At 42.3% G+C, this 144,179-nt stretch overlaps 2 protein-coding genes across 2 annotated transcripts; both read left to right on the top strand.

The window, feature by feature from the left end:
- Positions 1-26,061: 26,061 nt before the first annotated feature.
- LOC126092280 (cuticle protein 7-like) lies at positions 26,062-33,305 on the top strand. The gene is made up of 4 exons (XM_049907797.1): positions 26,062-26,111; positions 27,484-27,598; positions 30,953-31,240; positions 32,978-33,305. Exons 1-4 carry the CDS (start codon positions 26,100-26,102, stop codon positions 33,199-33,201), a joined length of 639 nt encoding a protein of 212 aa, XP_049763754.1. The 5' UTR covers positions 26,062-26,099; the 3' UTR covers positions 33,202-33,305.
- A 20,127-nt stretch (positions 33,306-53,432) lies between these two features.
- Positions 53,433-131,487, top strand: LOC126092281 (cuticle protein 7-like). Its single transcript, XM_049907798.1, has 4 exons — positions 53,433-53,472; positions 59,093-59,207; positions 61,415-61,702; positions 131,155-131,487. The coding sequence occupies exons 1-4, from the start codon at positions 53,461-53,463 to the stop codon at positions 131,376-131,378; spliced, it is 639 nt and encodes a 212-aa protein (XP_049763755.1). The 5' UTR covers positions 53,433-53,460; the 3' UTR covers positions 131,379-131,487.
- The last annotated feature ends 12,692 nt before the right edge of the window (positions 131,488-144,179 follow it).

The raw sequence follows: 144,179 nt of genomic DNA, 5'->3' as shown, positions 1-144,179 counted from the left end.
TGTAAATCGTGACCGAAACAGACACCACCCATATGACAACCGTTGGCAGAGTAGTAATAATTACAGGGAAAGATCACCTCTCCACGGTAATGACTATCACAGAGACAATCGTAGAAACAGACAATATGGCAACCAGAACTATTATTATCACGGGAGACAGAATAAGTTCAGATGCAACGGTCCACTGTGCAGTGATAATTCAGGGAGAAATTCTCCACCACTTAACCGACAAGAAAGAAGCTACAGGAACTACCGACATGACGACAGACGATATAATCATAACGACAGACTTGAAATGCATCAGAACTGGCGAGATTCAAACAGAGCAGGGTATTCTCGTCACGGTGAATTTGTAGAAATTAGGTCTCCAAATCCCAATAACGACCTGCGCCAACAAAGGAACAGACAATGACTCGCACCGCAGGCTGCCGCGTGCGCCGGCTGGTTCAGAGAAAAATAACATAGACACTAACCTTGAGAAATATTCCAGAATTCTTTACCGACGTATACCACATGATAATTGCGCTAAAGTTGAAACTCTGCATACTAGGAAGAGCAAAGGGCTACACCACATTTCACATGTAAAACCATTTATTGAAAGATAATCTGCCTTTTAACTTTGTCTTTGCCATATAACTTTTCATTTTACGTTGCTAGTATGCTTTGTCAGACTTAAGAAACTGTCAACATGCAACAATGTTTTAATGCAACATTTTGGTTTACTTAAAAATACATTCTGAATTAAAGTACTTTCTGAGAGATACCAGATGACACAGTGGTTAGTTTATGTGACAGCTACACGATTATATCACGACGTTACTAATAAGTGACAATTTACAATGTTGCTTTTGCGGTGTATTGGTTTTATATCTGCACAGTTTTTCTGAATTATTCTGGAAAGTAAAACATGTTTTAGTAGTAACTTTTGTGGTATAGCTACAAGGAGACAGGCTTTTCCGTAGCACAACAATACGTTACAGCACAGTACTTTCTTCATCACAGAAATAAGTGTAATAACTACGATATCTATACGCAAGGCATTTCACTTTTGTTTATCATGAGGTAAGTACATTGGTTTCTGCAGAACTTAGCTTTCGGAGGACGATAACTACGACACTTCCACAGAGATTATCTTACAACAAGACGCACAGTTTAGCGCTACAGTATATGTATTTGAGTGATTAATTTTATACTTAGAACATTTATTTTTAAAGATATTTGAAGTACCATGATACAAAAGTTTTCCGTTATACATTTCATTCCATTACTGTATTCTGTAACACCTGAGGGTATAATTACATTAATCCTCAGGGGGGTACACGCTTACTTTGTGTACCATGTGTTTGGCAAGCACAAGGAGCCCTAGCTAATATAGTATTTGCTTATACAACTTTACACATCGGTACCATATTTCTCTAGCACACAAATTATACAGCTATCTGATCATTTAACTGAGAGATAAACATTTTTTTTTCTACATCAGTGACACATGTTTACGCAATTACGCAGTTGGGTAACTTCACACGTATGAAATTGTATTTTGTCTGTACTTTGTGAACTGTTCATATTTTTTCGGACCAATTGTGATATTATGAGTGCTTTGAATGATATATTTGGTATGGTATCATGATTTTTAAAGTACGTTTGAGGTAGATGACACTACTGAAATGAGCAGAGAATTTTCTGTAGGTTTTGAAATTATTACAGAAAGCTACGACGTTTTTGAGATTTGACTGAGGTGTTATGATGTTATTATTACGACGACGATGTATATTATGCTGCTGAGGAATGTTTATTATGATATATATTTATTATGATGAATTGTTGAAGACGTGTTGATGAATATGTATATGTGTAATAAGGTAAGGAATAAGGAGTAGTGGTTAGGGACTCTAACTTGTGAAAAAGGATGTTGGAAACCAAGAATCGTACTTTAAGAGTTATGAAATATGTGTAAATGCGTGAATGTATCACAATGCAGGCGAAAATTTTTTGGACACTGTTATATCAATAGCATTTTGTTTCTACAGATTTGTAACGCAAATTCTTGACCTGTGAAATATTTTTATGTGAGACTGCCACTGTAGCAGAAACTGCAGTCGTAAATATTTCAGTCAGAAAGGTAAGTGACCTTGACGTAATGCGTTTTGGACGCCCAGCTGAGAGGTAGTTGTCTGAGAAAAGAAAGCTATTAGGTGGAGAAAAAAAGAGACCATTAACCTCGCCATTGACATTCCTTTGTAGAAAGCATTGCTAATACGACACGCTCATTACTTGGAAAGATATTTACATCTGCACTCCTGATTATGACAAGCGTCTTTCCATGAGAATTGAGAGAATTTCTACTAACTTATGAAATGCCAAATGACTATTGAATGATATTTTTATGCTTTGTACATAGTTGCTTATTTCATTTGATATCTGTTTTCCAGCTATGTTGCAGCATTGGTTTTATAAAATAAAATTAAATGCATTTGCTAATGTGAACACTTTCTGTCAACAGATCTATTAAATAATTATTTTATGACCCACATCCTTCGAAAAAGGAGCTCTTGGAATGGAAAGAACAATAAGAAGGGACTAATAACAGTAACTGCATATATAATTTTCTTTTCAAGTACTTGGTAATTTCTTTTGTAGAAATAGTTGTGGTGCACCACTTTAATTACATAGACATTAAGATGTGAATATACATTTCCCTTATCTGCATTGTTGTTTTTACTGTAATATTTTTTCTGCTTGAGCTTTGTCATGTTTAGGTATAAGTTACTGCTGTTTGCCAGGCATTGTGCTACTAAATTTCACTTTGTATTACTCTGTTAAGCTAGTTTTACTACTGATTTATTTTTCTTGGTGCTGCACATTGGCTCATATTAGTTGTAATGTTGCATTTTCTCTGTTAATTTAGATTTACTGATGCTGCCAATTTGAATTTTTTTGTCCTTGATGTTCGTGTTAATTGTTTTGTGCTGCTGCATTGCCTCGTCCCTTAGTTTAGCACCTGAGCTCAGTAGTTTTAAGTTACCTTAAGAGGGGGTAGACTATATAAGAAACTAACTATGATGAATTGGAAGAAATGCATTGAGAAGATATAAGAAAATGGTTTGGCCAAAAAAAAAGTAGTGTACAGTGGAGAAAAACTATTTTGAAAGAGGATGTGAACAGAATACAGAAAGCAGTCTTAGAGAGTACTTTTGGGAATAATGATGAACAAAGGGAGATCTCCATGCAAAATACTGCAGTAAAACAAACCCTGTGCTTTCCTTTTGTGTCATCCATCTATATGTCTGTGTACCCTTGTGTATTTGTGTTTTTCCTGTCTTTATGTGTTTAGCTGATGAGAGCTATGTTGTAGAATTTTTCTAATACTATGTTATTTACTTTGTGAAGATGTTGAGACATTATTTATTCTGTTTTGTTGCTCGTATGTGAAGGTGATGTTTCAAAAGTTATTCTGATCTTTATGTATTTACTTATGTCATAATTCCTGTAACACTGATGTATATGTTATTTCGATTCTTCTGTAAAGCCTGCATTACCACAAATGTTATCTGTATTGTTATGTTCTTTAATGATGAATTTTGTACCTTTGTTATTGTATTTTTATGTTATAAAATTGTAATTGACACCAATTCATCATATTATTAACTTGTAAGTTACATTTCACTGCACACGTTTCTGTTGGTCATAGTATATGGACAATATGTGAGAAGTATGGACTGTTAGTGTTTGCACATGTGTTAATAATTCAGCAAGGGACTGGATAACAGCATTGCTGGTTCTAAGGACAATTCCAAAAACTTTGTGAGTGCACAAGTGGTGATTATGGACTTGCTATATTAACTGCAAGACTCTTCAATGGTGATTGTGCACCCGCACAATCACAACAGATGGCTGCTGGCCATCTCTACAAGGACTACAATGGGTCTGCATCTTTGATGGCCCACCAATACCATACTCTCTACCAGGACTACAGTAGGTCTGCTCTGTGATGACCTACCTACCAATATTCATCAACTTCGACTGAATCTGCAGTGGGTTTGCTCTGTTGTGGTCCATTGCCTGTCTGCATGTCAAGAGTCAGCACTGTCTTTCCGTTGGAAGGACAACACTACTTCTTCAAGACTGCATGGAAATCCACTACTTCCGTGAGGAATTTCTTTTACTAATGAGACTTTGTGAAAGAAAACTGTAATTACTATTATGATGAATGATCAGGACTGTCTTTATCGACTGTGAGAAAATTTTAGCTTTTGACCAACATTGTATAAATAAGTGTGTGCATTTGATATCTTTGTTATTATAATTATGAAAAATTTTATCAAATCATTATTGGCCACTGCCCAAAACAATTTGTAAAATTTTTTGTGGGGAGCATGGGGGCTATGTAAGTAGGCTGTTTATGTTTTCTTATCGCAACCTTACGTAGCGCTCGGTATGAAAATCACTGGCTGTGCTGTGTGTAGTCTGTGGCCAGTTTGCATTGTTGTCTGCCATTGTAGTGTTGGGCAGCGGCAGCTGGATGTGAACAGCGCGTAGTGTTGCGCAGTTGGAGGTGAGCCGCCAGCAGTGGTGGATGTTGGGAGAGAGATGGCGGAGTTTTGAAATTTGTTATACTGGATATTATGAACTGCTATATATATTATGACTATTAAGGTAAATACATTGTTTGTTCTCTATTAAAATCTTTCATTTGCTAACTATCCCTATCAGCAGTTAGTGACTTCCGTAGTTTGAATCTTTTATTTAGCTGGCAGTAGTGGCGCTCGCTGTATTGCAGTAGTTCGAGTAACGAAGATTTTTGGTGAGGTAAGTGATTTGTGAAAGGTACAGGTTAATGTTAGTCAGGGCCATTCCTTTGTAGGGATTTCTGAAAGTCAGATTGCGTTGCGCTAAAAAATATTGTGTGTCAGTTTAAGCACAGTCCTGTATAATTTTTCTAAGGGGACGTTTCAGATGTACCGGTGTGTACAGCAATCTGGACCACCACCTCTGAATGTCTCGCTGTATGGTGGTGCAACATGTAGTGTGTGGTTTTCATGAGGGCGGAAATGATATTTATGTTGATCTCTATTCCAATTTCTGAAAAGGTTCCGGAAAGTCTCGGAAGCGAGGTGATGCAAAACTTTGTTGATGTGTGTGCTTGCTGCAATTGTTGTTGCGAAAGCGAACGACTGGAATGTTTCCCCAGTGACCATAACTCTTAAGGTAAATGCCAGTGTGTGTCAGAAAGTAAACACACGTTACAAAGCTCTGAGCACTATGATACTCAACATCTCAGGTCATCAATCTGCTAGAACTTAGAATTACTTAAACCTAACTAACCTAAGGACATCACACACATTCATGCCCGAGACAGGATTCGAACCAGCGACCGTAGCGGTCGCACGGTTCCAGACTGAAGCGCCTAGAACCGCTCGGCCACACCGGCCGGCCACACGTTACACTCTCAAAGTTTTTCTATTATGGAACTTCATATAAGGTTTATCATATACCTATCTCTTGGCTTTATGGAGTGCCTGACGTTTGTATCTCGCCAGTAAACATCTTTCTCAATGATGACGAGCAGCTTAGAAATTATCTCCTCTGCATGCAAACTAAATTACGAAACGAATTTCGATCTTGAAATCTATATCATGAAATACATTACACCAGAGTGATGGTAGTCAATGCAATATCGAATATTTGGGTATTATGGACGCGAAAACTGACATTAGACACTATATTTTAACCGTATTCAATTTGAAACAGAAAATGGGATGAAGATTCAGTTGAGTTAACGAATAAGTTCTACTAGTAGGTATGTCAGATTGTTGTACAGCATTACTCGAATCCAGAATCTTCTTCGCAATTTCCTCCGAGTTCCTCGAGAATCGCTACGCAGCTATTTTACGCGCGAAACTGTGTGATGTAATTGCGCTGACTGCCGCTGAAGAGTGCCGAGGTGGCAGATACCGACGAGGAGCACGTTTCGAAAGATGCAGAACGTAGTTTCAGAACTTGCAGTAATCACGACGGAAACCGCGTCTGGCTTGCTTCTCTGTAAGGAGCACGTCCCGTGTGAGAACGGCTTTGGTTATGGAAGCCAAGAATGGGTGAGACAACAAAGGATGTAGAATATAGGCTTAAGAAATGACGTTTCTAAGGTGAACGGGCAAATGAGCTAGAGAAGATCGTAAAAGAAATGATAAATAAGGAAATGTGTAGGAACGTGTAACATAAACAAAAAGGAGAAAACATATACGAGAAATCGAATGGACGTGTAAACCCTATGAAAGAAGAAGGACTCCTGGAGAAGGCTTTCAGTTATAGATGGGTTGGAAGCAGGAATGCAGGAAGGCCATACAAGAGACGGAGTACCGTAACAAGCAGTGTACCGTGTGCATGAAATGAAGAAGTTTGCGCTGGCGGTGTGGGGTTGACCTGTAACAGGTGGGAACAGCAACTTCCGCGACAGACGGCAGGCTGCTGGCCCAGGTCACTGTGACACGGCACCCCTGAGACGGCGGTCCGCCCGGCGGCGTCACCTGGGACCTCCGACACTCCTGCCCCAGCCCACGCGCCTGATCTCCCTGGCACGACCGGATCTCACGTGGATTCGCAGAAGGCGTACGGCACGTCCTTCTCGAGGCTGAACTGAGAGTGGGTACCACATGCACGGCCTTAAAAACAAACACAAAAATTAAGATCAAAACTTAAATAAAATCGAAGTAGATGAAGTTAAGGAAATCTGTTTCCTTGGAAGCAAAATAGCCCGTGGCGGACGGAGTAAGGAGGACATAACAACCGCACTAGCACAAACAAAGAGGGCATTCCTGGCCAAGAGAAGTCTGCTGGTATCAAACATAGACCATGATTTGAGCAAAAAAATCTGAGAATGTACTTATGGAGAACTGTATTGTACGGTAGCGAATCAAGGATGGTGGGAAAAACTACCACAGAAAATCTTAACAATCACGTTGAGTTACAAGGAATCACGATGTCCTCCACAGAATCGGCGAGGAAAGGAAGAAATGGAAACACTGACAAAAAGAAGGTACATGTTTCCAGAAGAATTGTGGTATTATAACCCTAATTTGGACGATTTAATTCGTCAATTTAGGGACGCATACAGAGAATATGTATTTATGCCGAATGGTATAAGGCGTGCTAATAGGTATTTTCATTTTAGGCAAGGCCGTTATAGGCCATTGTGGTACAATTATTAGAACCTCAATAAATTAACCTCACCATACTGCATTACAATTAGATACTGGTTCAGACTCATACTTCGTTATATAAATTAAAGCCGACTTACGACTCCTGCAATTTTGAACATCAAAAACGCCATTATTACTGCCAAACATATACTCAATACCCGATCGAACTTCCTGTAAATACTTTTTAACTTTAAGCTTAATATAACAATGTAGGTGCGTCAAATTACCTTGCGCAAAAGGTTCTTCAGACACACAATACTCTCATTCTGGAAACCTCACCCAGGCTGTCGCTACGCCATGTCTCCGCAATATCCTTTCTTTCAGGAGTGCTAGTTCTGCAAGGTTCGCAGGAGAGCTTCTGTAAAGTTTGGAAGGTAGGAGACGAGGTACTGGCAGAAGTAAAGCTGTGAGGACGGGGCGTGAGTCGTGCTTGGGTGGCTCATTCGGTAGAGCACTTGCCCGCGAAAGGCAAAGGTCCCGAGTTCGAGTCTCGGTCCGGCACACAGTTTTAATCTGCCAGGAAGTTTCAAGGTACATGTTGATAGGACATGTGTTAAGGCATGGGGGATTAAAGTCTTTGTTACTCGAGGGAAGTGTGGAGGTTATAAAGCAGTAGGGGATTAAATTGGAATACATCCAGCAAATAACAGAGGAGGTAAGTTGCAAGTGCCACTCCGAAATGAGAAACTCTGTAGAAGAGAGGATTACAAAAAGAAGTAAAGGGAAAAAGGCCAAGGCGTCTCCCTGCCCTGCACATAACTCGCGCTGTTGTTTAGAAACTCCAGTCGCGAAAACACTCGATGCGCCGTCTCACCCCGCGTCCCAGACTGTAGATGACCTTACAGCTGTGCAGTTACGTCAGCGCACTCATCCAGATCTTCACTGGAATCTCTGAAAACATCGGCAGTAAATTACTGCATTAGTTCAATCAGGTGCTCTGTTAGTGGCAACTGGCCCAAATATGATAAACATTGACTACATTGAACTGATATGTACACACTACTTACTGATAAATCGAACTTTTCCATCTTGATCGTCTACTCCGCCAACTTCCTGAGGCTCAGTCAAGTAATATTGTTCCGTTGGCTGGAACTGCTCCTGTATGGCGATGAGAAACTAGATTTTAGCATATCCAGTGCCTTTACTTTCGGAAGAAATCTCACAAGGAAATTAAGTAATCCAAATATAAATAGGCGTACATTTATGTTTGCAGGTCCAAAATACAAAACGAGCAAGGTGATGCAATGTTCTGTTAGCAGTCCATTTTGAAGTAACCATGGCTTCAAAGAGTTTAGCACTGTTGTCGATGTAATATACCACCGTACGTATATACTATTGCTCTCCCCCTAGCATCCTCTAGTGTATAACTACATGACTGTCATGAGTAAAAATTTCTCGGTGTACATGCCGCGTCAAATCAGGATAAATCTCCGAGCTTTCGACCACTGCCTCCATGGTCTTCGTCAGGGCTAAAACTGACTGTCGTGAACTAGCGAGGTTCCCACTTTTATATGCCAATGACGGCTTCTTATTGGCTGGAATACGTCAGCGATATGGCGCGTAGCGAGGTGGTGCCCCCTACTTCCATAGATGTAGTTGCTATCCCGCGTTGCTTGCAGCGCCATCCCTTAAATCAGGAGGTAAAGTGCGAGAAGTTTTTCTCTGCGATTTTTCTTTATCCAGTGCACTCTTCCAAGTGTTGCTGAGTGCATAGCCGTTGTCTCTGTTAAAGTTATTATCGCTAAGTCTAATTTCGACTGCTTCTCGGATCACAGAGTCCCAGTAATTCGATGTGTGGGCTATTACTCTGGTTTCTTCAAATAAAATCTTATGCTTGTTAAGCAGGCTATGTTCAGCCACCGCTGATTTTTCCAAATACCTGTATTTCAGGTGGCGTTGGTGCTCGATGCAGCGGTCGGCAACGGTTCTTACAGACTGGCCCACGTAATTCTTGCCGCATTCGCAAGGAATAGTATAAATTCCCGGCACTCTTAAGCCGAGACTGTCTTTGACTGGTCTCAACATTTCCTTAATTTTCATAGGTGGTCGGAAAACTGGTTTTATTCCTTGCCTCTTCAGGACTCTGGCTATCTTGCTCGTTGTAGCACCGCAAAAAGGAAGCCGCGCTATGTGTTGGTCCTCTTCTTGTATGTGGCCGGCATCGTGTCTTACTTTCTTGGACAATACTGATTTAATTTCACCGGCAGAATAACCATTCCTCTTGAAAACAGTCGTCAAATGGTTGATCTCGGGACCGAGGTGGTCCTTGTCGGAAATAGTCCTGGCTCTGTGTACTAAAGTATTCAGCATAGCTCTCTTCTGAGACGGATGATGGAAGCTATGGCTATGCAGATATAAGTCTGTATGGGTAGGCTTCCTGTACACAGAATGGCCCAGTCGTCCATCCGGCTTTCGCTCTACCAACACATCTAAAAAAGGTAACTTCCCTTCCTTCTCTAACTCCAATGTGAATTTTATGTTTGGATGTACACCATTCAAATGTTCGACGAACTGCTGCAGCGTGTCACTGCCGTGTGGCCAGATTAAAAAAGTATCGTCGACGTATCTGTAGAAGCATGATGGGCGGAGGTGAGCACTGCTCAGGGCTCGTTCTTCAAAGTCCTCCATGAAAAAATTCGCTATTGCTGGTGACAGTGGCGAACCCATGGCTGTTCCATCCGTCATTTCATAATAATTTCCACTGTATAAAAAATAAGTGGTCGTCAAGGTATGCCGGAACAACTTCAAAATTTCTGAGGAGAAATGAGCAGACAACAGTTGTAATGTGTCATCCACAGGTACTTTGGTGAACAGAGAAACCACGTCGAGGCTGACCATGATATCACTTGGGCCTATCTTCATCTGTTTTATGATATCAACAAACATTTTTGAATTTTTAATATGATGTGGGCAGTGACCAACTATAGGCGCCAACAATTTAGTTAAGTGCTTTGCAAGCTTGTACGTAGGAGAGCCAATAGCGCTAACAATCGGTCTCAACGGGACGTTCTCCTTATGAACCTTTGGCAAACCGTACAGTCTTGGTGGCCTAGGTGCTCTCGGCCGTAAGTTCTTCACCAGTTCGTCGGAGAGGCCAGAGTTTTTTAGTAGCTCCCTTGTCTTCCTGCTGAGCGCCGATGAGGGATCCCGTCTGAGAACCCGGTATGTGCTGTCCTCCAGTAATAATCCAACTTTCTTATGGTAATCTGTAGCATTGAGGATTACCGTGGCGTTCCCCTTGTCAGCAGGTAAAACAACTAGATCTTCATCCTTCTGCAACAATTTCAGTCCTTGTCTCTCCTCGCTGCTGATGTTTGACTTAGGCGGCTTGGATGTCGCTAAAATCCGGCTAGTAGCAAGCCTTACGTCATCCGCTGCTTCTTGAGGAAGATGACGAACTGCTTGTTCCACTCCACTAATGATCTCAACCACCGGTAACTTACGTGGAGCTGGGGCAAAGTTCAATCCTTTACTGAGAGCCGAGATGGTAGCTTCATCAAGTTCCTTGTCAGAGAAGTTGATAACAGTGCGGTGAATGCCGTTGGACCCAGTAGTTCCTTGATCGCGGTTAAGCCGCTCAAATTTATCGGCCTGTTTCGCCGTAGTCCTGCTTAAATTGGCTCGTTGGTGTGCCGCCAAAGTCATATCCACCCATTCCCAGTCCAATGGTGAGAGGACTTCGGCCAGAAATAAATGGCAACTAAATAACAGGCGAGCGTTCATGTCTAGTTCATACCTAGTATGACGTATCCTCTCCTTCACAATAGCATGGCTGGTCTTTCGTAAAATTCTGTATACTGCAGCGCTTCTGATGTGGTGTTTGACGACTGCAAACTTCGGTACTACCTCCTTGTCACGACAGCGTTGTAAAAAAGCCAGTTGCTGAGCAATCTGGCTTTTTTACAACGCTGTCGTGACAAGGAGGTAGTACCGAAGTTTGCAGTCGTCAAACACCACATCAGAAGCGCTGCAGTATACAGAATTTTACGAAAGACCAGCCATGCTATTGTGAAGGAGAGGATACGTCATACTAGGTATGAACTAGACATGAACGCTCGCCTGTTATTTAGTTGCCATTTATTTCTGGCCGAAGTCCTCTCACCATTGGACTGGGAATGGGTGGATATGACTTTGGCGGCACACCAACGAGCCAATTTAAGCAGGACTACGGCGAAACAGGCCGATAAATTTGAGCGGCTTAACCGCGATCAAGGAACTACTGGGTCCAACGGCATTCACCGCACTGTTATCAACTTCTCTGACAAGGAACTTGATGAAGCTACCATCTCGGCTCTCAGTAAAGGATTGAACTTTGCCCCAGCTCCACGTAAGTTACCGGTGGTTGAGATCATTAGTGGAGTGGAACAAGCAGTTCGTCATCTTCCTCAAGAAGCAGCGGATGACGTAAGGCTTGCTACTAGCCGGATTTTAGCGACATCCAAGCCGCCTAAGTCAAACATCAGCAGCGAGGAGAGACAAGGACTGAAATTGTTGCAGAAGGATGAAGATCTAGTTGTTTTACCTGCTGACAAGGGGAACGCCACGGTAATCCTCAATGCTACAGATTACCATAAGAAAGTTGGATTATTACTGGAGGACAGCACATACCGGGTTCTCAGACGGGATCCCTCATCGGCGCTCAGCAGGAAGACAAGGGAGCTACTAAAAAACTCTGGCCTCTCCGACGAACTGGTGAAGAACTTACGGCCGAGAGCACCTAGGCCACCAAGACTGTACGGTTTGCCAAAGGTTCATAAGGAGAACGTCCCGTTGAGACCGATTGTTAGCGCTATTGGCTCTCCTACGTACAAGCTTGCAAAGCACTTAACTAAATTGTTGGCGCCTATAGTTGGTCACTGCCCACATCATATTAAAAATTCAAAAATGTTTGTTGATATCATAAAACAGATGAAGATAGGCCCAAGTGATATCATGGTCAGCCTCGACGTGGTTTCTCTGTTCACCAAAGTACCTGTGGATGACACATTACAACTGTTGTCTGCTCATTTCTCCTCAGAAATTTTGAAGTTGTTCCGGCATACCTTGACGACCACTTATTTTTTATACAGTGGAAATTATTATGAAATGACGGATGGAACAGCCATGGGTTCGCCACTGTCACCAGCAATAGCGAATTTTTTCATGGAGGACTTTGAAGAACGAGCCCTGAGCAGTGCTCACCTCCGCCCATCATGCTTCTACAGATACGTCGACGATACTTTTTTAATCTGGCCACACGGCAGTGACACGCTGCAGCAGTTCGTCGAACATTTGAATGGTGTACATCCAAACATAAAATTCACATTGGAGTTAGAGAAGGAAGGGAAGTTACCTTTTTTAGATGTGTTGGTAGAGCGAAAGCCGGATGGACGACTGGGCCATTCTGTGTACAGGAAGCCAACCCATACAGACTTATATCTGCATAGCCATAGCTTCCATCATCCGTCTCAGAAGAGAGCTATGCTGAATACTTTAGTACACAGAGCCAGGACTATTTCCGACAAGGACCACCTCGGTCCCGAGATCAACCATTTGACGACTGTTTTCAAGAGGAATGGTTATTCTGCCGGTGAAATTAAATCAGTATTGTCCAAGAAAGTAAGACACGATGCCGGCCACATACAAGAAGAGGACCAACACATAGCGCGGCTTCCTTTTTGCGGTGCTACAACGAGCAAGATAGCCAGAGTCCTGAAGAGGCAAGGAATAAAACCAGTTTTCCGACCACCTATGAAAATTAAGGAAATGTTGAGACCAGTCAAAGACAGTCTCGGCTTAAGAGTGCCGGGAATTTATACTATTCCTTGCGAATGCGGCAAGAATTACGTGGGCCAGTCTGTAAGAACCGTTGCCGACCGCTGCATCGAGCACCAACGCCACCTGAAATACAGGTATTTGGAAAAATCAGCGGTGGCTGAACATAGCCTGCTTAACAAGCATAAGATTTTATTTGAAGAAACCAGAGTAATAGCCCACACATCGAATTACTGGGACTCTGTGATCCGAGAAGCAGTCGAAATTAGACTTAGCGATAATAACTTTAACAGAGACAACGGCTATGCACTCAGCAACACTTGGAAGAGTGCACTGGATAAAGAAAAATCGCAGAGAAAAAAACTTCTCGCACTTTACCTCCTGATTTAAGGGATGACGCTGCAAGCAACGCGGGATAGCAACTACATCTATGGAAGTAGGGGGCACCACCTCGCTACGCGCCATATCGCTGACGTATTCCAGCCAATAAGAAGCCGTCATTGGCATATAAAAGTGGGAACCTCGCTAGTTCACGACAGTCAGTTTTAGCCCTGACGAAGACCATGGAGGCAGTGGTCGAAAGCTCGGAGATTTATCCTGATTTGACGCGGCATGTACACCGAGAAATTTTTACTCAGGAAATACGTCGCGAAAGACTTCGTAGCCACATGACTGTCATTTTTGTAGATGATCATGATGAACTTTTGTGCTTGGACACAGCAAATGAAACTTAAAATACATTAAAATGAAACGAAACAAGGTCATTCTCCACGGAGAGCGAAAGCGAATATTTACTTTGCTTCTGACACATCGTCTAAATCGCTGATGAAGAAAGTTATCTAGTTCGATTTCACTCGTTCTTCTACTGACAGTAATCGTCTAATACAATGTGCAGCTTTCTGTGTTTCTAGGCCGGTTTTCCGTAACAGTGGTCTGACAATGGTTTTGATATGAATCGAATTTTTCGTCGGTGCTTGGCAAAATATGGTATTAAAAATTATATGAAAATAATTCTTGTTGTTGTGACACAATTTTTGTTCGTCAATGCGGTTTCAGCACTGGCTACAACAACCATTAATAAAATCCTGCAGACCGATGACCTTTGCAATCTGGTCCCTTCAACCCCACAAACCACATCAATAAAATCCTGCGAATAATTAAAATCAAAGGAATGATAAATTTATACTCCTTTCGTTAGTGACCAACGGACAAAATATTGTCAGAAGCCCATGTGTGGGCAAAGTTTCGGAAACTGGGGCCAAAAAGGGGTTTGAAAGATCATTTACTTTAAAGCGCTAACTGAAATACGAGGGTAAGTCAAATGAAAACCTTAAATTTGTAATAACAAATCGAAATTTCGCGCCGTTATCCTGTAAGTTGGTAAGCGTGCTACAAACAGCGTGCAGAATGGCCTGTAGGTGGCAGCACAGTGCAGATGCACACATACCGTCGCAGTATCAGTATTGTACTGGTAGATAGGACAGCTTGGCTGTGGAAGTGGAAGGGTAGCCCACAACATAGAGAGACAACAGTATTCACAATTACAAGCACCCAAGTTTTAATGATCTTCCAGCAATAAAGGCTCTTAACAAATCTCAATTAAGCAAGGACATAAACTGGGTTACAAACATATGTTACCTTCAACCAGTGAATAACCCCAATAAAGAATTACCAATGAATAAAACGTAGATAAAGGACTGCTTTACAAGAATTCTTAAATGAAGTAAAGTCATGAGCGCTAAGTTACAAATTTTATGTTAAACTTCAACAGTGAATAAGCCCGATAAAGAATTCTCATTTAAATAAAACATAGATAGCCTTACCAAAATGCTTGAATTGTGCAAAATCATGAAAAGCTGAGCTACAACTTTTCTCACAAACTACTTAGGAATTTACAGCAAATAAACAAGTTTGATCTGTTTAACCAGAAGGTAACTGCCAAGTCCAAGCGACCGAAGCCACTCAGGCGGCCGACCGCCCCAACGCTGGTCATCAACCGACATCGTCACGGCCCAGTGACCACCGTGCTAAAACAGACTAACGTTTCGGTAAGCGACCGACAGCAACACAGGAGTAACAGTGACTGAATGTCGGCGTACGCCTTACGAAACACGACACACCCTGAAGCGGGAGCAGGCACAGCAGACTAGCGGCCGTACAACCGCGAGCAAACAAATCTCACGCCGCCCGTACTAACGCGGGAAATGATAGCGAGCGACAAGACGCCACGCGCAAAGCAGCAGCCGTGCCTACCCCTCGCCCACAGAATGTGCCCTGTCTCCTTGTCTATGGTAATACAATTTATAGCACACAATAAACGATTTAATAATGGAATTAGTTCAACGCAAGATCAGTTAACAGCTAGGTCCAGTAAAGATTTACCAACGGATTTACCTTCAAACCAACTTCCGGACCACAGGCGGAAATTAGTAAACTTGGCATAGGTTTTCACCAGACCGATAAACAAGAAATCAAATTAAACAGTTGCCAAAAATACAGTCACGATACGCAAGCCCTTCAAGACATTGCTATCCTACTCACAGTTATCATTAATGGCGAAACATACACAAATGAATGACAAGAAATTCACCATTGAAAGCAAAAAACAGCACACCACAAAGGTTAAATTAATTAATTTGCAGACGAGCCAGTCACTGAAAGCTCAGTTCCACAAAATTAGGACTAACCTCCCTCGGCAGCAATACATTTGTGTGCGTGATACCTAGGTTGCCCAAACAGGACTCCAAAACCCAAAACAACAGGTCACAAGTTAGCTGTCTTGTTCTCGGATACTAGGCACCACCGGGCTAAGACAATCGCGACAAAAAATCTCTGAAATTACAGCTGCCTGCAGCAAAACAAATGAGTCAGGGTGCATGAACGTAAAGCACAAGCCACTGTTCCAGCCGGAGCGTAACCTTTTCAACGCACATACGGACAGAACAACACACGTGGGCATAAAGGGAGCAGCAGATGCGTACCAAGCAAACTATACTGCGCAAAAATACGACCTACGTCACGTCGACAAACCGGAGCACTGCTCCCGGAGCTGGACTGCCGCAACTCTCTGTCCCCCGGAAAGCGATGCTGACTGCCGCCTTGCTCAACACTCCCTTCGCGGCCGTGCACAACAACTCTTCTCTTGTCGCCTCAGAGTGCGGCCGCAGTGTCCGCTCTCCCCTGCTGTCCGCCCCAGACTCCCCTTTACTCGCCCCCCCCCCCCCCCCCCCCCGTTAGGACCCGCTCCGACAGGAGGCGCTCGCGATCGCACATAGTGCCAACCTCAACCAGAGGATTAATAAGTAGCGTCTTGCGCCCGAGAGCCGCTCCACGGCTCAAGTATAAAGATGGCCACCCCACTTGTGACTTGATCTCCTTCTTTTCCTTGAAATGTACACCTCCCGCAAACTCGATCCTCCTCACCCGCTTGTCTCACCCATCCTCTCCCACTCCCGCCCGCTGCCGCGCCTGTATTCCCACGTCCCACCCGGTCTCCATCTCTCCACGCTCCTTACCCTCTCCCAAGGTGGCTTCCGCCAGCTCCCTCTCCCTGATAATGCCCTCCTCCCCTCCATCTACCCCTCCTACCAACTTTGATCCTCCCTCCCTCTTCCTGTTTTTGCTCCTTTGAGCACCCTCCCACCCTTTTCTCCCTCTTCCCTCCCTCCTCCGTTTCTCCCCACTCCTCCCCGGATTTCCCCTCCCCTGTCCCTCTCCTCCTCCCCCCATCTCCTCAGTCATTAGCATCTTTGTTCTCCCCTCTCCCCCACCTCCCCCTTTTTCCCCTCTTGGCAGGTCCCCGGACTCGCACACGCTAAGTGGACATTCGCGAGCCCGAGATCATTGCCATGTGTCTCGTGTGTGCCGTCGTGTTTAGTGATTAGTGTTCACCGTCACACTCCATCGTTCACGTGTGCCATCGCCATCTTCAGTGTTAGTGCGTCGTGACAACAGTTTGTAGTCTGGATTATCGTCGAGTGTGAACGGCTCCGTGTTTGTCTTTATGTGTCTACTGTTTTTTTACCCACCGTTCTGTAACTTATGTTTAGTCTTTCTGTTGTTTTCTCATTGTCTATTCTATGGATGAAGAGCAGCGTAGAATGCTGCTGACAGCCTGCCTTTTGTACAGGTTTTAAAATAACAATAAAGAAAAAAAATTGTGACTTGTACCAGGGAATAACAGCGTTATGTTATTCGGTTTTTGCGTAGTGAAGGTGTGAAAACTATTGAAAATCATCGACGAATGAAGGTTCAGTACGGTGATGCATGTTGTTATAGCAGCAAGTCTACGAATGGAGTTGGAAGTTCGCAAATGGTGTGACTTCAGTGGAAGATGCTCCTTGTCCAGGTCAGGCACGAGTTGTGATTCCACAGAACATTGCTGCAATTGAAGCCATAGTGAAGGAAAACCGCTGAGTGACACTGAATGACATTGCAGCATGTTTACAGATTATTCATGGGTCAGCACACCACATTGTGCATGATGTGCTCCAGTTTCACAAAGTGTCTGCAAGATGGGTGCCACGGCAGCTGACGCCTGAAATGCGAGAACGACGTGTTGATGCTTGTGAAGAACTTCTTTGGCGCTTTAAATGAGAGGGTGATGGCTTCCTTGCAAGAATCGTTACTGGGGACGAGACCAGGGTTCACTTCTACCAACCGGAAACGAAGAGAGGAGCAAGGAGTGGCGCCATTCCTCATTACCAAAACCAAAGAAGTTTCGAACAGAACCATCAGCAGGGAAGGTTATGCTGACTCTCTTTTGGGACGAAAAAGGCGTCATTTTGGAGCATTACATGCCTAGAGGGGCCGCTGTCACCAGTGAATCATACATAGATCTCCTAAAAAGTCATTAGCGTCCTGCAATGAAATCAAAGCGACGTGGATTGCTGTCAGCACGTGTAGTTTTGCAACATGACAGTGCAATGCCCCACACTGGCCGTACAACTATTGCAACAATCACAGACCTGCATTTTGAGTGTCTTCCTCAACCACCACACTCACCAGACTTTGACCCATTTGCCCCATCTGATTTCCATATGTCTGGACCACTCACAGACGCAATGGGAGGAAAGAAGTTCCGTTCTGATGAAGAGGTACGCCACACGCTGCATGAGTGGTTGCGCGGACTACCGAACGAATTTTTTTCAAAGAAATTTATGTACTTTGTAAGAACTGGAGGACTTGCATCGATCGTAGGGGAGATTATGTTGAAAAGTGGTACAGCTTTGTTCCACATCTGCACAATAAATAAAATTTTAAAAAAATCGAAGGTTTTCATTTGACTCACCCTCGTATTAAGCCTGAATACGAGCTTAATTGAGCCATGTAAACACACTTCTCTTCTCGACTTAAAACTTTAGTCAATCAATTCTCTAAACCTTACAAGTGTCGTATTGTGCATCTTGCTGCACTAGCGCCTTCGGAAGAAAGGATGTGACGCAGAATGACTTTGAATTAGCGAACGCTGTAGAGGAGTCAAGGCTGCGGTGAAGCTTCCGGTATGTCAGCCTGAAATTTTTTGCTGTTGAATTCCTAAGTGAACTTATCAAATTGCCAAACAAAATCTAATTGGCACTTAAAAATTTTATGGATTCATAGATTATAGGCGATAAGTATAAATTGTGTACTTATTCGTAGCAACATACAACATATATTTTATCTTAAGTGGAGTAGAAGAATGGTAGCTGTCAACTGTTACATTTATTACACACTTCTGACATCGTTAGTGTGTGGGCCATTGGTAATAAGAGGGCTATTCAGAAAGTAAGGTTCAATACACTATGCGAACAAAAGTATTCGGAGACCTGGCTGAAAATGACTTACAAGTTCGTGGAGGCATCCCTAAGGCCGAGCGGCTCTAGGTGCGTCATTCCCGAACAGTGCTGCTGCTACGGTCGCAGGTTCGAATCCTGCCTCGGGCATCGATGCGTGTGATGTCCTTAGGTTAGTTAGATTTAGGTAGTTCTAAGTCTAGGAGACTGATGACCTCAGATGTTAAGTCCCATAGTGCTTGGAGCCATTGGAACATTTTTGAGGCATCGGTAATGCTGGAATTCAGTATGGTGTTGGGTCACTCTTAGCCTTGATGGCAGCTTCCACTCGCACAGGCACGTATGTCCAATCAGGTGATGGAAGGTTTCTAGGGGAATCGCAGTCAGTTCTTCACGGAGTGCTGCACTGAGGTGAGGTATCGATGTCGGTCGGTGAGGCCTGGCACGAAGTCGGCGTTCCAAAACATCCCAAAGGTGTTCTGTAGGATTCAGGTCAGGACTGTCTGAAACCCAGTCAATTACAGGGATGTTATTGTCGTGTAACCACTCCGCCACAGGCCTTGCATTATGGACAGGTGCTTGATCGTGTTGAATTATGCACTCGCTATCCCAGAATTGATCTTCAACAGTGGGAAGCAAGAAGGTTCTTAAAACATCAATGTAGGCCTGTGCTGTGATAGCGCCCCCTCCATGAAAAAACACCACCACACCATAACACCGCCGCCTCCGAATTTTATAGTTGGCACTACGTTCAACGGGCATTCGCCATACCCACACCCTACCATCGCCTCATTGTGTACCGTGATTCGTCACTCCACTGTTCAATCGTCCAATGTTTACGCTCCTTACACCAAGCGAGGCGTCGTTTCCCATTTACCGGCGTGATGTGTGGCTTATAAGCAGCCGCTCGACCATGAAATCCAAGTTTTCTCGCCTCCCGCCTAACTGTCATAGTACTTGGAGTGGATCCTGATGCCATTTGGAATTCCTGTATGAAGGACTGGATAAATGTCTGCCTACTACACATTACGAGCCTCTTTAACTAGGTCTGGATAAATGTCTGCCTACTACACATTACGAGCCTCTTTAACTATCGACGATCTCTGTCAGTCAACAGACGAGGTTGGCTTGTACACTTTTGTGCTGTACGTGTCCCTTCATGTTTCCACTTCACTATCACATAGGAAACAGACGACCTAAAGATGTTTAGGGGTGTGGAAATCTCGTGTACTGACGTACGATGCAAGTCACACCCAATCACTGGAGGCTGGCCGTGTGACATCGCCCGCTCTGCCTGTGAGTGGACATGTGGCCGCTCCTTCAGCAAGGTCCGAGCAGGCACACGGGGGGAGTGGTTTATTAGTTATTGGGAGCTCCAACGTAAGGCGGGTGATGGAGCCCCTTAGGGAAATAGCGGAAAGGCCGGGAAAGAAGGCCAGTGTTCACTCTGTCTGATTGCCGGGGGGTCTCATCCGAGATGTGGAGGAGGCCCAGCCCGTGGCGATAGAGAGCACTGGGTGCACCCGACTGCAAATTATTGCTCATGTCGGCACCAATGACTCCTGCCGTCTGGGTTCAGAGGTCATCCTCAGTTCGTACAGGCGGTTGGCGGAATTGGTGAAGGCGGAAAGCCTCGCTCCCGGGGTGGAATCAGAGCTAACTATTTGTAGTATCGTTCCCAGAATCGATCGCGGTCCTCTGCTTTGGAGCCGAGTGGAAGGCTTAAACCAGAGGCTCAGACGATTCTGCGGAGATCTGGGGTGCTAATTTCTCGACCTCCGCTATCGGGTGGAGAAATGTAGGGTCCCCCTGAATAGGTCAGGCGTGCACTACACGCCGGAAGCGGCTACAAGGGTAGCGGAGTAGTGTGGAGTGCACATGTGGGGTTTTAGGTTAGAGAATTCCCTCCCTAGGCCTGACAAGACGCCTCCTGAGACGCGGCAAGGTAAGAGAAGGGAAAATGCAACAGGGAATAACAATATTAATGTGCTAATAGTAAACTGCAGGAGCGTCTACAGAAAGGTCCCAGAACTGCTCTCATTAATAAACGTTCACAATGCCCATATAGTACTAGGGACAGAAAGTTGGCTGAAACCAGACGTAAACAGTAATGAAATCCTAAACTCAGATTGGAACGTATACCGCAGAGACAGGCTGGACAGTGAAGGGGGAGGCATGTTTATAGCGATAAGAAGTGCAATAGTACAGAGGGAAATTGACGGAAATCCGAAATGTGAAATAATTTGGGTGAAGGTCACGGTTAAAGCAGGCTCAGATATGGTAATTGCATGTCTCTATAGGCCCCCTGGCTCAGCAGCTGTTGTGGCTGAGCACCTGAAGCATAATTTGGAGCCGGCCGAGGTGGTCTAGCGGTTCTGGCGCTGCAGTCCGGAACCGCGGGACTGCTACGGTCGCAGGTTCGAATCCTGCCTCGGGCATGGGTGTGTGTCATGTCCTTAGGTTAGTTAGGTTTAAGTAGTTCTTCTAGGGCACTTATGACCTCAGATGTTGAGTCCCATAGTGCTCAGAGACATTTGAACCATAATTTGGAAAATATTTCGAGTAGATTTCCCCACCATGTTATAGTTCTGGGTGGAGATTTTAATTTGCCGGATATAGACTGGGAGACTCAAACGTTCATAACGGGTGGCAGGGACAAAGAATCCAGTGAAATATTTTTGAGTGCTTTATCAGAAAACTACCTTGAGCAGTTAAACAGAGAACCGACTCGTGGCGATAACATATTAGACCTTCTGGTGACAAACAGACCCGATCTATTTGAAACAGTTAACGCAGAACAGGGAATCAGCGATCATAAAGCGGTTACTCCATTGATGATTTCAGCAGTAAATACAAATATTAAAAAAGGTAGGAAGGTTTTTCTGTTTAGCAAAAGTGAAAAAACGCAGATTACAGAGTACCTGACGGCTCAACACAAAAGTGTCTCAAGTGCAGATTGTGTTGAGGATCAGTGGACAAACTTCAAAACCATCGTACAATATGCGTTAGATGAGTATGTGATGATGATGATGATGTTTGGTTTGTGGGGCGCTCAACTGCGTGGTTATCAGCGCCCGTACAATTACCCAATCTTTGCTCAGTCCAATTTCGCCACTTTCCTGGATGATGATGAAATGATGAGGACAACACAAACACCCAGTCATCTCGAGGCAGGTGAAAATCCCTGACCCCGCCGGGAATCGAACCCGGGACCCCGTGCTCGGGAAGCGAGAACGCTACCGCGAGACCACGAGTGGCGGACTAGATGAGTATGTGCCAAGCAAGATCGTAAGAGATGGAAAAGAGCCACTGTGGTACAACAACCGAGTTAGAAAACTGCTGCGGAAGCAAAGGGAACTTCACAGCAAACATAGACATAGTCAAAGTCTTGCAGACAAAAATTATGCGAAGCGAAATGTAGTTTGAGGAGAGCTATGCGAGAGGCGTTCAATGAATTCGAAAGTAAAGTTCTGTGTACTGACTTGGCAGAAAATCCTAAGAAATTTTGGTCTTATGTCAAAGCGGTAGGTGGATCAAAACAAAATGTCCAGACACTCTGTGACCAAAATGGTACTGAAACAGCGGATGACAGACTAAAGGCCGAAATACTAAATGTCTTTTTCCAAAGCTGTTTCACAGAGGAAGACTGCACTGTAGTTTCTTCTCTAGATTGTCGCACAGATGACAAAATGGTAGATATCGGAACAGACGACAGAGGGATAGAGAAACAATTAAAATCGCTCAAAAGAGGAAAGGCCGCTGGACGTGATGGGTTACCAGTACGTGAAGGAACTTGCCCCCCTTCTTGCAGCTGTGTACCGTAGGTCTCTAGAAGAGCGTGGCGTTCCAAAGGATTGGAAAAGGACACAGGTCATCCCCGTTTTCAAGAAGGGACGTCGCACAGATGTGCAGAACTATAGACCTATATCTCTAACGTCTATCAGTTGTAGAATTTTGGAACACCTATTATGTTCGAGTATAATGACTTTTCTGGAGACTAGAAATCTACTCTGTAGGAGTCAGCATGGGTTTCGAAAAAGACGGTCGTGTGAAACCCAGCTCGCGCTATTCGTCCACGAGACTCAGAGGGCCATAGACACGGGTTCACAGGTAGATGCCGTGTTTCTTGACTTCCGCAAGGCGTTTGATACAGTTCCCCACAGTCGTTTAATGAAAAAAATAAGAGCATATGGACTATCAGACCAATTGTGTGATTGGATTGAAGAGTTTCTAGATTACAGAACGCAAAATGTCATTCTAAATGGAGAGAAGTCTTCCGAAGTAAGAGTGATTTCAGGTGTGCCGCAGGGGAGTGTCATAGGACCATTGCTATTCACAATATACATAAATGACCTTGTGGATGACATCGGAAGTTCACTGAGGCTTTTTGCAGATGATGCTGTGGTGTATCGAGAGGTTGTAACAGTGGAAAATTGTACTGAAATGCAGGAGGATCTGCAGCTAATTGACGCATGGTGCAGGGAATGGCAATTGAATCTCAATGTAGACAAGTGCAATGTGCTGCGAATACATAGAAAGATAGATCCCTTATCATTTAGCTACAAAATAGCAGGTCAGCAACTGGAAGCAGCTAATTCCATAAATTATCTTGGAGTACGCATTAGGAGTGATTTAAAATGGAATGATCATATAAAGTTGATCGTCGGTAAAGCAGATGCCAGACTGAGATTCATTGGAAGAATCCTAAGGAAATGCAATCCGAAAACAAAGGAAGTAGGTTACAGTACGCTTGTTCGTCCACTGCTTGAATACTGCTAAGCAGTGTGGGATCCGTACCAGATAGGGTTGATAGACGAGAGATAGAGAAGATCCAACGGAGAGCAGCGCGCTTCGTTACAGGATCATTTAGTAATCGCCAAAGCGTTACGGAGATGATAGATAAACTCCAGTGGAAGACTCTGCAGGAGAGACGCTCAGTAGCTCGGTACGGGATTTTGTTTTAAGTTTCGAGAACATACCTTCACCCAGGAGTCAAGCAGTATATTGCTCCCTCCTACGTATATCTCGCGAAGAGACCATGAGGATAAAATGAGAGAGATTGGAGCCCACACAGAAGAATACCGACAATCCTTCTTTCCTCGAACAATACGAGACTGGAATAGAAGGGAGAACTGATAAAGGTACCTAAAGTACCCTCCGCCACACACCGTCAGGTGGCTTGCGGAGTATGGATGTAGATGTAGATGTAGAATCACCTGGTCACGTTCGAAGTCCGTGAGTTTCGCGGATCGCTCCATTCTGCTCTCTCACGGTGTCTGTTGACTACTGAGGTCCCTGGTTCAAATGGCTCTGAGCACTGTGGGACTTAACATCTGAGGTCATCAGTCCCCTAGAACTTAGAACTACTTAAACCTAACTAACCTAAGGACATCACACACATCAATGCCCTAGGCAGGATTCGAACCTGCGACCGTAGCAGTCGCGCGGGAGGTCCCTGATATGGAGTACCTGGCAGTAGGTGGCAGTACAACACTAATATGAAAAACGTATATTTTTGGGGGTGTCCGGATACTTTTGATCACATACTGAATATCGTGAAATGCAAACGACAGTGAAAATCCAATGAAGCTTTGCACAGATGTGCTGGGCAGTGTCTCTAATATGCCTGTTGATCGTGTCACGTCGCTGTTTCAATTCTGTGCACAAAATGAGGAAGATAGCCCGTAAAGATACCTAGTTCAATAATGTCTCCCGTCAAATACGGGTATCCGCTGAGAGATTTTGACTGATTTCATGCAACACCACATAACGGGTCTGTCGTACATATTCTTCTTCATGGTAATTCTCGATCACAAACTGCAGGGGCAAACAGGACACACCTGCAGCGTTTTCGATGGGAAAATTTGGTCACCCATCATACAGCCCGGGTTTGTCTCCCTCTGATGTTCATCACTGCTCACATCGACCCCTGGCTATGAAGACCATGTTTTGGCACAGACAACGAGCCGGCCGGGGTGGCCAAGCGGTTCTAGGCGCTACAGTCTGGAACCGCGCGACCGCTACGGTCGCAGGTTCTAATCCTGCCTCGGGCATGGATGTGTGTGTATGTCCTTAGGTAGTTAGGTTTAAGTAGTTCTAAGTTCTAGGGGACTGATGACCTAAGAAGTTAGGTCCCATTGTGCTCAGAGCCATTTTTGAACAGACAACGAACTGCAGACCAGCGTATAAAAATGGTGGAAAGCACAAGTGTCAGCCCTCTATGACGAGGGTATTGGAAAGTTCGTGCAACGCTCCGACAAATGTCTAAGTCGTAGAGTCAACTATGTGGAGAAGTAGCTGAAGATGTAGCTAACTGCAATTAATAAAACTGTTTTGATTTTCGCTCTAATTTCCATTTTGCTACCGATCGGATCTTACTTTTCGAACAGCCCTCGTATTATCAACAGCGAATACATTTTTCAGCTGTCAAGATCGCTAAAATTATTTATTCATATAGATTACCGATTTCGGCAATTCTGTGTTGCCATCTTCTGGTCTGTTTTTACATCATTACACAATCATCTTCTTCAGTTCAGTAAGTGGTGCTATACAACATGGACGTACATTGAATAGTACTACTTACTGTAAGATGTAATGATATAATCTTAGCTCCGAAGACAGTAATAGAGAACTGCCAAAATATATGATCTGCAAGAATAATAAATTTTAGCGATCGTGGCAGTTGGAAATGTATTTAGTGTTCATGTTGCACTTATTTATTTTGAAACTGTAATGTTGGAATTTCGGCTTTTATCTTTTACGTGCTTCAGAATATGTGTCACATTTTAAAATTGTGATGCGCACTAAGGCACAAAATTATCTCTGTCTTCTACTTGAAAATAACTAAAAGATAAAAATGTAATATTGTGTTTTCAAAATGAAAAATTTTAATATTCGAAGGTGACCATGATGTACTTTTTTTTAAAAAAAAAAAATCTTAATCCAATTTTAGTCAGCAAGTTTTAAACTATTAACCATTTATTTCACATTTCAGCATGTTGCTAGTGGCAGATTTTTGTCACTGACTGGCTGCCTGGTTGCCAAAGACTTCACACTGAATGAGGCAGACATCGTATTCTCTTTGATCATTAAGCTGGCGTCTTGGCGAAGTAAAGTCGTAATGCAGCGCAGAGGCCGACTTGGGAAAGAAGATTTGGAGGTGCGTCTGATGCCATTGCCAGAAACTGGACGGGTCGGTTTCGTCATTCTGCGTGTTTCTCAAGGTGAGACTGTGCTCCAGAGCGGGCGCTCTCGGATCACATGTGGCAGTGGTCAGTCGCGTGGGAGGGGCTCTGGTGGACTATATAAGGGGCAGCACTTCGTCTGGAGTCGTCAGTCCCTCCCATCTCGGTCAACTGAAGAAACACTCATCATGGCTTCTCAGGTGAGCGAGGTGCTGCGTTACGAATCTCAACGATAAGATTTCGATACCAGAATCTTTGGGTTAGAAAATAGCTCATCTCATAACAAAGATAGAGAGAGAAATAAGCAGGTTAGGTTACTTTTCACTATCTTACTAACTTGATCACTATCCCTCCGACTAAACAGATTCTTATGAGCAAATGTCGCTTAATACTGAATTAGAGGACGTGCGTATCGTTTGCCGTTTTTAACGGAAGTCTTTTTAGTCATTAGTCTTCGGGCTGGTCCGATGTGGCTCACTACGAATTCGTTTCTTGTGCCAACCTCTTCTTCTCAGACAGTACTTGCACGCTACGTACTCGATTATATGCTGGATGTATTCAGATCTCTCTCTTTCCCTACAGGTCTCTATAGTAACATGGAAGTTATTGCCTGGTGTCTTAACGCATATTCTATGATCATGATGCTTCTTCTTTCCTGTATTTCCGTAGGATCCTTTCTGCGCCGATTCTGTGGAGAGCTTCCTCATTCCTTATAAGTTCACCTAGTTTGAAATATCATACAGCATCACATCTCAGCCGCTTGGATTCGCCTCTTTTCGAGTTTTCCCGCAGTCTTTGCTTGACTCCCATACAATTCTGTGGAACAAAACCGGGGTACAAGGGGATATAATAGTTTCTGAAGTCTCTCTCTTCACTAAATGTGTGCTGAAGTCTCACGTATATCACTAGGTCTGCGCAGGGTCCTCATTCCTCGTCATATCGGTTATACCTGGCTTATAGTCTCAAGAACAAGCATCTGTGCAGTTTTAGAGAAATCTGGAAACCCCTGTAACAAGCTGAGTCTCTCTAACGGTCTGTGGAGCATGTTAGGGTAGTGAAATTTGTTCCGCACTGTTCGCGAAAGCTCGCACATGGATTCCCGTCTGGCGAACTATTTTGAACTGTCACAAGTGAATAAATTTCTCCAAGTTACCAACGAAACTCTGAAGTTTGTAGCGAAGAGATTATTTCCGCGGGTGAATAACAGTATGTGGACACTCTGCAGTAATGAAGATTTGTAGCGGGATAAAGATGTTGCTGAATAGGGGCATGCCTAACATCTTACTGCCGACTGCCTAACATATTGCTGACTGCCGACTTGTATGTCTCTCCCGTTACCCAAAACCTACACAGGCTCAAGTACACAACAGTGTGCGCTATGTAAGAAACAGCTAAACTCTCGTCTTGTTTTTTCTCTGTTAAAGCCGGTAGCGACCTGACACTGTAAACGCCGCAAAAAGCGCGTGTGCCGTACAGGAAACACAAAGTATAAACTATAGCGACGATGGGGGTCACGTTTAGAGCTCTGCTTTTACATTGTTCACATAGTGACAGAAGCTGTGTTTCCCGCAGGCGGTGCTTCTGTGCGTGTGTGCGGCGGTGGGCGTGGCTACAGCGGGCTTCCTCGGCTCGCCGGCCGTCTCCTACTCGGCGGCTCCCGCTGTCCGCGCGGCCCCGGCGCTTCCAGGTAAGGCAGCAGCACCCGTCTGCAAGCTGACACCACTGTCTGCTAACTATGCTTCTTCATAAGTCCTACAACGAAGTTAACTTTGTAAATAATTAATTGAGGCTCCCATTTGACTTGCATATAACGTTTTTATTATAATAGTATTATGATAATAATGTAACACAATGCTGTTTTACATCAGATTGGTGTAACAAATGTTGTTCGACTGTATTACGATTCTCTTGGTACATTCGAAATCCGGATTTTGAATGTACCAAGACTATAGTAACACAGTCAAATATGAATTGTTATATTGATCTGATGCAAAAAGAAATGTATTATCTACAGTGAAACATTACAAACGGAGGTAATGGTTTGATAACGAAAAAATGTTCGAACATGGTTACTAATAAAAGTAGCATGAACAGAGCTGATGGGAACCTTAATTAATGAATTACAAGTATATTCAGTTACTGACCCTGATCCCCCCAAAAAATGTTGCCATTACGTAAAGTTTACTTTTATTTCTTATTTCTTTTTTCTTCGATTTCGGTCATCTGTGCCTTTTTTATGGTTTTTCAGCCCCTACACTGTTTTTTTACTAATTCACTGTGTTTTTTCCTTCTTTCATTTGTCTACACAGTGATGTGCTTTTTTCTCGACCGAACCCCCGAACTTTCTAATCTTGTTTATTAAAATCTGCCCTATGTATAATTTCTGCTTTTGTATCTGTAATTGCTGCTAAGTCCTGTTCCATTTACCTGGACCTATTCATCAGTGTTTTGGCATTTTTGTCGAAATGTCCAAATATTGTTTTTTAGTCAGTCTTCCCCGGTTCCGTCAAACCAAGTGACCATAAAAAGTAACTCTCCTTTCCCTGAGTATGATATAGTTTTCCACTTTGAGAGTGGATTGCATCATTACTTCTTCTCATTTATGTACTCCAACTTTTCTTGGACTAAGTATTTTCCGCAATACCTTCCTTTCCTTTTTCACCACCACCACTTCTTCTCCCTTTTTATTGACGAGCACAAATTCCGCTTCATAAAGACACTCCAGTTTTATGAAAGTGTTGTAGTATTCAACTTTTGATTTTGGCGAGAGTGACTTTTGTTGTAAATATCCTTCGTTAACTGATAAGCTGTCTTTCTTTGCTTCTTTATCTTGATCTTTCCCTGTATTATTTCTTGTGAGCGCACACATTTATTCATTCTGTTGATAGTAACGTATCTTGTGCTACTGGAGATTTCGAGTGTTCGTTACGAATTCTGTGTTCTCGAAAGAAAAACGTGTAAACCACCATATCCCGTGGTCATTTTCAACAGACTGATTTACTCAGTTTCTGTATCGATAATTTCACGTTAGTAGACGTTACAATGGTTTTGTGACAACCTTCTCCAGCGAGCCAGTACTTGTATCCAGACCAGAAGGAGTGTAACATCAAACTGATAAGTAGGCGCATACTGCCTACTTCTTCATAAAATTGGCTCGATTCTACAATAACTGAAATAACACCAGAAATCCTCTCAACTCACACGGTGTCTTAGCATACTTTTATTGGTGATCGACAGGAACTACGGTTTTTCTACCTGACCGAGACCTTCTACGTACTAACTGCACTCCTCTTTTTATGGGGACTGCATTTTAAGGAAACGCGAGTCTGCTTTTTAGACCGTGAATGTATTATAAGACAGCTTTCCTATTTGCTGTCGCTCAACTTATGATTATAATTTACAGTTTAACGACTCGATGATCAAAATTTTAAGAGATTGCACAATTAATCGGTTTACAAATTGAACTTTGCACCATCGCACATTTTCTCGAGCCTTATGAAGTGAAAAGCTTTTTCTCCTGAAGATGTGCCTACCATGATGTGAAACTGGCTGTCTTGTTTGATAAGGGACCTCTATACACCTGATACGACCTTAAAATTTTTTTATTCATTTTTGAAAGAAATTTTAAACGATTTTTTAAGATTACCTTAGTGAATTTTGGGAAAGTTAGACAGTTACATGTTCTGTAGTTACATGTTCCATAGATCATTTGAATGATTCTTTTATCGAAATGATGTGGAATGAGACAGTATACAAAAGACATTTTAAGTTTTTGGGCAAATGATCAAAAATTTTTAATTCCGGCCTTTGGAACTCCCCTGTGCCCTTTAAATAGTAGCTTTAATGATGAGTGATAAGGATACTTTTCCCCTCTCGTGTTGGAGGTATCCACTGTTTTTGTCAGATTGTGTTAGATTATTTATGGCTCTGAGCACTATGGGACTCAACATCTTAGGTCATAAGTCCCCTAGAACTTAGAACTACTTAAAACTAACTAACCTAAGGACATCACACACACCCATGCCCGAGGCAGGATTCGAACCTGCGACCGTAACAGTCCCGCGGTTCCGGACTGCAGCGCCAGAACCGCTAGACCACCGCGGCCGGCTTAGATTATTTATCACTCATTTCATCAGCGAATATATGTGTATTGTGTTGGTACAGTTAGAATGACTAGCTCTTGCACAGGTACATACATGAAGACCGTGGGTAAACACCTCAGGCTATTCTTACTACTCGCTGCTGAGCAATGTATGGTTTCTCTGTAAGTGATGAGCTACTCAAGTAAATTATTCCTCACGGCATTAATGAATGGAAATAAGCAAATAATGGCAGGTGGTTGACAAGTTTGTTTGCAAGATTAGCAATTATACGAAGAGCAAAAGTAGCGGAACTCAATTATTTGAGAAGCTCAGTAATATGCTTCTCAAACAATTAATTTCCATTTGGTTTCCTCCTCCTTTTCCGACTGAATCAGTCCTTTTGTCAGTCAGTGCATAAAGGGCCTAATTATAGGGAAGTACATCTACATCTATGTGATTACTCTGCTATTCACAATAAAGTGCCTGCCAGAGGGTTTAATGAACCAACTTCAACCTGTCTCTCTAGCGTTCCACTGTCGAACGGCACGCGGGGAAGACGAGCACTTAAATTTTTCCGTGGGAGCCTTGATTTCTCTTATTTTATCATGATGATCATTTCTCCCTATGTCGGTGGGTGCCAACAGACTGTTTTCGCACTCGGAGGAGAAAAGTGATGATTGAAATTTCATGAGAAGATCCCGTCGCAACGAGAAACGCCTTTGTTTTAATGATTGCCACTCTAATTCACGTATCATGTCTGTCACACTATCTCCCTTATTTCGCGATAATATAAAACGTCACTGGCTCAGCTTCCTTCCCTCCTTGTAATAGTTATTTTTATGGTCCACTGTTGTGTTCTGGAGGGCTGGTCAACAAGCACTGAGGGAGCAACAGTAACGGTAGTTGATCACCGGCACGCGCAGTGAGTAGCCTCGACTAATCCTCACCGTTGCCGACAGGAGCGCTGGCGGCGGCCAGGGCTGACGCGGACTACGACCCGAACCCGCAGTACAGCTTCAGCTACAGCGTGAGCGACGCGCTGACGGGCGACGCCAAGCAGCAGCAGGAGAGCCGCAGCGGCGACGCCGTGCAGGGCAGCTACAGCGTCGTCGAGCCGGACGGCGCCGTCCGCACCGTGCAGTACTCGGCCGCGCCCGGCGCCGGCTTCAACGCCGTCGTCTCCCGCTCCGGCGGCGCGCCACCGCCTCCCGCGCCCGCCAGGGTCGCCGCACCCGCGCCCCTGCCCGGTCAGTACCACTCCGGCGTCGCCGTAGTTGCTGAGATGTAAAGTCACCTAATGAACGAAATAACATCTTAAAGAGTATCAAACCACTTATCTTTAAATCTTCTGGGTTGTTGGGTCGCTTCATATTTCTTCTAAACGATCGACGTCTCGAACAATCTGCTGAGATCTTCTTCAGGATCACTTTCATACGCAAAGTGAACTTAGTACATACCCTAGAAAAGCGTTAGGGTACCATTATTGTTTAGTATACACGTACACTGTGGTCGGAAACAGTATGGAAAGTTTGTAACCGTGTTGCAGCATAGTTTATACTAATAAATGAATTCGAAAATTTGCCCTCTTTCTCAGTTACTTAGCATCAAAGTTAGCCAATCAGGCCTTTGCGACCGCAAATTCAAGCAACCCGCCATAGACTGTATCGTCATTCGTATTCTCCCTTTGGTTTTCTAAAACCGAACAAGAGAGCGACACAAAATCTGGAATGGAACGGTATTAAGGAGCAAACCCGAGCCAGAGGCTGAGCAGTCGCGCCTCCTATGATCTTCTCTGTGACAACAACTGACGCTGTTGCATCTGATGGACCACTTGAATTCGAGCTCGCAATGTCCACATTGCCGAGATTAAATGATAATTAACTTTGAAACGGTGCAAAGTATCGACTTTTATTCGAAACAATTATTTCTCTGTACATCATACCCTGTAAAACCCTACAAGCTTTCTAGACTGTTTTCGACCACTCTGTAGACCTTCAGTTCAAACACCGCCAAAACCATTTGACTCATCATTATTCTTTTTTCAGCCAGATGAATTGTGCGAAAGTCTTCACCAAACTACGAATTGTCTCGTTTCATAGCAATAATAGATATGGCAGGTAGGATGCAAATGGGAGTGTTAAGGTGCCGAACTCAAGTAATGGATTAGGAAAGGAATGTGGTCAGTAAAAGTTAAATAAGTGAGTAAGGCAAGATGTTGATAGCACCGGTTACACAATTTGTTCAATATGAGCACCAAAGACGTAGACCAAATGCTGCACAGCACCAAATTTTCACCTGGTGGCCAAAATTGGAACTAACGTTTTTCATACAACCAATCCTGTTGGAGGAACATCCGCAACTGAGCATTATAGCACAGGTTGAAAATACCGCATCAGTTGTAAATTTCTGTTATGATCAAGACCTATTTCGGGCTCTCATACACCCATCTTCAGGTGTCGCAACTGTGCTGTGGCCCCCCGAGCGCCGGAATGGACGTGTTCTAGGGGTGTGCTACCTCTGAGCGCAGAACAGGGGGGTAGCACAGAATAGGTAGCACACCCGCACTAGTACACGTCCAAGAAATTTACAACTGATGCGGTATTTTCAACGTCTGGTAATTTTTTTCAGCTTTAATCGTTTCCGAATCGGTTTGCGTTGACGCACTAGCATGTCTGCCAAGTTTTTTCTGCCATCCGACGATTACAGCCCACACTGGAATTCCGTGAGTTTCTTTACTTTAATATCTTTCTCTTGGTCACATGTTAGTTCACTAAAACTGATAACCGGTTTCGACTCGATTACAAGAGACTGGTGATGGCAGCAAAGCCGAAATCGGTTAGCAATTTCAATAATTTAACACATAACTAAGACATAGACTTTTACTATCTAATCCGGTACACAGGTCGCCGGCGTCTTACGGAGGTGAAACCGGCCTCATTCCGCGCCTTAGTCTTACATTCGCCTTGCTTGTCGTGGTGTTGCAGGCCGCCTGGTGCCGCTGCCCGCCGCCCTGCCGCGGTTGGCGCCTCTGCCGCCCCCCGCCGCCCCCGCGGTCGTCATCGCCAAGGCTCCCGTACTGTTCGCCGCCCCCGCAGTAGTCGCTGCCCCCGCCAAGGCCGCCCCGCCGCCACCAGCCGCGCTGTACGGCGCGCCAATCAAGAGCTCGCACACTGCCGTCACCACGTCACACGCCAGCTACCAGTACTAAGGAGCACCGTCCCGTGTTGTCTGTAAATACATCGTAGCAGCCGTTAAGTTGAAACATATTGTGCAAACTATTTAAAAACTCTAATAAAAACAAGGAATTTCCTTCCTTTGAATATATGTCTCTGTTTTTTTAACAAACTAAATAGCAACCAATTTCCTTGCAGACTGATTAATATATAACTCACAAGCTACACAGTGGGTATAAAAAAGTTTCAGTTCGAAACCCCTACACTCGAGAATCGGTGTGCCAAGTAAGCAAAATCTCCGTGAGCATTGAGGTAATTATCCCACCGACATACCAGGCTGATGCTACCCATTTGGTAAAGCACTGTGTCCTGCTGCGTGACGAAGTCAGTGCTGTCTCATTGTTCGACAACAGTCGCCGATCCTTGAAGGCCTTTTAAGGGACCATACGCGTGATAATCACATGGGTAGACATCAGGATTATAAGATGGGTGCTTTCGTGTCTCCCACTTGAGTTGGCGTAACTTCAGAGTTATGAAATTTGCGATGTGTGCGTTATCATGATACAGCAACGCCACTTGGCGCACCATTCCTCAACGGTAGTTGTCGACAGGTGTCCGATGAAGTCTACCCGTGTTTGTTCGTTCGGCAGCAACGAAAAGAAAAACAGCACGTTGGTACTGTTTGGACGCATTTGGTAATAACGTCACCACATTTGTCTCACGCACATCGGTAACATACACTACTGGCCATTAAAATTGCTACACCAAGAATAAATGCAGATGACAAACGGGTATTCATTGGACAAATATATTATACTAGAACTGACGTGTCATTACATTTTCACGCAATTTGGGTGCATAGATCCTGAGAAATCAGTACCCAGAACAGTCACCTCTGGCCATAATAACGGCCTTGTTACGCCTGGGCATTGAGTCAAACAGAGCTTGGATGGAGTGTTCAGGTACAGCTGCCCATGCAGCTTCAACACGATACCACAGTTCATCAAGAGTAGTGACTGGCGTATTGTCACGAGTCAGTTGCTCGGCCACCATTGACCAGACGTTTTCACTTGGTGAGAGATCTGGAGAATGTGCTGGCCAGAGCAGCAGTCTGTATCCAGAAAGGCTCGTACAGGACCTGCAACATGCGGTCGTGCATTATCCTGCTGAAATATAGGGTTTCGCAGGGATCGAATGAAGGGTAGAGCCACGGGTCGTAACACATCTGAAATGTAACGTCCACTGTTCAAAGTGCCGTCAATGCGAACAAGAGGTGACCAAGACGTGAAACCAATGGCACCCCATACCATCACGCCAGGTAATACGCCAGTATGGCGATGACGAATACACGCTTCCAATGTGGGTTCACCGCGATGTCGCCAAATACGGATGCGACCATCATGATGCTGTAAACAGAACCTGGATTCATCAAAATAATGAAGTTTTGACATTCGTGCACCCAAGTTCGTTGTTGAGAACACCTTCGCAGGCGCTCCTGTCTGTGATGCAACGTCAAGGGTAGCCGCAACCATGGTCTCCGAGCTGATAGTCCATGCTACTGCAAAGGGTCGTCGAACTGTTCTTGCAGATGGTTGTTGTCTTACAAACGTCCCCGTCTATTGACTCCGGGATCGAGATGTGGCTATACGATCCGTTACAGCCATGTGGATGAGATGCCTGTCATCTCGACTGCTAGTGATACGAGGCCGTTGGGATCCAGCACGGCGTTCCGTACTACCCTCCTGAACCCATCGATTCCTTATTCTGCTAACAGTCATTGGATCTCGACCAACGCGAGCAGAAATGTCGCGATACGATACACCGGAATCGCGATATGCTACACTCCGACCTTTATCAAAGTCGGAAACGTGATGGTACTCATTTCTCCTCCTTACACGAGGCATCACAACAACGTTTCACCAGGCAACGCCGGTCAACTGCTGTTTGTGTATGAGAAATCGGGTGGAAACTTTCCTCATGTCAGCACGTTGTAGATGTCGTCACCGGCGCCAACCTTGTCTGAATGCTCTGAAAAGCTAATCATTCGCATATCACAGCATATTCTTCCTGTCGGTTAAATTTCGCGTATGGAGCACGTCACCTTCGTGGTGTAGCAATTTTAATGGCCAGAGGTGTGAAATATACACTATCGACAACTATGTTCCACATCTCTGACACATTGGTGGCCCTTCTTGCCGTAAGAGAAAAGCATATGCTAATGGACAATGTTCCCTTCTGTGCCTTGCAAGGGCTGCTTCCTCAGCTCGTTGTAATCAGAGCGAGGTCTCACTGACAGCAGCCTAATGTTCTTCATTTTAAGTTCCTGTCGGCTGCAGGAAGTCACCTCACTAAAATATTAGTGTTCCTTAATTGCTTCCACTGTGCCAACAACACATTGCCTTTCAGGGCCCCCATAAGAGCTGATTACCTGCAGGGATACAGAGCAGCGAGCATATGGAAGGAATCAAGCATTTTTTTGTTGCGTCAACGAGTTTATTTCCCCGTGTCGCTATGAGCTCTGGAATCCAACTGAAAAAATTCTCTCTCTCTCCTATCTAATAAAATGAGAGCGTCGAGGGCATCTTGCACCCTCCCATCTGCTTGATACATATGACCAATAGTAATAAGTATACTTGGAGACCATAGCACGTCCTGAATTTCTTGCCATGACGTCATCTCATCTGATCAATTGGTCTCAGCGTAGCAAACAATTCCTCATAATAAAAGGGTGACAGGATATCTATGATAAGACTAGCTGGTGATATTGCCATCTACAGTGAATGTGAAGAAGAATTAGAGTACAAAATAAGGAGTGAGAGTATAGAATACGGAGTACAGAATACAGACTGAGAGTACAGATTATAGATTGAGAGTAAACCGGGAAGTAGACAAATGTAATGAGATGTAGAAGAAATTAAAATGACCAGATATTAACTTTTTGAAAATATGTGATCACGAATAAGTTAAGAAGTAACGAACGAAGCAAGGAGGACGTGAAGAGCAGACTAGGACATGTAAAGAGGGAAGTTCTGGTGAAGAAAAGTCGACTGGTAGCAAACATGACCTATAATTTGTGGAAGTAATTTCTAAGAAGGTACGTCTGAAGCCGAGCATTGCATGGTTTTCTTGGGTCTTTAATTAACTTGATGATGATGTCACCTATAGTCAGTTGATTAAGGGTAATATTTCCCATCTTTGAGAAGTCCTCTCGAATATTTGGGATGCCGGGGTGACTGTTAAGCTGCCCAAGATTAGACTTGCTAAGAAATAGGTGTCCTTTCGGACCTATTTAATTTCCGGGGAGGGCCTTAGGATTGATCAGGAACGAATTAACGTATTGAGGAAATTTCCTCAGTCTCGAAGTAGGAAGGAGATAGCCAGATTTATAGGGGTGACAAATTATTTTCCCAGTTTTGTCCCTGGTTTCGCCCAATTGGTCGATCCCCTGAGTAAACTACGTAGGAAGGGGAAGAAATTTGTCTGGGGTGAGAAGTTGTCTGGTCCTGAGGTGAATTACTCCGTTTATGAATGCGAGGCGCTAGCTGTGCTTTTCGCCTTAGAGAAGTTTCAGTTCTATCTTAAGCATAGGGAGTTCGATCTCGAGGAGGACAATCAGGCCCTAAGTTCGGTATTGGCTCGACCCAGGAAAAGTGGTAGGATTTCCAGGTAGGCGGTCCGTATCTCCACGTTTCATTTCAAGGTGCGACACATAAAAGGATCTGACAACCAAGTCGCTGACGCCCTCAGTCCTATGTTTCAGGAGGAGGGGCTGTGGAGAATAATGGCTTTAGTGAGTCTCACCCGGTTGTGTCTACCTTTTTAGCTAAAGTTTCCCAGTTGTCTGTCGATAGCTAGTATGAAAATCCAATCCGATAAGAGGTTGAAAAGAGGCAGATTGGTAAAAGAAACATCCGAAAAATCTGGTGTGTTTGTGTCTACGTGCACTTTGACGGAGACATCTGCCTGCTGTATCTAAAAGTCGGTTAAGATTGATATCCGCCAATAATTTCAGTGTAGGGCTAAACAGAACAGAAATAATTGTAGTCATCATCGTAATTAGTTCCTTTCAGTAGAATCTACACAGATAGTGAGCTCACGTTCAACTCCAATTTGTTAACCTCCATTACTGGAACACAGTTGCTGAAATGGTTATTTTATATGTCCTTTTCTGTGTGTTTGACAAGACAACGTGGTGTCGTTTCCTATGAGTCGAAAGTGTTCTCATTGTATTGGTGGCCCGTATGCATGTTAATTAAAATTTTCCGAATGTATGTAAACCAATGCTCATGAAGTTATCACTGACGTAGAGGTTTGCACAAATCTCTTTGTTACGACGTTACTTTTGTTAAATTCTAGTCCTGATGACGACAACCAGAGTCTGTTGAAACCGGTCTTTGTGAAATAAAATAAGTATACCAAGCTATCTTGCGTGCAGAAGATTTTCCTATTGACAAAAGAAATTCACTTGATATAAATTTAAATTAGAGCCACAGAGATTGTTGCAGGTAGTCGCAATAGACTTTGCTTCAATAACTGATAATCGATTATGGAATTATATTACAATCGCACGCACAATTCGTGATGTATGTCATCGTTCACGGAACCCATTGGCACCCTATGATTTGGAGCTGGTCAGAAAATCTAAACCAGTGGTTCCTTAGAAATTCTGACGTTGCCGGATGTCTGATGTAGATTGCTTCATTTGCGTTGTAGGATGTGGAATTGTAGGGTTCTTTCTGGATATGCGCGCTCAGGAAACTACTCGGGTGACAGAGTATCAGCGGTGATCATAATGTTTTAACTATCAAAGTGGCAAAATTAAGTTGCTTTCACGATACTAGTCCTTCACTGATATTCACCCATCAATCGGACATATCTTTCCCAATTGTGGATGGCTCAGTGGAGACCTTGGTTGTCGATTTCTGCATTTCGGCTGTTCAGATTTAGTTCCACATCAAACAGCACCTAGTCGTATTTCTAGGAATGGCTACCACGGAGTGGTTCCTTTGTCAGGGAAGGAGGGAAAGTCACTGAGTGCCGTGACAAGTGAATATGGGAGGCAACTCAAATTTGGCAGCCCAAGGAAGCAGCGTCTCTGACTGCGTCTTGTGCTGAAGGACCTAGGGCGCTGTCGTGAAGCAGAAAGATTCACTTCCACACTTGCCTGTGATACCGCTTCACTGCGCCCGGTAACGTCGTCAGAAGATTTCTGTTGTATGCTCCTGTGACGGTAACCTTTCGGCGATGGTGAATCTACAAGTTTTCACTGTTTGATTTGCTCCTTTGTCTCATGGTCATAGTGACACTCCCAGCTGCTGCCCACGGATGGAGACTTTTGTCATCTACATCTACATGACTACCGTGCTATTCAAAATTAAATTAAGTGCCTGGCAGAGGGTTCTTGGAACTATTATCATAATATTTCTCTAAAATATTTTCACGCTGAGGGGAGAGAGTCTGAGATTGAAATTCTGTGAAAAGATGTCACTGCAATGAAAACTCATTTGTTTGAATGACTGCCATTTCAAATCGTTTACCGTATCTGCGACACTCTCTCCTCCGCTATTTCACGATAAGCGAAAGCGAGCTGCCCTTCATTGGACTTTTTCGATGTGCTCCGTCAATCTTATCTGTTAAGGCTCACATCGTGCACAATAATGTATACCAGTGCTGCAGATATGCTCGTAAAAATAAACAAAAAGGATAATAATGTAAATAAACTTTTTCACGGCGATAGTTGAAAGATTATTAGTAACTCACGTAACTGCAGTGTCCTTCTGACGGTATTTAATGCCACAGGAAACCCTCTCTTTGACCGATGAGCCGCGGAGAAGAAATAGGATACAGTGTCCTGCAAAATAAAAAGTGGAAATGCAAACATGATAGCAAACTGCAACTCACTTATTTCAAATAACAGCATTCACAACACAAACAAGGGAGGAAAGAAGTTGCGATGGCCAGTGGCAGGAATCCAAAATGATCTGTACATATACATTCAAATTAATAGAACACGTTATACCTAAAAAGAAAAGAAAGACAACTTAACTTTCTTCCTGTGCCATCTGTATGCAATTTCATTTCCCTATTACTACTCTCAGAACGTAAGCTAAGTAACATCTTCTTATCACTCGGTACTGTTGCTCTTGAAGTCTGCATCCGAGCTGTGGCCGACCAGCGATGGGTGGCTGGTTAAGGCAGCTTTGACACAGGGCGCTGAACTCTTGTCTTCCTGAAGATGCGGCAGTGGCCGCTGTTTCCATTGGCGCTCGAGTCAGCGCCATCTTGGTGCTGTTTCAAAAAAATGTTCAAATGTGTGTGAAATCTTATGGGACCTATCTGCTAAGGTCATCAGTTCCTAAGCTTACACACTGCTTAACCTAAATTATCCTAAGGACACACACACACACACACACCCATGCCCGAGGGAGGACTCGAACCTCCGCCGGAACCGGTGGTGTTTCGCAGCTCTGCGCTGGTGGTGTGTAGTCGATTCTTTAGGACTGCGCACACGTGGTGCTTGAATCCGTATGATGAAGCTGGAAATAAGTAACACAACATGTTACTTAGCGGTCGACTCCATGTAGAGGGATGTCTCATTCGTCTTGCTGTTTCAGCATCTTGATGTTTTTAGTCGTTGACTTTTCTGGTTGCCAACGTTTGCATTTTTTTGAAGGCTCAGTCGAACCATATGATTAAAAATCTATAAAAATATCTTTTATATTTTGGTATTTTCATTGTCTTCTCATGTTCCATAGGTAAGTTAGAAACCGTAATTTCTCTGTGTGTCACAGATAATAGACGGAGTGCGCTGTGTGCGCGACTATCTATATGGTGGCAGATCTCTTGCAGGCATGGAATGGCTTAAAGTATGGAGCCGTGACAGTAGTTGCGTGAAATGGTTTGTCGCGGATGTCTTTGATATACTATTAGTTTACTAGTTTTGCTAACATTTGCGACCGTTCGACATAGAATACTGTGCTCCACAGCTTTATACATGTTAGCTACAATCACACCCAAACTTCTGGATCTGATGTATGTGGAGGCAGGATCCATAAGGCTGTTATTACATCACTGACTGGTGGAGTTGACAGAAGTGCTTAAAAAGAACGAAAATAATTTCAGGACATTTTGCTGCGTCAAATAAGTTGGTAATTTAATGCTATCGAATTGCTCTGTCGCTATCATCAGAAGTCACTTGTACATCGCGTGTGCTGTGTACAGTTGGCCGAATTATGTGACGGAGACATCAAGAAGTCACGGTTGCTCCTTACGATACCAGAAATTACGTCTCTGTCTGTGATGGGGCTTCATTAGTGGAGCTCCATTAGTGGCGATGTTGATTTCGACAGATGATGAACAACTCACAAAAATCCTGAAGCTTTCCACATTTTTAACGAACTTTAATTATCGCTTGTATAACAGCAAATAATTCCTGACGATGGCGACGTAGAAAGACGGCTAAAGCTTGAGATTATATAACAAATCTGACGAGAGGAAATGTGTGAAAACCTAATTCAAAATGTTCCCACGAAAAACTAAGTTCCCAAGGTAGAAAATTATTTCCGGTTCGGAAGTTTGACAATATTAATATAATAAGATAATACATAATAATTTTTAGAGTTAACTGAGTAGTCAGCAGAAAGCATTTGGCTCTAGGAAGAAAACTGTGAAGGATTCGGTACCACAAACTCAACAGTAATGTGAGAACCCATTTTCTTCATAAATATGTGGTTTGCAACAGAGTGAGCACTAGGAAAGAACTTCCTTAGTTCAAGATTAAAGTTAGGAAATTCCTTTGAAAGCTAACAGAGCTTCACAAGAATTTCTAACAAACAAACGATGAATGGCACGAGAACGCGTGTAAGAACACTTTTGTTTGAAGTGATATGATAGTGTGAAAACAAAACCTTATTCGGTGAAATACTGAGATAATTTCAAACTGCATCAATGTAGCTAAAACATCTACTCATCTATAGTGAATACACTGACGCTAAAACGATCACTAAATTATGTAATAATTAACAGAACCAAAGTGTGTAACTGTATCTCCCTTCATCATCAGATACAAGAATAAATGATAGAAATTGATATCTTTTAGAGGCAGGAATAGTAGTGCAGTTTTATCCAATGAAATTGGTTCGGAAGATAGAATTTTTTATTTGGCACTTACATTCATCATTTATTTTAGTGTCAGTGTAATCAGTGATGAGAATATGGGTGATCACATGATTTAGATACATTGACAGACATAGATTGAAAATATCTCAGGATGTTGTCGGGTGAGATTGGTCGCTGTTGGTTAACAGCGCCCTTGCTGACGAATAACCATGTAACTATACAGCACAACAAAATTAAACAATCACTTTTTGGAAACCACGTAATTGTTTCCTCTTGCGACGCATAAGTATGAATTTTTGCTGGAAGGTGGCTACAAAATTCTTCTCCAATGGAGCAAAAACTTGGCGTACTGCAACGTCACGCGCGGGATCGACGACTTTTCGAACAACAAAATTCCGACACAAGTGGAAAAAGGCCACAGCTCAGAAGTTCATGTCGGGTGTAATGTCGATCCCTGATGTCACATTGGTATCAAATGTTGCTACAGTTCGGTCTAACGCCATCTTGGACATCTCACACGAGAAGAATGTTGTTACACCCCCTCTTACCCAGGTCTCAAGCCTTCTATTGACGACACCGTGATGGTCAGAACAGCGTCATTCGTTGTTGAAATCATGCGGTTTTCTTCTGGATGGTCAAGGGCAACTTTTCAGACATAATCTTTTCCACTCCATTAGCTCGCTGATGCAATAGCCGTTACAAGTTATTTAAAAAAGAAACTAGCCATGGTTGCAAAATAACGATTATTTAATAGAGAGTTTTATCCTTTTGGGTTCATCAGTTTATATAGCATTCTGCAAATAAGCGTTCGTCAGAATCGCACTAGATAAACTGTGGACCTTAAAGGATCTACAAGGATCCACAGACGTACAAGCACAGAAATAAGACACGCTAACAAATCTGAACAAATGTGGTATTATCTTTGTATACAGCAGTAGTTTCCTCAAAACAGCAATTTTTTCCACGTACCTTTGTTGAGCATGAGCTGAGTGGTGCCTCAGCTGCTCTACCGAATGCGGGCATGCAACGCCTTGAACACCTCCTTGGGTGGGGTTGCCTGCCCTCAGGTATTAGAGCGGCAGTGAAGCACTAGTCTTATGAATGGGTGTCGAAGTCTCTGCGCAGATACAATTTTAAAGAGCTCAGCAAGAAACGTGGGTGTTGCCGAACAGGGGCGTAGCAGAGGGGCACTTTACCGTTTTATACGCGCACATGTCAATGTTGCGCACTCTCCCACCACCTCCTCATGTGATCACGCCACAGGAGAGCGCGAAACATAATGAATGATATATCGCGAACATCATTTTCTGCTTCAGAACACGTTCAACTTACGTCAAATGATTCTGAAGCCTTTTATTGTGCATTTTTCTAGTTGTCAAAAAAAAAAAAAAGGTTCAACTGGCTCTGAGCACTATGGGACTTAACATCTATGGTCATCACTCCCCTAGAACTTAGAACTACTTAAACCGAACTAACCTGAGGAAACCACACAACACCCAGTCATCACGAGGCAGAGAAAATCCCTGACCCCACCGGGAATCAAACCCGGGAACCCGGGCGCGGGAAGCGAGAACGCTACCGCACGACCACAAGCTGCGGACCTGGTTTTCCCCTTTAAGTATTTCCTCTCGGCTCTTGTACATACTGTATATTTCCCTTCTATCCTTATAGATTTCCCCCTATATTTTCAGAATTTCGAACGTCTTGCACCATTTCACATTGTTGAACATTTCCTATGAACGTGTCTTTATTTTCCTTTAGTCTTGCTTCCAATATCAACTGCAACGCCAGAACTGCCTCTCTTGTGCCTTTACCATTCCTAAAGCCAAACGGATGTTTATCTGACACAACCTCAATTATCTTGTGCATTTTTCAGTATATTATTCGTGTCAGCAGCTTGGACGCATGAGCTGTTAAGCTGATTGTGAGATAATTCTCGCACTTGTCAGTTCTTGCAGCCTCCGGAAATGTGTGAATGATGCTTTTCCGAATGTAAGATGGTATGTCGCCAGACTCGTACATTCCATATGCCAACGTGAATTGTCGTTTTGTTGTAGCTTCCCCAGTGATTTTAGAAATTCTGATGGAATGTTATCTTTCCCTTCTGCCTTTCGCCAGTGCTGGTTATTAATCAAAGTTTAAGCAGTGGCGGGTTTCGAACCCGGGACCGACAACGTTTTGATTATTAGTCAAAGACGCTATTCCTAGACCACGCGAGAAATTTAGTAAGCATAAAAAGAGATTACAGTATAAGAAACTTTGTGCAGTGTGTTGGGCGTAGTTAGTATTCACAGATTGAAAGATCAACACTTCGTGATGAAAGACGTCAAAAAAATAGTCACATTTCAAGTGACATGGCGGCTTTATCATTTTGAAATTTATTGTAGCTTCATTTCGTCTTCACTTTGCAAAAGAACTGTATGCTGTCACCAGTTCCGACGGGCACTGTGTGAGAGATAATAATCGCGTCTCGTCTTTGATAATTTTTGCATTAAATACGGCTTACAGAGAAGAAGTTATAATTTGAGACACTCAAACAGTATTAGTGATCCCGTTTAGAGACATTCCGACCGCTCCATGAGCTGAGACACTACATCTTTACTGTTACTGAAAGAGTCTACAGAAGTTGACAGCTCCTGAGGTCCTAGCTATTTGGCAACACTCAGCGTTATGTTCCTGCTAGATATCTCTGGATGAACATAACAGTCATTTTTCTCCCTTCCTGCGGCATTCTAAGTTACCCATGTAGGATGGACAAGGCAAGTATTTGGATTGGTGACTGGTATTCTTATGTTGTAGGTTATAGATCATGCACGAAGGCTTATTCTTAACTGCGATAAGCACTGTTTACCCTTCCTTTCTTACAGAAGATGCAAAATGCTCGCAATCAGATGAGAATGACGATAAATTCGTGCCAGAGCCATTAACGAGGCAAAGTCCTCACGGTGCTCCATGTGGCAACCACTAACAAGAGCGCGGGGAAGCCAGTCCTTACCAAGTCCACGAGCTTCATCATCGCGACTATTAGACGCAGGACAGAGTCAAGATTGAAATTGTGGTGTCACCGCCAGACACCACACTAGCTAGGTGGTAGACTTTAAATCGGCCGCGGTCCGTTAGTATACGTCGGACCCGCATGTCGCCACTATCAGTGATTGCAGACCGAGCGCCGCGAGACGGCAGGTCTAGAGAGACTTCCTAGCACTCGCCCCAGTTGTACAGCCGACTTTTCTAGCGATGGTTCACTGACAAAATACGCTCTCATTTACCGAGACGATAGTTAGCATAGCCTTCAGCTACGTCATTTTCTACGACCGAGCAAGGCGCCATTACCAGTTACTATTGATGCTGTAAAACATGTACCGTCAAGAGCGACGTTCACCATTTATGGATTAAAGTTAAGTATTCCACCAGCTACGTCAGTTTTTTCTACAGTCTAATTTTCTTGTCCTGTTACAGACCTCACGCCAGCCTGCGTGAGCTACAACGCGTGCCTTTCGGCTTCCTCTCATACCGGTGTTAGCTCTCCTGCCAACCCACAACATAAATTTAACGGAGTAGGGTACCAAGGCGCGGTCCTAGTCAAGCTAGGCGTCACACTACGAGCGCTCATTGGGACTCACTTTCTTGGTCAATATGCAGCACGGTTCCCTTGTGAACCAATGGCTGATCTCGTGTAATTTATTTCAGACTCTTGTTCTGATGATCAAAGGGTATGCTGATGATATTGTAACACACTTCAATGTGAAATAAGCCGGAACTGAAAAGCGGGTACATAAACAAGAGATAAACTCACTGTCAATTAGTTTCAATGCCTGAGTTTTCTGACAAACGGTTCACTAACTTCTTCCACCTGGTTTGGAGTCTATTCCACAGGATTTACAGGACTGGAAATGTATCTTTTCCGAAATTTGTAATGCCCAAACATCAACTGGAAGTGAGAAAAAAGTAGTTGTCTTTCTGAGATGGGTTTTGTTTGAATTTCATACAAAAATAACTGTAAGTAATAACTTACTTAGTCACATACCTTAACAGTCAGAAATAAAGATTGGCTCAAATAGCTTTAGAAAATATAACTACGAAAATTTTTGAGAATGTTTATGAGTTGGGCATGAGGTCTAGCAGTTGAAATTGAGTTAGTAAGAAGTTTCAAGCAACAACTGCCATCTTGTGAAGAGTAACAACGATTTGTAGTGTCACAAGGTCAAGTTTTGCACCCGGGTTGTAGGTGTAGCGTCTTTGGTTAGCAAACAAAACGTCATGTATTCTGGCTTGGTAAAAGCGGTAAAACTATTGACAAATGTTTCGTAACTTCCTGTAGATCTCCCTGGACTCAGCCCTAAGGGACGTCGTCCACAACACGTGACGTGAGCGCCGCCGCTCCCACAACAGCTTTGCCCCCTCGCCGCTGCCGCCTCCCTTCTGCCTCTCCCACATCCCACATAAGTGTAGTGTCGAAATCAAAAGTGGAAGTGCAGCTCTCATGTGCTTAAGTGCTCCGTATCCTTTACCGTGTGTGACAAATGAGGTACGAAAATCAAACATCATCGACAGTTAAACGATTGTCTGTGTACAAATTTTGTGTTTTAGTTTTTGTTATGTACAAAAGTACTGTGAACATTGTTCAGTATTTTATATGTTTTCAGTCTGTCTTGTATTTTGTGTGTCTGAAATTGTTGCTTGCAAAGAAAATGTGCAAACACAAAATTCTGTCATTACAGAGAAGCGAAGTATACCAGTTTTGTGTCTTTTGTAATGTATAATTTAAATAACGTCTGTATAAAGAAATGAGCTATGTCTCCCTCAACCCCTCTCTTCTCGTCTCCCTCCCTTTTCCTCTTCCTCTCTCTGTCTCCCCTCTTTTTAAACAAAAATTTACTTTGTTAAATCACACTGCGCCTCTTCCGTCTGTCTAAATGTGTCTAAATGTGATTTGCTTATTTCTTTTTCATTAATATTCATAGGCATGTTTCTGATTCGCATATGTCACCTTCTGTCTTTGCCCCATCATCATGGACACATTGCAAATTACCCTCAAGTGCCTGGCAAAGGATTCATCGAACTACCTTCCCAATAATTCACTATTATTCCATTCACGAACAGCCCACGGCTGAAACGAACACCCATATCTTTCGGTGCGAACTTTGATTTCCCTTATTATCGTTTCTCCCTATGTTACAAAATATCATCGCATTCGGAGCAGAAAATTGGTGATTTAAATTTCATGGGAAGATCCCAGTGCAAAGAGAAACGCCTTTGTTTTAGTGATGTACCCCCAAGTCCCATGTCATATCCCAGGCACTCTCTCCCCTATTTGCCCGTAATAGCCTGCAAATTGTAATTTACTTATATTTCTATTACCCATATATATATATATATATATATATATATATATATATATATATATATATATATATATATATCATTGTGCTCAAAAAAGCAAGTCACTCAACTTAAAATCAATAACGGATAGCACAAGATAAGTAGAACTGCAATATGTAAAAACTTAAATATTTTCGCATGACAAAAACTGAACTGAAATATAAACAATGTCATTGAAAAAATGTGGTGAATCTTTACGAAAGTTAAAAGAATATCAAAAAACATATGACTTTCAACCCAACAAATTATGAAATCATATGAAACGATAAATCTGTGACTAGTCTTTCAAATATGCATAAAAAGCAAATCTTCTGTGAACAATTGTAGCTGTAACAGTGCGTAAATAAAAGGCTTCCGGCATAAGTAATCACCCTCACTCTGCCAACGACCTACTCTAAGACGGTGGAGTAGCGGAGGGAGGTTCAAGGCAGTCTCTTACCCTTGGGGTGAGAGACTGCACCCAAAAGGCGGAAGAATCAGCTATGATCAATGGCATGAGGATGCAGAACGCAATGGAAACGACTGCATTAAAGACAAGTGGCGTGCATCCACAGGACATCTGTCCTGTAATTGAAGAAGAGTAACGATAATCTCTCTAATGGCAAAAGGTTCCGCACTAGTCTCCTATTCGTATCTCCGGGAGGGACTGACAAGGGAAAGGTGGTCATGAGATAAAGATGGAAAATCCAACGAAAGAATAATGACCTACCAGTCGGAGCGTGGAATATCAGAGGTTTGAACATAGTAAGAATTCTAGAAAATGTGAAAAAGTAAACACAAAAAATTAGTGTAGATATAGTAGGCGCTCGTGAAATGAAATGTAAAGAAGACGAAGATTGATTATCAGGCGAATAAAGGGCAATATCAATAGCAGCAGAAAATTACTGGAGTGGTATTTGTAACGAATAGGAAAGTAGGGCAGAGAGTGAGCTACTGTGAACATTTCAATGATGGGATTGTTGTTCTCATCAGACTTGACAGCAAACCAAAGCAGACGACTTGTAGTGCAGGTATATATGCTGACTTCGCAAGCTGAAAATAGAGAGTTGGTAATTCAGTATGTGAAGGGACATGAGAAATCTAATAATCATGGGGGTCTGGAACGCGGTTATTGGGGAAGAAATAGAAGAAATGATTATGAGAATATGGGCTATTCAGTAGGATTGAGAGAGGAGAGACATTGACTTCTGCAATAAATTTCAGCAATTAAAAGCGAATACTCCGTTCAAGAATCACAAGAGCAGGAGGTTTGCTTGGAAACGATCTGGGGACATGGGAATATTGTAGATAGGTTATGTCAGGCTCAGATAGAGACTCAGGAACCAGACATTGGATTGTAAGGCGTACCTAGGAGCAGATATAGCCTCAGATCATGATGAAGAGTAGACTTAAGTTGAAGAGAATCGTGCAGAAGAATGTGTGGAAGAAGTGATATGCTGATGTATTAAGGAATGATGAGAGTTTGAAGTTCACTAAGGATGTGAAAACTGAAGTAAAAAAAACACGAGTAGGTAGTTCAATTGAAGAGGAGCCAACATCTCCAAAGAGGGTAGTTAGAAAGGTTGGACAGTCAGACATAGGTAGGAATGAAGTAAACAGGAAGTACACAGCAGTCAAGGCGAAATAGCTGAAGGAAAATGTGAATAGATAGAAGAAGGAATGATTGTTGGATGGACTGGCCCAGTATAAAGAAAAAGCCTTTGGTGAAATGAAAAGCAAGGACGGTAACATTAAGAGTGCAAATGGAATTCCTCTGTTACACGCAGAGGAAAGAGTGAGTAGGTAGGAAGAGCGCATTTAAGGCTTCTATGAGGGTTAAGACTTGTCTGATGACGTGATAGAGGAAGCAACTGAAGTCGATAAGAAAGACATAGGCGATCTTGTATTAATCAGAGTTTGAAAGAGCTCATGAAGACGAGACCAAGTAAGTCAGAAGGGATAAATAATATGCTATTCGGAATCCCTAAAATCATTGAGGGAAGTGACATCTAAATAACTATACAAGTTGGTTTGTAGAATATATAAGACTGGCGACTACCATCTGACTTTCGGAAAAATATCATTCAGACAGTTCCCAAGAGAGCAAGGTCAGATGGACGCAACAAATATGCACGAACACCTTTACATCTCATGCATCGAAGTTGTTGACAAGAATCATACTAGTAAACAGAATAATGGAAAAGGAACTGAGGATGTGTTAGATAACGATCAGTTTGGCTTTAAGAAAGATAAAGGCACCAGAGAGTCAGTTGTGACCTTGTGCTTGAAACTGGAAGGAAAACTGAAGAAATATCAAGTTACGCTCAATGATTTTGTCAACATAGAAAAAGCGTTCTACAATGTGAATGGGAGCAAGATGTTCGAAATTCTGAGAAAAATTGGACTAAGCTATACGGAAAAACGGGTGGTATACAACATGTTCAAGTGTTCAAGAAGAAAGAGGTAACAATAAGACGAGAAGGAAGAACGAAATGCTCGGATTAAAAGTGGTGTAAGACATAAAAACAGTCTATCGCCCTTTTTGTTCAATCTATTCATCAAAGAAGCAATGATGGCAGTAAAAGAAATGTTCAAGAGTAGGATGAAAATCATCAATGATAAATTCGGTAACGAAATTGTTATCGTCAGTGAAAGTGAAGAAGGATTACGGGATCTGTTGAAGGGAACGAACCATCTAGTAAGTACAGAATATGCACAGAGAGGAAGCCGAAAAAAAGGCAAAGGTAATGAGAAGTTTCAGGGATGTAAATAGCGAGAAAATTATCAAAACTTGAATCAAATCGAAGGAGAAGAAATTAAGGAAATCTTCTGTCTTGGAAGCAACGTAGCCCATGACGGACGGAGGAAGGAGGACATAACAACCACACGAGTACAGGCAAAGAGGGCATTCCTGGACAAGATAAGTCTGCTGGTATCAAACATAAACTATGATTTGAGGAAAACATTTCTATGGAGAACTGGTACTGCATCGTAGCGAATCATGGATAGTGGAAAAAACCTCTACAGAAAGTTTTGAAAATCACGTTGAGTTATAAGGAATTAGTAGGTCCTCCACAGAATCGACGAGGAAAGGAAGAAATGGAAAACACTGACAAAAAGAAGGGACATGTTGACAGGACATGTGTTAAGGCGTGAAGGATTAGCATCTTTATTACTAGAGGGAACTTTAGAGGTAAAAAGCTGTAAGGGATAAAAGAAATTGGAATACATCGCCGGGCGGAGTGGCCGAGCGGTACTAGACGCTTCAGTCTGGAACCGCGAGACCGCTACGGTCGCAGGTTAGAGTCCTGCCTCGGGCATGGATGTGTGTTATGTCCTTAGGTTAGTTAGGTTTAACTAGTTCTAAGTTCTAGAAGATTGATGACCTCAGATGTTGAGTCCCAGAGTGTTCAGAGCCATTTTTGGAATAGATCCAGCAAATAACAGAGGAGGTAAGTTGCAAGTGCCACTCTGAAATGAAGAATTTTGTACAATAGAGGATTTCATGGCTATCCACATTATACCAGTCAGGGTACTGATTACAAAAAGCAAGTCAGAAAGAAAGAAAGGTAGAAGGGCCAAGGCGTCTCACTGCCCTGCGCATAACTCGCGCTGTTGTGTAGAAACTCCAGTCGCGAAAACACTCGCTGCGCCGCCTCACCCTGCGTCCGAAAGTGTAGATGATCTTATTGCTTCGCAGTTACGTCAGCAACATCGGCAGTAAATTACTGAATTAGTTCAATCAGATGCTCTTTTAGTGGCAACTGGCCCAACTATGGTAAACGCTGCCTGCATTGAACTGACATGTACACTGTACTATTGATAAATCAAACTTTTCCATCTTGACAGTGTACTCAGCCAACTTTCTGAAGCTCAATCAATCAAGGTTCAGTTGGCTGGAACCGTTCCTTTATGGCGAAAGGAAACTAGATTTTACCATATCCAGTGCCATTACTTTCCGAAGAATCTCACAAGGAATCTAAGTAATCCCTATATAAACATGCTTACATTTACGTTTACAGGTCCAAAATATAAGACGAGGAAGGGATGCAGTTTTCTGTTTGCAGTCCATTTTGGAGCGACGATGGCTTCAAGCAGTTTAACACAGTTGTTATTGTGATGTACCACCGCACGATGTACCACGTGCTACTTCCCCCAGTAGCCTCTAGTGTATAACTACACTCCTGGAAATGGAAAAAAGAACACATTGACACCGGTGTGTCAGACCCACCATACTTGCTCCGGACACTGCGAGAGGGCTGTACAAGCAATGATCACACGCACGGCACAGCGGACACACCAGGAACCGCGGTGTTGGCCGTCGAATGGCGCTAGCTGCGCAGCATTTGTGCACCGCCGCCGTCAGTGTCAGCCAGTTTGCCGTGGCATACGGAGCTCCATCGCAGTCTTTAACACTGGTAGCATGCCGCGACATCGTGGACGTGAACCGTATGTGCAGTTGACGGACTTTGAGCAAGGGCGTATAGTGGGCATGCGGGAGGCCGGGTGGACGTACCGCCGAATTGCTCAACACGTGGGGCGTGAGGTCTCCACAGTACATCGATGTTGTCGCCAGTGGTCGGCGGAAGGTGCACGTGCCTGTCGACCTGGGACCGGACCGCAGCGACGCACGGATGCACGCCAAGACCATAGGATCCTACGCAGTGCCGTAGGGGACCGCACCGCCACTTCCCAGCACATTAGGGACACTGTTGCTCCTGGGGTATCGGCGAGGACCATTCGCAACCGTCTCCATGAAGCTGGGCTACGGTCCCGCACACCGTTAGGCCGTCTTCCGCTCACGCCCCAACATCGTGCAGCCCGCCTCCAGTGGTGTCGCGACAGGCGTGAATGGAGGGACGAATGGAGACGTGTCGTCTTCAGCGATGAGAGTCGGTTCTGCCTTGGTGCCAATGATGGTCGTATGCGTGTTTGGCGCCGTGCAGGTGAGCGCCACAATCAGGACTGCATACGACCGAGGCACACAGGGCCAACACCCGGCATCATGGTGTGGGGAGCGATCTCCTACACTGGCCGCACACCACTGGTGATCGTCGAGGGGACACTGAATAGTGCACGGTACATCCAAACCGTCATCGAACCCATCGTTCTACCATTCCTAGACCGGCAAGGGAACTTGCTGTTCCAACAGGACAATGCACGTCCGCATGTATCCCGTGCCACCCAACGTGCTCTAGAAGGTGTAAGTCAACTACCCTGGCCAGCAAGATCTCCGGATCTGTCCCCCATTGAGCATGTTTGGGACTGGATGAAGCGTCGTCTCACGCGGTCTGCACGTCCAGCACGAACGCTGGTCCAACTGAGGCGCCAGGTGGAAATGGCATGGCAAGCCGTTCCACAGGACTACATCCAGCATCTCTACGATCGTCTCCATGGGAGAATAGCAGCCTGCATTGCTGCGAAAGGTGGATATACACTGTACTAGTGCCGATATTGTGCATGCTCTGTTGCCTGTGTCTATGTGCCTGTGGTTCTGTCAGTGTGATCAAGTGATGTATCTGACCCCAGGAATGTGTCAATAAAGTTTCCCCTTCCTGGGACAATGAATTCACGGTGTTCTTATTTCAATTTCCAGGAGTGTATATGACTGCCGTTTTTATAGAAGAGCATAATGACCCTTTGTGCTTGGACACACCAAATGAAGCGTGGTCTGCGTTGACATGATACGAAACAAGATCACTCTCCACGGAGAGCGAAAGGGTTCTAGGAGTTCTAAGAGCTACAGTCTGGAACCGCGCGATCGCTACGGTCGGAGGATCGAATCCTGCCTTGGGCATGGATCCTTAGGTTACTTAGGTTTAAGTAGTTCTAAGTTCTAGGGGACTGATGACCTCGGATGTTAAGTCCCATGGTGCTCAGCACCATTTGATTTTACATTACCGGATTCGGCAATTATCTGCTGTCATCTCGCGGTCTATTTTTACAGCGTCACACATTCTTACACAACCATCTTCTTCAGTACAGTAAGTGGTGCTATACAACATGGACATACATTGTACAGCACCACTTAGTGTAATGCAAGAGAACATTACGTAATGATATAAACATAGATCCGAAGGTGGTAAAAGAGAACTGCCGAAATCGGTGATATGCAAGAATAATTGATTTTAGCGATCTTGTGAACTGAAAATTTATTTAGTGTACATGTTACAGTTATTTATTTTTAAAATTTAGTGTTGGAATTTCGGATTTTGTCTTTTACATGCTTCAGAATACGCCTGATATTTTAAAATTACGATAACTGCTGCGGCACAAAATTATCGCTGTCTTCTATTAGAAAATGGCTAAAAGCCAAAAACGTGACAAGAATTTTAATATTAGAACGTGACCATGATGTCCTTTTGTTTATTAAAAAATGTCAATCTAACTTTAATCAGCCAGTTTTAAACTACTAATGATTTATTTCACACTTCGGCATGTTGTTTGTGGATGATTTTTGTCATTGACTGGCTGCCTGGTTGTCAAACAGTTCTCAGTTAATGAGACGGTCATCACCCTCTCTTTGATCATTAGCTGAGGTCTTGACGATATATAGTCGTATTGCAGCGCAGTGACCAACTTGGGAAAGAAGATTTGGAGGTGCGTCTGATGCCACTGCCAGAAACTGGATTCGTGAGTTTCGTCATTCCGCATATTTCTCAAGGTGAGACTGTGCTCCAGAGCGGGCGCCCTCAGGTGGTACGTGGCAGTGGTCAGTCGCGTGGGAGGGGCGCTGGTGGAGTATATAAGAGGCCAGCGCTTCGTCTCGAGTCGTCAGTCCCTCCCCTCTCGGTCGACTGAAGAGAACTCGCATCATGGCTTCTCAGGTGAGCGAGGCGCTGCGATACAAATCGCAGCGATAAGACTTCGATACGAGAATTCTTAGGATAGATAATAGCACATCTCACAGCAACATAGATAGGGCAATAAGCAGGTCAGGTTACTTTAATAACTTGGACACTGTCCCTTCGACTAAACATATTATTATATGAGTATAGTATGGTGTCGAAAGACATTGTAGGATAATTGGTCTTTTGATACTGAGTTGAAGGAAATGCGTATCATTTGGAGTTTTCAATCGAAGTCTTTTTAGTCATTAGTCTTCTGGCTGGATCGATGTGGCTCACCAGGAAATTCTATCTTGTGCCAACCTCTTCATCTCAGAGTAATACTTACACCCTACATAGTAAATTATTTGGCGGATATATTCTAGTCTCTGTGTTCCCCTGTAGCTTTTACTCTCTACAGTTCTCTATAGTAACATGGAAGTTATGCTCTGATGTCTTAACGCATGTCCTACCATCCTGTTCCTTTCTCTTGCCTCAGTTTCCGTATGATCCTTTCTGAGCGGATTCTGTGTACAGCTTCCTCAATTCTTATCAGTGCACCTATTTTTCAACATCCTTCTATAGCATCACATCTCAGCCGGTTAGATTCACCTCTTTTCGGATTTTCCCGCGGCCTTTGGTTCACTCCCATACAATGCAGTGGAACAAATCCCGAGGTACAGGGGGGGGGGGGGTGTAATAGCTTCTGAAGTCTTTCTCTACACTAAATGCAGGTACACAAGTACAGATTTTGTTTCTCCAACATCCATGTTTCAACGTAAGGATAAGGTAGTGTTCTTAGCTAAATTAGGAAGTTCATAAAAAGTGCTATATTTCACAGATGAAAAATCAGGCTGAGAAGCACATCAGATTCCCTTGTAAACCGAAGTCTTTCGTGAGCGATACCTCCAGCAATATTAGAGTTATCTACTTAAAAATGTAGACTGGATAAGTATCAGATTTCGTCTTTTTCCCCCAGACATTTGTAATACATATCTCTGTAGAATTATCGTCGTCACAACTTTTGTACGGAAACGTTTACCACCTATATTTTGACGATAATTTCATTGGTGAATTTGAGCCCACGTCAGTGCAGATGGTTTATTAACCACGCATGACGCTATCTTACATTACTTGGAGTTAGATTGCTCAATACTCGAAACACTGGGCCCGTTACCGGTGACGTGGGTGGAGGTGGGAGGGTGAACAGGGTCTGCACGGAGTCTGGTGTAAGTGGTGCAGGCGGGAGGTGTCTTGTTCAGGTCTCCAGGCTATCATTTATTCTTTCAGCTGCTTGCCTGAAAGGCTTAATGCGAACTTTGGTTTCATTCCTTCAACGAGGGCACGAACAATTCATTTTATCATCCTTGGCAAGAAAGGAATGTTGGAACCATACCGGAGGCCTTCAAGTTTTCTGCTAAAGCGGTTAACTACTCCTTACAAGAAGCGGTTGTCTGGTCTCCTCCTGCGTAACTGTTACTAAGAGAAACATCAGATTATTCAGCGGTTAAAAATTCAAAATATTTTCACATCTCAGAAATGTTGCGACAATCTTCGAGGGGTTATAGAGGGTGTCTTGAGGAAAAAATCGGGGATAGGAAACGTCATCCTGCTTCGGTAGCACACGTGATTTTGTACGCAGACGGATCGTTGGCGGATCGTCTCGCAAAGTTGTTTGTTATTCAGTGATCGCGACTGAATCCCACGACTGCCTGTGGAGAAGATGGAGTTAGTTGCTTGGTAAATAGACCGTGTTTATTATGAATTCGGTGCTCTGTTGCCTTAGTGGGTACTGTTTAGATAAGGACTTCTATCTGCAGTATATTCTTCTCCTGTATACCGAGAAACACTGACCTGTTAGAGGATAACAAGAGAAAAATAAACCGCCGATGGAAAACCGTGGCCGTATCCTTACATTATGCTACTGAGTAAACGGTACATTACCTTTGCTGAACTTATAGTGTGTCTGTATCGACTATCTAGTTGTTCATGAAATTCCAAGGATTTCACTAGCTTAGGATTACTTCCTAGACCAGAGTTCCTAGTCTAAAATTGTTGTATTTCGACTCCCTTATCGACTCCTTTATTTTGTGCGAATCCTTTTGAAACCACCCTGCGTATAATCTGATAGTCACTATTCAATACATGGTGGAAGTTACTTAGACCTAATATTAACCATTTGTATTCTGTTCAATTTGCGTATGAAGCAAGAAGAAAAACGACTGTATTTTTAAGTACGGATGGCGAAAAAACAAGCTACAGTAAAGTGGAGAGTATTTGTTTCAAGTGTTAAAGTTTTCTCTCCATTTTACTTGCTTATTGAGCAAGTGAAAATGGCCATCTCTGTAGTCTCTCATTCTGATTATCTCTTTGCAAGATGTACGATGCAAATATGTCAATTGTTCCACACTATTCCTCGAAATTATGTCCCCAAAACTTACCCAACAGCTTCATGATATAATTTCCCATTTACTCCACAGTTGCCTATTTACATTCCCCAAACATATGTGTGCTGGCATAAGCCGACACCGGTCGGCAAAGATGGAGCAAACATCGATTAGTAGGCGCACGATCAAGAACGCCTATCACGAGAGAGGCCGGAGACACACTGACAAGCAACATGCCGCCAACGCCCTCTCAAAAGCATGTGATTAGACCGCAGCCGCTGACTGGAATGCATCACTGACCCACTCTTTCAGGTTGGCTTGTGTCAGTATCGGCACAAGCTACGACAGTACATAGCTACCAGATTGGTGATTATTGTGGGACTGGCATGTTGTGTCGCATCAAACCACTCAAAAGACTGATGACTAAGAGAAAGGGTTGTCTTCGAAACTGCAGTTACCTTATCATAGAGTAATTCATTCTGAATTGGAACGAATGTTCACGTTATGCGGCACAGCACTTGATCGAAAGTTCTGTACAGCTAGCTTATTAGCTAGCAGAGCATGTATTGCACCGCTTACCATTTAGTACAGATATTTTTCTAATTAAATCGAATTCCATTCTTGGATTAGAATTCAGTGCGTTGATGACACACAAAAATTTGAAGTTGTCTACTGGACAGGGTGTCTTATTTTGTCTTTCGCTGTGTGTTCTCAACTCAAGACTTGTAATGTTATGTGTGCCTCACTGGTTTTTTTTTAACTAATTTGAGCCTGATTTTATTCTGAGAAGCTCAGTAGTGTATGTAAATACCGTAAATGTAAATCTGATTCAAAAAGTACTTGAAGTGAAGTAGAGCGCAGCTGGACAGCAAGAAACTCTTTAGCGCGCAATCCCCGCAACGATAGTAGTTGGAAATCTTTGAGTCTGGACTCCATAAAAAAAAGAAGACAATTGATTTATTAAAAAAAAGAGAATTGTTTATCTGTATCTTGTGGAAAGAGGACGTGTTGGTAGGTCGTCGCACAGAATGTATTGTTACATTTAATGAAAATTTATATTTTAGTGATAAAACCGAGTAAAGTGTGTGTAAGAGTTGCCAAACGTTTATGTATACAAATTTTCTGGAAGTGAAGAATGGAAATATCTTTTTTTTGGAAAAGAAGGGGAACTTCATTATCGTCACCGTGTATCAAACGACAGAATTGTAAGTAAGTGTACAAAGTTCACTAAAATTTAGGAAAAGAAACGCATTCTCTATAGTTTTCGTACAGTAAGTAACAACCTCTCATAATTTCTTAATTACAGTCATTGGACTCAAAGCCATAAGCAATACTGCCAAGTAACTAACAGATACGTATTTTAAACCTTAAAGAACAATTGTAATATGTCACCAACTGGTGCAGAAGCTGATCATTCAAGGAGGCAGTAACCAAAATTCAGGTACCAGTTACGACTTCAAGTAAAAATCTCAATCAAAAATGAATCTCTCTCTCTCTCCCTCTCTCCAAACACATATATAAATATTCATATGATTAAGATAAAAGTCATTTTATAGGATAGAAGCCGTCGTAACTTAGCACAGGATCTCTCTCAATCAGAGAGAAATGCCTCCTGACTTTAGTGTTATTTTGCAAGAAAAATAGGCATCATATACATACGATAACAGCTGCAGCATTCTCGATTGCTTTGTAGTTTTGAAATATCATCACGAACTTTATACACAATTTTGTTGCGCCTTGTATACCACTGCGGTAAAAGTAATAGCCCTGTTTCCTGAGCCAGTGGCGCACAGAATATTTCAATGTGCCTGTATCTTAAATACAATGCACCCGATGACCTTTTTTGAGTAGAGTGAAAAGATGGAAGTCTGATGTTGTAATGGCAGATGGTCTGGTCAACACGTTAGGTGTTGTGTGATGTTTCTGCAGTCGCTGGCTGGTTGCTCCTCGGTGTATCAGCCAGTTGTGCCTGCCCTTCAGATTCTCTACAGTGACGACACCACCGTTTATTGCTGCTGATGTCCACTGTAGCATTCCATGTATCTTTCCTCCCTAATGTGGGGAGGAATTCAATCACAGAACGCTGTGCTGAATGTACATCAGCATCGGCCAGTTTCTAATCGTATACAGTGCTGGCATATGTTGATGTTGGACTCTTTCTGCTGGAATGGGCTGTAGAAGAAGGTTTTCAAAGGTGCACCAAATTCGTGATTAATATATTACCAAGTTAACGAAGGAGGAAAAAAAATGAAAAAATTGGCTGAATTGCTTTCCAACTTGCTCTTGTATATACGTTCCGAACACTGCAGTCCTTTCCCGCTGTAACTTAGCCACGTAGGCATGCTTGGACAGCGCAATACTTTGGACACTGTCGGCCAGTTGGAAGTATCTAGGTTAGATCATTCCTGTTCACTGTAAGTTAGAGACTGCCAAATAGATGTAAAACACACTGTATCAAAGGCATTAGGTTTATATGTTACGTATATCGTTGGGGCTGCGCAGGGTCCTCATTCCTCACCATATTGATTATACCTGTCTGAAAAAGCGCCTGGAAAACCCTGTAGCGATCTTAGTCTCTCTGACGGTGTGTGGAGCGTGTTAGGGTAGTGATATCTATTCCGTACTGTTCGCGAAAGCTCGCACATAGATTCCCGTTTGGCGAACTATTTTGACCTGTCACAAGTGAACAAATTTATCCAAGTTTCCAACGAAACTCTGAAGGTTGTAGCGAAGATGTTACTTCCGCGGATGAATAACAATACATGGACACTCGGCAGTAATGAAGATTTGTAGCAGAATAAAGATGTTGGTGAATAGGAGCATACCTAACATCTTACTGCCGACTGCCTAACATCTTACTGCCGACAGCCTAACATCTTACTGCCGACTACCGACTAGTATCTCTCTCCCGTTATCCAAACTCTACAGAGGCTCCCGTACACACCTTGTTGGACAGTGGCACTGAAGGACAGAGATGGGCCTAGTCAGAACATTTAACTTCTTTCCTGAGTGTGTCTCCCTTTGTTCAATAGTGTGCACGATGCAATGAAACAGCTAAACTCTCGTCTAGTTTATTCTCTGTTAAAACCCGAACGTGATCTGACACACTGTCAACGCCGCAGAAAGCGCGTGTGCCGTACATGAAACACAAAGTATATAGTGACGATGGAGGTCAGGTTTAGAGCTGTGCTTTTGCGTTGATCAGTTAGTGACAGAAGCTGTATTTCCCGCAGGCGGTGCTGCTGTGCGCGTGTGCGGCGGTGGGCGTGGCTACAGCGGGCTTCCTCGGCTCCCCGGCCGTCTCCTACTCGGCGGCTCCCGCTGTCCACGCGGCCCCGGCGCTTCCAGGTAAGAGTGCAGCACCCGTCTGCAAGCTGCCAGCACGGTCTGGTAACTATTCTTATTCACAAGCCCTACAACAAAGTTAACTTTGTAAATAATTAAGCAAGTTTCCCATTTGAGATGCATATAACGTTTTTATTGTAATAATATTATATTATGATAATAATATAATTCATTTCTTTCCACATCAGATGAGTGCAACAAGTATTCTTTGACTGTATTACTATTGTCTTGGTACATTCAAAATCCGATAGGCATCTTTAGTTGTTTAGACATAAAATTTATATGTACAAACAGCTAAATATGCCCATTGAATGTCGAATGTACCAAGACAATAGTAACACAGTACATTGATCTGATGTAAAAAGAAATGTATTATCTACAGCGAAACATTACAAACGGATGCAATGGTTTAATAATGAACTAAAATGTTCGAAAATGGACACTAATAAAAATAGCATGAGCAACGCTGACGGGAACCTTAATTAATGAACGACAAATATATTCAGTTACTGACCCAGATCCCACAAAAATGTAGCCATTACATAAAGTTTACTTTTGTTACTTCTTCTTCTTTCTTTCTTCCTCGATTTCGGTCATCTGTGCCTTTTTATATGATACACTGTTTCTTTACTAATTCACTGTGTTGATTCGTTCTTTCATTTGTCCGCAAAGGGATGTGCTGTTTCTTGCGAAAACCCCAGAACTTTCTAATCTTGTTTATAAAAGCTGCCCTCTCTAGAATTTTTGCTTTTGTATCGGTAATTGCTGCTAAGTCCTTTTCCGTTTACCTGGACCAACTGATGTACGTTTTGGGATTTTTATCGAAATGGTCAAATACGGTTTTTAGCCAGTCTTCGCAGGTTCCCTAGAACCAAGTGATCATAAAAAGTAATCCTCCTTTCTTTGAGCATGATATAGTTTTCCAGTTTGAGAGTGGATTTCCTAATTACTTCTTCTCATCCACGTACTACTTCTTTTCTTGGACTAAGTATTTTCCGTAGTACCTTTTTCTCTACCTCCATTTCTTCTCCCTTTTTGCTGAGGATCACACCTTCCGCTTCATAAACCCACTCCAGTTTTATGAAAGTGGTGTGGTACTCTACATTTATTTTTAGCGAGAGGGATTTTTGTTGTAAATATCGTTCGTTAACTGTTAGGCTATTTGTATTGTCGGTTATCTCTTTTTTTTTTTGCTTCTTTATCTTGATCGTTTTCCCGTATTATATCTTGTGAGAACTCAAATTTATTCATTCTGTTGATAGTAAAGTATCTTGTGCTACCGGAGTGTTCGTTATAAATTCTGTGTTCTCGTAAGAAAAACGTGTAAACTGCCCTATCCTGTCGCCACTTCCAACAGACTGATTTGCTCAGTTGCTGAATCGACTTTTTTAACGTCAAGAGAGGTTACAATGGCCTTATGGCATTCTTGTCCAGCGAATGAGTACTTGTATGAAGATTTCTATACACCTAATACGACCTTGAACAGTTTTAATTCATTTTCAAAAGAATTTTTAAAGGAATTTTTAAGATAACGTTAGAGAATTTTTGGGAAGTTAATTAGGTACATTTTTTTGTAGTTACATATTCCATAGATCATTTGAATGATTCTTTCATCGATATGATGTGGAATGAGTCAGTTTGCAGGAGAGTATATATATATATATATATATATATATATATATATATATATACTAGCGTAGCTTTTGAAGAGGTATCTACATGAAGACCGTGGGTAAAGACCACTTGCTATTCTTACTACTGGCTGTTGTGCAATCTATGCTTTCTTTGTAAGTGATGAGTTACTCGGGGAAATTATTCCGCAGGACATTAATGAATGGAAATATGCAAATAATGTCAGGAGATTGATAAGTTTGTTTGCAAGATTAGCAATTATGTGAACAGCAAAAGTAGCTGAACTCAATTATTTGAGAACCTCAGTAATATGCTTCTCAAACAATTTATTTCCTTACAGTTCCCATACAGTTCCAATTCGTTTCCTCCTCCCTATCCGACTGCATCAGTTGTTTTGTCAGTCAGTACAGAAAGGGCACAATTATAGCGACGTTTGTCACAGGCTCAGCATCCTTCCCTGCATATAATAGTTATTTTTATGGTCCACTTTTGTGTTCTGGAGGACTGCGGCAGTATTGTAAGCGGGCGAGTGCCAAGTGTAGTGACTAGCGTCGAATAATCGTCACCGTTGCCGACAGGAGCGCTGGCGGCGGCCGGGGCTGACGCGGACTACGACCCGAACCCGCAGTACAGCTTCAGCTACAGCGTGAGCGACGCGCTGACGGGCGACGCCAAGCAGCAGCAGGAGAGCCGCAGCGGCGACGCCGTGCAGGGCAGCTACAGCGTCGTCGAGCCGGACGGCGCCGTCCGCACCGTGCAGTACTCGGCCGCGCCCGGCGCCGGCTTCAACGCCGTCGTCTCCCGCTCCGGCGGCGCGCCACCGCCTCCCGCAGCCGCCAGGGTCGCCGCACCCGCGCCCCTGCCCGGTGGGTACCACTCCGGCGTCGCCGTAGTAGCTGAGATGTAAAGTCACCTAACGTACGAAATAACATCTTAAAGAGTATCAAACCACTGAAGTTAAAGTCTTCTGCGTTGCTAGACCGCGTCATATTTCTTCTAAACGATCGACGTTTCGAACCGTCTGCTGGGATCTTCTTCAGAATCATTTTCATACGCACAATGAATTATTTTTCAGTATACACGTTCACAGTGGTCAGAAACAGTGTGGAAAGTTTGTATGCGTGTTGCAGCGTAGGTTACGGCGAGAAATAATTGCTAAGAACGTAATTCGGTAGTTTGCGCTGTTTCTCAGTTACTTAGCATCTAAATTAGCCAATCCGGCCGTTGCGAGCGCAAATTCAAGCGACCCGGCAGAGACCGTGTCGTCAAACGTGTTCTCCCTTTGGTTTTCTAAAACCGAACAAGAGAGTTATATAAATATCTGAAATGGAACGATAGTAAAGATCGAACCTGAGACAGACGCTGAGCAGTCGCTTCTGCTGTGATCTTACCTATGAGAACAACTGACGCTATTTGCATCTGGTGAGCCGCTTGATCCTGAGTTTGCAACGTCCACACTGACCAGATTAAATACTAATTAACTTTAAAACGGTGCAACGTATCGACAGTTATTCTAAACAATTATTTCTCTGTACACCATAACCTGCAACATCCTTACAAGCTTTCTAGGCTCTTTCCATCCACTCTGTATACCTTGAGATCAAATACCGCCAGACACTTTTAAGACTTCGTAATTCTTTTTTCACCCAGATGAACTGTGCGAAAGTCTTCACTAAACTAAGAATTGTCTCTTTTCATAGCAGTAACTGATATGGCTGGTAGGCTACAACGGGGAGCTTTAAGGTGCTGAAATCAACATGTCGAAGAAGAAGAAGAACTTCAAAACTTTTATTCGTCCAAGAGACATTCCAACGGCATTCCAGAACAAACAAGAGAAAAATGTAACACGACCTGGTTTACCTTCTTCCAAAGCGGTAATCATACGAATGACTCTTAGTTATTCTCTTAAACGTTTACGAAAATTTAAAAATAATTGCACATTCGGTCTTTATCTCTTATAAACAGAGAGAGAATCAATAGTAACAGAATTCAGATGTGGCATAAGAAATTTCCGTTGGCCAATATACGAGATAATGAAATGCTGACTTCGCTCGGTTCCTCCATTCAGCTCGGGAGACTTACATCAGGACACTTATAGTGTAAACGCTGAAACAACTTAACCCCAAGGTAACAACAGAAATGAATTACAGATCGCACACACTTTCAGACCTGAAGTGTGAACAATTCGTTCTTGTGTTTTGAGTCAGTAACCTTCCATTAAAAAGATTGTGACAATTTGACAATCAGTATTTAAAAGAGAAAAAAAGAATTATAAAGTTTAACCCTTCATGGAACTTTTAAGCATGGGCTCTTCTCTACGCAAACACGCAATGTAAAAATGATTGATTCTTTTCTTCACCTGTCCTTCAATGCGCAAAATAGTAAAAGAGTTTCATTTTTGCCAAAGTGTTGCATATTACAAGTTGGTTCACAAATAGTTCGGGCATGTTCCGATAACTCGGAATGCTGATCCACTTTGAGGACAAAGATAAATAGAGAAATCACTAGTCAAAGCTAGAAGCTGCATTAAATTTCTATTATAAGGATTGGGTCAAAGAAGTGGTTTTCGCAAATCACAGACAGTAGCAAAATCACACGTAACAAAAGGTGCTCATCGTTCTCTTGCTGTACCTGTCCTTAGCTGTATATTAAATAGTGGCTGCTAGGCATCTACAAAGCAAAGCATGAGAAATGAGAAATGTCCAGACGCTGAAGATACAAACTGGAGAACACGAAATCAGTGGCAAGCAATTATTTGTTTCATTGACATACCTTTCACAGTTACGGATCATCATCAACAACACGGGGAACCGAACTCCGACCTCTGTGAACAAAAACCCTACCTACCAAGCGGAACAGCAACAAAAGAATCCTCAGCAGAGAGCACGCGTGCAGCTAAATCTGCGCTGCGAGTCCCTGCCTGCCCCTGACGTGATGTTGGCGAAACGTTCGCTGTTGTATGAAGTACAGACAAGTTTAATCAGCAGCAGGCATCGATAATAACGCACGAATGGATCAAATATCGATATCGACTTCTCTTTTTCAAATGGATTAATAGTAATTGCTGCTGCTAGTTTAGTGGTTCTAAAAGAGAGAAATTGAACGACGCTTCAGTCTTCAGTATCTAATTACTAGTTTCGGCGTAAACACAATATTTAGAACTTAAGATTTATCTGTTCTGAACATGAAACCGATTTGCTGTTAAATCAAAATTCGGTTCGAAAAATTTTAGCTGATACTAATATCTCTTCAATTATTATAGCTGTGTAAAGAGAGTATGCTTCATTTAGTGACATCTTAAATAGTTTGAGAAACGTATGCGGTGAACTATTTATACTTAGGTCAATTTTCGTATATGCTTTAACATCAGGGAAGGGCAGTTCACCAGATATTGTACAGGAAATAGAAAGAAAAAAAAAAGGGAATTGTCACTGCTAGTGTTTGGCAGCTCCTGCTCCGGTTTGTAGTGGTAAAATTTCGCAGCTTTGTATTACTTCCGTTGCGCTTGTGGTGAGCGGCCTCTGTTTCTTTGTATTGCATAAGATGATGCCCAATGTCTATAATTAAAGTGTAGCTACTGGCAGAGGTCCAGCATCGGCTGTAATTATCGTATGGCAGCGAAATGTGGTAGATATTCTAATACGTTAATGCGGAATCAGTTTACTCTCGAGAATGTTAATCCAAATTCTCGCAACCATGTGTAAATCTGCGCCGTGAATGCAAGAAAAATATAGAAATGGTTAGATATGTAATGGATTAGGAAAGGAATGTGCTCAGAAAAAGTCAAATAAGTGAGAAGGGCAAGATGTTGATTGAGCCGGTTACACAATTTGTTCAACTGAGTTGCGAAGACGTAGACGAGATGCTGTACAGCACCAGATTTTCACCTAGTGGCCAAAATTGGAACAAATATTTTTCGCACAAACAGTCCTGTTGGAAGAACATCCGCAACAGAGCGTTATACCAGAGGTTGAAAATACCGTTTCAGTTGCAAATTTCTTTTACCTGCACGACCGCTTTCAGGCTCTCAAAAGCCCATCCTCAGGTGTCGCAACTGTGCTGTGGCCCCCGAGCGCCGCGATCGACGTGTACTAGGTGCGGGGTGCTATCTCCCTGTTCTGCGCTCATAGGTGGCACCCCGCACCTAGTACACGTCGATCGCGGCGCTCGGGGGCCACAGCACAGCTGCGACACCTGAGGATGGGCTTTTGAGAGGCTGAAAGCGGTCGTGCAGGTAAAAGAAATTTGCAACTGAAACGGTATTTTCAACCTCTGGTAATTTTTTTCAGTTTTAATCGGTTCCGAATCGGTTTGCATTAGCATGTGTGCCAAGTTTTTCTGCCATCCGACGATTGCAGCCCACACTGGAGATCCGTGAGTAGCTTTACTTTAATTGTAACCACCCGTTATGTTTTTGTCTTGGTTTACTAAAACTGATAAACAATTTCGACTTTAAAGCCACCACATCTAAAAATTATAAGATACTGGTGATGTCGGCAAAGCTGAAATCGGTTAGCAATTTCAGTAATGTAACATATAACCAATACATAGACTTTTATTATCTAATCCTATTCAGAGGTCGCCGGAGTCTTAGCGAGGTCCAAACGGCCTCATTCCGCGCCTTTGTCTTACATCCGTCGTGCTTGTTATGTTGCAGGTCTGCCCGCCGCCCTGCCGCGGTTGGCGCCTCTGCCGGCCCCCGCCGCCCCCGCGGTCGCCATCGCCAAGGCTCCCGCACTCTTCGCCGCCCCCGCAGTAGTCGCTGCCCCCGCCAAGGCCGCCCCACCGCCCCCAGCCGCTCTGCACGGCACGCCGCTGAAGAGCTCGCACACCGCCGTCACCACGTCACACGCCAGCTACCACTACTGAGGAGCACCGTCACGTCTTGTGTGTAAATACGTCGTAGCATCCGTTAAGTTGTAACATATTGTGCAAACTATTTAAAAACTCAAATAAAAAAAAGAATTCCCTTGAATATATGTGTCTGTTCTTCTAACAATCTAAGTAGCAACCAATTTCCTTGCAGGATGATTAATATACAACACAAAAGCTACACAGTTAAATAATAATACAAAAACTTTGTTCGAAGCCCGTACGCTCGAGAATCAGTGTGCCAAGTAGGCAAAATCTTCGTGAACCCTGAGGCAATTATCCCACCGACATGCCAGGCTGATGGTACCCATATGGTAAAGCACTGTGTCCTGCTGCGTGAAGAAGTCAGTGCTGCCTCTTTGTTCGACAAGAGTCGCCGACCCTTGAAGGCCGTTTAAAGGAGCATACGCGTGTTAATCGCATGGGAAGACATCAGGACTACAGGACGGGTGCTTTCTGCCTCCATCGTGAGTTGGCGTAGCTTTAGCTTTATGAAATTTGCTTTGTGAGAACGTGCGTTACCATGACACACCAACTCCCCTTGGCGCACCACTCCACAACGGTGGTTGTCGACAGGTGTCCTGCCCCTTACACATTCTTCATTGTCAGATGGAAGTCTACCGGTGTTTGTCCTTACGCAGCAACGAAAAGAATAACAGCACGTTGGCACTGTGTGGCCGAATTTGGTCATAACGTCGCAATATTTGCCTCACGCACATCAGAAATATACGAATGCCATACTGATCCCTTGCCTATACGTCGTAACGTGTGCACCCGTGCCGGAGTTGCACTACGTTGCATAAACACTGCAGCAACGCCCTCAAACGGTAATTGTTTGATCGCCTGCTTATAGTATTTAGTGTTTTAGCGCGCTAAATGATGAGGCGAACAGTGCACTTGCACCGCTAAATGGTGAAGCGAACAGTGTACTTGCACGAGGTAAATAGAGACGAAATTGGTCAAATATAAGAAGAAAACAGTAAATTTACAAACTACGCTTTATCAAGAAACAAGAATTGAAAATAGATCACCAGCATCTGGATATTCTTAAAAGACCGTCCAAAGATGCAGATAAATCATAGCAGAAGAACTACGTAAAATCAAGCATAAAGTACCAGTAGGTTTAAGGAGGGCTCATTACTGCGTCTGTGTGACTAGTTATAAAAGACAGGGTGACGTAGCCACTCATCCCACACTACTGTCTATCATTCACGACATACAGAACCTTAAAATACGAACTACACACGCCTCATCATTTAAAATAGATGGCAGATTCTTTGGAGGACCCATGTCTCCCTCAGGTTTTCATACAAAAGACAATTAGAATATACCGTATCGACACCCGTGTTTCACATCTCTGTCACATCGGTGGCCCTTCCTGCCGTAAGGGAAAGCCATATGCTAACGAAAAATGTTCCCCTCTGTGCCTTGCAAGGGTTACTTCTTCAGCTGATCGTGGTCAGAGCGAGATTTTACTGACAGCAGCCCCCTGCTGTTCAGTTTAAGTTTCTGATGGCTGTAGAAAGGCACATCACTAAAATATTACAGTTCCTTAATTGCTTCCACTGAGTCAATAACACATTGCCTTTCAGGATCCCATAAGAGCTGATTGCCTGCAGGGATACAGAGCAGCAAGCATGTAGAAGGAATCAAGCGTTCTTTGAAGCTATGAGTCCTTGAACCCAACTGAGCCGCGTGGGATTAGCCGAGCGGTCTAGGGCGCTGCAGTCATGGACTGTGCGGCTGATCCCGGCGGAGGTTCGAGTCCTCCCTCAGGCATCCCTCTTAGGATAATTTAGGTTAAGTTGTGTGTAAGCTTAAGGACTGACGACCTTAGCTGTTTAGTCCCATAAGATTTCACACTCACACAACCCAACTGAAAATTTTCTTTCTCTTACCTACATAAGGAAAAGAGGTCGTCGAGGGCATCTTGCATCCTCCCACCAGCTTTATACACGTGACCAATAGCGAGAAGGATACTTGGAGATCACAGCACGTTGTGAGTTTCTTGCCATAACCTCATCTCATGTGATCCATTGGCCTCAGCGTAGCAAACCATTCCACATAGTACATGGGTGACATGTTATCGATGATAAGACTAGCTGGTGATATTGCTATCTACAGTGAATGTGAAGAAGAATTAGAGTACAGAATATGGACTGAGATTACAGAATACGGATTCAGAGTACAGAATACAGATTGAGAGTACAGAATATGGATTGAGAGTAAACTGGGAAACAGACAAACGTAATGAGGTGCAGCAGAAATTAAAATAGGCAGATACTAACTTCTTGAAAATTGGTGATCACGAAGTAGTCTATGTTAAAAATGACGAACGATGCAAGGAGGATGTGAAAAGTAGACTAGGACATGCAAGGAGGGAATTTCTGGTGAAGAAAAGTGTACTGGTATCAAACATGGGCTATAATTTGAGTAAGTAATTTCTAAGAAGATACGTTTGAAGCAGAGCATTGTATGGGTTTCTTGTGTCTTTAATTACCTTGATGGTGTTGGCATCTATAGTCAGTTGTTTGATGATCATATTTCCCATCTTTGGGAAGTCCTCTCGAAAATTTTGGATGAAGGGGTGACTGTTAAGCCGTCCAAGATTACACTTGATAAGAAACAGGCGTCCTTTCTGGGACCTCTAATTTCCTGGGACGGCCTTAGGATTGATAAGGAACGTATTAAGGTGTTGAAGAAATTTCCTCTGTGGGAAGGAGATAGCCAGATTTATTGGGATGGTGAATTATTTACCTAGTTTTTTCCCTGGTTTTACCCAATTGGTCGCTCCCCTGAGTAAATTACGTAGGAAGGGGAAGAAATTTGTGTGGGGTGAGAGGTTGTATGATCCTGAGATGAATTACTCCGTTTATGAGTCCGAGGCGCTTTTCGCGTTAGAGAAGTTTCAGTCCTACCTAAAGTATTGTGAGTTTGATCTAGAGGCGGACAATCAGGCCCTATGTTGGATGCTGGCTCGACCTGTTAAAAGTGGTAGGATTTGCAGGTGGTCAGTCCGTATCTCCACGTTTCATTTCAAGGTGCGACACATGAAAGGATCTGACACCCTTGTCGCTGACGGCCTCAGTCTTATGTTTCAGGAGGATGGGGCTGTTGAGAATAAGGGCTTTAGTGGGTCTGACCTGGTCGTCTGTACCGTTTTAGCTGAAGTTTCTCAGTTGTTTGTCGATCTTAAAACCAAACAGGATCAAGAACCGTTGTGCGGTCCACTATAAAAGCGACTCATATTTTGCGGTGAGGCTAGCGACTACTCCATCAGGAACGGCGTACTATGTAAACGAGTCAATGAAGCCAGCGACTTGTTTATCTCATGGAGCTGGTTCCTCCCGTTTTCTATTATTTTCTTAATTCTCTAGTGGTAGGACATCTGGACCTTCATAAAACCTTGGAAAAGGTTAAGCCTCATCTCACTTCTCCGAAGTTGCGTCAGGATATCAGGCGATTAGTGGGTGAGTATGAAGCCTGTAAAGCGTCTAAACCCAGCAATAGTTCTCCGAAGGCGTTGTTACATTCCGAGTGTGAGGAGAAACTCTTTATCGATGACGTAAGGTCTCTTCCTCGTACCAAGAAGGGGAACCAATATGTTCTGGTGGTTATTGATGCGTTTCCCAGATTTTTATGGTCAATACCTAGTCGTGGGGTCACGTCACCCATTACCATGACACATCGGACCAACATCTTCGGCTTGGTTTACCCCCTAAAGCTCTTGTTGGCGATAACGCTCTGATGTTTGATTCCTAACAGCTTAAGCAGTTTTGTTTTCGTAACGCTGTTAAGCACCTAACCACCACGTCATATTATACCCAGGCATCGTTTACCGAGAACGTAAATCGCAACCACAAGCCAGATTTGATCATTTAACATCATAAGCCTCCGAGTAAGTGTGATACTACCTTGCCTTGGCTCAATTTTACATTTAACACTGCGCAGCACGAAGCATCCAAGGCAGTTCCTACCACTCTGTTGTTTGCGTATCCCATCAATTCCCCTCTATCCAACTTGTGGGATATCAATGACTTCCTGCCTTTGTCATTTACTCCTGAAGATCTTAGGGAAAATTGGAAACAGGTCAGATAGGTTAGTCCACCGCCTCCAGACAGGAATAGACAGACGCCCTTTACAGGGAAAGGTAAGAGATGAGGTTTTCATGAAGAGCTGTACTGGTTGGATGAGGGGTGGTGTGAAGCTCACTCCTCGTTTCATCAAAATTCTGGCTGCAATTAACTTGCTTGTTATGCATATGGACACTAGTAAGGTCTTGAGGGTGCACCTTAATTAGCTGAAGCCCTTTAATTAACCTTACCCTTCTTCTGTAGTCTCGACCAGTGTCCATTGATTGAAGGGGAGGAGGTCGAGCTATGACGGGGTTGCTAGCATGGTCTTTCGAATTCCTGCTCCCCAGTATCTCGATCTGTTGTGTTGTGTCCCTGTGGCTTGAGGCCACTGAGATCTTTTCTCGAGGTTCTTGATGGCGACGGGATGTGTTTTGGCAGAGAGATGGGGGGAGGGGTAACGGATCGAGCAGGATGGTGTGATAGGTTCGCCCAGGGAATAAAGCGAGTACTTTCGCAAGCGTCTGGGGCACAGAGGCCGGCGAGTGGTTACTGGGCATATATGTGGGCCGATTTGAATCCGTCGCTGACTTCAAGTGCCGTCTTCATGCATAGCCTGGCCACCTCCTGATGAGAGAATTCAAGCCTGTTTGGAATTTGCAAGCTTCAGCATTGATTCGTGGACCTTAGTTAAGTTTTGGACTTTGATGTCTTAACTGTTATTTTCTTATTGATACCTATGTGTCTCTTGCGATGATCGTGATTTCTTAGCTGATTTATTTCACCACCAGTTTGTTGCTTGAATTGCGGTTGTTGTTTGCTTTTCCTGAGTCGATATTGGCCTTGATTGTTTATTAATAGGGTATCTTAAACTGTGTGAGGCGATGGTGTTTCCTGAGCCAGAGCAATAACGTGTCTATTCCAAGCTGTGGACCGACCCTCATTTCTCCTCCATCGCCTCTCCCCAGTCGTCACGCAGTACCTAGATAGTTGGGTTTTAGCCGAACTCCCTGCCAACTTCTTCAAACACCAGATAAGTACCTACCAGGTGCCGGTTTCGAGATATCTTCAGGCATTGCAGACTTCATCGCTCTGTTAATTATTGTTAATTATACTGGCTTAGGAGGTGCCTAGACCTGAAAATTTTCATTTGCCGAGGCTATGTAATTGGGTTTGGCAGCCTAGTTTCGCCATTGCTGTAGAGGCGGTATCTTATAGTGACGCAGATATACCGTTTGGCAGGTTATTGTTGCTTTCACGTAATTAACCTTGCTGTGTTATTATTTCTTTCGCCAGTCTGTTACCAACGAAAAGGATCTTGGAGGGCCAGTCGTCTCTCTGTTATCTTTCTTGGCCTTCCTATTTAGTATAGTCTTGTTCCCCCTACATATAAGCTTTATGGTGCACCCCTTGTGTAGGGGTAATTCAAGCTCTTGGTTACGTAACTGACTGAAGCTGTTATGATTGAAGGCCTGCGTGTTTCACATTTAGTAATTTGTTTAATTGAAGCTGATATTAAAGAAGGCTTGCCTGTTTTCTATTTGGTAGTTTTACTTACCTGAATCTGTTATTATTGAAGGTCTGCCTGTTTAGTATTTGGCAATTTTACTTAACAGAAGCTGTTATTAAAGATGGCCTGCCTTTTTTCTATTTGGTAATTTTACTTAATTGAACCTGTTATTATTGAAGGCCTGTCTGCTCTCCTTCAATTCAACTGAGAGATGTTTCATAATTTGGGCTAGCTGAAACTTTTCTTAATCGAGGCCTACCTGCTTTTATTGCCCTATTATTTAGATCTGATATCTTACTCGATTTGTGTTGCAGTTGACTGAAATTTGTTAAGGCCAAGGATCTACTTGTTTCAGAGGTATTTACGTCGATAAGGTAGTAACAAGAAATGACAGATGATGGTACATGGGACAAAAGTTTCACCTTACATCCCTTATCAATAATTGTGGGTTTCATCTAGCGTATGCATTTCAGAAAAGGTAAAGAGATGTCGAAAGCGAGACCGAGTGCCTAGCGATCGAGGATTTGGGGGAACTTATAGAACTTTGGTGGGAAGGAGGTCCATTCAACATTTGCATAGTAGTGGATGGATCATATCACGATTTTGTAGGTGTTGAGAATTGTGGAGGGGTGTAAACAGCAATTTTGGCCTGTTAGTAGTTTAAGCAGTTTAAGTCTGTTGTGGTCTTTCTGTTGTATGGTGGGTACATGGGTAGATTAGGTTCCCAAGTTAGTTGCCAGTCGGGGGTTAGTCCAAGATAATTAACTGGGTACGATAGTCGTAGATGGTAAGGTAGAAGTCACGGAGGCGGAAGGCGCAGTGACATGTCCTATGATTATTGACTGGGCTTTGGAGAGATTCATTTTGAGGAGCCATTAGTTATAACAGGAGGTAAACTTAATGAGGTTATTTGGAGGGACCGTTCGGATTTTTGGAGTGTAGGATAGAGGGTAAGAAAAGTGGCATCGTCTGCATTCTGAAGGAGGTGTACCGGTGTGGCTGGTTTGGGCGTAACAACTGTGCAAAGGAGGTGAAGATTGAGAGAGGATGAAGCCTTTGGGCACTCCTGCAGTGTGATGGATGGTACAGTAACTGGTATTGTAAATATTGACAAGGGATGGCCAATTAAATAGGAAGGATAAAATAAGGCGCACATCGTTAATTGGAAGCCTGTATGTCTGGAGTCTGAAAGGAAGATCAGATTGCCATACACGGTTGTAGGCTTTCTCTAGGTCGAGCGACACAAGATTGGCTGGTTTATGGCAGTTGAGTTGGTGGGAAAGGAGATAGGTGAGGTGCAGGAGCAGGTCATCAGATGAGAAACTGGAACGAAGTCACACCGGTTAATTTGAAGAAGGTGAAGAGAATGGGTTCGAAGAACTTGCTGACCACTGATGTGAGGCAGATTGGGAGACAGGAGGCGGCGTCAATAGTGGGCCTATGCGGTTTGCAAAATATTATAAAATTATAATTTTTTAGGTTTTTCTGAGCTCAGGAATAACCTGTGGAGAGAATAATGATATAAACGGTCGCAAGGATGACGAGAAAGGAGACGGGGCACGACTTAAGGTGTCGATAGGTGACATGATGGACACCAGGGGATGTGTTGCGTTTTCTGTGAAGTACTTGTTTTATGTATATGCTGTAACTAGTGTATTTAGTTCTCTTTGTGGTACATCGCCTAAGTACTGGAAGCTGGGACTCATGGGTGGACAGCTGGGTTAGTACGGTCGTTGATAGTAGGGAACAGGGAGTAATAAAAATGGGGGTCATCAGGTATGTAGAAGATGTAAGAGAGATAGGAAGCAAGTTTGTTGCCTTTGCTCAGTTCTTAGGTAAGGGATGGTTGTTATGGAGAAGCGAGTAGTGAGTTATGGGATTATTGCCTGTGAGTCGATGGGATGCTTTCCAGTGTTTGGAAACGTTTATGGGGAGAGTAGCGTTGAGTTGCATGTCTGGCATCAGTTTCGGCGTTTTTTTGCATTTAATAAATTCCTGATTTGCCTCTGTACTCGCTGGTGGCATGCGAGTGTATCCCGGTTACCAGCCTGCAAGAAAGAGAGGTATAAGCGTTTGGATTTTTGGAAGAGGAGTACGGCTTGTGGGGGAGGGTGGGATGATGAGGCTAAATGGCATTCGTGGGAGTGTGGTTGAATATAGTCTGCTGCAGAAAGGATGTGGCATTAATGATGTTATTAGGTTACTGGAAAGTGCAATCAGGGTTTCCAGTGTCTCGCAGTAGGTATTCCAGTTGACACAGGAATAGTCTTATAGAGCTCTTGGATGGAGTTTGCGATAGATTGTATAGGGGTGAGATGTGCAGGAGATAGGGAGGAGTACAGGTAGTGGTCACTTAAAGTTGGATCGAGGACTTCTGCAGTGGGGTGTCCAAGGAGTCTGGGAGATTCTTGGACGACACGTGGGTTGGTCTTTCATTCAGAACTGGTATAGCATGAGACAGGGACTACGTCATTCTGCAGTGAATCGGTAAGCTGACGCCATGGCTGGCGATCTGTGAGGGACCTAATATGGATGTGCCAGTCAGTGGCAAAAATATAAAGATAGAAAAGGTGCGATCCATGTGGGTGAGGGAGTCAGAGGGGACGTGGTGATTAGATCAGATGTAAATGGTGGCACAGGTAACGGTCAGGGTTTGGAAAACAAGGGTAAGAATAAAGTGTTCGGTGGGAGTGCTGTGAAAGGGTTGTAACGGAACAGGGATGCCCTTGTGGTGGCCCACTGCAACGTGCCGCCTCTGGATGGGAGAAGTGGGTTATCTGTGCGACAGAGGATATAGGGAGAGGTCTGGATGGTGTGACGAGGTTCGAGGAATGTTTTATTAAGGATGGAGGTATGGAGGTTGTGTTGAGACAGGGCATACATTGAACATGTCTGCTGGTATATGGGGAACTGACGTTGTTGGTACAGGATTTTGTAGTTCTGTCACACCGCTATAAGAGATAATAGTGGTTTGTGTAGATAAGGACTAGAGGAGATTTAGGCAAGGGTGACAACGTGTGATGCTGATCCGGTTTTTTCCACAACTGCGAGAACGTGCTTGCTATTTTACTTTTATATTGGACTGTTGTTACAGATCTTGGTGTGAAATTCCAAAATTAGGCTTTTTTTAACAATATGTAGGAGGGCATGCTGAGAAGTAGTGCGTCAGAATTTTTATTCTGCTCTCAATATCGGTTGAGGCAATACATGTCATGCTTGTTACTCACTCGACTTACCCACATTGTTGACACTAATTGCAATCCTCTGCCTCCATATGGTGGCGTGTACCGCAACTATGTCAGTGCGTGAGTTCTCTGTCATCGATCATCCTCCTTACGGTCTCAACTGGACGCCATCCGATTTTCATCTGTTTGCAGAACCTAAAGACAATACATTTTGATAGTGATTAATCGGTGCAATCAAAGATTTAGTTGTGGCTCCGTTAGCAAAATTAAACATCCTAGAATGAGGGTATCAACAAACTTATTTTTCATTGGGAGAGTATGTTGGTGCCAGGGTAACTATATTGAGAAAGAAATATGAGGACACAAAGAAAAAAGATGTATAATGTTAATAAAGTTCGTTTTATTTAAGAAGCTTTAGGAGTTTACACATAATTAATTCGGAGACATTAGTGTTCAGCACACCCTCGCATATTACAACAGTGAGTTCACACAAAGACAAATTGTCACTGGGGGGGGGGGGAGGGGGTTAGGTATGAATTACGATTTGCATCATTGGCTTCTTAGATCACTTGTAAAATCTTGAATAACGAGACTGCTGATTTATAGAAATTACGACACTTGGGGGTAAAACAGCAGCTCAGGCAAACAGCAGCTTGCCCGAAACATAGATACGATGTGACTGCAACACACGGCAATTTTGAGTGTGGTGGTGGAATATCGCTTATGTTGCAGGCTGTCGCAAGCACCTGCCGACGTTTTGCTGAGGGGTTGCCGGTGTTGTCTACCAAGTGTGGAGGATATTTGGTATTGTAGTGCAGTATGTGTACCTCTCCATGTCTGTAAATGCCACCTTTGTTTTCTATTCTCCAATTGACGGCGCTGCGGTTACGTATCTGAGTGAAAACGGTATTGTTTCGCATTTGTTTGGAAGTTTACATTTGCAAATATAAACGTTTGTATTGTTAATTGAGAAGCGAACAAACGAGGTAACTATGAATCACAGAAATTCGATTCATGTGCGACTAGAGCTATGGGATGTCCAAAGTAATTTATACAAGGGTCACAATCTGAAAAAGGAGGACAAAGGAAATTTGAACGACATAGTTTTGTTTTTTCGCAGACGCGGCAATTAAAGTCAGAAGTATAAAAGAATCTTCGACCCTATGAATTCTAAATCCCAATGTATTTTTTTAATAAGCTGAGCCTGAGGGCTTACCCATCATCTACTGTATGTTGTATCATCCATCAGATATTGTATAGTTCTTATTTACCTTCTTTTATTTGAACGTGATAGAAGAAACATGTAAGTGTAATGTAAAACCAATTAGAATTTAACCATCCAGTTTTGTTTATTTGGCGGTATCAGATGAAATACCTCTTTTGAACGACATTTTGCTTTATATATAATATCTATATTTGTCAGAGACCGTCATCAAAAGTAGTTTAGCAGGATTGTTCAGTGACCAAGTCATTCGAGCTTCATTGTATTCAACTATTCTCTGAATAGGGAAAGAATATTCTTCGTCTGTATAACAGTCCTTGTACCTTAATTCCTACCTATTTTTAGTGTAAGTATTTTATGTAATTTTCGTTGTCAAGAGTCATTGAACAATGGCGGCAGACAAAGAAAACTCATTGGCCTGAGACAAAATAACGAACACCTTCCGGTTTACTGATGGGTATGATTAATGATATCTCTCATTCTCTTAAGATCAGTAATTGATTATGAAAGATATTACAGTTGTTTACTAACTGAATATATACTGCCATCGCTGCCCACCTCCGTAGCGTAGCAGTAGCATTACTACCTACCACTCAGGGGACCCGGGTTCGGTTCTCGGCAGAGAACTGGGTGTTGTGTGTCCTTTATCATCATTTTCATCATCATTGACTCCCAAGTCGCCGATGTGGCGTCATCTAAAAAGGTCTTGCAATACGGTGGCCGAACTCCCCCGAGTGGGGCCTCCCAGCCAACAATGGTTCAAAATGGTTCAAATGGCTCTGAGCACTATGGGACTTAACATCTATGGTCATCAGTCCCCTAGAACTTAGAACTACTTAAACCTAACTAACCTAAGGACAGCACACAACACCCAGCCATCACGAGGCAGAGAAAATCCCTGACCCCGCCGGGAATCGAATCCGGGAACCCGGGCGTGGGAAGCGAGAACGCTACCGCACGACCACGAGATGCGGGCTCTCTCGTATTCAGTTTAAGGAATTCCAGGACCAACAGATTCGACAAGACAATGAAAATTCTGATAAAACTCTGGAGAGAAATGTACCCAATATAACTTCATGCGTTAATTATTTTAGCATACGCATACTTAAAAAAAAAAAAACGGATCCATTTCACTTGTTCTTTCTAGCTCGATTCCTTGTGAGACATAAATCAGTAGAGCCGCACTCACTTCCAATTCTTCTAGTGGCAATATTGTGGCCCCAGGTAAACACTTCTGGTCTGCCAATGTATTGTTACGACAATTTCCGGGTTATAGCGGCCAGTAATGTTTTAGTACATTTGACTTCAATTCAAGTGTACGAAACGTTGCTGTACAACATCGTCGAGATATACAGGGTGGCCCAGGAATCTTATGAAAAACTTGACGGGGGTGTATAGGGTGACTTGAGGAACAAATCGAGGATAGGAACCCTTTGCCGGAAACATCACCCAACGACGCTATAGAGTGTTGAAATTACAGGCGCTGATGCCTGCCCTTAGACCACCCGTACGAAGTCACTTTTGCTGCTGGAGGCGTAGCCTAATGCAGGCGGCAGTGACTCTCAAGGTCGTAACATTTCTGGGGCACCCTGTATTGTCGGCAATATGCTCCTTTTATGGCTCGCGTAAACACGCCTTAAGGAAAGCAGAGAGACTTGGGAAACCTCTTCACTCGACGTAATGCGTGATCGGTCGCTTTAAATGGGGATAACTGCAAAATAACGCCCGTGACGAAGAGAAACAACCCGATAGTATCAAATTACAAGCGTTAAATTTCTTGAGCCCGTCGTTTCATTTAAACGCTCGGCGGTAATACTGCAAAGTGATGTCAAACGAGGCGAATACGTACTGGCATTACTGAGGAAAGGGACTGGAGGACTTACATTCTCTGGAAGAGTCCTGTTAAAGTGTAGCCCATCTATAGAGGAAAGCGCGTACGAAACGCCAGAGCGGCCAAGTGTACATAACTTCTCCAGTGTTTGAAGTCTGTTTCAAATAGTCATTTACAGAACACATGTGATGCATTCAGAGATGTGCTGCTTGGATCATAAGGAACCAATACAGCAAATATTTGAAAGTGTAATAGAGTTTCCCTGGGAACTTAAATAAAAGCTGAAATTGGAACTACCACGTAGATAATGTTGGAGGGAAGGTAAAGCAAAGAGTGCTTTCCACTAGCAGAACATTCATAAAATGCAACAGGTCCAACTAAAGACACTGCCTACAATACGCGTGTCTGTCATCTGCTGGAGTATAGGAGTGTGGCAAGGGATCCTTGACGGAGGACATCGACAACTTCCAAAGACGGGCAGTTCGTTTTATATTATTGCGAAATAGGAGAGAAATTGTCACATATATGATAAACGAGTTGGGATGGCAATCATTAAAATAGGCGTTTTGCATTGCGGCGAAATCTTATCACGAAATTTCAATCACCAGTTTTCTCCTCTGAATTTGAAAATATTGTAATGTCGCCAAATTTCCGACGACTGTGACAGGGTGTTTGCTTTCAGACGTTCCGCGGCGTACACGTCCACGGCCGTCTGTACGATGGAGCATAAGACGTGGTTCATCTGGAATGTCCACCTGTCGTCCCTCGAATTCCACCATTGGCGTGCTAATTCCAACCTTCGTCGCCGGTGAATAGCAGGCAACATGGGTACATGAAAGAGGCGCCTGTTGCGGAGGCCTGTACACGGCATGGTTCACTGAACGGTCGTTGAGGAGAAACTGCTGGTAGCCCCTTGGTTGTCCTAGGTGGTCAGTTGCTCAGCATCTATTCGCCCGTACACATTTGTACAGCCATCGCTCACCCCTGGTGCACCACAGTTAGCTCGGTGCTAGTTTTGGATAGCGCCATCCCACGGTGGCATGTCAGCAGTTTACAAAACTTAGCCATTTGGGAAACGCTTCTATTCTTGGCCCGAAACCCAATGATAATGCCCTATTTGACGTCAGATAAATAGCTCCGTTTTCGAATTACGACAACGTCTGCATTGTTTTCTCGTGTCCTCCCGGCTCTCTCCGCTCCCCCGACATGATTTATACACGGTCCGCTGGTGGTACTACCACCTGCCGCCTTTGAATGGTAATTGTACGTTTACGTCGAACACAGGCGGTGGTCACATTAATGTCACTGGGCTGTGTAGTTTCCAACTGTGTTTGTGTCTGTGATTTGCTACTGTATCGTTTAAGCATTTGCAAATGCTGAGTACGAATTTTTTTAATGGAAACGGAGCTGCTGCCTGTACACGATGGGCAGACGCTCTCCTAACTGAAGAACACCAGCTGCAGTATTGTATATTCGTGTTTTTACTAGACTGCGTGAACCTGGTGCAATTTCAAGCAGCTATATTTCTTATGAGGATCGGTGTCAACCGCCTTATGGTAATTTATCTACATCTACATCTATACTCCGCGAGCCACCTTACGGTGTGTGGCGGAGGGTACTTATTGTACCACTATCTGATCCCCCCCTTCCCTGTTCCATTCACGAATTGTGCGTGGGAAGAACGACTGCTTGTAAGTCTCCGTATTTGCTCTAATTTCTCGGATCTTTTCGTTGTGATCATTACGCGAGATATATGTGGGCGGTAGTAATATGTTGCCCATCTCTTCCCGGAATGTGCTCTCTCGTAATTTCGATAATAAACCTCTCCGTATTGCGTAACGCCTTTCTTGAAGTGTCCGCCACTGGAGCTTGTTCAGCATCTCCGTAACGCTTTCGCGCTGACTAAATGTCCCCATGACGAATCGCGCTGCTTTTCGCTGGATCATGTCTATCTCTTCTATTAATCCAACCTGGTATATTGAATCAATCCGAGTCCCCCTGTCGACAGCCCTCATTACTTCGCTCGAATAAGGAGCTGATTGAGTTTCACGAGAATGATATTTTCTAAACCCATGCTGCCAACGCATCAATAAACCATTTACCTTTCAGATAACTCATAATGTGCTACGCGTCTTACTGCGCGTGACCTTGATTCGGACTTAGATTCTGGCGCGGCTGCAACACAACACGGATCCTAGTATTACTAGACCCATGTTACAGAAAAATTGGTTAGGTTACTTCCGGTTGCGCAATACTTGCGCTGATAAGGACTGATAAGGCGCGCTGCGTGCGCGTTTCCAGTTACATTATTTGGAGCTGCTCTGTGTGTAGCATGTTAGAGTGAAGTTTTATAACCTCAATAGAATAAAAACCTCAAAGTCCTTCTCAGACACACAGCCGAAGACAATCCTAGAGAATGGCCTCACGGTAAGTGAGGTCTTCTTCTCAGGGTGATTAAATTAGGCAATTAGATTCTACTGCAAACCGACATCAGTGATGTGGATTTGTAATTCAGCGGATTAATCCTATTTCCTTTTTTTGAGTATTGCTATGACCTGTATTTCTTTCTAGTCTTTTGGTACAGATCTTTCGTCGAACGAATGTTTGTATATGGTGGAGCTATTGTATCAACATACTTTGAAAGGAACCTAGTTGGTATGCGACGTGTACCATGAAACTCTCCTTTGTTAAGTGCTTTTGCATGTAGCTGCTTCGCTACGCCGACGCCGTCTGTTTCGAAGTATTCATGTCGGCAGTTGCGTGATGCTGCGGTCCTAGCCTCCCTTCTCTTGCGATTCCCGGTTCTCGATAGGGAGGTTATTTAGAACTTCGTTCTTCGACTTTTAAGGCGTATTTGACCACAGTGGAAGCGTCGGCGCCACCTGACTACAGTGTCATCTGACGATTCATTGTTAGCGTACACATCTATCAACTCAGCATTGATTGTTTGAAGCGTTGCTGAAAACGTATGCTGCACAATACTCCCATTTTATCAGTGAGCTACGCCATTTTCTTTTTGCTCATCGAACGGCGTTTCACAGTACAGTGGCACCGCATTTAAATATGTACCAGAGCTGCAGGCATGCACCTACCAATAAGCAAAAAATTAATGACGTGAATTTGTTTTTGGAGGCGTTAACTCCACAGTTGTTACGATGAGCCTCAAAGGAGACGTATGTACTTCATTGCGAAACAGAGTGTGAAAGTGTAAACGTGGCAGTAAACTGCAGCAGCATGCAAAAGATTAGCCTAGATCATTTCTGGCTTACCTTAAGCAGAAACGCTCTCGTAGTGCTTGGATCCGCAGGCTGAAGCTGGAAATACGTAACAGTGAAATGTTTAAATTTGAAATCAACAGCTAGACTCGGCACTAATCAGAGTACTGTGTTTATTCCTATGAAAATGGAAGACTTTTATAAATGATTGAAGCGATTTCATAAATTCACTGTAGATACATTGATCGACACGAAACTCGACTCTCATATAGAAAAAAATTAAAAACATTCTTATTGCTCCAGCTTCGAGAGCGCAGCAGAACAGTTAAGCAAGATGGAGACAGCCGCCGAGGGAGGATGTCTTGAGGTTGAAATATTCATATCAGTTAGCCGTAACAATGCAACGGCACTGCAGGACAGACTTCAACAAAGATCGACCAATTTCCAACTCCACATGGCAGTCGTATGTGCAGTTTAAAGTTTCAGTATGGAGTGGTAACTAAAGCGTCGATCTACAGTAAGTGAAGAAACTGTTGACTGCATGTGGGCGAGTTTCGCATGCAGCCTACAGAAGTCGACGCACAGAGCATGCAGAGAGCTGAGCATACCAAATCGAGAGTGTGGAAGGTCTTAAGGAAACGATTGATGTGGAAGCATTACCGCTTGCAATTGCTACAAGCCCTGATTCCCGATGACGAAGACAGATGCTAGGTTTTGTGAGAAACTCGTCTTCAGTGATGAGACAACTCTTTTTGTGAATAGTACAGTGGTCAGGACCATTGTGCGAATCTGTGGAATGGAATATCCGCACGTTACCGTGCAGCACATTTGAGATTCATCAAAAGGTAATGTGTTCTGCACACTCTCACTGTTTAAAGTTGCTGTCCCTTTTTCATCTGAGACTCTTACAGGACATATGTATTGGACATGCTGGAAATATTAGCGCATGGCCGGCCGAAGTGGCCGTGCGGTTCTAGGCGCTGCAGTCTGGAACCGCAAGACCGCTACGGTCGCAGGTTCGAATCCTGCCTCGGGCATGGATGTGTGTGATGTCCTTAGGTTAGTTAGGTTTAACTAGTTCTAAGTTCTAGGGGACTAATGACCTGAGGAGTCCCATATTGCTCAGAGCCATTTGAACCATTAGCGCATGCCGCAAGTGGAGACCGACAGTATGGACTTCATCTACCAACAAGTTGATGCTCCACCCATCAGGACTTCCCTGAAATCTTGAACCGGAAACTGAGAAACCGATGACTAAGTCTTGGTGGGGTTGGCGATCAGTTATTCATCTCATGACCTGCAGCTCAACAGACCAAACCTCATATGATTTCTTTTTTGTGCCTGTTTTGGTTGTTCTTCCAACAACCACAGAACTGTGAGTTCGCATCAACAGTGCTTTTGAATTGATTAATGAGGACATGCTGCGCTGACCGTGGGGCGAACTTGATTAGCGATTAGATATCTGCAGAATCATCAAGGGGCACTAGAAACATGTAGAAAAAAGCTTTTGGAATTTTTCTGTATGTGTGCAAAGCGTTGTGACAGTATACTCGTATTAAATAATATAGTTACGGAAAATTTGTGACATCGCTTGTCATTTATAGCAAAGTTGTATAGTCATGTCCAGCGAGGTACAGAAGCCATATAATCTTGGTATAGGTCCCTCAAAGGGACAGGTCGAAATAAGTAATAGGTTGTCGAGACGGATTACAAAATACTGGTATAGAATGAGAGTCACCTTTCCTAGCAGGTATGGTAAAGACAAAGATTCCTGCGATGTTATTCTGTTATTAGTAACTGATTATATAGAGCACTCTTGAAGGTAACATACTAGTTTAGAGCTGTTAGCCACTGTCACAACCAAACTTTTAGATTTATTGCATGTAGAAGAAGGATCCATAAGTCTATAATTACATCACTGATTGATGGAGCTCACAGAAGCGCATCAGAATATAAAAAAAAAAAAAAAAAAAAAAAACTTACGTAATCGAGTCACGAATTTTTCCTGCTTCACCTTTCGACTTTCTCTGTCTCTGTGGTCAGAATTTATCGGCAAATCGTGTGGTACTCTATTAGTTGGTCGAATTATGTCATGTAGACGCCACGAAGCCACGGGTCTTCCATACGATACCAGAAATTACATCGATATATGTGCTAGAGCATTAGTAACGATGCTGATTTCGACCAATGGTGAAGAGCTCACCAAAACCATCAAACAATCCATATTTTTAACTAAGTTTAATTACTCATTATCTAACGGTAGATAATTCATGATGATGGCAATATAGAAAGTCGTCGAATGCTTGAGATTACATATCAAATATGACGTGAGAAGAAATCCGTAAAAACTTCTTTCAAGAATGTTACTTCGAGAAACCACGCTCCAGAGGTAGAAAGTTGTTTCTGCTTAGCAAGTATTTCTAATCATTTGGGCAGCTGGCAGCAAACATCCGTCTCTAGGAAGAAAAGTGTGAAGGATCCGGTATCACAAACTTAACAGTAATATGCGAAACCACCTGCTACATTAATACGTACATTGCAAGAAGATAAGAACTGAGAACGAACCTCCACATTTCAGGAGTAAAGTTAGGAAATTTATTTGAAAACAAACAGAGTTTTACAACAGATTAAAGGAAGCGAACCTTTTCTAACAAACAAACGTTGAATGGTGTGAAAACACTTGTAAGAACATATTAAGTCTGAAGGGATCTGATATTCTGAAACTGAAACCTTTTCAGATAAAATCTTGAGTTATTTTTAAATCAGACCAGTTCATCTAATCCTCTATATTGAAATTCGTAGATTAACTGACGCTGAAACGAATACTAAATTCTTTCCGAAAAAGTTTCACAGTACATAACCAGCGTATTGTTTCTCCCTTCGGTCGTCACATATAAGTATGAATAATAGACATGGGTACACATAGGAAGGAGGAACAGTAGTGTGTTTTTATTCAGTGAAGCTGCTTCGGAAGACAGAATTTATTATTTGGTATAATGTCTTCATCATTCTTTTAGTGTTGGTATATGCAACGAATGACAGTATAGATGATCAGATGATTTGGATACACTGGCAGAGATGGACTAAAAATATCCCAGAATTTTGTTGGGTAAGATTTTACTTTCAGACCGCGGAATCAAAAACTGAATATCATAGGGCGTTCAGTAGAGTGAAGGCCATTTGACATGATGGATTGCCAGTTACATTCCTTGAAACACGTATGTAACATAGCAGCGATGGCGAGGCATTGTAGCATCTGTGACCAGAGAGTATGCGCTTGACCGCGCGAGTGTTGCAAGCAGTTCGGCAGTAGTCGTTGAGAGCAGTTCAGTAGTGGTCTGGTCCGGTCAGTCGTTGCGAGTCTGTAGCTCTGTCTAGTTGAGGGCAGTACTCTGTTAGTAGTCGTTGAGAGCAGTTCAGTGGTAGTCGTCGTGGAGTACGCTAGTAGTCGTCATGCAGAGCAGTCTGTGGGCAACACTGGTCAAGATGCTGAATGAGGTATATTGTTAATTAAGGTAATTATCAGATAATGTAAAGTTTATTTATTGTAATTAATTTTCAACAAGTGCCCCAATAATAATTTTGATTTCAAAGCAAAAAAAAAAAGAGAATATTATTATTTGCAATGCAGTTCCTCCAAGCTGTGCGCAAGAATAAGAGCAGAAATGTGACTAGCAGTTACAATGAGGTAAGAATTTAATTCTGATTTGCACAGGGCCAAAGACCGATATTTCGGTTTAATTGAATTTTCATTATCACTGAGATTTTCTTATCACTGAATGGACTTTCATTTTTTGTGAGGAGCTTACACTTGGGTCAGATTGCTAATTTTGTTTAATTGTCACTGTCAGTAGATTTCATTGCGGGAGGTTACACTTGGCTTCCATTTTTTTATTAAATATTGTCATTTCTTTTAAAATTTTTTGTGGGGAGGTTACACTTGGCGACACCCAGTCCAGGATCGTATTTCGTTGAGAGTCTTCCGAAAAGTAGTCAGAAATCTGCTCTTATTTGCTTAGATATAATTAGGATTTGGCGCAACGCTTTTACTAATCTTGTGACTTTCTTTCTACAGGTCAACGGCAATTCGTTGCTCTATTGTATTTGTGTGTTGCTTTTGCATTTGTGCTTATTGTTTTGTGAATAATTGTGACTATTGTAAAAATGCCGCGAAAGACTGTGAATAGTGTATCGCGAGGTATTATGAACGAAATTACTGACTTAAACAACGTGACCGAAAGGACATGTGACACGCAGTGTAATGATGTCAATCCTGCGTTCACTGACAATCAATGCGTTCCAACCATTAATAATGATGTAGACCTTAATGATGAACAAACGAACTCGATTGTGTCTTGTGTTGATTTGACGACAATTGATGAGGATGGGCGCATTATTGTAATGAACGCTGCCCAGCTTAATACAACCGGTTTACTAAATTCACATGACGAGCAGACAAATTTGTCTAATGAAAATGAACAGGATACACAGAGTACGCCGGAGTTATTTAATTCCGAAATAGTGAATGAGAGTGTACATTTGACAGGGACAGCTTTTTGTGAACCAAAGAATGACCAAATGGTCACACAAAACGTGACAATTGCATGTACTCCATTACAGAGTACTGAGAATGCAACAGCTACTTTAGGTTTGGATCAATTTATGACAATAATGCTACAGTTTAAGAACCAACTTAGTGTAGATATCAAACAACTAGATAAAAAACAAGACAGTCTTAAAGAAGATCTTAAACAACAATTTAGTGAACAGAACGAACAGTTAAATGAAAAATTAGACAACAATTCCAAACAGTTAAATGAGAAAGTAGACAACAATTCCAGACAGTTAAGTGAACAAATTAGAGCTGTTGCCGCGCAGTGTCATGACACTAAGGAACAGTTGCGCGCAGAAATTGAGGCTTGTTCAAGAAAAAATAGCGAAGAAATTAAGTCTGTTGCGCAGGAATTAAGGGAAATGCAAACTGCCGCAACAGAAACACTCAGAGACGAAATTAGCGGAGTCGCTAAACAATGCTCTGAAAAGGCTACACAATTACGCGACGAGTTTAAAGCAATGACAACAGAACTTTCGCGCACAATGGATGAAAAGATTGACGCGAAATTCGACCAACAGAACACTCAAATTGACGAGCGTTTTAATCAGCACATAGAAAACAGTAATACGCGTTTCCGCAAATTTATTCAGGATCAAAATAAAGTAAAACGTCAGGTAATGGAAACAATCACTGCACAGAGACAGGAAGACAAACGTAAATTGTTCGCGAAAGCGAAGACATACGTAGACAACAATATTGCTACAGTGTCCGACGAAATTAATTCCATCAAACAGTCGAACACAGAATTACTTGACGAAATTTCTGATCTTAAATTAAAAACAGACACATACACAACAGATTTTCAAACAGTGACCGACAGACTCGAGCAATTAGAACTAACACAGGATTCCGATGTCGTCAAAGCTGATGTTAAAAAACTGAACGAAACTACACGTAAATTGCAAAAACAGATCAATGCCACTGACACTAAAACCGATGATCAGGTAAAAATACTGACTGAAAAATGTGATGAATTGGCCAGTCGTATTGACGTTATTGAAACTACTAATGAGAATAAATCAGACGATACTGCACCGGTTTCATTTAACCAAACACCTGAATTTCAAAATTTGCAGCAGACAATTAATGAGATCGACTCGTCTAACAACACGTTGCGTAGAAAACTGTCGAGTTTACAGCAAGAACTAACAGAGATGAAAAATATTTCAGTTAATAACACATCACAGCAGGCACCACTTAGCGAACATTTGTCAGAGTCACGCAGCGCGTATGATTTGAGCAATTTACAGAGACTATGCGACTTAAAATCCGAAAAGCTACGCGACTTAAAATCTGAAATGACACAGACAAATAGATTCTCACACAAACGTGAACGTGTTCTCAAATTCAGTGACGAGAACGTTGATTACGAGCAATTTTTATCCGTAAGAAAAACTAAGGAATTTAATAATGACAGAGCACAGATACACGATTTGAACTGGACAAGTCGATTTATTTTTGTACTTTCACCGCTATTACCTGTAACGCAGAAACTAGCTTTGAACTGGATACGACAATTTGCTCTTGAATTTTTACCAACATTTCGTGTAATGCAAAAACTTGAATTAGTATGGATACAGCAATTTATTTCTGAATTTTTACTGGCATTGCCTGTAAGGCAAAAGCTGAAAAGTATTTGCAGTGCGTAATTAACCTCAGGGGATTCATTACGCTTTAATGAATATGTGCTGTAGCGAGCATAGGGCCCCGAGCTGTAGTAGTGCTGTTTCATCTTTAGTTTTCTGCACTGCTGCCTTCTCTTCTACTATCCTTTATATCTATCAAAACCGCTCTTTAACTGTTGCTCTATCTAGAATTAAGAAGGAATAATGAAAACCCGATAAGACAAGTTTATACCGAAAGTGACAATTTTCATTAGGCACTCCAGAATTACCAGCGTAATTTTGACATCAGGGAAAATCTTAATCATCAGTACGTGTAAAATTATCAGTAACAGTAAACACATTTTGTAACAATAGACGTTTTTCACCACAACAGCATGAAAGTCAGCCGCTTAGCATACCTAACCAACAATGCAGTCTACAAGGTCAACCAAGCTTTAATGTTTCGCCGCGTGCACGTATAGTCCCTGGTACAACAAATAGTAACGCACGGCAGCCACGAGGAAATAACTATGTACAGAAAAAACAGTATTTCAATCTCTATCGCAATGCGCCATATGGAAATGACTATCACGACATACGTAAAATTAATTAGCACAATTTTCAGCGTACATTCAATAACACGTCAGATAGAATTCGATTAAATACAGTACAGATTGCATATTCCAGTAACGTAAGCAATACTTTTGACATGCAGAATTTTGTTCATGAGAATGTTATTTGAAAGACGATTTGTTGAATGCTCCACTTTTATCGCACCCAGATCTTACCAGAAATTTTTCCATTGCCACCGACAGTTCTAACACCGCTTTAGGCGTACACATTTTCCAGGAAATTGAAGAAGATGGTTCGATAGTAATTAAAAACATCGCATTTGCAAGCCGCATTTTGTCACCTGCTGAACGAAATTATTCCGTTACAGAATTGGAAACATTATGTGTTGTATGGGCTTTCACGAGATTTAGGCACTTTCTTTATGGCAGACATACCACCGTGTACACAGACCACAGAGCGATACAATTTTTACTTTCGGCCAAATTCACGCACGACAGATTAAGCAGATGGAAGCTTTATTTACAGGAATTTAATTTCACAATTGTTCACATTCCCGGCACACAAAATGTTGTAGCAGACGCATTATCCCGTTCTCTTTGCAACAATCAGCAAGACATCGCAACCAACTTCTGTAAAGCAAATTTCAGCGTAATGTACATCCAACAAGTTGCATTTGAAAATTTTATTTCGTCGTCATTACAGGACATAGCACAAGAACAAAATAAAGACAATGTGTGGAAAGAAATTAAACAGCTTTGGCAAGATAGGAATAATGTTACGATTAGAAACCACTACACTGTACGCAATGACATTTTGTTTCGCCGTTCTCATCCTGACAGCAACAATTGGTTATTATGCATCCCTGACGAACTTGTTAACAAATTAATCTGGTACACTCATTTAAGTTACGCACATTACGGAGCACGAAAATGTTTTCTTATACTGAGACAGAATTGTTATTTTAACAACATGGAGAAACGAATACGACGAGTTTTAGCGTCATGTAAAATTTGCCAGAAAGCTAAATCAGACACCACTTCACATATTCCTCCTTTATATCCCATTGTACCTGTTAAATTAAGACACATGGCCGCAGTAGATATTTTTGGTCCGATTCCGAGAACTAACAGAGGTTTTTGCTACATCTTTGTCGCTGTTGAGCTCACTTCAAAATTTGTTACTTTCACTCCATTACGCAAAGCTACTGCTAAAACTGTTTCAAAAGTATTTGTAAAGCATTTTTTATTTCATGTAGGGCATGTGATGAAAGTAATTTCCGACAATGGACCACAGTTTCGATCTGCAATATGGACACGTATGTTACGAGCTAGAAACATTTCTCCGATCTATATATCCAAGTACCATGCTTCTTCGAACCCTTGTGAACGATTAATGAAAGAAATTGGTAAACTGTGTAGAATATACTGCCACAAAAGACATATTGATTGGGACACACACATACTCTCATTCCAAGATGTAATTAATTCCATTCCAAATGAATCTACTATGCTATCTCCGTCTGTTATACTGAAAAACGTTGAACCACCTAACAAGATTAAAGAATTAGTAAATTTTCCTACAACTCGTCGCTTACGACACCACGAAATAATTGACATTGCGCTGAACAACATCAAACGTGCCGCAGAGCGCCGGAGAAGACAGCAAAAACAGGTTTGTACACGCCGCGACTTTCACGTTGGACAGAAAATATTAGTACGTACACACTATTTATCCAGCAAATTAAAAGGTAAGTGCAGTAAATTTGAACTTCTATACGCAGGTCCATATCGGATTCGCAGCATCCCTCACCCCAATGTTGTACACGTCGAAACTTTGAGAACCAGAAAATCGAAAGGCAACCACCATATCTCAAACATTAAACCGTTTATTGAATGAAATCACTTTATGATTTAACAAGCTATAATGCCATTTGCTAATTTTATGATCACGTATGCAATTATACTCTCATGAATACTTACTGATGATTATCGTATTTTTTCTTGGCAAGTGCCCGGCAAGGTAAGGTTAGCAGGTCGCTTTTCTTGTCGTTACACATCAGACCATGCACATTTTCCACTTTTTTATGTACGATTGTATTCCAGTTTTGTCTATATGCACTGTGAAATAGTTAAGATATAAAACACACCAGTCGACTTTGACATTTTTTTTTTTTTTTTTGGCCTTATGACATCTCAACATCGTGACTTTTACATTTTTTTTGCTGCTGCATTGTGATATTCCGTGTACATTTTTGCCTTTGAACACTGCCTATGCTTTCGACATATTACGTTTTCTGTCGTGTTATGCTGTATGCTTAATTATGTTACTATGAATCAGTCATTATTTAGTGGGTATATGATGTAAATGCAAGGCATTAATCTTTGTTCATTAATTTCAGAAAGAAATGATGCGTAAATGAAATAAATTAAACGGAAATGGGAATTTCACCTACGGAATAGACGAAAGAGGATTCAATAACTTTATGAGGAAGAGTAAATGGATCAGGATTAACAAGCATTAACAAGAATATACTATACTCATCGTAGAATAGCAGTCTTAACTAATTTTTTCTTTCAGAATACAAGGTGATTGATGCAGGCTGTCAGACAGAACTACACATCTTAGTTTTAGTGATGAAATATGTTAGAGATAAGGAATAGTTGTGTAATGAGTAATGAAGTGATTTTTTGCAGATGATAATGAGTGATGATGAATAATGATGAAGAGTGTGCTACTATGGATAATGAAGTTTTTCTTTAGAGGTGATGATAATGATGGAGTTATGAAGTGATGAATAATGAAGTTTTTTCTTTGCAGATGAGGATAATGTTGAAGTTATGTATTTATACTACGTAGTTGTTTAAGTATTTGTTGCAGTTTGTTTTGACAGCAGGTGTTATATTGCATAGTAGGATGACGGAAAGTTTTGGAAAGGACAGCTATGGAACACATGTTTATACACATTTCACTACCTGTTAATTCGAAGTTCACTACTTTTCAGCATAGTGTGCGTTTCTTCTTTCAGGTCAATAATCCATTTTGTATTTTTTCCAGGAGAAGCTTTTCATGATACTAAACCTGTTACTTATTATACCTGTTCTAGTACTTGCATTTTTTTTTTTTTACCCATTTGTGTTTACCATTTATAAATGTGATCACATATACTGCCTTGTTACATAACCTTGCTACAGCTGACTCATGACGAATGACGTTACACATTTTTGATTTACAGGAACAACCCAGTACCAATTTTTTTTTTTCCTTTTCTCTTCTTGCTTTCTCTTATAATTACCAAACGCAATGCATTGCTAACAAAAAAATGTATTACCAGTCCCAAATAGTGATACCAGTTTGAGAAAGTTCTGAATAATACTGATCAACTCTGAATAGTATGTCACTTCAGTAATGACTTCGTAAAGATACAAAAAAAATATATATATAAAATAATGCTTTGTAACTGGCTAATAACTGCCACTGTTTATTGTAATGAGACTACTTATAATGTGTATGATTATTAATGCTATGACTGTAATTAGCTGATTTTTAATAATGACTTCGTAATGATCTGAATGTCACTCAATGAATTGTTATTACTTCTTAATGATCTGAATAATACTGAATGAGGAACAATGTTTTATACTATTCAATATTTGCTGGGCCACTGAGTGCCAATGATGAGTGTAATGTTTTGTACTATTCAGTAATTGCTGGGCCACTGAGTGCCAATGATGAGTGTAATGTTTTGTACTATTCAGTAATTGCTGGCCACTGAGTGCCAATGATTGAGTGTAATGTTTTGTACTATTCAGTAATTGCTGGGCCACTGAGTGCCAATGATTGAGTGTAATGTTTTGTACTATTCAGTAATTGCTGGGCCACTGAGTGCCAATGATTGAGTGTAATGTTTTGTACTATTCAGTACTTGCTGGCCACTGAGTGCCAATGATTGAGTGTAATGTTTTGTACTATTCAGTAATTGCTGGGCCACTGAGTGGCAATGATTGAGTGTGATGTTTTGTACTATTCAGTACTTGCTGGCCACTGAGTGCCAAGAATGAGTGTAATGTTCTGTAATATTCAATACTTGCTGGCCACTGAGTGCCAATGATGTACATTATTCTGTCATACTAAATATGCTTTGTAACCGTCCAAGGACTGCCACTGTTTATTGTAATACGATTACCCATGATGCCAATAATTTAATTTTGTGAACATTTTTCTGTAATACTACATTCATGGTACAGAAATGTTCAACACTGGGCTATGAATGCCCCAAATGAAAACTGTAATTGTCAATATTATGTGACTTAATGTCCTTCACCTCATGAGCTAACTACCCTGAATTACTGCAATGTCCATTTGTCCTGTCTATCCTAGTGATCATGGAGCACTACCTTTGGGTTTGCACTACTTCTACGTTGGTGTGTCTTGTAAAAGCGTGGTGTTGACACGACATGCTGTCCACCACCATGAGCGATGAAGACGTTATTATGGTCCCACTGTTTGGTGTACCTAATGTACTGCCAAAATGAGAACATGAAATATTACTACGAGAGTTCAGTGTCTTGGCTACACTGATGGATTCTGATGGGAAAAGAACTGCAAATTGTGTCACTTGGTGTTGTACTTCTGTGGAAAGATATGGACTTTCAGAACAGCTGTGTGCAATCTAAAGTGCTACAACCATGATGCAATCCTTCCCTTTCCTATCCTAATTCTTGTCACATAGTGAAAATAATTTTTTGCTAACATTATTTATGTTCATGACTATACATTTTTTTTTTGATTCGCTGAACTCCAGTGCGAGTACACTTATGTCACTTGTCGATATGATTTTTGCCATTATGTTTATTTATTGCAAAAAATGCCTAAGACATTTTTCGATTTGTTCTCAAGTACAGTATGTGCACTCTTGTCTTTTATATTGCATATACATTTTTTTTAGTATTTTATTTTAATGATATGTTCTGAACTGCAGTGCATGTGCACTTATGTTGTGTGTTAATATGTTTTCTACTGAACTCCAGTGCCTGTGCACTTTTCTCATTTTTCAATATGATTTGTACTATTCTGTATATTCAATACTTCAATGCGTATGCACTTATGTCATTTGTTACTAATTGTATATACATTTCATCATTTACTGATATGTTCTCAACTGCAGTGCATGTGCACTCATGTCACTTGTCAACATAATATTTTTTGCCAGTCTGCTTATTTGTTCTGAATATGCTAAAGAATTTTTTCAGTGCCTGTGCACTTTGTTATCTGTCAAATAATTTGTATATACATTTTTCTGATTTGCTACTCTTGGAAAGGGAAGGATTGCATCATGGTTGTAGCACTTTAGATTGCACACAGCTGTTCTGAAAGTCCATATCTTTCCACAGAAGTACAACACCAAGTGACACAATTTGCAGTTCTTTTCCCATCAGAATCCATCAGTGTAGCCAAGACACTGAACTCTCGTAGTAATATTTCATGTTCTCATTTTGGCAGTACATTAGGTACACCAAACAGTGGAACCATAATAACGTCTTCATCGCTCATGGTGGTGGACAGCATGTCGTGTCAACACCACGCTTTTACAAGACACACCAACGTAGAAGTAGTGCAAACCCAAAGGTAGTGCTCCATGATCACTAGGATAGACAGGACAAATGGACATTGCAGTAATTCAGGGTAGTTGGCTCATGAGGTGAAGGGCATTAAGTCACATAATATTGACAATTACAGTTTTCATTTGGGGCATTCATAGCCCAGTGTTGAACATTTCTGTACCATGAATGTAGTATTACAGAAAAATGTTCACAAAATTAAATTATTGGCATCATGGGTAATCGTATTACAATAAACAGTGGCAGTCCTTGGACGGTTACAAAGCCTATTTAGTATGACAGAATAATGTTAATTATTGGCACTCAGTGGCCAGCAAGTATTGAATATTACAGAACATTACACTCATTCTTGGCACTCAGTGGCCATCAAGTACTGAATAGTACAAAACATTACACTCATCATTGGCACTCAGTGGCCCAGCAATTACTGAATAGTACAAAACATTACACTCAATCATTGGCACTCAGTGGCCAGCAAGTACTGAATAGTACAAAACATTACACTCAATCATTGGCACTCAGTGGCCCAGCAATTACTGAATAGTACAAAACATTACACTCAATCATTGGCACTCAGTGGCCCAGCAAATATTGAATAGTATAAAACATTGTTCCTCATTCAGTATTATTCAGATCATTAAGAAGTAATAACAATTCATTGAGTGACATTCAGATCATTACGAAGTCATTATTAAAAATCAGCTAGTTACAGTCATAGCATTAATAATCATACACATTATAAGTAGTCTCATTACAATAAACAGTGGCAGTTATTAGCCAGTTACAAAGCATTATTTTATACATATATTTTTTTGTATCATTACTAAGTCATTACTGAAGTGACATACTATTCAGAGTTGATCAGTATTATTCAGAACTTTCTCAAACTGGTATCACTATTTGGGACTGGTAATACATTTTTTGTTAGCAATGCATTGCGTTTGGTAATTATAAGAGAAAGCAAGAAGAGAAAAAGAGAGAAAAAAAATAATTGGTAGTGGGTTGTTCCTGTAAATGAAAAATGTGTAACGTCATTCGTCATGAGTCAGCTGTAGCAAGATTGTGAAACAAGGCAGTAATGTGATCACATGTATAAATGATAGACACAAATGGGTAAAAAAAATAAATGCAAGTACTAGAACAGGTATAATAAGTAATAGGTTTAGTATGTATCATGAAAAACTTCTCCTGGAAAAAATATAAAATGGACTATTGACCTGAAAGAAGAAACGCACACTATGCTGAAAAGTAGTGAACTTCGAATTAACAAGTAGTGAAATGTGTATAAAATGTGCTCCATAGCTGTCCTTTCCAAAACTTTCCGTCATCCTACTATGCAATATAACACCTGCTGTCAAAACAAACTGCAACAAATACTTAAATAACTACGTAGCATAAATACATAACTTCAACATTATCCTCATCTGCAAAGAAAAAACTTCATTATTCATCACTTCATAACTCCATCATTATCATCACCTCTAAAGAAAAACTTCATTATCCATAGTAGCACACTCTTCATCATTATTCATCATCACTCATTATCATCTGCAAAAAATCACTTCATTACTCATTACACAACTATTCCTTATCTCTAACATATTTCATCACTAAAACTAAGATGTGTAGTTCTGTCTGACAGCCTGCATCAATCACCTTGTATTCTGAAAGAAAAAATTAGTTAAGACTGCTATTCTACGATGAGTATAGTATATTCTTGTTAATGCTTGTTAATCCTGATCCATTTACTCTTCCTCATAAAGTTATTGAATCCTCTTTCGTCTATTCCGTAGGTGAAATTCCCATTTCCGTTTAATTTATTTCATTTACGCATCATTTCTTTCTGAAATTAATGAACAAAGATTAATGCCTTGCATTTACATCATATACCCACTAAATAATGACTGATTCATAGTAACATAATTAAGCATACAGCATAACACGACAGAAAACGTAATATGTCGAAAGCATAGGCAGTGTTCAAAGGCAAAAATGTACACGGAATATCACAATGCAGCAGCAAAAAAAAATGTAAAAGTCACGATGTTGAGATGTCATAAGGCCAAAAAAAAAAAAATGTCAAAGTCGACTGGTGTGTTTTATATCTTAACTATTTCACAGTGCATATAGACAAAACTGGAATACAATCGTACATAAAAAAGTGGAAAATGTGCATGGTCTGATGTGTAACGACAAGAAAAGCGACCTGCTAACCTTACCTTGCCGGGCACTTGCCAAGAAAAAATACGATAATCATCAGTAAGTATTCATGAGAGTATAATTGCATACGTGATCATAAAATTAGCAAATGGCATTATAGCTTGTTAAATCATAAAGTGATTTCATTCAATAAACGGTTTAATGTTTGAGATATGGTGGTTGCCTTTCGATTTTCTGGTTCTCAAAGTTTCGACGTGTACAACATTGGGGTGAGGGATGCTGCGAATCCGATATGGACCTGCGTATAGAAGTTCAAATTTACTGCACTTACCTTTTAATTTGCTGGATAAATAGTGTGTACGTACTAATATTTTCTGTCCAACGTGAAAGTCGCGGCGTGTACAAACCTGTTTTTGCTGTCTTCTCCGGCGCTCTGCGGCACGTTTGATGTTGTTCAGCGCAATGTCAATTATTTCGTGGTGTCGTAAGCGACGAGTTGTAGGAAAATTTACTAATTCTTTAATCTTGTTAGGTGGTTCAACGTTTTTCAGTATAACAGACGGAGATAGCATAGTAGATTCATTTGGAATGGAATTAATTACATCTTGGAATGAGAGTATGTGTGTGTCCCAATCAATATGTCTTTTGTGGCAGTATATTCTACACAGTTTACCAATTTCTTTCATTAATCGTTCACAAGGGTTCGAAGAAGCATGGTACTTGGATATATAGATCGGAGAAATGTTTCTAGCTCGTAACATACGTGTCCATATTGCAGATCGAAACTGTGGTCCATTGTCGGAAATTACTTTCATCACATGCCCTACATGAAATAAAAAATGCTTTACAAATACTTTTGAAACAGTTTTAGCAGTAGCTTTGCGTAATGGAGTGAAAGTAACAAATTTTGAAGTGAGCTCAACAGCGACAAAGATGTAGCAAAAACCTCTGTTAGTTCTCGGAATCGGACCAAAAATATCTACTGCGGCCATGTGTCTTAATTTAACAGGTACAATGGGATATAAAGGAGGAATATGTGAAGTGGTGTCTGATTTAGCTTTCTGGCAAATTTTACATGACGCTAAAACTCGTCGTATTCGTTTCTCCATGTTGTTAAAATAACAATTCTGTCTCAGTATAAGAAAACATTTTCGTGCTCCGTAATGTGCGTAACTTAAATGAGTGTACCAGATTAATTTGTTAACAAGTTCGTCAGGGATGCATAATAACCAATTGTTGCTGTCAGGATGAGAACGGCGAAACAAAATGTCATTGCGTACAGTGTAGTGGTTTCTAATCGTAACATTATTCTTATCTTGCCAAAGGTGTTTAATTTCTTTCCACACGTTGTCTTTACTTTGCTCTTTTGCTATGTCCTAAAATGACGACGAAATAAAATTTTCAAATGCAACTTGTTGGATGTACATTACGCTGAAATTTGCTTTACAGAAGTTGGTTGCGATGTCTTGCTGATTGTTGCAAAGAGAACGGGATAATGCGTCTGCTACAACATTTTGTGTGCCGGGAATGTGAACAATTGTGAAATTAAATTCCTGTAAATAAAGCTTCCATCTGCTTAATCTGTCGTGCGTGAATTTGGCCGAAAGTAAAAATTGTATCGCTCTGTGGTCTGTGTACACGGTGGTATGTCTGCCATAAAGAAAGTGCCTAAATCTCGTGAAAGCCCATACAACACATAATGTTTCCAATTCTGTAACGGAATAATTTCGTTCAGCAGGTGACAAAATGCGGCTTGCAAATGCGATGTTTTTAATTACTATCGAACCATCTTCTTCAATTTCCTGGAAAATGTGTACGCCTAAAGCGGTGTTAGAACTGTCGGTGGCAATGGAAAAATTTCTGGTAAGATCTGGGTGCGATAAAAGTGGAGCATTCAACAAATCGTCTTTCAAATAACATTCTCATGAACAAAATTCTGCATGTCAAAAGTATTGCTTACGTTACTGGAATATGCAATCTGTACTGTATTTAATCGAATTCTATCTGACGTGTTATTGAATGTACGCTGAAAATTGTGCTAATTAATTTTACGTATGTCGTGATAGTCATTTCCATATGGCGCATTGCGATAGAGATTGAAATACTGTTTTTTCTGTACATAGTTATTTCCTCGTGGCTGCCGTGCGTTACTATTTGTTGTACCAGGGACTATACGTGCACGCGGCGAAACATTAAAGCTTGGTTGACCTTGTAGACTGCATTGTTGGTTAGGTATGCTAAGCGGCTGACTTTCATGCTGTTGTGGTGAAAAACGTCTATTGTTACAAAATGTGTTTACTGTTACTGATAATTTTACACGTACTGATGATTAAGATTTTCCCTGATGTCAAAATTACGCTGGTAATTCTGGAGTGCCTAATGAAAATTGTCACTTTCGGTATAAACTTGTCTTATCGGGTTTTCATTATTCCTTCTTAATTCTAGATAGAGCAACAGTTAAAGAGCGGTTTTGATAGATATAAAGGATAGTAGAAGAGAAGGCAGCAGTGCAGAAAACTAAAGATGAAACAGCACTACTACAGCTCGGGGCCCTATGCTCGCTACAGCACATATTCATTAAAGCGTAATGAATCCCCTGAGGTTAATTACGCACTGCAAATACTTTTCAGCTTTTGCCTTACAGGCAATGCCGGTAAAAATTCAGAAATAAATTGCTGTATCCATACTAATTCAAGTTTTTGCATTACACGAAATGTTGGTAAAAATTCAAGAGCAAATTGTCGTATCCAGTTCAAAGCTAGTTTCTGCGTTACAGGTAATAGCGGTGAAAGTACAAAAATAAATCGACTTGTCCAGTTCAAATCGTGTATCTGTGCTCTGTCATTATTAAATTCCTTAGTTTTTCTTACGGATAAAAATTGCTCGTAATCAACGTTCTCGTCACTGAATTTGAGAACACGTTCACGTTTGTGTGAGAATCTATTTGTCTGTGTCATTTCAGATTTTAAGTCGCGTAGCTTTTCGGATTTTAAGTCGCATAGTCTCTGTAAATTGCTCAAATCATACGCGCTGCGTGACTCTGACAAATGTTCGCTAAGTGGTGCCTGCTGTGATGTGTTATTAACTGAAATATTTTTCATCTCTGTTAGTTCTTGCTGTAAACTCGACAGTTTTCTACGCAACGTGTTGTTAGACGAGTCGATCTCATTAATTGTCTGCTGCAAATTTTGAAATTCAGGTGTTTGGTTAAATGAAACCGGTGCAGTATCGTCTGATTTATTCTCATTAGTAGTTTCAATAACGTCAATACGACTGGCCAATTCATCACATTTTTCAGTCAGTATTTTTACCTGATCATCGGTTTTAGTGTCAGTGGCATTGATCTGTTTTTGCAATTTACGTGTAGTTTCGTTCAGTTTTTTAACATCAGCTTTGACGACATCGGAATCCTGTGTTAGTTCTAATTGCTCGAGTCTGTCGGTCACTGTTTGAAAATCTGTTGTGTATGTGTCTGTTTTTAATTTAAGATCAGAAATTTCGTCAAGTAATTCTGTGTTCGACTGTTTGATGGAATTAATTTCGTCGGACACTGTAGCAATATTGTTGTCTACGTATGTCTTCGCTTTCGCGAACAATTTACGTTTGTCTTCCTGTCTCTGTGCAGTGATTGTTTCCATTACCTGACGTTTTACTTTATTTTGATCCTGAATAAATTTGCGGAAACGCGTATTACTGTTTTCTATGTGCTGATTAAAACGCTCGTCAATTTGAGTGTTCTGTTGGTCGAATTTCGCGTCAATCTTTTCATCCATTGTGCGCGAAAGTTCTGTTGTCATTGCTTTAAACTCGTCGCGTAATTGTGTAGCCTTTTCAGAGCATTGTTTAGCGACTCCGCTAATTTCGTCTCTGAGTGTTTCTGTTGCGGCAGTTTGCATTTCCCTTAATTCCTGCGCAACAGACTTAATTTCTTCGCTATTTTTTCTTGAACAAGCCTCAATTTCTGCGCGCAACTGTTCCTTAGTGTCATGACACTGCGCGGCAACAGCTCTAATTTGTTCACTTAACTGTCTGGAATTGTTGTCTACTTTCTCATTTAACTGTTTGGAATTGTTGTCTAATTTTTCATTTAACTGTTCGTTCTGTTCACTAAATTGTTGTTTAAGATCTTCTTTAAGACTGTCTTGTTTTTTATCTAGTTGTTTGATATCTACACTAAGTTGGTTCTTAAACTGTAGCATTATTGTCATAAATTGATCCAAACCTAAAGTAGCTGTTGCATTCTCAGTACTCTGTAATGGAGTACATGCAATTGTCACGTTTTGTGTGACCATTTGGTCATTCTTTGGTTCACAAAAAGCTGTCCCTGTCAAATGTACACTCTCATTCACTATTTCGGAATTAAATAACTCCGGCGTACTCTGTGTATCCTGTTCATTTTCATTAGACAAATTTGTCTGCTCGTCATGTGAATTTAGTAAACCGGTTGTATTAAGCTGGGCAGCGTTCATTACAATAATGCGCCCATCCTCATCAATTGTCGTCAAATCAACACAAGACACAATCGAGTTCGTTTGTTCATCATTAAGGTCTACATCATTATTAATGGTTGGAACGCATTGATTGTCAGTGAACGCAGGATTGACATCATTACACTGCGTGTCACATGTCCTTTCGGTCACGTTGTTTAAGTCAGTAATTTCGTTCATAATACCTCGCGATACACTATTCACAGTCTTTCGCGGCATTTTTACAATAGTCACAATTATTCACAAAACAATAAGCACAAATGCAAAAGCAACACACAAATACAATAGAGCAACGAATTGCCGTTGACCTGTAGAAAGAAAGTCACAAGATTAGTAAAAGCGTTGCGCCAAATCCTAATTATATCTAAGCAAATAAGAGCAGATTTCTGACTACTTTTCGGAAGACTCTCAACGAAATACGATCCTGGACTGGGTGTCGCCAAGTGTAACCTCCCCACAAAAAATTTTAAAAGAAATGACAATATTTAATAAAAAAATGGAAGCCAAGTGTAACCTCCCGCAATGAAATCTACTGACAGTGACAATTAAACAAAATTAGCAATCTGACCCAAGTGTAAGCTCCTCACAAAAAATGAAAGTCCATTCAGTGATAAGAAAATCTCAGTGATAATGAAAATTCAATTAAACCGAAATATCGGTCTTTGGCCCTGTGCAAATCAGAATTAAATTCTTACCTCATTGTAACTGCTAGTCACATTTCTGCTCTTATTCTTGCGCACAGCTTGGAGGAACTGCATTGCAAATAATAATATTCTCCTTTTTTTTTTGCTTTGAAATCAAAATTATTATTGGGGCACTTGTTGGAAATTAATTACAATAAATAAACTTTACATTATCTGATGATTACCTTAATTAACAATATACCTTATTCAGCATCTTGACCAGTGTTGCCGACAGACTACATCACACAACCGCACTGGGCTGCTACTACTGTACTCCACGACGACTACCACTGAACTGCTCTCAACGACAACTAACTGAGTACTGCCCTCAACTAGACAGAGCTACAGACTCGCAACGACTGACCGGACCAGACCACTACTGAACTGCTCTCAACGACTACTAACAGAGTACTGCCCTCAACTAGACAGAGCTACAGACTCGCAACGACTGACCGGACCAGACCACTACTGAACTGCTCTCAACGACTACTGACAGAGTACTGCCCTCAACTAGACAGAGCTACAGACTCGCAACGACTGACTGACAGACTGAGAACCGCTCGCAACACTCGCGCGGTCAAGCGCATACTCTCTGGTCACAGATGCTACAATGCCTCGCCATCGCTGCTATGTTACATACGTGTTTCATCCTTACCGATTATACTCACAAGAGGAACTGGTTGATCAGACAGCAGGCAATTCATAGGTGATGGTCAGAATGGATTGTGTAAATAATACTTACTATGTACCTGCATGATTTGTTTGACTTTGATACTACATCAGAATATTTTATGATTTGAAGATGGCGGTAGCCGAAACCGGTGATAGTGAAATGTAAAAATTTATATGATCAAGACGGACCTGTAAAATAAAGTGTCAAAAATATGATCACGGGCTCATTTTATGACTTTATGTCTTCAGTTGCGTAAACAATTTTAGTGTGAACCTTGGGTTGCCAGTTGAAGTGGTTCCCTCCGCATAAACTGAGTAGATATTCTTTTGCGGGTGCATCATGAAGTATCAAACAAGAGGACACCTTCAAAGACGCTAAAAAAAGGGGGACGGCGCAATTATTGCCGTTTATTACTTAAATTATTAGAAATACTGATTATTTTCAGTTTAATTGAATTGAGGCTTATTGGATATACCACCTAGAATGAAAGTTAAATTCAAGTCAAACTGGTCATTGTTGATTAACGGCACGCTTGTTGACGAATAAAGTTGTATGTACACTGCACAACACAACTAAATGATCACTTTGTAGATACCCCGCAACTATCTCCCGTTGCGACACATTAATCTCAGTTTCAGCTCAGAAGTACCCGCAATCTTCGTCTACAATGGTGCTAAAGTGTCGAGCCTTGCGTCACGCTCGGGTTCGGCGACGTATCAGGCAGCAAGGTATCTACACATGCGAATGAAAGGCCAGAGCTCATAAGTTCATGCTAAGTGGAAGGAGGGTTAACGATGTCACAAAAACTAAACTCTGCCAGGAACAGACCACGGAAGCCCAACGATACAGAACGGGGCCTTCTCATCCTCATCCACAGGCGTCACTGGATGCTGATATGGAGGGTCATGTGGTCAGTATACCGCTCTCCGGGCCGTATGTCAGTTTTTGAGAGCGGAGCCGCTTCTTCTCAGTCTCAGTTTGCCTCGCAAGGGCTGAGTGCACCCCGCTTGCCAACAGTGCTCGGGCCGGCCGCTGTGGTCGAGCGGTTCTAGGCGATTCAGTGAGCACCATGCGGGCTGGTACGGTCGCAGGTTCGAATCCTGCCTCGGGCATGGATGTGTGTGATGTTCTTAGGTTAGATAGGTTTAAGTAGTTTCTAAGTATAGGGGACTGATGACCTCAGACGTTAAGACCCAAAGTGCTTAGAGCCATTTTTTGAACAGCGCTCGACAGACTGGATTGTCACCCATCCAAGTGCTAGCCCAGCCCGACAGTGCTTAACTTCGATGATCTTACGGGTACCTGCGTTACCACTCTGCAAAGCCGTTGACTTAACGGTCTTATACTGGCACAAATTTCACCACAAGTCTTCCCAACGCCATCGAGGACGTGTCATAGGGTGGTGAAGATCGTCACACCCTTTCTCACCAAACTTCGTCTCTTCTTTTGGCACCACTGCGATCGAGGTCAGAACAGCAACACTCAGCACTGGAATCAAGCGGGTTTCTTGTGGGAGGGCGAGGAAAACATTTCAACCATACCGTCGCTCGAAATCCACACTGAAGTACCTCAGAATGTAGCGTAAAGGGCACCAATGGAAGCACCTCCTCCTTTGAGGTGTATCAATTCTCAGAGTTGCGGTGTACAACGTGTCGACGTTCTTGGCGACGTTCGAAACTGCTGACACTCCTCGGACGATTCAACGCTACTCTAAGCAAATCGTGAGGCTGCAACCACATTAAACGTGATCCTTTCACTTTAGGGTGTAGTGGGATCGTAGTTTTGTCCCTGGTATACAGGGTGTGACTCCTAGAGCACGTTCAACACCATTCGACGAAATCTGAAAGTGATCCGCAGCAACAAAGAGTATTTACGCTTTTCCTATCCTCGTGTCCGCAGCTCGTGGTCGTGCAGTAGCGTTCTCGCTTCCCACGCCCGGGTTCCCGGGTTCGATTCCCGGCGGGGTCAGGGAATTTCTCTGCCTCGTGATGACTGGGTGTTGTGTGATGTCCTTAGGTTAGTTAGGTTTAAGTAGTTCTAAGTTCTAGGGGACTGATGACCATAGATGTTAAGTCCCATAGTGCTCAGAGCCATTTGAACCATTTGAACCTATCCTCGTGCTTCGCGCTCTACTGTGGCATGATAAGGGATGGTTTTGCAGTTTTGCCATGTGCATAAAACGACAAAGGGTCCCTGTAAGATCCCCCAGTGTGGCAACTTTCACAAACCTTTGTTGAGGATGTTAGCAATGTATCTGTCAGAGATTTTGACATCCATTCGGCAGTGTCGTGCCTCGGTTTAGACTAGTGCCTGACGGTAGGAAACACATCGACGTCCCTTAGATGGGAATTGACTGCTGGCACGCGCTAGAGCAGCAGTGGAACAACCTTTGTCGTTTTATTCAGGCACATGTCGATGTTGCTCCCACTCCCCCCCCCCCCCCCCCAGCCCCATCGCTCCCGCATGATTACGCCAAAGGAGCACCGAAAAAACATAAACACCATCTGCTGCGGCACGTTCAAATTTTGTTCAACCCCATCTTGTATACCAAAGAACATCTAGTGATCTGACTACACTCTAAACGTCTCAGATGACGTTCATTGCGGTCGCAGCCCCACAATGTCGTCGGAGACGTCAGCAGTAACGAATGCAGTCAAGCATGTCGTCCCGGCCTGTTGCTCATCGCACTGCGAGTTGTCGTTATAGAGCGCGAAATGTGTGGGAGTCAAAGCCTCAAGGGAAGAGTTCACTGACGCCCTTTATGTCATCTGCTAAGGCGTGTCGGTTCTGAGCGTCGGCGTGACTTAAATGACACAAGTAATTCACCTTACACCTAACATGAGCTTCTGAGTTCAGGTCCTCCTTCCGCACGTGTCACCACCTTTCCGTTTAGGGCATCGCCGAGGCCGAGGGTGACGTATCAGGGCACCACACTTTTGCACCGTTGTGGAGGAAGGATTTGGGCATATTTGAGCCAAAACTGAAATTTATACGGTGCAGTGGGAGTACTGAAAAAGTGATCTTTTAATTGTGTTGCACAGTGTTGTTAAAACACATACAAAGGAAACTGCACTGTAAAAAGATAATCAGACTTGGAATAAAGATGCAGGTTCGACTTTCAAAACAGAAAATAACTAACGATAGAGCTCATCTTTTTCTTTCTCCTCTCCATCATAGCATCGAATTTTACCATTCTATTTCTCCTCCTCTAACTTATCTACCTTTTCTATATCTCTTTCACCCCATTCTATCGTCTTATGTCTCTGCTTGATGAGAATAACTCACAAGATGCAAGAATATAACGAGAAAATTCCCAACTAGCAATAGGACTGACATTCATAAAAGAAAAAATATGTTCACTTTCCTATACATAGTCATTACTATTATTATTATTCTTGATTATTATAATTACTTTTTGATTGTTATAATTATCATTGTAGTACTTTTATAATCTCTAATTTTTTCTGTAACATTAATACTGTATAACATGTTATATGTCCTTAATGTTCTGTAGAAACTGAAATTTGTTGAATCCGAGTATGCCTGGTTAGGTGTAAGAGAGGGCCTGAAGGCCCTAATCTTGCCAGGTAAAATAAATGCATAAATAAATAAAATAAATAAAATAAATTAAGAGGCTCGATCGTTGCATAACCAAGCAAGTCACTTACAACTTAATTAAACGGACATAAATTGCTTGGATAATTTAATTGAAACAAGAGAACTGAGAAGTTGACCATTTTACAAAATAAAATTGCAGTTTGCAACAAATTGGTCCAATTATTATTGGTAAATCGTTGCAATGGATGCAGTTATGTCTATACCAAACGCTGCCAGAAAGGGAGGAAGGAAACGATCCAATGTTGCTTTTACCATACAGAAAAAATTATTACAGTTTCGTAAAACAAAGGTTAGTATAATGTCTTGAGTTGGAGATGTTAATTTCAGAAGGACTTTGTGTTTTTATATGTCCTTTACTGTTCATTTAATGTAGCTGCCATAATTCCACAAACACTTTAACTGAAATTACAAAAGAACCCACAAGCGTAAACGTTACTTGTCATTATTATTATTACCGTCATGTCGCTTAAGGACTATTCAAAGGCCAATGAGCCCATCTTCTTGGTTTCATCAAAAGCTGCGTTGTGCAGTCCACCGGAGTGGTCAAGGCAGTCTTCATTAGTGTAACCTGGCTTTGAGCAATCGACTCCATGTTACTCACTTCAATTGTAATGAAAAACTTTAGGAGGGCTCAGAAAATATTAGTTATTCGGCTACTGTAGTTGATTGTGTAGTTGATTCATGGTAGGAGAATTATTCAACTGAGTAGTCCGCCCTGAGCTGAGTGCTCAGCGCGTCTGCCTGCCCTGCAGCGGACTTGGGTTCGATTTCCAGTCGGGTTGGATATTTCCTCCGCTTTGGGTCTGAGTGTTGTCCCCATCATCATTTCAGCGTCACAGCATCATCCACACGCAAGTCACCCAGTGTGGCGTCAACTGGGAAGGCTTGCAATCCGGCCGCCAAGCTTCCCCAGAAGGGGACCCCTGGCCATCAATGGCGTACGATCAATTCATTTCATGGGACTGAACAATGATGGTTGTCGTTCGAATGTGAGTCTGCAAAACACAAATTATTATTAGAGTCTGCCAGGCGCATGGTAACCGTGTCTTTAAAATAGAGATCTGATCAAATCTACGCTACGTAATAAGAGACCATAGACTATTATGTTGAGGTCTCGATTACTTCATCAATGCACAGGATAACGTTTAACATGTTTTCCTCTCTTTTAAGGTGAAGTCTACAGGGAAAATGAGCCAAAAACCGGTACGGGGCCTTCGAACTTCATCATCGTTTATTACTACGAATATTATCGATCAGGAGATGCATGCCACATGAAGGCTGGAATTGCCTTCACATGCACTGAATTTGAGGTCTTTGGAGACTAATATAAGTAAATGGCTTTTAGACCAAATTCATGTGCTTGAAACAGAATTTGTAAAACTACAGATATTCTCGCGAGTACAGCATTCAATGAAATTTAAATTTCGTCCACTACCAGTGAGTACACTGTTGATTAACATATTTTGTACGAGAAAATTACTAAATTCATCGGAGTTCGTTAGATTATAATAGTCTGTGCAAAAATTAGGAACTTTTGTTTCTCTTGAATCATATGGGAAAAGAATGACACGTTAGCATGTTTGTTAGAATATTTTGGTCCGAGTAGTTGGGACATTTTGAATGCCGACTTTCGACGTAATATCACCACGTTCAATAAAGGTGAACTGTACTCCAGGTAGGAAGGAAGCATCGATCGTCGATGGCGGGACCCATTGCAAAGAGGTAGAGATCCGGACAGACAGACCGGTGTAGTTGCAGGAAGTCACGGGCCTCAGAACAGGTGGTTTCAATTCAGGAAGGCGTCAGACAACTCCTCAAATACGTGTAGCATGAAGAAGTAGTATGTTTGCATCAGTAACATATAAGACTTACGTAAGTTGTGTTTAAATCAAACTGTTATTAACAAATACACAAAATTCCCATAAGGACATAAACAAGTTGTTAGTTATTTGAATATATTAAACAGATTCATGATCTTCCTTATTTTTTAGAGTTGCTAGTCTGTTCACAGTCCATTGAACTGTATATCTCGTATGTTGATGCATTTATTGTCCATTGTTCATGACCTGTAGCATAATTCACTAGCAAGTTCACGAATGTCAGTCTTCAACACATGCACCGGTCGAGTGTTTCTGTAGGGTTAAATTTAAAAATTGGAACAGCGCAGTTTCATATCAATAACCGTTATGCGCCCAGCGTGGGTTATAGCTAGCAGCTCCGTTCACGGCGCGGAAGATTAGTGTGCTGTAGCTTAATATGATGCTGTGGAAGTGTTGTTCTTCGCTGCGGCCTAGTAAACAAAATACGTATTTCCAGAATATCAGATCCGTACAGATAGAATTCAAACGTAGTTCTCGGTGGGAAGATAGCGTAAAAAATGCAAGAGCAACTTGTAAACAAATAGGTGTAGAGACCCAATACTGAGATACTTTCTGCGAGGAGTCACGGCCACTATACCCTACCTCAGAGTGTCTATCCAGAGAAGAGACAAGTGAGTAAGCAGTATTCTAACTCCATGAGACGTCTTCTTCATGCCTGCAAGGCTTATTATAGATGAACCGTACTCTACCACCTGTTCCGGCGGTCTCTGAGCGAGAAGTACTAATCGAGTTTGTTCTTTGGTGTTTTTTTTCACGTGAAAGAGGGCCTTCAGCCAAGAAATTATAATTTTGTACACACATACAGTATCAGCTACCACAAGTCATGACTCACCTGTTTCTATGATATCGAAAGCTGGCCTTTCGACAGATTCCGACAACTTCACAGCTATCGAAACATTCTACAAAAGTCGACAGTTCTTGAGGCATCAGCTGTTCAGCAACACCCCAATTTACATCCCTCAGAGGTATTTCTAGATGAGCAAACCCGCCTTTTATCTCCCTTCCTGTAAAATTCTAAGCATCCATATATTATTATCTCTAGAATGTGAGCACCAAACTTTTTGTATCTGTTTATGGCATTCCTCTGTTGGAGGTTTTAGATCTTGAACGAATGATTTCATTATTGACAGCGCAAAACAACTTTTACCCTTCCTTTCCTACAGAAGCTGCAAACGTCTTAGCAGCCAAAAGAGAATGTCTCTAAACTCATGTCCGATTCATTAAAGAGGCAATGTCCACACTGTGCTCCACGTGGGAACCACTAACAAGACTGTGGAAAGGCACAGTCCTTACCAATTCCATGAATTTCTTCATCGCCACTATTAGACGTAGGATAGGATCAACCCAGAAATTTAACGCAGTAGGGCAGCAGTACAGCATGGCATAGTAAAAGCTACGCGACGCACTATATGGGCTCACTGGGAGACTGTTTCTTAGCAAATATAATGTATTAATTTCCTCTGAAACAATGACTGAAATCTTAAAACACAGTTCAGGCTCTTATTCGGATGAGGAAATGGGTAAGCCGATGTCATTGTTTGATACTTCAAGACGGTAGAAATCAGAACGCAAAAACAGGTAAACAAACGACAGAAAAATTTACAGTGAATTAGGTTTGACACCTCAGTTCAATGACCGACGCTTCACCAATTCTTCCATTTACTTTGAAGTTAGTTCCCTAGAGTTCACCATATTGTAAATCTTTTTTTTTTAACTTTGAAACGCCCAAACATCAACTGGAAGCGATGAATAACTGACTGTGTTCCTGATGTAAGTTATGTGTTATGTAGTTACGTATTTCGTACAGAAATAGTTTAAATGTGGTAACTTACTTTTGTTAGTCTAATACCTCAACGGGTAGATGAAACATTGACATAAATAATTGTAGAAAATTTAATTACGAAAACAAAAAAACAAAAAAACCTATTGAGAATGTATATGATTGAGCAAGAGGTGCAGAAGTTGAACTTGAGTTGTTAAGAAGATTCAAGAATAAATTGCTGTCTTCTGTAGAGAAACGAGGAATTGTATTAGGGTCTAGGGGTAGCATCTCAGACCCGGATTCGAACCTCGCCTTTGATTTAATTTTGAGCTAAAATCAACAGCAATAGCGGCCGAAGACTTCTGGCATAAGAAATTGCCCTCATTCAGCCAGTGGCCTTGTCAAAGAGGTCGGAGGAGCCAACAGAAGTTGAAAGTGCTCTCTTACTCTTGGGATGAGAAACTGCCCCTAAATGATGGAAGAATCAGCGAAGATTCTGAACTTTATATTTAATTCATATCTAAGTGCTTTGTATATCTGTATTCCTGAACATTTCTTCTTTCATCGATCTTCCGTTATTTATAGTTATTTCGTAATTGCCTTTTTAGTACCTATCTTTTTCTTTCCAACTTCTGCGACTATCGTTTTTAGAGACGTCCATTACTCTTCAATTGATAATATACAGAATAATATACAGAAGAATGGAGAAGAAAATTCAGAGTCTCTTCGATGGCCGTCAGTTTCTTTTTAGGTAAGGTAACAGTCCTGAACAAATATCAAGACACGTTCATAGGATTTATAGAAATCGAAAAAGTTTTCAACGTAATGTAAGAAATTCTGACAAATAAAATGGGAGTGAGCTATAGGGAAAGATGAGTAAAATACACTATGTGTAAGAACCTAGAGGGAACAATAAGAGAGGAAGACCAAGACCAAAGTACACGAACTGGAAAAGGTATAAGACAGGGATGTAGTGTTTCATCCCTACTGTTGAATGTTACAAATAAAAGAAAGGTTCAAGAATGAAATCAAGGCGGATAGATATCAATGATTGGATTTGCTGATGACATTACTATCCTCAGTGAGAGTTAAGAAGAATTACTACGTCCGTTGAATGGAATGAAAAAAGTCAAATATGGATTGAGAGCAAATCGAAGAAAGACGAAAGTAATGAGAAGTAGCAGAAATGAGAACAACGAGATAGTCAAGATCAGAATTGGTCACCATGAAGTAGGTGAAGGTAAGGAATTCTGCGAACTATTCAGAAAAATGACCCATGATGGATGGAGCAAGGATGATATAAAAGGCAGACTAGTACATGCAAAAAGGATATTCCTGGCCAAGAGAAGTTTGCTAGTATCAAACATAGGCCTTCATTTGAGGAAGAAATTTGTGAGAATGTACATGAAATCTGGTTTCGCAGGACAGAGCGGATCAGGTTGTGGTTGTGGAGGGAGCCGTGCTCAGTTACTGTTAGTCGCACAAAACACGCAAACTTTTATTTTACTAAGAACCACTTAATTACACATTGCCTTAAAAGGAACAAATCAAAACAATACAGCTGAAGGCCTAGTTAAGAAAACTTGCGATACCTCCTGGACTGAAGTACCAAAACCACACAAAAAACGAGAATGGCTGAAGGCCTGAACACAAGTTGTAAAAATTGCTTTAAAGATTACACACAGCTGAAGGCTTTACTTAAAAAAAATTATTTCGCGTAAATACTCGGCTGAAGGCCACGATCTAGACAATGAACAACTGAGGGCTTAGAGCCTGGATAACAAGAATTTCAGATAGAACAAACTTTCAAAATTTTAGTTATTAAACAAATCAATCTTCGAACTTTAATTTAAATCGGCTGAAGGCCGTATCTTAAAATTAAAAGAAACTAAATTAATAAACGGCTGAAGGTCTCGCACAGTACATCAGAATAAAATGAAAATTACAATCTAAAACCAACAGAACAGTGGTGCTCAGAAGTGTTCCAAGGGTCGGCCTGAGGATGTAACTCGAATGTAGGGTGAATAATCAGATAAGGTTAAATAATCAGATGGCAACCCGACCCAGGGATGGCTGAAGGACTGATCAATAACCTAATCAATTCACTTCTGCCCGACCAACGGTACGACAATGGAAAATATCAGCCGAGGACAAAGATACCAGCTACACTACATCTTCAAAATTGGCGTCTAAAAAAAAAACAGCCAAGGCACAATAACCACTCTTAAGCAAAAAAGATGAGCAAACAACTAGAAGGCTCTAGGACTACATGCCGTGCCAGAAAGCATCAACACAGCGAGGAAAAACACACTAATGGAAACCACACAAACGAGCAGGGCAGGTAACTGGGGCGTTAAGGACCACAAGGCGAAAAATACCGCTAGTGCACTACACTGATAAGTAACAGACAATTTAATAGTTAAAGACAACACAGGAAGACGGCTGCAAAATTTCGCAGACTCCAACACACCATACATGCCGGAATAGCCCAGGAAGCAACAACCGAAGGTGAACAAAGCGATGCGACAGCAGTTGAGGTTTCATAACAGGTTAACTGACCACTAAACTTCAGTGTCCAGGTGCGGTGGGCAACGAACTTTGTAGCTTTTGCAGCTAGCGCCTCACAATCCGACTGCGCGTGCACACTGCCAGCGGTCCCGGCCTGACCTCACGCTGTGGAGACTTCCTCGCTGCTCTGTCCCAACCGACCGGCTGCCACACACACCACCACAGGGAAATATAGCGGTCACTCCAAAGGTGATACAGCAGTACTAGTATAGATAAGCGCTGCTGCTGCCACTGATGTAGGCAAGTCAGTAACTCGCTATGGTAGTAACTCAGGAAAAAATTAGATGCCAATCGATTGCAACAAACTGCCAAAGAAGGCGAACCGGCCATAGCGCAGTACCTTTGGTGCACACCATTATATGATAGTGAGACACTGACTGGGGAAAAACCAGAACAGAAGAATATCGAAGCATTAAAGAAGTGGTGCTGCTGAAGGATATTGAAAATTAGGTGGACTGGTAAGGTAAAGAGGAATGAGGAGGTTCTCCACAGAATCGGCGAGAAAAGCAATAATGGCAAACACTGGCAAGAAGAAGGAATAGAATGATAGGTCATCTGTTAAGACATAAAATGCTGATGTTAGCACTTGTAATCTATGGGTAGCATTTTTCATTAGCGAAACGTCATTAATGTCACGAGCCCCAGGATCGAACGTAAGCTCTGTTTCACTGCCGAATAAAAATCATCGACAATGGCGGGCAAAGACTTGTGGCATAAGAAGTAACGCTCACTCTGTCAACGGCCTTGACAAAACTGGTGGAGGAGCGGACAGAGGTTCAGAACATTCTATTGCAGTTGGAGTGGGAAAATGTCCCCGGAAAGGTGGAAGAACCAGCAATGATCAACAGCATGACGATGCAGAAGGCAATGGAAACTACTGCATTAAATACACGTAAAAGAATCCGCAGGGCGCAGGACATGTGGCCTGTGGCTGAAAAAGTGTCATAACGGTCTCTCCATTGGCGAAAGATTCCGAATTAATCTCCAAATTACATCTCTGGGCGGCAACTGCCAAAGGAGAATATAGAGCTCAAATAAGATCGGAGAGAGGCTAATTGAATTCTGCAATAAATTTCGAATGCAGAAAGTGTACTTCGAACAGACCCGGAAAACGTGAAGAAATCGAGGAAGAACGATTTTCAGAAATACTGACTCAGAATATGGGAAAGCCAAAACAGCGTACGATGAAATCAAAAGCAAGTGTGGTAAAATTAAGATGGCAATGGAATTTTCATTGCTCAATGCAGAGGAGAGAGCGGATAGGTGGAGAGAGTACACTGAAGGTCTCTAAGCGTGGGATGACTTGTCTGATGACTTGAGAGAATAAGAAACTACAGTCGATGAAGAAGACATAGGGGATCCAGTATTAGAGTCAGAATTGAAAAGGGCTCTGGAAGGATTGAGACCAAATACAACCAAGGGACAGATAACATTCCACCGGAATTTCTAAAATCATAAGGCGGAATGACAACCAAACGATTATTCAGTGGTGCGTAGAATCTATGAGACGACTCACCATAAGAAAATGGCTCTGAGCACTATGGGACTCAACTGCTGAGGTCATTAGTCCCCTAGAACTTAGAACTAGTTAAACCTAACTAACCTAAGGACATCACAAACATCCATGCCCGAGGCAGGATTCGAACCTGCGACCGTAGCGGTCTTGCGGTTCCAGACTGCAGCGCCTTTAACCGCACGGCCACTTCGGCCGGCCGACTCACCATAAGACACTCAGAGAAATGTCACTCACACAATTCCAAGAGAGAAAGTGCAGATAAGTGCGAAAACTGTCACACAGCCAGCTAAATGGCACAGGCATCCAAGCTGCTGCCTAAAATAATATACAGAAGAATGGAAATGAAAGTTGAGGATAAGCAAGATGACGACCAGTTTCGCTTCTGGAAAGCTTAAGGCAACAGAGCCAGATTTGACTTTGCTCTTAATAATGGAAGCAAGACTAAAGAAGTATAAGGATACGCTTTCAGAATTTGCCGATGTACAAAAAGCCTTCTGTGAATTTCTGCAACACGTTAGAAATTCTGAGAAAAGTGGGAGTGTACTATAGAGGGAACAATAAAACGGGAGGTACGAGAACGAACTTCTCGGATTAGAAAGGCTGTAATACAGGGATGTAATCTTTCGTACCACTTTTCTACCTGTACATCGAAGAAGCAACGACGGTAATAAAAGAAAGGTGCAAGAGTGGGTATAAAATTCAGGGAGAAAGAATATCAATGATGTTATTGGTTGATGATATCCACAGCGAAAGTGAAGAAGACTTGCAGGATCTGATGAATGGAACTAACAGTCTAATGTGTACAGAATAGCGATTGAGAGAACACCAGAAAAACACAAAGTAATGAGAAGAAGCAGAAATCAGAATCGCGAGAAACTTAACATCAAAATTGGTTATCACAAAGTACCCGAAGTTAAGGATTTCTCCTACCTTGAAAGCAAAATAACTTATGACAGACGAAAGAATTAGAACATAAAAGGTAGACTAGCGCAGAAGGAGAGAGCATTTCTAGCCAAGGAAGTCTACCGTTATTAAACATTGGTCTCAATTTCAGGAAGAAATTTCTCAGAATGTACATTTGTAGCACAGCATTCTGTGGTGGTGAATTATGGACACTGGGAAACCCGAACACAGAGAAAATCGAAATGTTTTAGATCTGGTGCTACAGAAGTACTCTGAAAGTCAGATGGACTGATAAGAAATGAGGAGGTTCTCCACAGAATCGGTGAAGAAAGGAATGTATCTAATATACTGACAAGATGGGACAGGGTGACAGGAAGCGTGTTAACCTCCATGGTACTGGAGGGAAATGAGTACTTCCAGCAGTACAGGCGAACAGGAGAGGAATTCATGACGCAACACACCAAACTAATATGAAACTAACTGAAAAAAGTCGTAGTTAGCTGCCTTTCGAACACTGCTTGGCGCACTCGGAAGCTGGTGCCCTCCGGTGTTCGGCTGACCTGCACTGCCGCTACCTCCCACTGTAGTGTAGAAACTCCAGTCGCAGAAACTCTCGCAGCGCTGTCTCGGCCTGCGTCCCACAGTGCAGAGGGGCGTATTGCTGCGCAGTTATCTCACCGCATTCTTCAAAATGCTCGCTGAATCACTGAAAACAAGGGCAGTACATTACTGCAGTAACTCGATGAGGTCGTGTATTAGTAGCTTCCGACCGAAATCTGATAAATATTGCTTGCACTCAGTTGACACACACACATTCCTTGTTACAATTCAAACAGTTCCACCTTGGTAGAGTACTCCGGTCGCTTTATAAGGCCCAATCGCGTAGTGGTGTTCCGTGGGCTGCAACAGTTCCTGTATGGGGGAAAAAAACTAGAGGTTAGAATATCCAATGCTATTATTTTCGGAAGAAATTTCAGAGAAAAGCTGAGTAATACGAGTATAAAAAGTCCATAATATTAGGGTGTAGGTCGAAAATGCAAAACGAGCAAGGTGCTGTAGTGTTTTATTTGTAATCGATTTCGAAGCAACCACGGCTTCGTCTTCAAGCAGTTTAACACTGTTATCGACGTGCCACACCACACAAAGTATATCCTGTCATTTCCTCCAGCATCCTGTAATGCGACAACTGTATGACTGTCATTTTTCAGGATAAACATGACAAACAGATGTGCCTGGACACAGCAAATGAATCGTGAAATACAGGTACATGAAACGGAAGCACACCGCTTTCCTCGGAGAGTGAAAGTGAACATTTATTTTATCTTGACACACCTAAGAGATCGTTGATGAAGAAAATGATCACGAAGGACACATTCGGGGTTCTATCTATCTTGTTCCATTTCACTTGTTCTTCAAGTGGCAGTGCTTATCTAAGACACTGCTCTTTCTTACCGTCTTTCTAGGCTCCTTTTACATAATAGTACACGTGCTCTTACTCGAAATTCTTGACAGTGATAGGCAGAATAAAGACGACAATATAAACATAATAATTTCTGCTCGTCGTATCACATTGAGCACTGGCTATGACAGAGACTAATAAAATTCTGCGAATAATTAAAACAAAAAAAAAATTACTGGATACCATCCGCATTGGGACCAACAAGAATTGATCAAAACCCATAAGAAACAATTGTTTACTAGCATAAGTGTGGGCAAAATTTCACAAATTAGAGCCAAAAGGTAATATGGAAGATCGAATACCTTAAAGCGTTAACTGGTGTATTACTCCAGGATACGGAAATACCTCTCTACTCGATTAAAGGTTTATTCAGCCTGTCACCTCTCTAAATTTTACAGACGTTGTCCTCTGTATCTAGTTGTACTAGCGCCTTTGGGAGGTAGAATGTGTCGGGGAATAATTTAAATACTAGTGAATAGTGTAGCGAAGACACCCCTCTACGCCAGGCTGAATTTTTTTTGCCATTGAACTCGTAATTGAACCTAAGAAACGGCCAAAAAAATTTGATAGATAAATAAAAACAGATATGGACTAAGAGATTGTGAATGATATAGTATAAAATGTATACCTACTCGTAGGAACGGAGAAGATTTGATTTTTCTTGGCTAGGATCGAAGGAAACTTTTTAAACGTCGTCATGGTAGCCATCAACAGGTAAAGATAGTTATTTTTCAGATCCACTATTGGAGTTTCGGTCTTTAGATTACGTGCTTCTGCATGTCTGACATTTCAAAATTGTGACGTGTGTTAAAGTACAAAATTATCACTGTCTTCCACATTAAAATAGCCAAAAGCTGAAAATGTAGTACTGTGTTTTGAAAATGCATAATTTTGACATTCTACGGCAACCATGATGTCTTATAAGGACAGATGACTTAGTGTAACTTACGTAAGCCAGTTTTGAACGGTTAATGATTTATTTCGCATTTCAGCATATGGTTCGTCCTAGATTTTTTTTCATTCAGTGGTTTATCGTCTATAAACGTTGATTCGTTGTCAAAAAGTTGACGTCGCATTCTCTTTGCTCAATAAGTGTCTTGAATCAACACTGAAGGCAAATGAGAAGGCAACGATACAAAATCGTAATGCAGAGCAGTGGCCAACTTGGGAAAGAAGATTTGGAGGTGCGTCGGATGCCACAGCCGGTAACTGGACTGGTGGGTTTCGTCATTCCGCATACTTCTCAAGGTGAGAATGTGCTCCAATGCGGGCGTTCTCAGGTTACATGTGGCAGTGGTCAGTAGCGTGGGAGGGGCTACGCGTCTCCAGTGGAGTATATAAGCGGCCGGCGCCTCGTCTGGAGGTGTCAGTCCCATCTCGTCAACTGAAGAGAACTCGCATCATGGCTTCTCAGGTGAGCAGCGCGCTTTGGTAGGCATATCAGCTCTAAGGTTTCGATGCCAGGATCTTTGGGATAGAAAATAGCTCATCTCGCAGCAACGATAGTGAAAGGAGTAAGGAGCTGCACTACTTTTCGCTATTATAGTAACTTGAAAACTATCCCTCCGACTAAACAGATTCTTGCAAGCGAATATTATGGTGTCGAAAGACACTGTAGGATAATTAATGTTTTAGTATAGAGTTAGAAGAATTTGCCAAACGTTTGCAGTTTTCAAGCGAAGTGTTTTTTTTTTTTTTAGTCATTAGTCTTCTGGCTGGATCAGTCGAGCTCTTCTTTTGTGCCAACGTCTTCATGTCATAGGTATACTTGCACCCTACTCTGTAAATTATTTGTCAGATGTTTTGCAGTCTCTGCCTTCAACTCTAGCCATTACCCTCTACAGCTTCCTACAGTATAGTACTATGGAAGTTGTTCCTTGATTCCTACGATTCTGTTTCTTTTTTCATGGCAATCGTTTCCCATATGATCCTTTCTTCACCCATTCTGCGGAGACATTCCTCATTCCTCATCTACACAGCCAGTTTTCAACGTCACATCTCAACCGCCTAGATTCTCTTCTTTTCCCACAGTCTTCGGTTCTCTCCGGTGCAATGCTAAGGAACAAAACCGAGGTACAACGGGGTATTATAGCTTCTGAAGTATCCCTCCCACTAAATGTGGACTACAGTCACTACAGTTGTGGAATGAAGACTTCATTCTAGAAACGTCAGATAGCCATTACTTTTCTACAATGAGTGTACAAAATCCCACAGCTACGAAAAGTGATTACCTGGACATATTAAAGATCTTGTTTCTCCAAGCTCCGTGCTTCAACACATGACTATCGGTAATGTAGTCTCCTTGGCTGGAGTAGGACGTTCATACAAACGTTCAACGTATCACAAACGAAATATCTGGCTTAGAAGCTCATTAAATTCCTTTGTGAACCTAAGCCTTTCGTGAACGATAATTCCTGCTGCATCAGATCTATTTATTTAAAAATGTACTAGATATAGATATCAGATTTTTTTCCATAGTATTGTAACACATATCTCTGCCGTTTTATCGTCGTCATAATCTTCGCACTCATACGTTTACACCGTTTATATGATAAGGATATCACTGACGACTTTGAGCCTACGTCGGTGGAGATGCTTCATGAACCAAACATGTACCTAGAATATATTACTTGTAGCCAGACTGCTCAGTGCTCAAGACACTGCACTCGTTTTCAGTGAGGGGTGAAGCAGTGTGTGGGGGACTGGTTCCGAACGGAGTCGAGTGGAGGTCGTGGAGGCGGGAGAAGTTTATTTCAGATCTCCATGCGATCATTTATGTATTCAGCTGCTAGCCTAAATAACATGAATCGAACTTCGATTTCATTTCTGCAACAAAGGCGCTAGCAATTAATTTTCTCACCATTGACCAGGACAGAGTGTTGAAGCGATATAGGAGGTATTCTAGTTTGCGGCTGACACGAGTAACTGCTCCTTGACAGATGCGGGTGTGTGATATCCTGCTGCGTAACTGTTACAAAGAATAACATGGCATAATTCAACAATTAAAAACTCAGAAAATTTTAATGCATAACTTGTCCGGCGTCGATTACTCTATTTACACATAGTTCTGTATACAGAGTGATTCAAAAGGTTGCTCCCAAATTGAAGGAACTGATAGAGGAATCGACATACCGCTACGATTACATTCAAACTGGAATTTACGACCTTGAAAGTAATCCTAATCCATTGAAAACTTTGGAATGTCGGTGATAATAAGGACAATGAAAGTGCACGCACCGCAGGTTCATCGAAGATAATGTACAGCTTCTGTGTGCGTACAACTAGTTTTGGGGGCGCATTTCCAAAGCCCAGTGGACGTGATACCAATTCGCTACGAAAAAACACTTCTAGCCAGGATACTTTCAGCGTCTGATGAGGACCGTGCGATGCCCGGCAGAGTGCACCATAATTTCATACAAAGATATTATGCCTAAACTGAATGTAGTGGTCGCTATTTTTGCAATGTAAAATTTTGTTGAGTGAACACTACGTTGTCTGTGTTGACATAAAGCGCATAGGCATTGACTGTCCTTGTTTCTTACATCTCCAATAGCTTTTACTAGCTCAGCATTACCACTAAAACCGTAAGTTCCCAGTTCAAAACTGTCGTACTTCGTCTCCTGTAGTAGCTCCTTTAGTTTGTGCGCAGTCTTTTGAATCACCCTGCGTACAATTTGGTAGAGGCTGTACAATGCAAGGCTAAAATTATATCGAGCTAACTCTAGACACTTTATGCCCAATTCCATTTGCGTACGAATGATCGTTTGTATTTCCAAGTACGTTGAAAGACGGGGATAGAAACTACTTTCCAAATGGAATATTCCGATATTTAGTTTGAACTAGTTAGAGAGAACGGAGAATATAACTCGGCATGGCCAGAAAGGTATTATCTCGTATGAGAAACTGGTGTCTAGTTTAAGTCGAACCAATAATATAACGATAGATGCTTAACTACCAGCCTTTGGTAATCACATCGTTCGGTTACGTACTGTCAGATCCACTCTGTAAACCTACATCTGAACATATACTCCACAAGCTACTGTGAAATGCACAGTGGTGGGTATTTTGTACCAGGGTTAGCAATTTCCTTTACAAATTCACGTGATTAATGAGCAAGGGAAAATGGCCATCTTTGCAATCTGTTATTCTAGTTATCCTTCCGCAAGTTATACGATGCAATATTTACGATTGTTTCACACTCTTCCTCAAATATCTGTCCCCTAAGTTTATCCAACAGCTTTCCGTGAAACAACTTCCCCCTTCTACCAGAGACACCTGTTTACGTTCCCGAAAAACGTCTGTTATACTTCCCTATGATCTACACCGGTCTTCTGCGATCCTAGTAGAGGATTTATGAATCCGACATCTGCTTTCATGCCCGATTGCTGAAGTCGCTAGATGCTAGAGTAATGGCGTAGAGCTGCTATATTAGCGTCTTTAAGCAATTTCCTTTACCAATGCACCGTGCTTTTCCAGAACCATACGCTCAAGTTTACGCTTTTTATTCGCTCACGCTACTATAAATTCCACGTCATATCCCTCCATAGTATTACAAATATTTAAACTATGTTGTAGACAATGCTTGTGTACCAGTAACATATTTCCCTTAGAGTGTTACGTATCAGGTTTTGCATAATGTGAACTGTTTTCCAAATATTATAAACCTCACATGTGGATGTGTACAGATAATATTCTCAATTAGAATTGAAGTAGCAGGATGGTAGCAGTTTTTTTCTCTACCTGGAGTTATATTCGAAATTGCAGTTCCATTTATCATAGTTTAATAGGTTCTCGATATGGAAAGTGTGTTCCTGTTATGTAGCACAGCACTTCATCAAAATTTCTATTTCGCTCTGTAGAACTCGGTTATTTACTCACAGAACCTATGTAGTAGCGCTTACGGTGTGGTACAGATACTTATGAGAACGAATTCTACTCTCGAATTAAAGTTTAGTGCGTCTATGAAGCGAGTTGGGTTACTGGTGCTTGTATCGTACTGCTCGCGATAGCCAGCACCCTCGTCCTCATCCGAAGAGCTATTTTGACCAGTGACTTGTGAAAAAATTTCTCAAGGTTTCCCATGAAACTTTGAAGTATGTGGGAGGAGATTATTTCTGCGAATGACTAACTATGACTCATATCACACAGTTGTAATGAAGATTTGTAGCAGAATAAAGATAATTTGAAACAGGGACATGACTAACATCTTAGTATAGGAGCATCTGCCAACTAGTATCTCTGTCTCGTTTTCTAAAATCCACAGAGGTTCGCCTGCACACCCTGCTGGACTGCGACGCTGGAGGACAGAGAGTGGCTTAATCAGAACATCTGACTTGTTTCCTGAATGGGTATCTCTATGTTCAACATTGTGTATGTATGTAGTGAAGCAGCTAAACTCACTGCCAGACTGGTACTTGAAAGAGAATCTTTGTATTTTACTGTTAGAAGAGATTATATCTGTGAGTCACGTCTTGCGACTATTGTTACAGTTCAGTAGACCAAAACATTTCCGAGGTAGGCACGAATACAGACTTAACTTGAAAAATGAAGCAACGAATTTCTCGGACCTGTTTCCAAGGCCGCTCCTAAATCGTGTGACTTATTCTCGATTAAAACCGATACACGACCTGACATACTGTCAGATCAACTTGCTACAGCGTCATGCAGTGATTGGACACGACCTGCCTAACGCCTGTGGGGTTACTTGTTCGCCCGCAACGCAGCAAACAGCGCTTGTGTCGTGCATGAAAAACCGTACACAGGGTGAGTCACCTAACGTTACCGCTGGATATATTTCGTAAACCACATCAAATACTGACAAACCGATTCCACAGACCGAACGTGAGGAGTGGGGCTAGTGTAATTGTTTAATACAAACCATACAAAAATGCACGGAAGTATGTTTTTTAACACAAACCTACGTTTCTTTAAATGGAACCACGTTAGTTTTGTTAGCACATCTGAACACATAAACAAATACGTAATCAGTGCCGTTTGTTGCATTGTAAAATGTTAATTACATCCGGAGATATTGTATCCGAAAGTTGACGCTTGAAACCTCCGACGTTCAGTTGCGTGTTGTAACAAACACGGGCCACGGTCGGCGAGCAGCATCTGCAGGGACATGTTTACGATGACGACCGTGTTTACGAGTGTGGCTGTAGTGCACTGTTGTGGTTTGGTCTAGCTGTCGCAGTGTCCGCATGTAGCGCTTGCTGCTATTATTATTCTGCATTCGTCTCCGCACGCAGACCAACTGTAGTACACCGTGTTACCAGACGTCTGTGACAGTGTAGTGTTGTAGGAACTGTGACCATGGTGTATTCGAACTCTGAAAAGGCGGAGATGATACTCATCTATGGCGAGTGTCGACGAAATACAGCTGAAGCCTGCAGGGTGTATGCAGAACGGTACCCGGACAGAGAGCATACAACGTGCCGCACATTGCAAAACATCTACCGCCAACTGTATGCAACAGGTATGGTCGTAGGACGCAAACGGGTCCGTAACAGGCCCGTCACAGGAGAAGCCGGTGCAGTTTGTGTGTTAGCTGCTGTTGCCATGAACCCAGACATGAGTACACGGGACATTGCGAGAGCCGGTGGACTGAGTCAAAGTAGTGTCATGCGCATACTGCATCGTCACCGCTTTCACCCGTTTCATGTGTCGCTACATCAGCAATTACATGGTGATGACTTTAATCATCGAGTGCAATTCTGTCAATGGGCATTAACAGAGAATGCGTTGCAGTTCTACCTGTTTACCGATGAAGCGGGTTTCACAAACCACGGGGCAGTGTATCTACGGCACACGCATTACTGGTCCGTGGACAATCCTCGCTGGCTCAGACAGGTAGAGCGACAGCGACCGTGGCCTGTAAATCTATGGTGCGGAATCATTGGCGACCACCTCATTGGTCCTCACTTCATTGCAGGGGCCCAAACAGCTGCAACATACATCGCGTGTCTACAGAATGATCTGCCAACGTTGCTCGAAAATGTCCCACTGGAAACGCGTCGACGTATGTGGTATCAGCATGATGGTGCACCTGCACATTCCGCAATTAACACTAGGCTGACCCTTGACAGGATGTTCGACGGGCGTTTCATAGGACGTGGAAGACGCATAAATTGGCCAGCCCGTTCTCCTGATCTTACACCTCTGGACTTCTTTCTGTGGGGTACGTTAAAGGAGAATGTGTACCGTGATGTGCCTACAACCCCAGAGGATATGAAACAACGTATTGTGACAGCCTGCGGCGACGTTACACCAGATGTACTGCGGCGTGTACGACATTCATTACGCCAGAGATTGCAATTGTGTGCAGCAAATGATGGCCACCACATTGAACATCTATTGGCCTGACATGTCGGGACACACTGTATTCCACTCCGTAATTGAAAACGGAAACCACGTGTGTACGTGTACCTCACCCCTCATGGTAATGTACATGTGCGTCAGTGAAAAAGACCAATAAAAAGGTGTTAGCATGTGGACGTAATGTGTTGTTCCAGTCTCTTCTGTACCTAAGGTCCATCACCGTTCCCTTTGGATCCCTACGTAATTCGGTGCTCTCCGATACACACGATCGAACAGCGGAGGAGTGGTACTCAAGCATCAAATTTAGGTTACAATATCTCCGGATGTAATTAACATTTTACAATGCAACAAACGGCACTGATTACGTATTTGTTTATATGTTCACATGTGCTAACAAAACTAACGGGGTTCCATTAAAAAAAACGTAGGTTTGTGTTAAAAAAACATACTTCTGTGCATTTTTTAATGGTTTCTATTAACCAATTACACTAGCCCCTCTCCTCACGTTCGGTCTATGGAATCGATTCGTCAGTATTTGATGTGGTTTACGAAATATATCCAGCGGAAGTGTTAAGTGACTCACCCTGTATAAATCGACAGTGACAAGTGACAGCTGTGCGTTGTTCACATAGTGACAGAAGGTCTGTTTCCCGCAGGCGGTGCTGCTGTGCGTGTGTGCGGCGGTGGGCGTGGCTACAGCGGGCTTCCTCGGCTCCCCGGCCGTCTCCTACTCGGCGGCTCCCGCTGTCCACGCGGCCCCGGCGCTTCCAGGTAAGGGTGCAGCACTCGTCTGCAAGCTGACAGCACTGTCTGCTGATTATGCTTCTACACAAGCCTACAGCAAAATTTACTTTATCATTTATTAGCTAAGGTTTCCGACAGAACTGCATATAACATTTTTGTGACTGACTAGTTTCCAACATTTTCGTTCATTGTCAGTCCGTTACCTACATCAATAAGTTCCACTGTAGATAATACATACTCTAATCTGGTCGTAGGTTGTGTTCCAAAAATGAACAGTATAGAGACAGAAGTGATGACACTTTCTGCAGGACATGACCATCGTTTTGTAGGACAATGCTCAAGCACGTACAGTGCAAGCTGTTACTGACTTATTTGACTTTTTGGGCTGCTAAGTGCTGAACCACCTACTGCTCTCGCCTGACGTAAGCCCTCGTGAGTTCAACTCGATTTCTAAAGTGAAGGAACCACTTCACGGCATTCGCTTCAGAACTGCTACAAATCCGTCTGGCAATAGACTGCGCCGCTCGAACTCTCAACACAACTTCCACTGCTAAGAGTATCCTACGACTTCCACATCTCTGGAAACGGGTTATACACAATGATGGTGACTGCTTTGAAGGTCAGCGAAACTTTGAAACATGTCTATTTTGTACGAGCTGTAAATAAATAGTTGCCACTATTACAGTTCCACCCCAGTACATAAAAATTAAGTACGTGTATAAATAATTAAAGATGCCAATTGAATTTTGTATATACCAAGATAAACCCTACACAGTCAAATAACACGTGTTGTATTGATTTGTTGTCAAAGAATATGTGCGAGGGCTATTCGTTTCTAGAAGTCCGAGGAGGAGGAGGAGGAGGATATTAGTGTTTAACGTCCCGTCGACAACGAGGTCATTACAGACGGAGCGCAAGCTCGGGTGAGAGAAGGATGGGGAAGGAAATCGGCCGTGCCCTTTCCAAGGAACCATCCCGGCATTTGCCTGAAGCGATAGAAGTCCGATCGTCACAAAATGGTAACCACAGTAAAAACCAAAAATGTTTTTATGCAACATTTAACTAGACCTTCCAGCCACTCTAAAACATAGTCATAGTGCCGGCTTAGACATTTCTCGCACCGTTCTTCAAGCTACCATAGAAGGCAGTCGGCTGTGCTTGCTGCCAATTCACTGCGCTGATCTAAAGCTTGTTGTCTGTGCCAAAAAGTTGTCATAGATGAAAATCAGAGGCAGCCATGTCAGCGCTGTATATTCGGTGATTAAAACACGCCCGCATCTCGTGGTCGTGCGGTAGCGTTCTCGCTTCCCACGCCCGGGTTCCCGGGTTCGATTCCCGGCGGGGTCAGGAATTTTCTCTGCCTCGTGATGGCTGGGTGTAGTGTGCTGTCCTTAGGTTAGTTAGGTTTAAGTAGTTCTAAGTTCTAGGGGACTGATGACCGTAGCAGTTAAGTCCCATAGTGCTCAGAGCCATTTGAACCATTTTTTGATTAAAACACCTGCCACCGAAAACGCTGCATGAGCTTCTTCATTGCCCCTGCAGTGTGTGGCCGAGAATTTTCATGAAGGTGGAAATGCATGATGGTTACATGTTATGTACACTCAGACATTACATTACGTAAGGTTTACTTTTGCATTGTCATCTTCGTCTTCTCCTTCCTTTATTTCTCCGATTTAGGTCAACTATGGAGGACGTTAAGCAACTTCTTCATGGTTTTGTCTTTCTTAGTGATTTCTGGTCTTTCCTACATTTCTCCATTGTTCCACAGTGTTCTTTTATTCTTCTTCTGTGCACAAAATGTTACGTTTTCGTGAGAGCTCCCTTACATTCGAGACATGTCTAGAATGTCTGTTTTCGTAGCTTTAGTTTCTACTAAGCCCTTTCTCATTTACGTAGTTAATTTGATTTTAATTTTGGGAATTTTGTCGCTATAGTCAAATACTGTTTTCTCGAGCACTGTTTCCGGGTTACTTCAGACCTAGTGATCAGAAAACTGTATTATCCTTTGCCTGAGAACATAGTATTTCAGTGTGAGTGTAGTTTTCTTTATTACTCTTCTCAGCCACGTAGTCCAATTTTTCTTGCATTGATCCCGTAGTACCTTCCTTTTCTCTTCCTCCACGTCTAGTGTTTCTCTATTTCGTTAAGTAGTGAAGATTTCTCCTCATAAAGACACTGCATTTCTATGACACCAGAGTAGTGTTGTATTTTTACTTAGAGTGGTTTTTATTGTAAATATACTTCGTAAGCTGATAATCTAGTTACATTTACTGGGCACTGTTTTTGTTTCTTTATCTAGACCGTTTAGCTGTATTATTTCCACTAAGAAGTCACATTTATTGACTCTGTTGATAGTAAAGCATCGTGTTCGTAGGAATTTGGAGCGTTTTTCATATTTATTATGAATTCTGTCTTCCGGAAATAAATTGGTAATCCAGCCGTTCCCGCCGTCTTCCTCGACAGGTTGACTTATTCAGCTGCTGTATCTATGTTTTCGCTTCAGCAGAGGATAAAGTGGCTTCACGATAATCTTCCCCAGCGATTCAGTACATGTTTCCAGACCAAAGGGAGTGTAGTAATATTATACTGAAATGTTGGTCCATACTGTTAATCTCCTTGTAAACTTGGCTCAGTTCTACACAGTCCAAATATATTAATTTGACCAACGCCTACGTTCAACTTCAACGCGCAATAACCGCTCACAGAAGGGACTAGCAGTCGAGTGTATATAAGGCACGTCGGGGAGACGTCGAAAACAGTGTGTTCGTTGTCGTGACCTGGAAACGGAAAAATGTAACTCACTTCCAGAAGGGCATGCTCGTTGGTTTACGGACCAATGGAGGAAGCATTTCTTAAACGGCTGGGTTAGTGAACACTTTGCAAGCAGCCGTGGTTAAAGTATGCTGTGCATGGCAAAACATCACTTTCCAAAACCGGTGTCGATTTAACTGTGGTGCATCACGGTCCAGAGATGAGTGCGGTGAGCGACGCCTGTGGAGTGGTGTATAGGTGACCTGATGTTGAGCAGCCAACTGCCCAGACAAAGGAGCTACCAACGGTGTTGCCTCAACAGCCGGTCAGCGTACGTTACCGAGTAGGGGCCTCCAGAGCATGGGAAAGATACATTCACTGGCGACGACGGCGGGAATTTGCACACCAGTATTACAACTGCGGACGTCGACTGAGCGGCGAAAGGTGGCCTGCTCAGATGAATCTTTTTATGCTCCGTCAGATGGATGGTAGTTTGGCATTTACGGCTTGAAACGTCTGTAGGGAACCACCGTGTAGCAATCGTCGGAAGCGTTTAGACCGGAGGAAAGAGTGTTGTTGTGTGGCGAAAATTTTCGTGGCTTTCAGTGGACGATTTCGTCATTCTGGAAAGCACAGTTGATCAACATATGTATGCATCTATCCTTGGGAAACCTATCCACCTGCTTTTGCTCGGCACGATGGCTTCTACCTGCAGGGCAATGCAACGTGTCACTCAGTTTGTAATGTACGTGTATGGTTCGAACACCAGAATGAGTTTACTACACTCCTTCAGGCACCGAACTCCTCGGTTTTAGGCCAAGTCGAGAATCAGTGAGACCACTTCGATCGAGCTGAATGCTCCATGGATCGTCAGTTGACAAACCAAGAGCAGCTGACGACGGCACTAGAGTCGGCATATCTCCGCATCCCTGTCGGCACCTTCCAGATGCTGACTTAGTCCTCTCTGCTGAGGTCTTTGTTGCAAAATGTAGTTACTCAGGCTTTTGACAAGTGGCCACTTTAATGTGTTAGGAGGTTTATAATCACTGAAATAACACCACATATCGTCTCAGAGCATGCAGCTTTCTCCTACATTACTGACAGCTTCACGTCTATTGTTAGGCATGCATCAAGGGCCCAATTATAACAAAATATTTCACTGGCTCATTCTTTTCCTCGCTTGTCATAGTTATTTTTATGGTCCACTTTTGTGTTCTGGAGGGCTACGGCAGTATTGTAAGCGGGCGAGTGCCAAGTGCAGTGAATAGCCTAGAATAAACACGGGTGTTGCCGACAGGAGCGCTGGCGGCGGCCGGGGCTGACGCGGACTACGACCCGAACCCGCAGTACAGCTTCAGCTACAGCGTGAGCGACGCGCTGACGGGCGACGCCAAGCAGCAGCAGGAGAGCCGCAGCGGCGACGCCGTGCAGGGCAGCTACAGCGTCGTCGAGCCGGACGGCGCCGTCCGCACCGTGCAGTACTCGGCCGCGCCCGGCGCCGGCTTCAACGCCGTCGTCTCCCGCTCCGGCGGCGCGCCACCGCCTCCGGCACCCGCCAGGGTCGCCGCACCCGCGCCCCTGCCCGGTCAGTACCGCTCAGGCGTCGCCGTAGTTGCTGGGATGTAAAGTCTCCTAATGAACTAAATAACGTCTTAAAGAGCATCAAACCACTTATTTTGATATCTTCTCGGTTGTTGGGTCGTGTAATATTTCTTCTAAACGATTGACATTTCGAACCCTCTGCTGGGATCCTCTTCCGGGACCCCTTGGTGTGTCCATTGTAGATTGAGCTCTCAACTGACAATGGCCATGAAAGCCTGCAGACTTACATAATATCATACAATCTTTTTGACCAGATTAAAGAGTTCCTAGAATATAAAAAAAACCAGCTTGTCAATCTCGATGGAGAGTAATTTTCGTTCGTAAAATGGACCGCCGACATACCCCAACAGAATCAGTCTGTAAAGCTTATAAGGGTGTTTCAGGGTAGGCTCTGCTGTCAAATAATTGATAAGAAAAAAGTTTGATACCTGGCGCAACTTCCGAACTAATTAACATTGAAATTAGCCAATCACGTAACACAGCGAGGAAATTAAAGCTCAACAATTGTTCAAATTTCTCTGAGCACTATGGGACTCAACATCTTAGGTCGTAAGTCCCCTAGAACTTAGAACTACTTAAACCTAACTAACCTAAGGACATCACACACACCCATGCCCGAGGCAGGATTCTAACCTGCGACCGTAGCAGTCCCGCGGTTCCGGACTGCAGCGCCAGAACCGCACGGCCACCGGGCCGGCCAAATTCAAGCAGTCCGCCAGATTCTATGATGTCAGACGTGTTCCTCCTTTGGTTGTCTAAGACCAAACAAGAGAGCGATTCAATAATTGTGACATGGAAGTGTAACAAGGCTCCAACTCAAGCCAAACGCCCAGCTGTCTCGTATGCTCTCATCTACGCTATGAGAACACCTGACAGTAATTGTATGTGGCGGACCGATTGAATTTGAACTCGCAGTGGCCATACTGGCCAGATAAAATGCTAATTAACTCGGTGCGACGTACCGACTGTTATTCTAAACAATTGTTTCTCTGTAAACATACATTGCAATAACCATACAAGCTTCCTAGAATGTTTCCGGACACCCTGTATCCCTTCAGAGCGAATACCTTCAGACACTTTTAAGACATCGTATTCTTCTTTCACCCAGATGAATTACGTGAAAGTCTTCACCAAACTAACGACTAGTCTCTTTTCATAGCAATATTAACTAAAGCGAAATTGATATGGCAGGAAGGATACAACTGCGAGCGTTAAGGTGCTGAACTCAACATGTCAAAGAAGAAGAAAGATCTTCACAACATTTATTCGCCTTAGTGACATTCCAATAGTATTCACAGAATGGACAATTCCAGCACTGAGAAAAATGATTATTAACAGAAACTAGTTTACCTTCTTCAAAACAGGCCATTTAAAAGACACCTTAATGTTATTAATGAATCACACGATCAGAATGAGACTTCAAGTAATTCTTTTAAACATTTATGGAAAATGAAATGCCATAAAAAAGAGCGAGAATCAATAGCAACAGAATTTACAAGTGCCGCAACAAATTTCCTTTGTTCTACATATGAATTAATAGAATGCGGACATCGCTCGGTCCCTTCATTCAGCTCAGATAACGTGCTATAAAACATGTATAGAGTAAAAACTGAAACCATTTAGCCGCAGTGTGACAACAGAAAATAATTACAAATGGCACACCCTTTCAGATCTTAGCTGTGAACAATCATTTCTTATATTTTGAGTCAGATATCTTCAATTAAAAAAATGATTGTGACATTTTAACAATGAGTATTTAAAACAGAATAAACAATTGAATGATTAATCTTTCGCGGAACTTTTAACACATACGTTCTTAAAAAGGAAACACACAATTTAAAAATGATTGATTCTTTTTACACCTGGCCTTGATTGCACCAAATTATAAAAGTGTTTCATTTTGCCAATGTTTTGTTTATCACAGGTAGGTTTAGCAATAATTCGGGCATGTCCTGGTAACTCGGAATGCTGATCCACATTGAGGACTAAGATAAATAGACAAGTCGCTAGACAAAGCTAGAACGTGAACTAAATTTCTGTAACAAGGGCTCGCTCGAAGAATAGTGGTTTTCGCTAATCACAACCAGCAGCAAAATCACACGTAACAAAACGTGCTTAGCGTTTCCTTTCTACACCGGTCCTTGGCTGTGTGGTAAATACTGGCAGCCAGGCATCCACAAAGGAAAGCAAGAGAACTGAAGAGTGTGCACGAAATCTGTGGCAAGCATTAACATTTTTGTTTCGTTGGCATACCTTTCACAGTTGCGGATCATTATCGATAACATAGCGAACCGAACCTAAGATCTCAATGAACAACCCTAGTTACAACGCGTGTGCAGTTAAATCCGCTCTGAGGGTGCCTCTGCCGGGATGTTGACGAAACCTTCGCTGTGATATGAAGTACAGAGAAGTTTAATAAGCACCATGCATCGATACTAATGTATGAGCGGCTCAAATCTCGGAATCAACTTCCATTTTTCAGACTGATCAATAATAATTACTGCTGCTATTTTCGTGTTCCTAAAAGACTAATTACTAGTTTCAGCGTAAATGCAATGTTCAGAACTTGGGATTTACCTGTTTTGAACATGAAAAAGATTTCCTGTCAAATCAATATTCGATTCGTAAAATTTATGTTCATGCTAATATCTGTCCGACTTATACTGCTGTCAAAACATATGATACGTCACTTAGTATGGAAGTTTTCAGACTTCATTACTGTGAACATAACATTAAGGCATCTTAAGTGGTTTGGGAAATGTATGAGTTATACAATCATCCTATATATTTTAACATCAGGAAAGGAACGGTAGACAAGATACTGTACGGGAGGTACAGGAAGAAAAGGAATCGTCACTGGTAGTGTTTCTCCGATCCTGCTCCGGTTTGCAGTGATAATATTTCGCATCTTTGTATTTAATGCATTGTGTTTGTTGTGAATGGCTGCGGCTCCTTTGAGATGCATTAGATTATACCGGATGACTATAATTAAAGTCCAGCTGATGACAGAGGTGTTGCGTGGGCTGCGATTATAGTATGGCAGCGAAACTCGATAGATATTCTAACATATTAATACGGAACCAATTTACGCTAGAAAAAATTTAATTCCACATCTGGCGGCCATTTGTAAACCTGACGCTAACAATGCGAGAAAGATGTATAGAAATGTTTGCGTATATCATGGATTAGGAAAGAAATGTGGTAAGAAAAGGTCAAAGAAGTGAGAACGGCATAACATCTCCCAGGACGTACTGCAGACCACATCCTTCTGAATCTGCTTAGTGTATTCATCTCTTGCTCTCCCTATAGGATTTTTACCATCCACGCGGCCCTCCAATACTAGTGATCCCTTGATGCCTTAGAACATGTCCTACCAACCGATCCCTTTTTCTAGTCATGTTGTGCCACAAACTCCCGGTTACACAGTTTGTTCAATGTGACTATCGGAGATGTCGACGAAATGCTGTACAGCGCCAGATTTGCAGCTGGTGGCCAAAATTGTAACTATTTTTTTCAGTGTCAATCGGTTCCGCATTAACGCTTTAGCATGTCTACCAAGTTTTTCTGCCGTACGATGATGACAGCCCACACTGGACTTCCGTGTGTAACTTCACGTTCGTTACAACCACCCGGTATGTCTGTGTCAAACTGGCTTTGACTTTAGAGCCATCATGACATCTAAAAATTCCAGGAGGGCCGTAATCAGCACTGGTTATGGCTGCAAAGCCGAAACGGGTTGGCAATGGTGATAAAGTAACATGTGGCTAAGACGTAGAATTTTTAATCTAATCTGATGGACAGGTCGCCGGCGTCTTAGGGAGGCCTCATTCCGCGCCTTTGTCTTACATCCGCCGTGCTTGTTGTGGTGTTACAGGCCGCCTGGTGCCGCTGCCCGCCGCCTTGCCGCGGTTGGCGCCTCTGCCGCCCCCCGCCGCCCCCGCGGTCGTCTTCGCCAAGGCTCCCGCACTGTTCGCCGCCCCCGCACTAGTCGCTGCCCCCGCCAAGGCCGCCCTGCCGCCCCCAGCCCCGCTGTACGGCGCGCCACTCAAGAGCTCGCACACCGCCGTCACCACGTCACACGCCAGCTACCAGTACTGAGGAGCAACGTTACGTCATGTCTGTAAATACTTCGTAGCAGCTGTTCTTTTGTAACATATTATGCAAACTATTTAAAAACACAAATAAAAACGACGAATTTCTATCAATATATGTGTGTTCTTTTTGGCAAGCTAAACAATAACCAATCACCTTGCTTTCTAATTAATTGTTGTTGTTGTTGTGCACTTCAGTCCTGAGACTGGTGTGATGCAGCTCTCCATGCTACTCTATCCTGTGCAAGCTGCTACATCTCCCAGGACGTACTGCAGCCCACATCCTTCTGAATCTGCTTAGTGTATTCATCTCTTGCTCTCCCTATAGGATTTTTACCATCCACGCGGCCCTCCAATACTAGTGATCCCTTGATGCCTTAGAACATGTCCTACCAACCGATCCCTTTTTCTAGTCATGTTGTGCCACAAACTTCTCCCCAGCTCTGTACAATACCTCCTCATTAGTTATGTGATCTGTCCATCTAATCTTCAGCATTCTTCTGTAGCACCACATTTCGAAAGCTTCTATTCTCTTCTTGTTCAGACTATTTATCGTCCATGTTTCACTTCCATACATGGCTACACTCCATACAAATACTTTAAGTAACGACTTCCTGACACTTAAATCTATACTCGAGGTTAACAAATTTCTCTTCTTCAGAAACGCTTTCCTTGCCACTGCCAGTCTACATTTTATATCCTCTCTACTTCGACCATCATCAGTCATTTTGCTCCCCAAATAGCAAAACTCCTTTACTACTTTGTCTCATTTCCTAATCTAATTCCCTCAGCATCACCCGGCTTAATTCCACTACGTTCCATTATCCTCGTTTTGCTTTTGTTGATGTCAATCTTATATCTTCCTTTCAAGACATTGTCAATTCCGTTCAACTGCTCTTCCATGTCCTTTGCTGTCTCTTACAGAATTACAATGTCATCGGCGAACCTCAAAGTTTTTATTTCTTCTCCATGGATTTTATTACCTACTCCGATTTTTTTGTTTCCTTTACTTCTTGCTCAATATACAGATTGAATAACATCGGGGAGAGGCTACAACCCTGCCTCACTCCTTTCCAAACCACTGATTCCATTTCATGTCCCTCGAATCTTATAACTGCCATCTGGTTTCTGTATAAATTGTAAATAGTCTTTCGCTCTCTGTATTTTACCCCTTCCACCTTCAGTATTTGAAAGAGAGTATTCCAGTCAACATTGTCGAAAGCTTTCTCTAAGTCTACAAATGCTAGAAACGTAGGTTTGCCTTTTCTTAATCTAGTTTCTAAGATATGTCGTAGGGTCATTATTGCCTCACGTGTTTTAGTAATTCTGTGGAATCCAAACTGATCTTCCCTGAGGTCAGCTTCTACCAGTTTTTACATTCGTCTATAAACAATTCCCGTTAGTATTTTGCAGCCGTGACTTATTAAACTGATAGTTGGGTAATTTCACATCTGTCAACACCTGCTTTCTTTGGGATTGGAATTATAATATTCTTCTTGAAGTCTGATGTATTTCGCCTGTCTCATACATTTTGCTCACCAGATGGTAGAGTCTTGTCAGGACTGGCTCTCCCAAGGCCGTCAGTAGTTCTAATGGAAAGTTGTCTACTCCCGGGGCCTTGTCTCAACTTAGGTCTTTCAGTGCCCTGTCAAACTCTTCACGCAGTTGCATGTCTCCCATTTCCATGATACTGTCCTCAAGTACATCGCCTTTGTATAGACCCTCTATATACTCCTTCCACCTTTCTGTTTCCCTTCTTTGCTTAGAACTGGGTTTCTATCGGAGCTCTTGATATTCATGCAAGTGGTTCTCTTTTCTCCAAAGGTCTCTTTAATTTTCCTGTACGCAGTATCTATCTCACCCCTAGTGAGATAAGCCTCTACATCCTTACATGTGTCCTCTAGCCATCCCTGCTTAGCCATTTTGCACTTCCTGTCGAAATCATTTTTGAGACGTTTGTATTCCTTTTTGCCTGCTTCATTTATTGCATTTTTATATTTTCTCCTTTCATCAATTAAATTCAGTATTTCTTCTGTTACCTAAGAATTTCTACTAGCCCTCGTCTGTTTGCCTATTTGATCCTCTGCTGCTTTCACTACTTCATCCCTCAAAGCTACCCATTCTTCTTCTACTGTATTTATTTCCTGCATTCTCGTCAATTGTTTCCTTATGCCCTCCCTGAAACTCTGTACAACCCCTGGTTTAGTCAGTTTATCCAGGTCCCATCTCTTCAAATTCCCATCTTTTTGCAGTTTCTTCAGTTTTAATCTACAGTTCACAACCAATAGATTGTGGTCAGAGTCAACATCTGCCCCTGGGAATGTCTTACAATTTAAAACCTGGTTCCTAAATCTCGGTCTTACCATTATATAATCTATCTAATGTCTTCTAGTATCTCCAGGCTTTTTCCATGTATACAACCTTCTTTCATGATTCTTGAAGCAAGTGTTAGGTGTGATTAAATTATGCTCTGTGCAAAATTCTACCAGGCGGTTTCCTCTTTCATTTCCTACCCCCAATACATTTTCATCTACTACGTTTCCTTCTCTTCCTTTTCCTATTATTGAATTTCAGTCACTCATGAGTATAAAATTTTCATCTCCCTTCACTATCTGAATAATTTCTTTTATTTCATCATACATTTCTATCTGCAGAGCTAGCTGGCATATAAACTTGTACTACCGTAGTAGGCGTGGGCTTGGCCACAATAAGGCGTTCACTATGCTGTTTCTAATAGCTCACCGGCACTCCTATTTCTTTATTCATTATTGAACCTACTCCTGCATTACTCCTATTTGATTCTGTATTTATAATCCCGTATTCACCTGACCAGAAGTCTTGTTCCTCCTGCCACCACCGGCCGAAGTGGCCGTGCGGTTAAAGGCGCTGCAGTCTGGAACCGCAAGACCGCTACGGTCGCAGGTTCGAATCCTGCCTCGGGCATGGATGTTTGTGATGTCCTTAGGTTAGTTAGGTTTAACTAGTTCTAAGTTCTAGGGGACTAATGACCTCAGCAGTTGAGTCCCTTAGTGCTCAGAGCCATTTGAACCTCCTGCCACCGAACTCCGCTAATTCCCACTAAATCTAATTTTAACCTATCCATTTCCCTTTTTAAATTTTTCAACCTACCTTCCCGATTAAGGGATCTGACATACCACGCTCCGATTCGTAGAACGCCAGTTTTCTTTCTCCTGATAACGACATCCTCTTGAGTAGTCCCCGCCCGGAGATCCGAATGGGGGACTATTTTACCTCCTGAATATTTTACTCAAGAGGACGCCATCATCATTTAACCGTACAGTAAAGCTGCATGCCCACGGGAAAAATTACGGCTGTAGTTTCCCCTCGCTTTTAGCCGTTCGCAGCACCAGCACAGCAAGGCCGTTTTGGTTAGTGTTACAAGGCCAGATCAATCAATCAACCAGACTGTTGCCCCTGCAACTACTGAAAAGGCTGCTTCCCTCTTCAGGAACCACACGTTTGTCTGGCCTCTCAGCAGATACCCCTCCGTTGTGGTGTCCCCTACGGTACGGCTATCTGTATCGCTGAGGCACGCAAGCCTCCCCACCAACGGCAAGGTCCCTGGTTCATGGGGGGGGGGGGATTCTAATTAATATATGTCACAAAAGCTGTACAGTTAAATAAGACGTAGTGATAACTTATAAGAGGGGATAAAAAAAGTTTAATTTCGAAGGCTGTACATCTGAGAATCGATGTGCCAAGCAGGCAAATTCCTCGCGAGCATTTACGCACCAGGTTGATGATAACCCTTTGGCAGTCTCGTCCTTCACGAATCACCGACCCTTCAAGACCTTTTTGTGGGGCCGGGTGGGTGATAATCGCATGAGCAGCAGTCCACAACGGAATGCTGCCCCAAACAAATTCTTTATTGAACGATGAAAGTCTACCGGTGTTTGTCCTTCTTCACCAACAAAGGAATAAGAGCACATTGCTCCTATTTGTAATCATTTCGTAATAACGTTCCCATGCGTCATGTTTCCGTATGCACATCAGAAGACACGAATGCCGCACTAATCCCTTGCTATACGTCGTAGCGTGTCGACAGGCATCGGAGTCAAACTATGTTGCATATACGCTACAGCAGCGTCTCCAAACGGGTACTGTCTGTCGTCCCTTATAGTCTCTCGCTATTAGCGTTATAGTGCTCTAAACTCGACTTGAACAGTGACCTTGCCTGAAATAAATGCAGACGAAGGTGGTGAAATGTATGAAGAAAACAATAAATTTGGAAACCAGGCTACATCAAGAAACAAGAATTGAAAATACAACATTAACTGCGGGAAAATACAACATTAACATAGTTGAAGGGCTATTTAAAATCAAGCATAAAATACCAGTAGAGTTAAAGAGGAGAGATTACTGTGTCTGTATGACTACTCATAACTGATGGGTGACCTAGGCACTCTACCCATACTACATTCACGACACACAGATCCTTAAAACACGAACCTCATCTCGTGATTCAAAATAGAGGTCAGATTCTAAGGGAGATCCATGTCATCATGTAAAATAGAATTAACCGATACTGTATCAAACACCGTGTTTCAAACCTTTGGCACTTTGTTGGCACCTTGTGCCGTAAGAGGGAACTATATGCTAATGGGCAATGTTCGTCTCTGTGCCTTAAAAGGGCTACTTCTTCTGATGGTCGTGGTCAGAGAGAGGCCCTCACCAAGATTTTAAATACTATTCTTCAATTGCTTCCACTAAGCCTACAACACAGGGATACAAAATGTGATGACTGCCCGCAGTGAACAGAGCAGCGAGCAGGTCGAAGGGATGACGCGTTCTTTGAAGCTGTATCGGCAAGTTCATTTCCTCGGGTCCCTATGAGCTCTGGGAGCCATCAGAAAATTACTGCCTTCTCTTACCTCTGTAAGAAAAGGAGAGCGTCTAAGAAATGTCGTACCATCCTATCTGCTATCTGCTAGGTACATGTGACCAATAGTAAGAAGGATACTTCGGGAAATACAGTACAATAGGAATTTCTTGTCACGATGTCAACTCATCTGATCCATTGGCCTCAGAGTAGCAATCAATTTCACATAGCAAAAGGGTGAGGGAATACCGATGATAAGGCTAGCTGATAATACTGTTATCTACAGTGAATATGAAGAAGAATAACAATGTATGTTGGACATGTACACTCAAATGAGTACAGGAAATGGATTGAGAGTAAACCGGGAAAAGGACAACTATAATGAGGTGCAGCAGAAATTAAAATAGCGAGATGTTAAATTTTTCAAAATTGATGATCACGAAGTAGACGACACTACGGAATTCTGTTACCTCGTTAGCAAAATTACCCATGGCGGACGAGGCAAGGCGGACATTAAAATCAGACTAGGACATGCAAGGAGGACATTGATGGTGAAAAGAAGTTAAATGGTATCAAACACAAGCTATAATTTCAGGAAGTAATTGCTAAGAACGTACATTTGAAGCACAGCATTGTACGGTTGTGCGACATGGATGATAGGGAAACCGAAGCAGAAGCGAATCGAATTGTTTGAGGTGTGGTGCTCCAGAACAAAGTGTTAATTATGTGGAACTCGCCTCGATCCGCATACAACCCTTTTTTCAATAAAGAGCTGAGAAGTGCTTAGGGAGCTCTATCCCAAGAACACATTCCGGGAACACGACGGAGCAGTTGGTGATCTTCTCAGTTTAGAACAATATTGTAACAGTCAGAAGTTCAATCGGTGACGCTACTTGTTCCCAGCCCGAGCAGATTCGTAATTAGCAACCAGTACAGGCAATAACAAGGGAACACGCGTACATGTTGACCTGCAACAACCTTGTGTGTGTCCTGCCGTATCCCTGAAACACTACAGACCGTTCCTACCACAAACAACCGCATCTCGTCGAGGTCCATTTCATGGATTCCACACGGCCTCCGTGTTGCCTTCGCTCGCTCCTGATATCACAACAGCACGCTGACAGCACAACTTCGTGGGTAGGCGTCACTCTTGTAGCAACCCACCGTTCACACACGACTCCCCACCTCGTCTAAGCCGAGAGTCACATCGCGTCACGGGTGGCGCTAGATGTCGTAGCAGCCAGTTCCATGTCGCCATCTCGCAAGTTCTCTGGTGGCTAAGGTCATGCCGCACATTTTTCTATTATTATTTCATTGCCTCCTCCCCAACCCACCCGACACTTATGAGTGGGGTGTGGGCGGGGGGGGGGGGGGGGGGGTCTGTCACCGGATGAGACAAAACAGAATATGAGGATTGTTTTCGTTTTAAATTAAAAAAGATTTGTGACAGACAGCTAACAGGACGAAAAATGCACACAAATTAAAAACCCTATTGCAACGTGATGATATTCTTCTACGAAAGAGCACTGGCGCAATATACATTCACTTCACATCTGAAGGACTTGTACCAAGTGAGAAGGATTATGGGAGGAGCGAATACGTCCCAAAGAGGTCGAGGGGGTATGGATAAAGAGATACGGGATCTGGTAGTGGATAAACCATAGAGGTGATAGGAGGTGTATAGTGGGAGTACAGACGGTGGGAAAGGCAGAGGGTGAGGTGGAGAATGGTATGTGGGGAGGATAGTGGTACAAGAGGAAAGGGATACGGGTTGATGGAGAGGGAAAAGGAAAGAGAGGATCCCTGATGTGGAGTGGTAGGAGGGCTAAATATCGTGAAGGATATCATTTTGTGGGAGAGGACACTGGCTGAAGTTGTGTTGAGATTGCATCTGGAGTTTGTGTAGGTGTAGGGATTAGTATGTGAAGCCGTGGCAGCAAACCAGTTAGTGATTAGAGGCGAGCCAGTTGTGTTATGGCGTTATCCGAATCTAGTAAATAGAGTAGGAGATATGGGTGGGGAAGGGTGGAAATTTGATAACATCGATTGTTTGTAATAATATATAGGTGGAAAATGTACAATCTAAATGGGTGAGGAAGTCATAGGGCGTTTGGTGATAAGATCAGATATAAATGGTCAGACAGGCAACGATTACCGCTTAAAAAAGAGGCTAAGAATGAGGTGTTCGGTGGGAGTAACCAGTGTTGTGGTGGAACAGAAATGTAGGTGGCCAATTGCAACTTGCCACCTCTGTGCTGCATTTGCTGTTGAGGATGTAGATAGTAGTTCGGATGGTGTGATGGGGCTGGATTAACGTTTCATTAAAGATGGAGGAATGGGGGTTCTGTTGGGGCAGGATATGTATCAAAAGAGTTTTATTGAGGCATAGGGAGCGGATATTGTGGTGCTGGATTGTGTAGTGCTGTTGCGTTGTTATAAGGGATAAGAATGGTTTGTGTCGATAAGGGCTAGAGGAGATTTAGACAATTGTGTCGACGAGGGCGTTTGTGATTTGTAATCACAAACACACGTGTGTCCATCTGGCTTTTTCCATCGTTGCAAGAACTTGTAAATATTTCACTTTTATATACAATGGTTGTTAAATGACTTGGTGCGAAATGCCAGAATAAGCGCTTTGTGTTAACAATACGTAGGAGGGCATGCTGAAAAGTAATGCCTCCGAATTTTTATTCTGTTATCAATATCGGTTGAGGCATTACACGTCATACTTATTACACACTCGACTTTCCCGCACTGTTGAAGCAAGCTGCAATCCTCTGCCGCTAGATGCTTCCGAATTGTAGTGTGTAACATGGCGGTGTGTACCGTAACTACTGTGTGACAATCATTGAACCATGTGAAGAAAAACAGTTAATTAGTTTCTGGTAAACCTTCCGGGATGTAAGGTCATGGTCCATGAAACTCTTCAGCTCCTAACGTTTCGTCCAGAGCTGCGCTGGACATCTTCAGAGGGGTGTTTCTCCTCCGGTGAGTCTTGCCGACTTGTAATTAGTTACAAACTACGACGTGCACATACTTTATTTGACATGTAAACGTCACTAAAATATTCGTATTTAGGTTATGACATCCATATGCCTGTTGTAATTGGCGATGATGTTGCGCAGACGAATAGCGAAATTCTGCATAACCCGCTGAAGTGTCGGAACATCGATTCTGTCGATGACCTGCTGAATGGCTGTTTCCAGCTCAGCGATGATTTTTGGGATTATTGCTGTATACGTTGTCTTTAATATACACGCAAAAAAAGGAGTAGCACGTGTTTCGATCGGGAGAATATGGAGGCCAATCGAGGCCCATGCCAGCGGCCTCTGCGTACCCCAGAGCCAGATTGCTGACCCCAGAGTGCTACTCCAGGACATGAAACACTATCCTGCTTCGATGGGGACGAGCTCCGTCTTGCATGAAACACATGTTGTCGAAATCGGTGTCATTTTGGATAATGGGGCTGAAATCATCTTCCAAAACCTTCACGTACTGTTCGATAGTCACCGAGACATGCAGAAATATCAGACCAATTATTCCATGACTAGACATTGCACACCACACAGTCAACTGTTGAGGGTGAAGAGACTTCTCGATTGCAAAATGCAGATTCTCAGTTCGCCAAATGCTCCAATTTTACTTATTGACGAACCCATCCAAATTATTTTGCCTACTATAAGTCGTAAATTATTGCAGGTGACCAACTGTAAAGAAAAACAGTCACTGTAGAAACGTAATGCAGCAGGAAAACCACACCATGTGGTAAGAATGAATGAATACACAATTTTATGTGCTCTCCAAAAACCTGTAATTACGATTTAGGAACGAATACTTATATGTATTTAAAGAGCAAAGAATATTCCTTATGTTTAACAGCCATAATAGTAAATAGCCCACAGATGATGCTGCAACTACAACATATCTGTCTGGGGCAAAAACAAAATCGTGTTTTGCTAATGGGAGACCCCACACAAAAACATGTGTTATTCTTAAAGCAAACACAGGAAAAAGAGCTTCAATATCAAGATGATTATCTCGACTGTCTGCCAGGAACTTCCAAGCAAGCTCTAAAACAAATTCTAGAATACCACAGCAAAGTTACATCAAGTTATTTTAAATATAAAATTAACCATAATGTAATACCTAACTATATACATGCAAATGTAAACAGTATGTCACCTGCAGCCCAACGTGCCAAACACAAAGCTGAAATTAAGTGCCTGAAACAAGAAATTAGATACCTACATACAAAAAAGCAGGAACTCAACGTTGAACTGTTCAAAATTCACCTGGATCTAGGAAATCACATCAAAATCTCTGAAATATTTAGTGATATCATGAATACAATCAAATATAACACAGAAACACAAATAAAAACAAAATGGAATAAACAACAACGAAAACTAAACGCCCTCTTAAAACAAAATGAAGTCATTACATATAAAAACAAAAAGCAAACAAACCACACATTCCACAAACGTCTGGCCAACGTTACTGACATATAGCTAACTAACTGAGAAATACATTTACCAGAAAAAGGCCCAAAATACAATGTCAACACACACATTACACTCAAGACAATGGAGAACCTTATCACATAAAGTTAATACATCATAAAACAACAAGAAAGTAACAGTAACCCAAACTTCAATGCAGGTCTGACAAGGGAGTTAGTTGCAGAAGAAATATGACACATAATGAAGGAAAACAAGAACATATTGATAGGAACAAAAACTGAAGAAGAAAAAACATGCAGAAAAATAAAACACAAACTTAAAAACAACGGGGTACTCATTACAAGGTCAGACAAGGGGAGGACCATGATAACAATAGAACAGTTTGGATGAAAAGATAAAACATTAAAATTTCTGGAAGACAACAGCTCAGCAAAGCTTTCCAGTGACCCAACACAAAGATACCAGAAAAACACACAAACACTGCTAAAAAATATCTCACACATATTCAGAAAACTGGGGGCGAAATGGCTGAAGCAAAAGAATCCCCAAGTACCCACACTGAATAGCTTACTAAAGCTCCCCAAGGTGGGCATTCCGATACGCCACGTTGTCAATTTCAGAAGTGCACCCACATACCACTTAGTCAGAGAAAAGTACATATACATAGAGAAACATTACATGTACACAAATAACAGAAGCATACGCAACACTGAAGAACTGATACAAAAAACCAAAGACATCAACGTATCCACCACAGCGACACTGACATCATATGACATCACATCCATGTACACCAATATACCCACCACAGAAACCATCAACATCATCAAACAATTAGAAGAACAGGAAGAAATTCCCAAACCCCATATAAAAGAAATAGCTAGCATTCTAAAACTAATCACAGAGCAAAACTATTTTTCATTTGACAGTCAATTCTGTTTACAAGAAGACGGACTTCCGATGGGGTCTCCAATCAATGGACTTCTACCTAACATTTTTTAATCACATTGAAAATAAAATATTTGAAACAATAGTAGGGCCCAAACAGTACCAGATAATATATTAATATCGTTATGTAGATGATGCCATATGCCTTCTAGATGGAAAACCCAGTCGCATCCAACATCTCCATAGTGATATGAACAAAATCCACTTAAAAATAAAATTCACCTTAGGAACAGAAAACAACAAAATGTTAAATTTCCTTGATGTCACAATACACAGACACAACAATCAACACCAATTCTCCATATTCAGAAAAGTAACCACCATGAGCATAGCCATTCACAAACATTCCAATCCTCTGACTACACACGAACTAGCCGGTTTCGAATATATGCTACACAGAATGAATAAAACTCCAATCATTGAAAGCAACTATAACAATGAGTTACAGGTAATTAGACATATAGCTGTAGAGAGTGGGTATGACAAAACACTATAGATAAACTGAACCACAAAATTAAAACAAAATTAAAAAAGACACCCAACACACAAAAGCCTTCTCACCAACTTACAAACACACAGAACACACAAACGAACACACATGAACAAGAAACACACACAACAATAAAAAGTGGTTCACTATAACCTACAACAACAAAGCTGCCCACAGAAGAGGCAACATACTCAAAAAAACAGGGGCTAAAAGTAGCCTACAGGACAGACAACCCAACGGAGAGGAAACTGAGGACAACCAACACTAGCAGAGACAAACACAACACATCTGGTATTTACCAACTGACGTGTCAGGGCTGCAAATCAGTTTATATAGGACAGACAAGAAGACACTTTAATACCAGATACACAGAACAAAGAAGAGCACTAAAAAGTAACAGCTGTCATTCCAAATTTGCCGAACACCTTATGGACAATAAATACAGCCCAACAGTCATGAACACTGATTTGAAAATTCTCAAATGCAACAACAGACCCCCACAAAAACTAATTGAAGAAAATTATCAAATACAAAAAGCCATAGTGGAAGGAAAGCAAGTAATAAATGAATATACAGCTACCTGCAATGGAACTCTGTTCCCTGCACCCCCCCCCCCCCCCCCCGCAGCGTACACACACACACAAAACTAAAAATAAATAAATATAATGATAATGACAAATCCTCAAACCTACTCTCTCCCTCCACCCCCCCCCCCCTCCTCTCGCTCTCCCTCTACCTCTCCTTCATCTTTTCACACACACACACACACACACACACACACAACCTTTCACATGAATTATTAATCTCAGGCATAGCTATAACAGTTTAGAAATCGTAATTTTTGCCTAAATGTTTTGCCTACACTAAGTTGTAAGTAGGTGCAGGTGAAAAACAGACACTGTAAAAACGTAATACAGCACGAAACCACACCATGTGGTAATAAAGTATGAATACACTATTTTATGTGCTCTTCAAAAACCTGTAATTACGATTTAGAAACTAATATGTATATGTATATGTATTTAAACAGTAAATAACATTCCTTATGTTTAACAGCCATAATAATAAAAGAATCCACTGATGATGCTGCAACTGCAGTGAAACATGCCTGGGACGAAAATCAAAACTGTGTTTTGTTAAAGGCGGACCCAATGCAAAAACATATGTTATTGTTAAAGCAAACACAGACAAAACAGCTTCAACACCAAGGTGATTATTCGCTCTTCTTTTGACGCCCCTGCGATGGAGGTCAGAACTTCAACAACCAGCGAAGGAATCATGCGGTTTTCTTGTGGGAAGGCGCTCGAAATCCACAATGAAATATCTCACAATGTGCCAGTGGAAGTACCTCTTCCTTTGACGCGTATCGACAATTTGTAGTGTTGCGGTGTACTACGTGTCGACGTTCTTGGCAACGTTCTAAACCGCTGACACTCCTCGGGCGATTCAACGTTACTCTAAGCGCACCGTAAGGCTGCAGCCGCATTAAACGTGACCTGATCACTTTAGGATGTAGTGCGACCGTAGTTTTGTCACTGGTATACAGGGTGTAGCTCCTAGTGCACATTCCACACCATTCGACAAAATCTGAAAATGATCAGAAGCAATAAAGAATATTAATGTTTTTTCCACCCTCCTGTTTCGCGCTCTACTGTGGCGATTGCAGTTTTGACAAGTGCACAATATGACAAAGGGTCCCTGTAAGATCCTCCAGCTTGGCAATATTCACAAACCTTTGTTGAGGATGTTAGAAATGTATCTGTCAGAGATTTTGGCATCCGTTCGGCAGTGTCGTGCCTCGGTTTGGACTAGTGCCTGAGAGCACGCAGCTCATCAACGTCTCTTAGATGGGACTTGTCTGCGGGCAGGCGCTATACAGCAACAATGGAGCAACCTTTGAGAATTTATTCAGGCACATGTCGATGTTCTAACCCTCACCCCCCCCCCCCTCCCCAGCCCCATTGCTTCCGGATGATCGCGCCACAGGAGCACCGAAAAAACGTGAACATCTCCTGCGGTGCGTTCAGATTTTGTCGAATCCCACTGGTTCCATCCTGTATACCAAAGAAA

The sequence above is a fragment of the Schistocerca cancellata genome, chromosome 7 (genome assembly GCF_023864275.1).
Source record: "Schistocerca cancellata isolate TAMUIC-IGC-003103 chromosome 7, iqSchCanc2.1, whole genome shotgun sequence".
NCBI lineage: Eukaryota > Metazoa > Arthropoda > Insecta > Orthoptera > Acrididae > Schistocerca > Schistocerca cancellata.
This window is presented reverse-complemented; position numbering and strand designations above follow the sequence as displayed.

What these genes read in the sequence shown, in the direction of transcription:
- LOC126092280 (XM_049907797.1), top strand. An exon ending in CGCGGCCCCGGCGCTTCCAG is followed by an intron (nt 27,599 to 30,952) that starts GTAAGGCAGCAG and finishes CGTTGCCGACAG; the next exon opens with GAGCGCTGGCGGCGGCCAGG. An exon ending in CGCACCCGCGCCCCTGCCCG is followed by an intron (nt 31,241 to 32,977) that starts GTCAGTACCACT and finishes GTGGTGTTGCAG; the next exon opens with GCCGCCTGGTGCCGCTGCCC.
- LOC126092281 (XM_049907798.1), top strand. An exon ending in CGCGGCCCCGGCGCTTCCAG is followed by an intron (nt 59,208 to 61,414) that starts GTAAGAGTGCAG and finishes CGTTGCCGACAG; the next exon opens with GAGCGCTGGCGGCGGCCGGG. An exon ending in CGCACCCGCGCCCCTGCCCG is followed by an intron (nt 61,703 to 131,154) that starts GTGGGTACCACT and finishes GTGGTGTTACAG; the next exon opens with GCCGCCTGGTGCCGCTGCCC.